This window comes from Melanerpes formicivorus, unplaced genomic scaffold, assembly GCF_026170545.1.
Source record: "Melanerpes formicivorus ecotype bairdi unplaced genomic scaffold, bMelFor1.0.p_v2 SCAF_130, whole genome shotgun sequence".
Lineage (NCBI taxonomy): Eukaryota > Metazoa > Chordata > Aves > Piciformes > Picidae > Melanerpes > Melanerpes formicivorus.
This window is the reverse complement of record NW_027142482.1, coordinates 423,991-567,218: the sequence shown is the minus strand read 5'-3', so window position 1 is coordinate 567,218 and position 143,228 is coordinate 423,991. Positions and strand designations below refer to the sequence as shown.

At 49.6% G+C, this 143,228-nt stretch overlaps 2 protein-coding genes across 3 annotated transcripts; one reads left to right on the top strand and one right to left on the bottom strand.

Annotated features, from left to right (window-relative positions):
- Window positions 1–50,114: 50,114 nt before the first annotated feature.
- LOC137456558 (oocyte zinc finger protein XlCOF6-like) lies at window positions 50,115–98,528 on the bottom strand. Its single transcript, XM_068168056.1, has 2 exons — window positions 98,445–98,528; window positions 50,115–55,544 (listed from the first exon to the last, which is right to left on the bottom strand). Exon 2 carries the CDS (start codon window positions 55,519–55,521, stop codon window positions 54,520–54,522), a length of 1,002 nt encoding a protein of 333 aa, XP_068024157.1. The 5' UTR covers window positions 55,522–55,544; window positions 98,445–98,528; the 3' UTR covers window positions 50,115–54,519.
- Window positions 97,307–127,408, top strand: LOC137456557 (zinc finger protein ZFP2-like). 2 transcript variants are annotated; one of them, XM_068168055.1, is made up of 3 exons: window positions 97,307–97,412; window positions 125,012–125,224; window positions 125,704–127,408. In XM_068168055.1, the coding sequence occupies exon 3, from the start codon at window positions 125,705–125,707 to the stop codon at window positions 127,082–127,084; it is 1,380 nt and encodes a 459-aa protein (XP_068024156.1). In that variant the 5' UTR covers window positions 97,307–97,412; window positions 125,012–125,224; window position 125,704; the 3' UTR covers window positions 127,085–127,408. The 2 variants fall into 2 exon arrangements, with proteins under 2 accessions (XP_068024156.1, XP_068024155.1); XM_068168054.1 differs by having other exon boundaries at window positions 97,308–97,412; window positions 125,682–127,408.
- The last annotated feature ends 15,820 nt before the right edge of the window (window positions 127,409–143,228 follow it).

Below are 143,228 nucleotides of genomic sequence, written 5' to 3'. Positions count from 1 at the left end.
AAGGACCACAAGGATCATTTAGTTCCAACCACTGCCATGGGCAGGGACACCTCACACTGGATCAGGCAGGCTAGAGCCTCGTCCAGCCTGGGCTTAAACACCTCCAGGCATGGGGCCTCGGCCACCTCCTTGGACAACCCATTCCAGGGCTTTACCACTTTCACGGTGAAGAATTTCTTCTTCACATCCAGCCTGAATCTTCCCATCCCCAGCCTTGTTCCATTCTCCCTAGTCCTGTGTGACCGTTTGAGGCTGTCCCCTTAAGAAAGGGAATATGGTGGACGGAAGTTGGTAAACGGAAGCAATAATCTAAACTAATTTCATTGGAAGAGTGGGAGGAAGCACCTTCTGAACTGGGAGTGAACTGGGAGTGAACTGGGAGTGAACTGGGTACTCTGGTACTTCTATCTTCAGTCTTGCTTCTGCCTCTCCACGGTGCAGCAGCTCTCTGTCTGTGCTGGGCTTTCTGCCAAGGCTTCGGCCTTGAAGCCGATAAGATACCAGGCCTGTATTAACTCCCTTCCAATTAACACGAACTGCTTCTAACATTTTTTTTTCCTCTCTTTTCTTTCTCTTTCTATCCCATTCTGGGGAAAGGGGGGGAGAGAGGGGAGAGCGGAGGTGGGGAACACCCTCTGCCGAGGGGGGTTACTCTCATTTCTGTGTTACTCCGTTGTATATCTTTGTATATATTGTAAATATTGTAAATTTGTAAATATTCCCCTGCATACCCTACATTGCTTTGTAAATATAGCTCCACTGCTTTGCTAATTCAGCTTGTGAGGTTTTTTTTCCTTTCCCTTCAAGTTTTTTTTCCTTTACCTTACAAGGGGGAAGGGAGGAGGCTTCTTGGCCTTACCCTCCCAACCTACCACAGTCCTGTCATTTCCTGACATGCTAGGATGTCCCTCCACAGCATTCCTGTAGTCTCTCTTCAGATACTGGATGGCCACCATCAGGTCACCTCGAGCCTTCTTTTCTGCTAACTGCAATCGTATCAGTAAACGACAGCAGAAGAATCAAGACCACGAGGACACAGCATTTCCCATGCAGTTGAACATCGATCACAATAACTGCTATGATCATCTGGGATCAAACAGCATCATTCAGAAGAATGTACCACAGCATCATGTGAATTAGGACTGAATATTGTGGTTGCTTGATAATTTTGTATTCTCTCTTGTTAACTAAGTGTGCCTCTGAATGTAGACATCCTAGAGGATACAGTTTCATCTTTACATTTTGCGTAGTAGAGATTATTAAACAAACAAACAAAACAAAACAAAAAAAAAAAAAGGGGGGGGGAAGAGAGAATACCCCATAACAAATATTAGCTCATGGCAACCCTAGAAATGCTGTAACCCTAGAGACATCAACCCTAGAAAGTGTTGTAACCCTAGAAACATCAACTTTACAATGTGCTGTAACCCTCTCACCACAAGACAGCACGAACACGGCACAACTGTCATGAAAATGACAATCAGCAAACCTGCTTAGCACTGCCAACGACAGTCACGATAAACCAAGATGTCAACAGAAAGCATCTGACTTATAACTGAGTGTCATGACTGCTTAACTGTTATGTGAACATTAAGAGATCAGAATCACTAGGATGAGCAAAAACACATTATTCTGTGTAATTTTATATTGGGCAAAGCAATGAAGCTCTTTCTGCTCTTGCTGTTTGCCTGCAAGTTTTCTGTCTGTGAAGCTAGAGCCTGGCCAGATCTACCTTTACAGATTAAAGAAATCTTGCTACCATTAAACAATTCATGATTTTTGACCATCCTAGAGAAAATAAAGATGCAACATAATCCTAAAGCAGATTGTAAAAGACAGTGCTAAGGATTGCATTTGTGCCTCGATCTCTGTGTGCAATGCGTTCCGGCATAATCAAGTCTTCTCTGTCAATAAGAGGAGTGAAATGTAAAGATCGGAACTGTTAAGATCTAAGTTCTTCTTTACAATGTTTGTTATCTCTGACCATGTACTATGCCAGCTCTGTAGAGCATTGTAACTAGTTCAACTTAATCTTTGTGCCTTGTATGGGTTACATCAGTCTGTTAGATATGCTGCACTACAGAACTCTTGCTTTTGCTACACAGCTTAGCTTTACCTTGCTTGCTTCTGCCTCTACTCAGCCCTGGTGAGACCCCACCTGGAGTACTGTGTCCAGTTCTGGAGCCCCTATTACAAGAGGGATGTGGAGGTGCTGGAGCGTGTCCAGAGAAGGGCCACGAGGATGATCAGAGGGCTGGAGCACCTCTCCTATGAGGACAGACTGAGGGAGTTGGGGCTGTACAGTCTGCAGAAGAGAAGGCTCCGAGGAGACCTAATTGTCGCCTTCCAGTATCTGAAGGGGGCCTACAGGAAGGCTGGGGAAGGACTTCTCAGGATATCAGGTAGTGATAGGACTAGGGGGAATGGAATGAAGCTGGAGGTGGGGAGATTCAGGCTAGATGTGAGGAGGAGGTTCTTCACCATGAGAGTGGTGAAACCCTGGAATGGGTTGTCCAGGGAGGTGGTCGAGGCCCCGTCCCTGGGGGTGTTTAAGAGCAGGCTGGATGAGGCTCTGTCCAGCCTGATCTAGTGTGGGGTGTCCCTGCCCATGGCAGGGGGGTTGGAACTAGATGATCCTTGTGGTCCCTTCCAACCCTGAATGAAACTATGAAACTATGAAACTAAGTGTCTGTGTTTGCAGTAGCATCTTGTATGGGATGAGAAGAACTCCCATGACCAGATTGCTCACAAAAACAAAAAGGGGGATTTGTGGCAATGCCAGTGACGAGCAATGTGAGCAATCTGGCAGTGCAGACCTAGAGCCTGACATGGTGGTAGGCCATGCTCAGCATAAATGCAGAGCAAGGTAGCAGTGGAGCAAGACAGTGCTCTGCCTGCAGCATGTAACTAAAACAAGACACTGGTAGCTATAAACATGGCTATAAACATGTCCTGTTGCCCCAGTTATCTTGGGGCAACAGGACATGCACCTGCATCAACAACCTCGTTATGTCATTAGTAGTTGGACCAATAATCTGTAATAGTGCAATGTGTGGTCACTCAGAGGGAACCAATGGAGCTATGCCAACAGGGCACTCCGAGTTTATATAAGTCGTAGCAGTTGCCTTGCTACGCACTTCTGCCTTTCCTGTCTCCTGTTTCTTCTACACTTTACAGTGCTATACTTGCACTACAGGCCTGCTCCATAGGCCTGCACTACAGGCCTGCACCATCAGCCTGCAACACAGGAACAATAAAGGAACAATACTCGATCATATTGGTCAGCCATATTGATTCCAATCTCCGTCGCCGACACCTACCATTGGAAAAGCTTCACACACTCCAAGAACTAGTCACAGAGCAACAGGGGAAAGGGCATATTGTACCCTCCATAAGTCCATGGAACTCTCCTATTTTGGTCATCAAAAACCAAACAGGCAAGTGGCGCTTACTCTGTGATCTCAGAAAGATTAATGACGTTATGGAAGATATGGGGAGCCTTCAACCAGGGCTACCTTCACCCACAATGATACCACAATATTGGCATTTAACTGTTACTGACTGTCGTAGTTTGGCTGGGTGTCCTCTGCTACAGGGGTATTTCCTGTGTCCAGAAGTCCAGCCCAGTGGGTGGACACAGGAAGTTAGGTTATTTCCTACCATGATCCCTTGCACCACTATAAGTCTCACGGCAGGGGTCTGGCACTTCCTCTTTCCTTCCTCTCCGCCACCTGGTAACCGGGGGAGAGATCTCCTGGCCATGGGCCTGGCTAGGCCCAAGGCCACAGGGGGATGGGCAGTCTCAGATCTGGCCAGCTGAGACTAGCCTAGCAGTGGGGGGGGGGAAGGAGGAGCCCTGGGGGTTTTCGGGTGTACCCTCAGGTGGGGATGGGATCTCTCTGAGTCTGTTTTGGGGTTCTTCTTCTTGTCATTATGTTTCTAGTTCTCTGCATACACTCACTGTTCTATTTAAACTTTCCATCACTTTTGCAATCTGTTTGTCTGAGTCGTCATTTCTGCGGGTGGTGGGGAGGGGGTCTGCCCCAACCCATTACACTGACCTAAAAGATTGCTTCTTTAGCATTCCTTTACATCCAAATGATGCTCCTAAATTTTCTTTTTCCGTTCCAGACATCAACATGCAACAACCTTTGCAGAGATATCATTGAGTTGTGCTCCTGCAGGGAATGAAAAATAGCCCTACAATCTGTCAGTGGTCTCAGTTCTGTTTCAGAGGCATTTCCTGATGTTCTGATATATCATTACATGGATGACATCCTAGTGGCAGCACAAAGCCCCGAGCTCATGGAGAAAGCCGTAGCCCTTGCTGTAGCCACTGTGACTCAAGTGGGTTTTTGTATAGCACCTAAAAACATTCAGAATGTACCAGCTTGGAAATGTTTAGAGTGGAGAATTCAGACCCAAACAATTGTTCCACAGCCTTTACAAATCAATGCACATGTGTAAACACTTCATGATGTTCAAAAATTGCTGGGAACCATAAATTGGGTTAGTCCTCTTTGGGGAATTTCCAACGCAGATTTAAGTCCTTTGTTAAGTCCTCCTAAAGGTTGATACTAATCTCTGTTCTCCTCGAGTTTTGAATTCTGAAGCACTTCCAACTTTGCAGAATGTGACCATGGCTATTGCTTCGAGTCAGGCTCGTCAATGCGCAGCTGAACTACCTTTTTTCTTAATGCTGTTGAGTCCTGCTCGACAGCCACATGCCTTGATTTGTCAGTGGGACACAGATAAAACAGACCCATTGCTTTTAATTGAGTGGGTTTTTCTTCCTAACCAGCCTGTTAAGACAATTTCTGTACAGCATGAAATGTTTGCCTTTTTAATCATTAAGGCCAGACAGAGACTATTAACTTTAGCAGGGAGAGATTTTGACTGTATCTATGTTCCTGTTAAAGAGATTTACTTGCAGTGGCTTTTTCAGAAATTAGATGTTTTTGTTATTGTTGTGGTCTATAAAAGGATAAATTAATGATAAATAAATGGGGTGATTAATTAATAAAAAAATAATAATGTTATTAATAATTTTAAAAAAAAGTCCCGCAAAAAAAAAAATTAATCAAAACCTATTTACAGATGCGAGGGGTTGGGTCATGGAACAGATACCTCACCAGCAAGAACAAGTAACAATTTAGACAATGTGTACAAGAATCCAGAAACAACAAAGAGCACTTTAAACTATAAAGAAAAACAACCTCTGCAATGAAGCGGGCGATTGCCCACAACGGGGTGGGGGAACTCTAGAATTCCCTAAGGCAACAGACCTTCAATAGATGCTTATAAAAATCAGATATTGTAATTACTCACTGATCCTGATACCTCGTGGCACACGTTAAGATCTAGACAAACCAAAATGGCCCCAACCACATGGAAGCTGTAGGAGCACCATTTCACTTTCTGTTGGTGTCTGCAGCTTATTACTGAGGCAGGATTTGTTCCCAAAGGATTTGTAGCTGAAAGCTTTGTAGAGAGAAGGTTTCTCGGCTGTAATCCTTTTGTAGCAGCGCTCACTCCTTTCTCCAGTCAAATGAAACTGTCCTGGGGACTCAGCTCCTGTGGGGTTTCGCCTCTCAGCCCGGCAAGATGCGTGTCTCTCCTCTGGGCTTTACAATGCTGAAAATAGCGAGGGGTCCTTGTTGTCTTGTCTGGGTAAACTGAAACACAGTTCAGCTTCCAAGCGAAGCTCATGGTTCCTTCCAGAGTGTGGACAATTGCAAGACAAGGCTCTGGCTCTTTGGGCTGATACTTATAGATTTCCCGAGGCAATAATGGCCAGCAGCAACACAGACCTAGGGATAAAACCCTGGTATTGCAACCTATAGAAAGCCTTCTTTCCAAACATGGCCAAAAGCGCGCCCACCTGGCTCATTCTGGCTTTGAGACATGTCCAAGCAAGCCTAAAGAACCAGATCTACTAACTTCTTCCTCATTGTCTGATTCAGAGTAATTTTGAGGCTTTTTTGTCCATCCAGGACAGTTATGTCTTTAGCAGCCTATGCAGGTCGACTCTCTATGCACCCGCCTTCACATAAATTGTTTCATCTTGACTTCTCTTTATCCCCTCTGCCTTGCATGAGTGATCATCCACTGTCTGCCCCCACTGTTTTCACAGATGGATCAGGGAAGACTCACAAGTCTGTCATTGTTTGGTGGAACAATCAATCCTTAACATGGGAGTCAGGTATTGCTACAGTTCCTGGTTCACCTCAGATAGTAGCATTGGCTGCAGTAGTGCGAGTGTTTCAGAAATGGTCAGAGCCATTTAATCTTGTCACAGACTCTGCTTATGTAGCAAGCATTGTCCAACAAGCTGAAGCAATGAAGGAAGTGAATAATTCTCAGCTGTTTAACTGGCTACAGAAGCTGGTCTTTTTCCTAGATTCAAGGAAACGCCCTTATTTTGTAATGCAAGTCAGATCTCTCAGTTCTTTACCAGGATTTATTGCAGAAGGAAATCGTAAGGCAGATTTTACCGCAGAATCACAGAATCACCAAGGCAGGAAGAGACCTCAAAGATCATCAAGTCCAACCTGTTACCACAGACCTCATGACTAAACCATGAGAGACCAACGCCCTCCTGGCTACAAGCACCCTTCAGGTAGTTGTAGACAGCAATAAGGTCTCCCCTGAGCCTCCTCTTCTCCAAGCCAAACAATCCCAGGTCCATCAGCCTCTCCTTGTAGCGCTTGTGCTCGAGGCCACTCCCCAACCTCATTACACTTCTCTGGACACCTTCAAGTCTCTCAATGTCCTTCTTAAATTGAGGTGCCCAGAACTGGACACAGGACTCAAGGTTTGGCCTAAGCAGTGCAGAGTACAGGGGCACAATGACTTCCCTGCTCCTGCTGGCCACACTATTCTTGATGCAGGCCAGGTTGCCATTAGCCTTCTTGGCCACCTGGGCACACTGCTGGCTCATGTTTAGGTGGCTATCAATCAGCACCCCCAGGTCCTCTCTGTTTGGCAGCTCTCCAGTCACTCTGACCCCAGCTTGTAGCTCTGCATGGGGTTGTTGTGGCCAAAGTGCAGCCCCTGGCACTTGGATTTGTTGAATGCCATTCTGTTGGACTCTGTCCATCTGTCCAGTCTGTCGAGGTCCCTCTGCAGAGCCCTTCAACCCTCTAACCGATCAGCATCTGCTCCCAATTTGGTGTCATCTGCAAATTTACTGATGACTGACTCAATCCCCTCATCCAGATCATCAGTGAAAATGTTAAAGAGGATGGGGCCTAGCACTTCTCCCTGGGGGCACCACTAGTGACTGGACATTTTCAGTGCAGGTATTGCCAGATCATATCGCACAAGCCAGGCCTAGCCATTCTTTGTTCCACCAGAATGCAGAAGGACTGAAACGGCAGTTTGACCTGTCCTCACAGGAAGCTGCTAACATCATAGCTGTGTGTCCTGACTGTCAGAAACATTCCTTTCCTTCTGTTGCTAGTGGAGTTAACCCAAGAGGATTGCAGAGTTTACAATTGTGACAAACAGATGTTACACACTTTTCTGAATTTGGTAATCACAGTATCACAGTATCACAGTATCGCTTAGGTTGGAAAGGACCTCGAGGATCATCGAGTCCAACCTATCAACACAGACCCCATGACTAGACCATGGCACCAAGTGCCACGTCCAATCTCCCCTTGAACGCCTCCAGGGTCGATGACTCAACCACCTCCCTGGGCAACCCGTTCCAATGCCAAATGACTCGCTCGGTGAAGAACTTCCTCCTCACCTCGAGTCTAAACCTCCCCTGGCGCAGCTTGAGACTGTGTCCCCTTGTTCTGGTGCTGGTTGCCTGGGAGAAGAGGCCAACCCCTTCCTGGCTACAACCACCCTTCAGGTAGTTGTAGAGGGCAATGAGGTCACCCCTGAGCCTCCTCTTCTCCAGGCTAAACAATCCCAGCTCCCTCAGCCTCTCCTCATAGGGCTTGTGTTCAAGGCCTCTCCCCAGCCTTGTTGCCCTTCTCTGGACACCTTCAAGTGTTTCGATGTCCTTCTTAAACTGAGGGGCCCAGAACTGGACACAGTACTCAAGGTGCAGCCTAACCAAAGCAGAGTACAGGGGCACTATGACCTCCCTGCTCCTGCTGGCCACACTATTCCTAATGCAGGCCAGGATGCTATTGGCCCTCCTGGCCACCTGGGCACACTGCTGGCTCATATTCAGGCGGCTGTCGACCAGCACCCCCAGGTCCCTCTCTGTTTGGGAGCTCTCCAGCCACTCCGACCCCAGCCTATAGCTCTGCATGGGATTGCCGTAGCCAAAGTGCAGCACTTGGCACTTGGACTTGTTGAATGCCATCCCATTGGACTCTGCCCATCTATCCAGTCGGTCGAGGTCCCTCTGCAGAGCCTTTCTATCCTCTAACTGACTAACATCTGCCCCTAACTTGGTGTCATCTGCAAACTTGCTGATGACTGACTTGACCCCCTCATCCAGATCATGGATGAAGATGTTGAAGAGGACAGGGCCCAGCACTGATCCCTGGGGACGCCACTGGTGCCTGGCCTCCAGCTGGATGTGGCACCATTCACTACCACTCTCTGGGCCCGGCCCTCCAACCAGCTCCTAACCCAGCACAGAGTGTAATGGTCCAATCCACGGGCTGACAGCTTAGCCAGCAGTTTGCTGTGGGGGACGGTGTCAAATGCCTTGCTGAAGTCCAGGTAGACCACATCCACAGGCCTCCCCACATCCACCAGACGGGTCACCTGATCATAGAAAGAGATCAGGTTGGAGAGGCAGGATCTGCCCTTCCTGAATCCATGTTGGCTGGACCTGAGCCCTTGGCCATCCTTCAGGTGCGCAGTTATTGCTGCCAGGATAATTTGCTCCATCACATTCCCTGGCACTGAGGTCAGGCTGACCGGCCTATAGTTTCCAGGTTCCTCCATCCGACCCTTCTTGTGGATGGGGACCACGTTGGCCAGTTTCCAGTCATCTGGGACCTCACCGGTGAGCCAGGACTGGAGGAAAATGATGGAGAGCGGCCTACCCAGCACATCTGCCAGCTCTCTCAGCACCCTAGGATGGATCCCATCCGGTCCCATGGACTTGTGAGTGTCCAAGTGGCTCAGCAGGTCCTGAATTAATTCCTCATGGATTTCTGGGGCATTACACTGCTCCCCGACCCCATCGCCCAGCTCCGGAGGCCACTCGTCCTGAACTCCTCCTGCCTTGCTGTTAAAAATTGAGGCAAAGAAGGCGTTCAGGACCTCAGCCTTTTCCTTGTCTTCAGTCACCATGTTCCCCTCCAGGTCCAATAGGGAGTGCAGGTTCTTCCTGCCCTTCTTCTTATTGTTAATATATTTATAAAAATGCTTTTTATTATCTTTGACTGTGGTGGCCAGCTTCAGTTCCAGCTGGGCCTTTGCCTCCCTAATTTTATTCCTACATAATCTAACAGCTTCCTTGAACATACCTCGAGAAGCCTTCCCCTCCTTCCAAAGATGATACAGCCTCTTCTTCCCCCTTAAATCCTCCAGGAGCTGCTTGCTCATCCAGGCCGGTCACCTTCCCCGCCAGCTTGCCTTTCGGCACATGGCTTTCAAGAGCTCCTGTTTGAAGTAGGTCCAACCCTCCTGAACCCCTTGGTTCATGAGGGCTGGTACCCAGGGGACTTTGCAGACACGTTTCTTAAATAGGCTGAAGTTCGCCCTTCGGAAGTCCAAGGTGAAGGTTCTGTTGGTGCTCCTCCCTAGCTCCCTGCATATTGAAAACTTCACTATCTCGTGGTCACTGCACCCTAGGCAGCCTCTCACGGTCACGTCTCCCACCAGCCCTTCCCTATTGCAGAACAGCAGGTCACGCAGAGCCTGTCCCCTGGTAGGCTCGCTTAACAGCTGTGTCAGGAAGCAGTCCTCCATTCGCTCCAGGAATCTTCTGGACTGCCTCCTCCCTGCTGAATGAAGTTCCCAGCAGATATCTGGGAGGTTGAAGTCGCCAACAAGGACAAGATCTGATGATCTTGAGATGGCCTCCAGCTGCTTGTAGAATACTTCATCAGCCTCCTCATCCTGGTTGGGTGGTCTGTAACAGATTCCAATCACAATGTCAGACTTGTTAGGCTGTCCTCTGATTTTGACCTACAGGCTCTCAACTACCTCATCTTCCACCTCAAGTTGTGTGGCAGAGAGTGACTCTCTAATATACAGAGCCACCCCTCCTCCTCTTCTCCCTCACCTGTCTCTCCTAAAGAGCCTGTAACCCCCAGTGTAGCACTCCAATCGTGGGTGCTGTCCACCAAGTTTCTGAGATGGTGACTACATCATAGTCGCCCTGATGGATTAGGACCTCCAACTCCTCTTGCTTGTTGCCCAGGCTGCGTGCATTGGTGTACATACATCGCAGCTGGGTTCCTGACTTCTCAACTGACCCTACCTTGTGCCCTACTCTTACCTCTGCAGAGGGACCGATTGCCTCATCCACCCCTTTCAGATGTTCAGTCCTATAGTGATACCTTTTCTGGAGCCTTATATGCTTCTTTCCATACAGGAGAAAAGTCACAAGAAGCTCACAGACATTGTGTATGAGCCTTTGCCACATTAGGTATTCCTGCTCAGATAAAACCAGATAATTGTCCAGCATACATTTCTGCTATGCTTAAATAATTCTTTGACTCTTGGGGAATTATTCATAGGTATTCCTCATTCCCTCACTGGTCAGTCACCTATTGAGCGTTCCCACCAAATGCTGAAGCGCCTTTTATTACAATAGAAAGGGGGAATGGGAAATACAACACCGGAGGAAAGATTGCAGAAAGCTCTGTCTGTATTCAATTTTTTAAACTGCTCCTTGGTAGATAGTAACCCTCTTATCATCAGACATTTTAGCAGTAACGCTTCCTTTGAAACACAAGAAAAAGCACCAGTGCTAATTCGAGACCCTGAAACAGGAAAGATGTTAGGGCCATACCCTTTAGTGACATGGGGCAGAGGATATGCTTGTGTTTCCACAGAAAGAGGCCCTTGGTGGATTCCAGCCAAGAACATTCGACCTTTTCGAGAGCCTTTATCATCTCCAAAGGAAGAAGCTGAAAAGGGGTAATCGATATAGCAAGACAGCTAGCTGCAGATTCCTGATCAATCTTCTGGAAATTTTGAAAATGTTTTTCTGTTTTGTTTGTTTAATGACCTTTGGAGTAGGATTTTTAGAATCCTTCTATTCCCTTCCCTTATCAAAAACTAATGTATGGGTTACACTTGTTAATGTAACTGGACAAGACACCTTGTGCCTGGCTACAGCTTGTTCCAAGAACCCCTTTTTCTACTTGTTTAGTAGGACTGCCTCTGGAGCCCTTGGTCTCAATTTTTCTTTGATGCTCACTGAAACCTTGATAAGATATAGGTACCCGTGTGATGCATTTTCTGTAACCAATCACAAACTGCTTCTTTGTTGTGTTAGCTTTTATAAAGAAAAGATTTTGCATAATAAAGTGGACACCTGGCCTGAATCAGGCTGAGCCCCATCTCTTAATTGCGGCAATGAGACCAAAGAAATGTCCCTCAAAGGGCAGAGCTGCTATGCATGAGGCCATCCAGAGGTGTCAGGAAATGGCAGGGAGAGCTGAGACAGCTCAGGGAAGGGATGGAAATGGCAGGGGGGGAGCTGGGTGGGGAAGCAAGATTGGTGTCAGCAGCCTGAAGGGAAAGAGCTGCAGGCTAGAACAGTATAGGAGAGGCTGCAGTAGGGATGGCTAAACGCTCTGGCAAGGCTGAGAGGCCCAAAAGGACCAAGGCCTTTGTGCCTTTGGCTCTGGCAGTTGCCTCTGCCACTAAGGCCTGTGAGGAAAACCTTTGCTTTGAGGCTTTAAGGTTCTTCTATTCTGAGGGCAGTGGTCAGGGCTTGGCCTTTCTGCTTCATAGACCAAAGGCAAGTTTTTCTTCCCTGTACTTTGCCTTTATCTGTACTTTGCCTTTATCTCCCTGCAATCATGGCCTCTAACAAGCTGCTCTAATGAGTCCCTGGGGAGCCTTGGTCAGTAACAACCCTCAGTGAGGCCAATCAGTGCTTCAAGGTACTTTAGAGTTTTCTTCTGCCTTGGACTTCTTGAGAGTCTTCTTGGCAGTACCTTGGCAGAGTCTCCTGGCAGTGCCTAACGATCATGTAATCAGCCCCAAATACTCCATGGGGCTCATTGTGGTGGTTTAGGCTGGGTGCTGGCCCGGATGCCACTGCACAGACCACACCTGGCAGGTCCCAAAAGGGTCCAGCCCACTGCGTGGTCGCAGCAAACCAGGTATTTCACCCACAATCCTCTGCTCCTCTATAAAACATCCACATGGGGTCCCTACTTCCTCTTTCATCTCCTGCTGCTGCCTAGGTAAAATGGCTGAGCTGCCTCCCTTGGGCCTGCCAAGGCCCAAGGCTGGGTTGGGGGGGAGAAAGAGCCCGGGGTGGGTGGGTGTTGGGTGTACCCACAGGTGGGGATGGGACGTTATTGGGTATGTTCTGGGATCTCTCTCTTTTGTCATGGTGCCTATGGTTCTCTGTAAAACTTTCATTGTTGGGTTTTTTTTGTTTACCCATTTAAACTTTCCACCATTTTTGTAATCCATTTGTCTGAGTCATTATTTTTTCCTGTGGTGGGAGAATTGGCTTCCCAAACCATGACAATCATGGTGTAGCTGGGCAGGAGTTGGTTGCTGTGGTGAACTGCAGATCAAATTGGAAAAGATGGAGAGTTTAAAGTCAGATGTGGGGTGTTGCTGGTTTGGAAGTTGGGGCTCAAGTTTTCTTGTTGGGGCAACTGTGTGAACTCCTGTGGACTGCAGAAGGACACCTGGTGCATGGCTGATGGCATGGAAGACCCTCCTGTTGCTTGGGAACAGCGAGGCGTGGCTCTTTCTGTGACTTTCTGTTCAGGGTAGCTTAAGAATGCTCGGGGTAGCCTAAGAAGGCAAGACCTGCCTTCTCCTCCTTGTTCTCTGTGGAGCAACGAGCAGCAGAGAGCGGAGGAGGGGCAGCGGCAAGCAGAGCAGAGTCAGCCCGCTGCCGCTGCAGGGGACAGCCACCCGTGGCGAGCAGACAAGCGACGGCTTCTGAAACCCGAGGGTAAGCGGGGATTTCAGCTGGAAAGTCGTTCTCAATGGCCCTGAGAACACGCTCATGGCTTTGGCTGAAATAACCATTTGGATGCCCAAAGGGGTTGGAGGTGACTTTGACTCTGCATCGCGGCGACAGAGACGGTGGGGGCTGGGCTGCGTTCAGGCGGTGGTGGTAGCACCACCCGTGCCGTGGGGTTGGGTGTACCCCCAAGTGGGGATGGGATGTTATTGGGTATGTTTTGGGATCTCTCTCTTTCTTCACGGTGCTTGTGGTTCTCTGTAAAACTTTCATTGTTGTTTTTTTTGCTTTGTTTTCCCATTTAAACTTTCCACCATTTTTGCAATCCATTTGTCTGAGTCATTATTTTTGCCCGTGGTGGGAAAATTGGCCTCCCAAACCATGACACTCGTTAAAATACTGCTTAGACACAACTTATCCTCTAATTATTTGTGAGGTTTCTGTAGCTAATTGGAGAGGTTTTTATTGCACAAAGCATCTGATAAAATTCATTTAAAGGCTACATTTCATTACCTTTTAGCAAATCATATTAAAATCTGACAAAGTCATATCATGAGCTGCTTCTGCTGCCATCTGCTCAATACAAGATGAAGGAATTCAGCCAGGAGAAACTGCTTTTCAGTCCCTGGAGTTGGTTTCACCCTTGATTCTTCTTCTGAAGGTCACAAAATGTCGTAGAATTTCCTCCACTGCTCACTGCTCACTCTCACTCCCCATTCCACCCAGCAGAGCCCAGAGCCACAGGTGAGGGACAGGATCTGCCTTGCGAGGGGCTGGGGGGTCAGGGCTTGGCCCTTTGGATCAATGAAACCCCTCCATGTTTACTCAGCAGCAGAGACACCTATAGCTGCTTGTCCTGACCTGTAAGCACTGCCTCAGTTCTCTGCTCTCACCAGAGCCTGGAGATGCTTCAGTGCCTCCAGTGATGCTTCCCTTGCATCCACTGTCTCCTTCTGGTCTAATCAGACCCTGGGGATACTTTCCCAGAATGCTTCACGGGGACCCAATAACAGCAGAAGAAACTTCAGAGTTTTAATCTGACTTTGACTTCTGGAGAGGTTTCAGCAGCTTCTCAGTCTCTGAGTTTCATGGACTTGGCAGCAAAGCCACCAGAGGGCTCCTTTAAAATACCTGGACTGGTCCTGTTGTGCTGAAGAGAGAGAGCTCTGGCCAGGAGCAGCTCCTCTGCACAGCACAGCAGGGCTGAGGGCACTGCCAGAGGATCTCAGGGAGATGTGGAAAGCAGAGAGAGCTTTGAGTTGGCCAGGACTGGGAGGATGCTGAGAGCTCACAGGAGGAGAAGTCACTGCAGTCACTGACACGGTGAGGCTGTGGGTGCAGGGTGGTTCAGGTGCAGTTATGGGAGGCATCTCCTGAAGCTGTCACAGCCACAGCTGATGCTGGCTATGGGGAGAAGCTGTGGGTGGCAGGAGCCACCCCTGGCAGTGCAGAGCAGGGCAGGGTCCTTCTGCTATGGAGAGGCTGCTGTGTGGGTCGGGGCTGCTGACAGCTGCAATTCAGCACCAGGGAACTTCCAAAGGGATGTTTCAGGGACAAGGTCCAATCAAGGTCTTCTCTAAAGAGTTCCTGAGTCTGTGTTTGCAGTTTTTTGTTCTGAGGACAAGGGAAAGTGGAGAGTGAAGGAGAGGTAGCAAAGGACCATTCAAGTTGGAAAAAGTTTCACTGGGTCAGCAAACTGATCCCTGGATGCTTTCAGAAGCAATAAACTCTTTGTCTTCTCCTGCAGAGCAGTTCTGATGTCACTCAGTGCAGCCCCAGCCTGGCTGCTCGAGTTTTGCTGTTTGTGGTGGATTTTTACTTTTGATAATGTTGTCATTACCTTTCTAATTCACTCTCTGCTTTGCTTTTCTGTATGAGGATTTATGTTGGGAGGAGCTGTGTCGGAAAGCATGCACGGACTCCCTTGTTGGTGAAGCAGGAATCCTTTATTGGTACAGAACAAGTAGCTTATATAGAAAAATCGAGCGGAGTAAGCAATTCCCTGACATTCTTGCACCACTGCTGCAAATTGAGTTTTCTCCTTTGATATGCAGCTGTCCATTGTTGTCTTCATCCCTTATCAAGTTGATCTCCAGCATGGAGGCAAGCATCCTTCTGTCTCACACTTCAGGTTGTTTACCATGGTCAGCTCTTCTTTATCATCAAGCTTCCAGTATCAGTGGCCTGTTGTTCTTTCTTGTCCTAAAACCTTCCAGAGATACTTTCTGCTTGCCTACAACTCCCCATTTTTATATTGTTTAAAACAGCAGCCATCACTTGTGTCCTGACCATCCTCATATTCCTAAAAGCTATGATTACAAATACCGTTAACACTACAATTACAATACCAATCAAGACAAGGATTCCACCTATAACCCACACTTGTAGATTCAGACATGAAAACCAATTTTTTTGATTCAACCAGCTCAGATCTTTGTTCAGTCCTTGCCATGTTGAATCAATCTGCTCCTGTTGTATATTTGCTAACTGCAGTTCCAGCTGATGCTTCAATGTTTGGACATTATATTTCAAGGAGCTATTGAAAGCCCCTTGTAAGTGTGATCTTACTGAGTTCCAATCATGCTGAGAGTCATTCCAAGACAAGGATGTTACACACATGTCCTTCTTATGATATTCCCAATCACACTGCAGCATCATATGGGTCTGCAAGGCAGCTTGTTTGAAGGGTTAAATCTTGGAGAGCCGAACTCCAAGCACTGCTGGACTGATAAGAAGGAGACAGTGTTGGCCTTGATTGCTTGTGAACTATGGGAACTCGGTGCAGCAGTGCTGTTGGAGGAGGGCCGATATTTGATTACGTGTGGCTGTTATGACCTGAGAGGGTCAGACTTCAGACATACAGAAGAAGGATGTAACGGAGTCCCTGTTCCTGTTGTAAACGGCTTCTGCGTTGTATTAGTTTTATAAAGAAGAATTCTGCATAATAAAGTAGACACCTGGCCTGCTTCAGGCTGCGTCCCGTCTCTTAATCATGACAAATGGTGACCCCGGATGTGATAGGGGTGATGAAACACTAAGCTGCATCCTGCTGTGTATTCCCTTGGAACTTTGAGCAGCTGAAAAGAAGCAGGAAAAGCCAGCCGGCCAGAGCAATCCCTCCTGCTGGACAAGAGGTGAGCCGTGGGAAACATGGGGAACCAGGAGAGTTCCTCAGAAGATGCTTATGAATTAATGCAAGAACTCCTTAAAAAGCATGACAAGGTTATCTGTGGCCGTGATCTTAAGGAGACGCTGGAGTGGATGCCGGAGAACATCCTGACAGTTACAATATCTAGCATATTTACGAGTGAAATTTGGGATCAAGTGGGGGTGAAGTTATGGGATGCTGCTACCACAGGGAATGTTGAGGCGCAGCGTATGCTCCCATGGTGGCAGACTATATTCGAGATGCTTAAAGCGGAACAGAGTATTGAGGGAGCTCAGACCCCTCCTCCGTTACCCTCTAAGCTGCCACCAAAGCCAAAGATGCAGACTGAGACTTTGGGTACAATCGCAGCAGAATACCCCCCCAAAGACAACCTCCAGGTCCTGTCTATCCTGAACGGGAACCAGACTTTTATCTATGGGATCTTCATGATGTGTGGGCTTCTATTAAGCGCCAAGCTATGCAGGATGGAGACACTGAGGTTGCCGCAAGAATCGTGGCTCCTGTACTGTACACGGGAAGTGGGGGTAACCCTCAATGGGAGGCTTTGTCCTTCCCAGTGATTAAAGAACTCCATCGTACTGCCACTGATCATGGGCTCTTTTCTCCTTATTTCACTAATCTTTTAACATCTATACTTGACAATCACGTAACGATACCATACAACTTAAAATCTCTATCACAACCGTTGCTAAGTCCATCTCAGTATACTTCATGGGAGTTCCAGTGGAGAAAAGGGCTCCAAGCGCTCTTACTTACATATGCAGGACATAACAATCAGGCTTTAGCGGCACTCACGTTGGATCACCTCATGGGCACAGGTCAACACACCAACCCGGCAGCGCAAGCCCGCGACTGCCCGTGGGAAGCCCTGGAAGCATCGTGAGAGGAGGCATGAAAGGCTTTTCTTAAAGTCCCGGACTTCCAAAAGCCACAAAAAGTTTTTACGAATATCATTCAGGAACCATAGGAACCTTATATGCAATTCATAGATAGGCTTAAACTGGCTTTAGAACACTAAATGATAATGGGGAGGCAAGGGAAATATTACTGTTGAAATTAGCTGTGGAAAATGCAAATGCAGATTGTAAGAAGCTGGTAAAATCTTTGCCTAATCGAAACCCCACCTTGCTAGAAATGATTGAGGCATGTAATAAAATAGGTACAATGGAATATAAGTATGAAGCTATGGCTGCAGCTTTTGCTGCTATGAATGGTCCAATGAATACAAGAGTTTGTTATGGCTGTGGGAAACCGGGTCATCTCAGAAAGAATTGTTTGGTAGCTAATAGTGGAGCCAAACTTAAGGCACCCGGGATTTGCCCTAAGTGCCAGAGAAAGCATTATGCTAACCAATGTCAATCTGGAGTATAATTCTCAAGGGCAGCCTGTGCAGGGAAACTGGATGCGGAGTGCGGGACGGCACTGCACTCAGACACAAATCATCCAGCCGTCACCAGCCAGTCAGATGCCAGCAGCATGCGTGTCTCCGACCTCCGTCCATCAACAGCAGGCTGCTTAGGACTGGACCTGGCAACCTCCGACACAGTAACTTTACTTGATACCACGGTACATTTATTGCCAACCAGTGTGTCAGGTCCTCTTCCAGTTAAAACTCAGGCATTAATATTAGGTAGATCATCAACAACGATATCAGGGCTTTTTGTGCTTCCTGGGGTTGCTGATTCTGATAGCACAGATAAAATTCAGATCCTGGCATGGACTCTCTACAACTACCTGAAGGGAGGTTGTAGACAGGCGGATGTTGGTCTCTTCTCCCGGGCACCCAGTACCAGAACAAGAGGACACAGTCTCACGCTGCACCAGGGGAGGTTTAGGTTGGATGTTAGGAAGAAGTTCTATACAGAGAGAGTGATTGCCCATTGGAATGGGATGCCCGGGGTGGTGGTGGAGTCACCATCATTGGAGGTGTTCAGGAGGAGACTTGATGGGGTGGTTGGTGCCATGGGTTAGCTATTTAGGTGGGTTGGATTGGTTGATGGGTTGGATGCGATGATCTTGAAGGTCTCTTCCAACCTGTTGTTGCTGTTATTATTATTATTATTATTATTATTATTATTATTATTATTATTATATCATCAACAACGATATCAGGGCTTTTTGTGCTTTCTGGGGTTGTTGATTCTGACAGCACAGATAAAATTCAGATCCTGGCATGGACTCCGTTTCTTCCCTGCATGGTACCGAAGGGAAGTCATATTGCACAGCTATTATTACTTCCCTCGGGATCGGAACGTCCCCCTGCAAAGGGACCTTTAAGAAACAAAAGAGGATTTGGGTCTACTGGGGATCCACAGATTCTGTGGGTGCAGACTATTTCTCAAAAACGTCCTATCTGTCAATGTGTCCTGATGTATGGTCAGCAGAAAATAGTCCTTAGTGGTATTATTGATACTGGAGCAGACGTCACAGTGATTTCTAAAGCTAAATGGCCCCCCCGCTGGCCTGTAGCTAGTGCATCTCAGGCACTGGCAGGTATAGGGGGAGCTGGAGAAAGTCATCAGAGCCTGAATTTCATTCAGATTCAGGGACCAGAGGGACATATAGCTTCTGTGAAACTTTTGTTTTTACCTGTGCCTATGGGGTCGTGATGTGCTTTCACAATGGGGGGTAACCATGAACACCCATTTTTAGAGGGGGCCATTGCGGTGCGCGACACCCTCCAGTTGACATGGAAAACAAATTCCCCTGTCTGGATGGATCAATGGCCCATACCATTGGAAAAGCTTCACACACTCCAAGAACTAGTCACAGAGCAACTGGGGAAAGGGCATATTGTACCCTCCACGAGTCCATGGAACTCTCCTATTTTGGTCATCAAAAACCAAACAGGCAAGTGGCCTCAGAAAGATTAATGACGTTATGGAAGATATGGGGAGCCTTCAACCAGGGCTACCCTCACCCACAATGATACCACAATATTGGCATTTAACTGTTATTGACCTGAAAGATTGCTTCTTTAGCATTCCTTTACATCCAAATGATGCTCCTAAATTTTCTTTTTCAGTTCCAGACATCAACATGCAACAACTTTTGGGGAGATATCATTGGGTTGTGCTTCCACAGGGAATGAAAAATAGTCCTACAATTTGTCAGTGGTACATAGCAAAAATTCTTAGTCCTGTTTGAGAGGCATTTCCTGATGTTCTAATATATCATTACATGGATGACATTCTAGTGGCATCACAAAACCCTGAGCTCATGGAGAAAGCCATGGCCCTTACTCTATCTACTGTGACTAAAGTGGTTTTTTGTGTAGCCCCTGAGAAAATTCAGAATGTACCACCTTGGAAATATTTAGGGTGGAGAATTCAGACCCAAACAATTGTTCCAAAGTCTTTGCAAATCAATGTACAGGTGAAAACACTTCATGATGTTCCTTCAGCTTTTAAATTGTTTGCTAATTGGGCTTTGTAGTTTTCTTAGAACAATTTTGGATGCTTTTACTGCTTTATTCTTTTTGCTACTTTTACCTTGTTTATTGTAATGCTTATAGAGTTTGATTAATTGATTTATTAAGGGGAATCTTGTTATATAACAGAAGGGGGAAATGAAAGGTTAAATCTTGGAGAGCCAAACTCCAAGCACTGCTGGACTGATAAGAAGGAGACAGTGTTGGCCTTGATGGCTTGTGAACTATGGGAACTCGGTGCAGCAGTGCTGTTGGAGGAGGGCAGATATCTGATTACGTGTGGTTGTTATGACCTGAGAGAGGGTCAGACTTCAGACATACAGAAGACTGATGTAACGGAGTCCCTGTTCCTGTTGTAAACAGCTTCTGCATTGTATTAGTTTTATAAAGAAGAATTCTGCATAATAAAGTAGACACCTGGCCTGTATCAGGCTGCGTCTCTTACTCGTGCCACTTGTTGGTCTTCTAACCAAACAACGCTGGCCTCAAGTACATATAGCCTTGCCATTATTTCCTCATCTATAGCTTCCTGCATCTGCAAATCATTTGTCATATTGGTTAATAAAGTTCTCACTGTGTCCGCAGTTTGTATGCCCTTTGCCAAAGCTGTAACTGAAGCAGCAGCAGATGCTAATATTATCACAGTTGATATAATAGCAAAAATTAACCATCCCACAAATCTTTTTGCCCTTTTTCTAGAATCTTTTAGTCTCTGGTCTAATAGCCTGATAACATGGTCCAATCCACTTTAACTGGAATCCATACCTCTGCCCTTCTTCAGAAAGGAATAATCATGTTCTGCTGATCAATGTCTTTATCAATAATACAAGTTTTAAAAGTATTATTGCTACCACTAAGATGATATATGCTTGATTTGTTATAGATTATACAATCAATACCTATTCCTAATACATATGGGTGGGTTGTACACACAGTAGCAAAGGAACTATGCAGTACACGTTCTACTAAAATGCCTCTATGCCTACGAATTGTTTTAATAGTTCTATTTACAAATGGTAAAGCTAATCTCCACAACTGTTTCTTGATCATACTTCTCATATCATTCCATGAGAATTGCAACACAGGGCCTGAATAGCCCTCGTTGTACCACCCAGTGCTGTCAACCCTATCAGTATAACCCCATGGTCCCCAGTTAATGATTTCTGCCTTTGTATGATTTGGTTTCTGAGGCAGTTTCCCTAAGCATGCATGCCACCTAACCTGAGTGACATCCTCCAGCTGCTTCTTTACTACACAAGGAGGAATTGCTGGTCGTTCTGTTATATCTACAGGTTCTCCAATTACCCCAGGCAAATCAACACCAGTGTAGTTGGTTACTGATTTGTTCACTATAACTGCGACCACATGCTGTTGTGGGCCAAAATACACACAATCCGTATTGTACTGTTTTGGGGTGACACATAATGGCCACATGTCTGCACTAAATGTGACATTTGACATAGTAATGTTTTCCCACACCTGGTGTTCCATGGGTTCTAACCAGTGACCACCTGCCCACTGTGTATCGTAGTTAATTAGTGGTAGTTCTGCATTCCACCATGTTAAGGGGTGAAACATGGGAAGATTTAAAATGTGGGCCCAGTAATTCTCACTTGTACTCTGATTCATCATTACCATCCATAAGAGGTATGTTGCCCACAGCATCCTGTCTGGGACTCATTTTTATGATGGTATGGCTTTATTCGTCGAGCTGGTAGCCAATAAGGACCTATGGAGAGAGAAACACATCCGTGACCTCTCCCCCATGTTAAGAGATGAACAGGCCCTTCCCACTGTTCAGTGTGTATGTCTTTATATAGTACTTGAGGCTTGGGATAATCTTTTAGGGGTAACATCAATCTCTCAAAAGGTGGTGTATTTTTTGAGGAAGAAAGATGTAAAAAATTCAAAACATAAGTGGCTTTTGATAGTTTTTCACGAGGTGTAAGACCTTCTGCGGTTTCAGCTTGTTTCTTTAGCATACGTTTCAAGGTTTGGTGCATGCGTTCACCTATACTTTGACCTGTGGGAGAATGTGGTATGCCTGTGACGTGCTGGAGCACCTCTCCTATGAGGACAGACTGAAGGAGTTGGGGCTGTTCAGTCTGCAGAAGAGAAGGCTCCCAGGTGACCTAATTGTGGCCTTCCAGTATCTGAAGGGGGCCTACAGGAAGGCTGGGGAAGGACTGCTCAGGATCTCAGGTAATGATAGCACTAGGGGGAATGGAATGAAGCTGGAGGTGGGGAGATTCAAGCTAGATGTGAGGAGGAGGTTCCATCACCTCCACATCCCTCTTGTAATAGGGGCTCCAGAACTGGACACAGTACTCCAGGTGGGGTCTCACCAGGGCTGAGTAGAGGGGGAGGATCACCTCCCTCGACCTGCTAGCCACACTTCTCCTGATGCAGCCCAGGATCTGATTGGCTTTGCGGGCTGCAAGTGCACACTGAGAGCTCATGTTGAGCTTTTTGTCCACCAGCGACCCCAAGTCTCTCTCCTCAGGGCTACTTTCCAGCCAGTCACTGCCCAGCCTGTATTTGTGCCTGGGATTGCCTCGACCCAGATGCAGGACCCTGCACTTGCTCTTATTGAACTTCATGAGGTTGGCTTGTGCCCACCTCTCCAGCCTGTCAAGGTCCCTCTGGATGGCCTCCCTTCCCTCCAGCGTGTCTGCTGCACCACACAGCTTGGTGTCATCAGCAAACTTGCTGAGGGTGCACTCAATGCCACTGTCCATGTCCCCCACAAAGATGTTGAATAAGACAGGTCCCAGGACTGATCCCTGAGGGACTCCGCTTGTCACTGGCCTCCACTGGGACATGGAGCCATTGACAGCCACTCTTTGGGTGCGGCCATCAAGCCAGTTCCTTATCCATCTAGTGGTCCACCCATCAAACCCATGTGTCACCAGTTTGGAGACCAGGATGTGGTGTGGGACAGTGTCGAAGGCTTTGCTCAGGTCCAGGTAGACGACATCAGTTGCTCACCCCTCATCTATTAATTTTGTCACCTGCTCATAGAAGGCAACCAGGTTGGTCAAGCAGGATTTGCCCTTGGCAAAGCCATGCTGACTATTCCCAATCACCTCTTCACTATTCTTCTGAGCCAGTAGTGACTCCAGGAGGATCTGCTCCATGATCTTTCCAGGCACAGAGGTGAGACTGACTGGCCTGTAGTTCCCTGGTTCCTCCTTCTTACCCTTTTTGAAGATGGGGGCAATGTTTCCCCTTTTCCAGTCTGTGGGGACATCACCAGATTGCCATGACTTTTGAAATATAATAGAGAGGGGTTCAGCAACCTCCTCTGCCAGTTCTCTCAGTACCCGTGGGTGTATCCCGTTGGGTCCCATGGACTTGAACACTTTCAGGTTCTTCAGGTGATCACGAACCTGATCTGCACTTACAATGGGCAGTTCTTCTTCCCCATCCCTGGCATTGTCTTCCATAACATCAGGAGTGTGGCTAGAGGCCCTTGCAGTGAAGACTGAGGTAAAGAAGTTATTAAGTACCTCAGCCTTTTCCTCATCCCTTGTGACCATGTCACCATTTTCCTTTCTGAGGGGGCCCACACCTTCCCTAGTCTTCTTCTTCCCGTTAATATACCTGTAGAAGTTCTTAGTGTTCCCTTTAATCTCCCTGGCTAGATTCAATTCAAACTCTGCTTTGGCTTTCCTAACCAGGACTCTTGCTGCTCGGGCAGCTTCCTTATATACCCCCTGTTCTACCTGTCCTCTCCACTTCCTGTAGAGTTTCCTTTTAAGTAATAGTGTGTCCAGTAACTCCTTGCTCATCCAGGCAGGCCTCCTAGCATTCTTACCTGCTTTTCTCTTTGTTGGTACACAGAGCTCCTGGACACAGAGGAGGTGGTCCTTGAATACCGACCAGCTGTCCTGGGTCCCTCTTCCCTCCAGGGCTTTGTCCCACGACACTTTGGCTAGCAGATACCTGAAGTGATCAAAATCTGCGCGCCTAAAGTCTAGGGTCGTGAGCTTGGAATACTTCCTCCTGATTGCCCTGAGGATATTAAATTCAACTGCTTCATGGTCACTGCAGCCATGGCCGTCTCTGAGCCTCACATTGCTTACCAGCCCTTCCCTGTTGGTGAGAACAAGGTCCAGCATAGCACCATTTCTTGTTGGTTCCTCTACCATTTGGAGGAGGAAGTTGTCTTTTATGCAGTCCAGGAACATCCTGGATTGCTGGTGCCTTGCTGTGTTGTCCCTCCAGCAGATATCTGGGTGGTTGAAATCACCCATGAGGACCAGGGCTTGTGACCTGGAAGCCGCTTCTATTTGCCTGTGGAGGGCCTCATCTGCTTGGATCTGCTGGTCAGGTAGCCTGTAGGAGACCCCCACAGTAATATCTCCTTCCCCTGTCCTGCCTTTAATTTTAACCCATACACTCTCAACTAATTCATCATCCCTCCCCAGTTGGAGCTCCACTGATTCCAACTGGCTATTGACATAGAGGGCAACACCTCCTCCTCTCCTTCCCTCCCTATCCTTCCTAAAGAGTTTATACCCATCTATCCCTACATTCCAGTCATGGGATTCATCCCACCAAGTTTCAGTAACAGCCACTATGTCGTGGCATCCCAACAGCACAGTGGCCCTTAACTCATCCTGTTTGTTGCCCAAGCTGTGCGCATTCGCATAGAAGCACTTCAGCTGGGCTGGCCCTGTCCTCCTCTTGTGCCAATTCCCCTCGGTTTCCCCTGAATGTCCTGGTGGATCATTCGTGGCTTGCCTCAGGGCAGCAAGTTATGAGCCCTTACCAACTCTCCTTCTCTCTACTGCTGGTGCGCTGCTCCTCTGTTTGTCACCGGCCAGCAGGAGACTATTAACCCCTTCCCCCTTCAAATCTAGTTTAAAGCCCTGTGACCGTTTGAGGATGTCCCCTTAAGAAAGGGAATATTGTAGTCAGATGTTTGTAAACAAAAAGACGGATCTAAACTGATTTCATTGGTAGATTGGGAGGAAGCACCTTCTGAACTGGGAGTGCAGCAGGGTATCCTGGGCATTCCTGCACTTTTCTGGTCAGTCTGTCTTCCCTCCTTCGGTGGCTTTGCAGCTCTCAGCATTCTGGGCTTTCGGCCAAGGCTTGACCTTGAAACTGATAAACTGCAAGGCCTGTATTAACTGCTTTCCAATTAACATATAACTGCTTCTAATTTTTTTCTCTTTTTTCTCTTTCTAACCCTCTCTGGGGAAAAGGGGAGAGAAGGGGGAGCAGAGGTGGGGAACCCCCTCAGCAGAGGGGGGAACTCTCATTTCTGTGCTACTTTATTGTATATTTTTTGTATATATTGTAAATATTGTAAATTTGTATATTCCCCTACATATTCTATATTGCTTTGTAAATATACAGCCCCCACTGCTTTGCTAATTCAGCTGTGAGTTTTTTTTTTCCTTTCACTTATCCGGGGGGAGAAGGCCTTTCCCTTCCAACCCCATGACAAGCCCTATCAATGAGCCCTGCCAATTCCTGCCCCAGGATTCTTATCCCCCTCTGGGACAAGTGTGTCCCATAAGTTGTTTTCAGCTCTGGTGCCTTGAAAACCAATCCACGATTGTGGAACCCAAAGCCTTGTCGATGGCACCAGCCCCTGAGCCATGAATTGATGTGTCGGCCCTTCCTCAGTGTATCCTCATCCATTGCTGACGTTAGAGGGATGGCAGAGAACACGACTTGAGCCCCTGATCCCTTTAGCATTTGCCCTAAGGTTCTGAAGTCTTTTTTAATAGATTGTGAGCCTCTCTTTGTTACATCATCACTACCCACCTGAAAGACCAGAAGCGGGTAGTAGTCTGAAGGACTAACGAGTTTGGGAATTCTATCTACAATGTCTTTTACTTGGGCACCAGGGAAGCAGCTGACCTCTCTATGAAATGTGTCTGCTCTGCATATTGGGCCCTCTGTTCCCCTCAGTAGGGAGTCTCCTATGACGATGACCCTACGAGGTTTCTTTTCTGGGTAAGTTTTGATGGCTGGCCTGAGACAACCTGTCATTCGTGCAGCTTCTGACCTTCTTGAGTCCTCGACCTTCCCAATGACCTGTTCCTCCTGCAGAGCTTCATACCTGTTCTGTAACTGCACTGGAGGCAGCATGCTGCTCACAGTAGCATACTTTCTTTGTTTGCATTTCTTCTGTAGGGCAGAGACCTGTTCCCATTGGCCCTGCTCATGTGGGTTACTACAGGGAGGTTGAGAGTCTTGCTGCTGGGAAGGTATCAAACTCCCTGTTCCACTAAGCGTTACCCCCTGTTCTGGTTTAGAAGAGGTTGCATTATGGGAATCGTCAATTTTCTGTTCGCCATCTCTTCTAGCTCTTAGCCTTTCCACCTCTTCTTTTAGTTTGACCACCATGCTCATCAGATCACTGACCTGCTCACACCTGACACAGGAGCTGCTCCCTCCATCCTCCATATTGAGTGCCAGGCTCCAGCACTCACTGCAGCCACCTACCTGAACATCTGCATGCTTGTGTGTGCTCTCTGTTTGGGTGCCCACTGTCCTTCTGTTAGCCTTAGCTCTAGTAGTAACCATCTTGCAGTAACCACCCTCTCCACCCATGTTTTTTTGTTTTGTTTTGTTTTCTTTTCTTTTCTTTTGTGGTTGGGTGTTTTTTTTTTTTTCCCTGTCAGTAAGAAGGCAAGCTGTGCTCCTCAAGCTGCCTCGTCTCTCTTCAGCCACGCGCTGGGTTCTGTTTGGTTTGCATGCGGTCTCCGCAGCAACCCCTCCCCCAGCTACGTCACTGCCCTCAGGCACGTAGGGAACCTGAGCCCCCTACCCATCCTCCTCTCTTCGGGAAGTCCCGAGCCACCAGCCCCTTTCCACCTGAAAAGCAAGGGAAGCAAACCAAAAGCAAAACTCCCAGAGCTGCACTCCTCAAGCTGCCTCCTTTCTCTTCAGCCACGCGCTGGGTTCTGTTTGGTTTGCACGCAGTCTCTGCGGCAACCCCTCCCCCAGCTACATCACTGTTCTCAGGCACGTAGGCAATCTGAGGCCCCTGCCCCTCCTCCTCTCTTCGGGAAGTCCCGAGCCACCAGCCCCTTACCGCCTGAAAAGCAGGGGAAGCAAAGCCAAAAGCCAAACTCCCAGAGCTGCGCTCCTCAAGCTGCCTCCTTTCTCTTCAGCCACGCGCTGGGTTTCTAAGATATACTTCTCTGTGTGTTAACGCTCCTTGTTCCCCCTCCTTTCTGGAGGCGGCAGGGGGGGATCCTGGCAACACTAAGGAGGTCAGGAGGAAGTTTTACACAGAGAGAGTGATTGCCCATTGGAATGGACTGCCTGGGGAGGTGGTGGAGTCGCCATCACTGGAGGTGTTCAGGAGGAGACTTGACAGGGTGCTTGGTTCCATAGATTAGTTGATTAGGTGGTGTTGGGTGATAGGTTGGGCGCGATGATCTTGAAGGTCTCTTCCAACCTGGTCTATTCTATTCTATTCTATTCTATTCTATTCTATTCTATTCTATTCTATTCTATTCTATTCTATTCTAAGTCCAGGTAAACAGCCTACCTGGGTGTGGTCTCACCCCTGTGGTACACAAGGGGCAGGCTATATGTTTGTTTCCCTGGGTATAGCATATACTTAGGCCGTATTTGGTAGGTGTCAATTCATTGGTTAATCTTTGCGTTAGCAACAGATGCTCATTGGACCAGTATTCACTGGGGCAAATGGTAAATAGGGGTCGTATGGTAAATGAGCTGCCCCACATTCGTGTTGGATCCTGTGTCTATGTGCATGCCAGTGCTGTTGTGATCCACCTTGTCCAGGACTCAAAACAGTGCTCCAAGAGGCCTCGCAGTCCTTTGCTACCGTCACCCAGCTGCGTGCGGTGGCGTGGATAGTACCCTGTGGGATCAACCGCTGTGTGATCCATCGCTGCAGGAGAAAACCTGGTAGCCCATGTGAACCAGCATTGCTGACCTGCCACAGCCCCCCCGAGCGGGGAAACTTTGTATCCTGGGAGAAGCAGCAGCCATGCGGTGCAGCCACACGGTCAGCACCATTTCCTGTCTCCTTATTATGGCACATCCGTGCCACATTCTCTGGACTATAAACATTATTAAGGGAAGACTTCATGAAGTTCTCAGCTTGTGAGTAAGCCAGGCCTTTCTTTATAGAGTTTCAGTTAGGGTAGCATTTAAATTGCTCCAGATGGAGGGTTGCCGGTCACTGACCAACCCCTCCCTGGCTGCTTTCTGAATCAGTTTTGATTCTAAGTTCTGTGAATCATTTGATGTAAGTGCCCATACATAAACATTCTGTAAAGATAGTTCCACTAACCAAATATTGATACCTGTGAAGGGTGACTGCAAATACCCCATTACAGAGTTTGTATATATATGTAAATATACATATATAAATAAACTTAACATATATTTTCAGTTATATATCTGCCACTCAATTCTGAGGGCATATTCACAACATTAATGGCGCAGTGCAAGAGTTATCCGATAAGTGCCTATCTCTACAGAATGGGATACGTGATGAAACGATACGATATACAATGGGCTATAGAAAATCTGACAAATCTGGACCAAATCACTATGAAACTAACTGAATACATCATCAAGCTATGCACTGACCCAACCGCAATAACTGAGGAGATAGTTATTGTGATCGGGGCTTGCATAATGCGAGCACAAGATGAATATTTTTTCTCAAGCTGTGCCAGGGGAGGTTTAGACTCGAGGTGAGGAGGAAGTTCTTCACCGAGCGAGTCATTCGTCATTGGAACGGATTGCCCAGGGAGGTGGTTGAGTCACCATCCCTGGAGGCGTTCAAGAGGAGATTGGATGTGGCACTTGGTGCCATGGTTTAGTCATGGGGTCTGTGTTGATAGGTTGGACTCGATGATCCTCGAGTTCCTTTCCAACCTAAGTTATACTGTGATACTGTGGGACCTCAACCAATAGAGGAAAAGATTAAAAAACTTGAGGAAAAAAATAACTCCCTGGAAAGAGAGTTAGGAAAGTCTGAGGCACAAAATTATAAACTTCATGACTTATTAACATTGCAAATTAAAGAAAGCAATGCTACTATCAAGGTATTAGCGGGATCAGACACAGACTCTGTTTCAAACCTCCCTGGGATCTCCCAGCTGCCTAGCCCCAAGGAGCCCAGCAGCCACGATGTCACGCCTGGAGCCAGATCTCCCATACCGTCCTTTTACGAATTACCCCCACTGCAGTCTCGTGGAAAGGACTTAAAGGTAGAGTATCCCACCTCAGCGCAAGACTTCAGACCCATGGTCTCCTTGGAGCTGCTGAGGCTCCAAACACTGCAAACAGCGAGTCCCAATTCACCCGTTCAGCCCAGCACCTCAGCATCAGTGCGCAAATTAAATCCGCCTGAAAATAGTGCTCCGAAAAGCGAAGCCCGGAAAAAATCCCAGCGATACCAAACGGAGAGAAACCCATCTGACTGGGATGATACGGATTACAGTTCGGAAGATGAACCCATACGGAGCAAAGCCGTGCGTTTATATCCAGTTCTTAAAGAGCAATACACGGACAGCTGCCATGGCCGAGGGACAACAACTACCTTGGTTCACCCAGTACAGTGGAGCAAAGCTTCGGGACCTGCAGGAGACGTTTGCACAAGAACCGGACGAGTCGGTAACAGACTTTTTGTATCGCGTTATGGAATTGGGTGGGGATACAATTATTTTGGACCGTAATGAAGCAAAAGGCTGTTCATGGGGCCATGAAGTATTTTTGGGCATGGGTCCAGAGGGATACCACTCGGTAACTTCCCGTATCGCTCACTGGGCTGGAAGTTTAGATGCTATAGATAGAGACGAACCAACAGAAGTGAGGGTTACAAGTTCGGCCAAACTCACTGCTGCGATTAAAAAGTTGGCATGCGTTCAAGCAATGTACAATCGCAGGACATATTCTTCCCCACTAGATGTCCCAATTAACCCAGTGCAACTCAAAATTCTAATCTGTGGTCTGCCACCGGGTCTTAAAAATATATGTGATGCCAAAAGGAGGAAATTGAACAAGTAGTCGAAAGGAATAATGCCTCTACTAATTCCTGGGAAGAGCACTTAACTTGGGAAGAGCTGCTAATGTCATTATCCCACAAGGGCCGAGACCTGGGCTCCTCTGATCATATGCTCATGGCCAAGACTCCCAACGACAGACACCATATTGGGTTCAAAGGCAACCACGTGGCAACACCATGGGGGAAAAAGCAGGAAGTGCACCACACTAAGGCATCCCCTATTGTGACTTCTGCGAGTTCAATCAGCAGCCCAGAGTCAGATCACAGTCCCTCGGGAAGTCCCAGAGGAAGAAATTCCAACCACCGGAGAGATAAACAGCATACTTCTAATAGATCCTTTTCACCCAGAGAGAAATGGTATCGACTAGCACGGTCTTTGAATGTACCTGAATCCGTGATAGCGCGGTTATCAACAGGACTGTTAAAAGGAGTAGTGCTGAGCTTACAAAATAAATCCAGCAGCTGGAAAGAGGACAACTACCAAAGTGACCACCGCAGCAAGGAGGAGGATGAAGCTGGAAGCAGCAGTCCTAAAACTGTTTCACCCAGCAAGGATGCTAACCCCTTCGTACCTCGCCGCCAGAGCTCAGATAAAAAGCCAAAAAACTAGACACAGCGGTGACTGTTCCAGGCCTCACTCATCGCTTTGTTAATACTTGTCAATGGTCTGAGGATCCAGAGCCTTTCATTTTGATTCCCACTGGACCTACTCGAACTGCTGTAAAATTCCTTATTGACACTGGGGCACAAATCAGTGTTTTGAATGTGCAACAAGCCAAACACTTGAGGATCCTGCCATCCCGGAAAAGGATAAAGATACAGGGTGTTACAGGAATGCCTCATACATGCCATTTAGCCAAAACAAGGTTGTGGCTTCCTGGCGACAAGCGGAGTACCCTGGTAGAAGTTGCCTTGAGTCCATGCCCAGAGAACATCCTTGGATTTGATGTTTTAGCTGGCAAATGGTGGCATCTCCCTAACAGTAGCCTATGGTGCTTTGGCTCCTATGGAGTAGGAGTAAAAGGGACCAAAACCGCTCGGGTAGGCACTCTCCAAATTGCTCCACCCTTACCCAAATCGAGTATCACATGTGTTGCACAATATTCCCTACCAGCAGCAGCCAGACAAGGCATCACTGAGGTGATTGCAGACCTGGAAAAGAGACAAATCATTACCAGGACACACTCACCCTATAACTCACCAGTGTGGCCAGTGCGTAAACCTGATGGACGATGGAGACTCACCATTGACTACAGGAGGCTCAACAGCAACACACTCCCTCTCACAGCTGCAGTCCCAAGCCTGACATCCATCATGACAGCAATCCAAGCTGCGTCACATACTTGGATGGCTTCACTGGACATTAAGGACATGTACTTTATGATCCCTCTACGTGAGGAGGACAAACCACAGTTCGTTTTCACATTGCAAGGTTCCCAATTCACCTTCAATCATCTTCCCCAGGGACACAAGCACTCAGGAACCATTGCACACAATTCCCTAGCAGCACTGTTAGACACTATTGAAGTCCCAAAAGAAATGTCTACCAGTACAGAGATGACATCTTTGTCAGGGGAAATGACAAAGGTAAGGTGGGTTCAGTAGCTGCAGCGATCTGTGACCTTTTAACCAAAAATGGATTACAAGTTCCACAAACCAAATGTCAAGGCCCGAGCCAAGAAATTAAATGTCTTGGATCCTGGTAGGTAGCAGGAGCAATATCAGCACCAGAGGATGCTCTTGAGGCTATTGAAAAGGGACAACTTCCCATTAACAAAAGGGAGCTTCAGCGGCTCTTGGGTACCTTGCGTTACTGGAGAAAACATATTCCAGGTTTCTCAGTAATTGCTCGTCCCCTCTATGACTTGCTTAAAAAGAACAGAGTTTTGAAGGATGAATTAAAGGCTTACCAGAAATTGGGCCCTTTGCACCCACATGACCCCTTAAGGGCAGAATGGGACTTTTCTGAACATGCTTCCTACTGTGGGATTTTTCAGAGGGGACCCAAAGGCCCGAACAGAGCCCTGTTATTCTCTTCAACAGCATTCAAAGATGCTGAAAGGAGATACTCTGAATGGGAGAAGGGACTCCTGTCTCTGACCCGAGCTGTCAAAGAGGCAGAGAAGCTGTGCACTACGCAGGATATTGTAGTGCAAGGTCCATTCTCTCTACTCAAAGCAATCCTCAATGGAACCTCTCCACCAGAGGGAATTGCTCAGAAGGCTACTGTGAGAAAATGGTATGCCTATCTGGAAGGGATGGCTCAGCTTATGCCTCTAAGAGAAGGACTCACAAAGGTATCCAAATTGCAGCAGCCCATCAACCCACATACTGTTTCACTATGCCAGCCCTACAAGCCGTCTCCTATTCAGGTAGCACCTGAATTGACTGCCGATGCCAATACTGAGGGAGTGTGGTTCACAGATGCATCTGCCCAAAGGGTAGGATCACAGTGGCATTACAAGGCCACAGCGCTGGAGATCGGCACAGACAGGACTGTCATTGAAGAGGGCGAAGGCAGTGCCCAAGTGGGAGAACTGCGTGCCCTTATGCTAGCTGTGGAAAATGGTGCAGAGACCATATACACCAATTCATATGCTACTTTCAAAGGTGCCACAGAATGGATTTGCCAGTGGGAAGCAAATCAGTGGATAGTTAGCAACGCCCCAGTTTGGAGGGCACCTGACTGGCAAAGACTACTAGAGATAAGTCGAGCCAGGACTATCAAAGTAGGATGGGAAAAGGGACACTCCAGCAAGCAAACTCCTGCTGCTACTTGGAATCAACAAGTAGATCACTTTAGCAAAAATCAGTGTAGTTGATCGTGAGGGAAAGGAGTGGGAGCGACTGGCTGAGTGGCTACATATTAAAAGAGGTCACTCAGGTAAGTCAGACCTTTACTATGAATGCAGATCCAGAGGGCGGTCAGTTTCTCTGACCACATGCAAAACCTGCCCTCAGTGCCAGGTCAGATTAAAAGCTAACCATCCCAGTCTGGCTCCGGCCCAGCATATTAAGAAAGACAAAGTGCTATGGAGCACATGGCAAATTGATTATGGTGGTCCCCTCCAACCCTCACATGGGAAAAAATACATACTGGTAGGGGTAGAAGTGGTTTCAGGCTTAGTCGTGGACACTGCCACTAGCACTGCTTCAAGAGCTCAAACCATTGAAACTCTAAAAGATTGGTTCAGCATTCTGCCTATGCCAGAACATATTCAGAGTGATAATGGTTCACATTTCACCTCAGCCTCAGTGCAAGACTGGGCACGAGGGGAAAGAGTCAAATGGATGTTTCATACTCCATATTATCCCCAGGCAAATGGCACAGTGGAAAGGGCAAATTACCTCATTAAGAAGCATGCAAATGTTTCAAGGAGTAATTGGGACAAACGCCTGCCTTCTGCAGTTTTCATTGTAAACAATCGATGGGGGAATTATGGCAGCCCCAAAGTCAAGGCATTCTGCCCTGCTGACCCAGTTAGGGATATCAGCCACATGCCAGGGGAGGCAAAGGATGAACACCCACATTCAGTAACACAGATGCAGGTGGGCAAACCAGTGTTAGTGAAACTGCCTTCTATTGGGATTGTACCCATGATGCTGGCTAAGCCCAGGGGTCTATACGCTTGGGAAGCTACTAACATCAATGGGAAAACTCATCGGATAAGTGCTCGGTGGGTCATTCCAAATTACTAACTGTCAAGCCCGGCTTTAAACACTGTGGCCAGTTTTGTTTCCCCACAGAGGGACAACGGTTCCCGTGGACAGACTATCCTGGAAATGAAGACCCGTCTCGGGAATAACAGGGGTCCACCACCAGTCAGGGGGTGGAGACTAGAAAACACTAAGGTCACTGATACTGACCTTAGAATTAATGAGTTCTATCCTGTGTCATAGTATGCTTTATTTAGAGTACAGTTGTTCAGTTCCGAGATATGTGTATATATATATATATATATATGTGTGATGTGCTTGTGATGTTTATATATAATGTTTAATTCATCTTTGGTAGAGTTTAAATTATACAACAACATTTGCCCACATATACTTGCCCATAAGCAGGGGGTGGAATGTAGTGAATGATGCTTATGGTCAGGATTGTGCCCCAAACATTTCTAGGATATACTTCTCTGTGTGTTAACCCTCCTTTGTTCCCCCTCCTTTCTGGAGGCAGCATGGGGGGATCCTGGCACCACTAAGTCCAGGTAAACAGCCTACCTGGGTGTGGTCTCACCCCTGTGGTACACAAGGGGCAGGCTATATGTTTGTTTCCCTGGGTATAGCATATACTTAGGCTGTATTTGGTAGGTGTCAGTTCATTGGTTAATCTTTGCGTTAGCAACAGATGTTCATTGGACCAGTATTCACCGGGGCAAATGGTAAATAGGGGTCGTATGGTAAATGAGCCCCCCCACATTCAGAACAAGGGGACACAGTCTCAAGCTGTGCCAGGGGAGGTTTAGACTCGAGGTGAGGAGGAAGTTCTTCACCGAGCGAATCATTCGTCATTGGAATGGGTTGCCCAGGGAGGTGGTTGAGTCATTGTCCCTGGAGGCATTCAAGAGGAGATTGGATGTGGCACTTGGTGCCATGGTCTAGTCATGGGGTCTGTGTTGATAGGTTGGACTCAATGATCCTCGAGGTCCTTTCCAACCTAAGTTATACTGTGATACTGTGATTCGTGTTGGATCCTGTGTCTATGTGCATGCCAGTGCTGTTGTGATCCACCTTGTCCAGGACTCAAAACAGTGCTCCAAGAGGCCTCGCAGTCCTTTGCCACCGTCACCCAGCTGCATGCGGTGGTGTGGATAGTACCCTCTGGGATCAACCGCTGCGTGATCCATCACTGCAGGAGAAAACCTGGTAGCCCGTGTGAACCAGCGTTGCTGACCTGCCACAGCCCTCCCGAGCGGGGAACCTTTGTATCGTGGGAGAAGCAGTAGCCACACAGTGCAGCCGCGTGGTCGGCGCCATTTCCTGTCTCCTTATTATGGCACATCCGTGCCACTTTCTCTGGACTATAAACATTATTAAGGGAAGACTTCATGAAGTTCTCAGCTTGTGAGTAAGCCAGGCCTTTATAGAGTTTCAGTTAGGGTAGCGTTTAAATTGCTCCGGGTGGAGGGTTGTTGGTCACTGACCAACCCCTCCCTGGCTGCTTTCTGAATCAGTTTTGATTCTAAGTTCTGTGAATAAGTGCCCATACATAAACATTCTGTAAAGACAGTTCCACTAACTGAATATTGATACCTGTGAAGGGTGACTGTAAATACACCGTTACAGAGTTTGTATATATATATATGTGTGTGTATATATATATATATATATAAAAATAAACTTAACATATATTTTCAGTTATATATCTGCCACTCATTTCTGAGGGCATATTCACAACAATCACAAAATATTTCTCAGTCCTTGCGTTACATAACTGTGCTAATTCCACAAAAACGTTGAACCATTCCTTGTTATTCAGTCTTTTTATAAATGCAAATTCTAACCGTAACAACACCCCATAAACATATTTGGAATCTGCAACAACATTCAGCGGTTCCTTGGCAAATAGCTTAAACACCTTAAACGCAGCCCGTAGCTCTGCAATCTGAGCCGAGACCTCCTGATGAGTGATGTGATGTTCCAATTCCTGTTTGGTATTGTCAAACCAAACTACCATAGCTTTGTGTGAAGACGGTGAGCCATCTAAAAAGACAGTTCATGCTCCTGCCAACGGTTCATTAGCAACGATAGGTGTGGCAGTTAAGGGGATATGGGAAAGAGTTTGGAGCACTTTATGACTGGGAAAGTCAAAGGCAATAGTGCCGATAAAATCTGCCAAGGCAATTTGCAGTGCCATAGAATTAGCTGAAGCATAAGAAAAATCCTGTTTGTTTAATGCGATGTGTAAGACATCAACATCCTTTGCAAAAATAGAGATGCTGCAAGTAGGTACTTTCTGAATAACATTCACAATCATTTCAAACTTTGTCCAAATAGATTTAGATGGTTAGTGAGATAAAACCTGCCACTCCAGGAGGTACAAGTTTTTACCATCCCATTGACTGACAATCCCAAAAGGCTGGTTAACTAGAACTGATAACAAAGCCTCTTAATGGCAACTGTGGCTGACGGCAGCTAGCAAAACCTGATTGTATTTTTCCAATTATACCCTTCAGAGATTGTAAGGCATTCGGTGTCAGCTCTTGTGGGGAGGCTAAGTCAGTGTCTCCCCGTAACAGCTGAAACAGAGGATCCAGTTCTGAGGTAGTAATGCCCAGCATGGGCCTGACCCAATTCATAGTGCCCAACAATTTCTGTAAGTCATTTAAGGTGCACACTGAATTCAAAAGTTCAGTTTTTGGTGGCATTACTTTAGACTCTGTTAATTTCCATCCCAAATATTTCCAAGGTGGTTCACATTGAACTTTCTCAGGGGCCACCTGCAACCCATAGTGTTCTAAGTTTGACAGCAATACAGGTAAAACTGTTGACAATCGATTCTCCTGTTCTGCAGCAATGAGAATATCATCCATATAATGAAATATTAAAACATCCTGAAAAGCATTTCTCACAGGTTTCAATGCTGACCCCACAACAAATTGACAAATAGTTGGACTGTTTTTCATCCCTTGTGGCAAGACAACCCATTCATATCTTTCCATGGGACCCTGAAGAGTGGGAACTGGAAAGGCAAAGTGTTTACAATCATCTGGATGGAGATAAAAAGTAAAAAAGCAGTCTTTTAAGTCTATTACATAGCATGGCCAATGATGTGGAATTGCCACAGGATTAGGTACCCCTGGCTGTAATGTTTGCTTGTTTGAGCCTCTCACCTGTTAAGGGCCATTGATCAACCCAGACAGGCTGTGATGTTAGCCATGTCAATTTAAGGCGAGGCTGATTCTTTTCAATGGCCTGTATCAGAAATTTGTCGACAGTGTGAGGCCCCATTGTTTACTCATTAGCGTGATCAGTGCTAGCCATAGTATGCACCACATTATTAAAATGTCTGGTGAAAAATCATCCCCAGATTTTTGTGCTTCTGAGAGGGTCTCTCCAACCCTGTTTCACTCTTTTGATTCATATGTTCCTGATTCAGGATACCAGGGGCAGTTGCGATTTATCCACAGCAAAAGAAGGGTAAGTTTTTGAGAGCTCAGTCTGTACCCTTGCTCTTTGGTAATTCGCATAAGCACATCATGGTGCAATTGCTGTGATCTTGTGGCTCCCTGGCCCATATTCTTCCCCGGATGCAGTCCCCGTACCTGACCTGCAAATGTAGGGGATGAACACGCCATTTGCTCACTTCTCCCGTTTGGCTTACTGGGGGTGCAATCCAAGGGTGAGTCTGGAGAAAGACTTCACTGAAATCCCGATATGGGCACCATCTTTTTGGAAAGCATGCACGGACTCCCTTGTTGGTGAAGCAGGAATCCTTTATTGGTACAGAACAAGCAGCTTATATAGGAAAACTCGAGCAGGGTAAGCACTTCCCTGACATTCTTGCACCACTGCTGCAAATTGAGTTTTCTCCTTTGATATGCAGCTGTCCATTGTTATCTTCATCCCATATCAGGTTGATCTTCTCCAGCATGGAGGCAAGCATCCTTCTGTCTCGCACTTCAGGTTGTTTACCAAGGTCAGCTCTTCTTTATCATCAAGCCATCCTTCCAGTATCAGTGGCCTGTTGTTCTTTCTTGTCCTAAAACCTTCCATAGGTACTTTCTGCTTTCCTATATTCTCCCTGTCTATCCTTGTTCTTACCCTTGTGAACCCTTCCTGTTATTGTGATATATTGTTTAAAGGAAATTTTTACCTCTCTACTTCCAAACCAACTCCAAATTATTTCTTGGTAGATTTACCTCCTCTTTTTTTTTTTTTCCTTATCCCCCTTTCTTTACTTTTTTTTTAGAGGAGAGGAAGGGGGAAGCAGGGGAGGGATTCTCAGCCTTGCCTTCATCTGAGCTGTTAAATCCCAGATAAGGGTCAAACCACCACAATATCTTGGCACCAAACGTGGGGCTTGGATATTAATATTCTATATGGAAAGTAATACTTTGTGCCAGGGCCTTTTAAGTCCAAGCAGGAACAGGAAGGACATGACACCAATATGATGCATAAATCGTTCAACTTTATTAACTATTAGCTCTACTTTTATAATGCATACTCGCACTGTTCTGCAATATGATCAGCTGTTCTGCATCCTCACAAATTGTCCACGTGCCCTTTTGATCAGTCTGGTGGGTTGTTGACATTTGCACAGATTGGATCACAATCCCAGATTTACCTCCCCTGTTGTGTTACAATGTCTCCTTATTGCTAACTTTCCCAATGGTTATTGTATCAGGACAGCAGTTCATGTTCTTTTATAAGGCTATCATAATGCACACCCTGAACAAAGCTATCATAGAGCACATGCTAAATTAGCTGCTTGTGTCATTCTAAGTGAGTTGCTTACGCTAATGCTTCAAGACATCTCCCCCCAAACATCTCCCCTCTTTTTCTTAAACAAATCATCAATAGAAGGCTCAAGCATGTTTTGTATGCATCTTTCAATACAAGGCAACAGCAAAAGCAACAGTAACACGCATCTGACTAACATCAGCATAGGTCGAATCCAGCTGATAAGCCAAGACCTAACACCCCATGACTGTAACCAGCTTCAAAAGGGATTATCATTCTTTTGAATATGTTTCATGGGTCTTGTCCTGAGAGTTGAATACGCTGCCTGGCTTTGCATGCAACCTGAGCAAACAGCTCAATTTGAGTGCTCACTGTTTTCTTTGGGTGAAATGGTAAAAATACCCATTCCAGAAAATGCAAGGGTTGTGGCCAGTGTTCATTCCATTGTGCTATGAGAGCTGGAGGATGACCTTGGGAGATAAGCACATAAATGCTGACAGGTGCTGCTTCTGCTACCCGATGGGCTTGTTCCCATGGCAATGATGAGCACCACTGGCTTCAGTGCAAGTTGTGCTTTTGCAGTCCTTTAGAATAAACCTTTATTAGAATAAACCAAACCAGGTTGGAAGAGACCTTCAAGATCATCGTGTCCAACCCATCAACCAATCCAACCCACCCAAACAGCTAACCCATGGCACCAAGCACCCCGTCAAGTCTCCTTCTGAACACCTTCAATGACGGCGACTCCACCACCTCCCCGGGCAACCCATTCCATAGCGCAATCACTCTTTCTGTATAGAACTTCTTCCTAACATCCAACCTGAACCTCCCCTGGCGCAGCTTGAGACTGTGTCCTCTTGTTCTGGTACTGACTGCCTGGGAGAAGAGACCATCATCAGCCTGTCTACAACCTCCCTTTAGGTAGTTGTAGAGAGCAATAAGGTCACCCCTAAGTCTCCTCTTCTCCAGGCTAAGCAGCCCCAGCTCCCTCAGCCTCTCCTCATAGGGCTTGTGTTCCAAACCCCTCACCAACTTTGTTGCTCTTCTCTGGACTCGTTCCAGCAAGTCAACATCCTTCCTAAACTGAGGGGCCCAGAACTGGACACAGTACTCGAGGTGTGGCCTAACCAGTGCAGTGTACAGGGGCAGAATGACCTCCCTGCTCCTGCTGGCCACACTGTTCTTGATGCAGGCCAGGATGCCATTGGCCCTCTTGGCTGCCTGGGCACACTGCAGGCTCATGTTAAGCCTACCATCAACCAGCACCCCCAGATCCCTCTCTGCCTGGCTGCTCTCTAGCCACTCTGACCCCAGCCTGTAGCACTGCCTGGGGTTGTTGTGGCCAATGTGCAGAACCCGGCATTTGGATGTGTTAAATCTCATGCCGTTGGACTCTGCCCATCTGTCCAGCCTGTCCAGGTCTCTCTGCAGAGCCTCTCTACCCTCCAGCAGATCAACTCTTGCCCCCAGCTTGGTGTCGTCAGCAAATTTACTGATGATGGACTCAATGCCCTCATCCAGATCATCAATAAAGATGTTAAAGAGCACAGGGCCCAGCACTGATCCTTGGGGCACACCACTAGTGACTGGTTGCCAGCTGGATGTGGCACCATTCACCACCACTCTCTGGGCTCGGCCCTCCAGCCAGTTCCTAACCCATCACAGTGTGCTCCCGTCCAAGCCATGGGCTGACAGCTTGGCCAGCAGTTTGCTATGGGGGACGGTGTCAAAGGCCTTGCTGAGGTCCAGGTAGACTACATCAACAGGCCTCCCCACATCCACCAGGCGGGTCACCTGATCATAGAAGGAGATCAGGTTGGTCAGGCAGGACCTGCCCTTCCTAAATCCATGCTGGCTGGGCCTGATCCCTTGGCCATCCTGTAAGTGTTGTGTTATTGAACTCAGGATGACCTGTTCCATGATCTTGCCTGGCACTGAGGTCAGGCTGACAGGCCTGTAATTCCCTGGCTCATCCAACCGGCCCTTCTTATGGATGGGCACCACGTTGGCCAGCTTCCAGTCCTCTGGGACCTCGCCAGTGAGCCAGGACTGCTGGAAAATTATGGAGAGTGGCTTGGCCAGCTCATCTGCCAGCTCTCTCAGCACCCTAGGATGAATCCCATCTGGTCCCATGGACTTGTGGGGATCCAAGCTGCTAAGGAGAGTTCCAACTACCGCCTCATGGAACATAGGGAAACTGTGCAGCTCCCTGGCTCCTTCTGCTAGCTCTGCAGACCAGCTGTCAGGAAGACGTTCTGCCCTTCTAGTAAAAATTGAGGCAAAGAAGGTGTTAAGTATCTCTGCCTTTTCCTTATCCTTGGTTACAATGTTCCCCTCCATATCCACCAAGGAGTGGAGGTTTTCCTTCCCCTTCCTCTTACTATTAATGTATTTATAGAAGGACTTTTTGTTGTCCTTCACAGTAGAGGCCAGTTTAAGTTCCAAGTGTGCTTTTGCCTCCCTAATTCTCTTCCTACAAGACCTAGCAACATCCTTAAACATTCTGTGGGTTGCCTCCCCTCGCTTCCAAAGGTGATACACCCTCTTTTTTTCCCTCAGTTCCATTAAAAGTTCATGAACCATCCAGGCTGGCCGTCTGCCCCGGCGGCTCATCTTCTGGCACATTGGCACAGCCTGTCCCTGAGCCTTCAACAATTCTTCATTGAAGTAGGTCCAGCTCTCCTGGACCCCTTTGTTTTTAAGGACTTTATCCCAAGGAACCCTCTGAATTAGTTCCTTGAGTAACCCAAAGTCTGCCCTCCGGAAGTCCAGAGTGGAGGTCTTCTTGCCGCCCCTCTTGGCTTGACCAAAAACCGAGAATTCAATTATCTCGTGGTCACTGGACCCCAAACACCCTCCAACCACCACATCACCCACCAGTCCTTCCCTGTTGGTGAAGAGGAGGTCAAGCATAGCCTTGCCCCTGGTAGGCTCTCGCAGCACCTGGGATAAGAAGCTGTCCTCCATGCATTCTAAAAACCTTCTAGACTGTCTCCTCTCTGCCGTGTTGAGTTCCCAGCAGATGTCAGGCAGGTTGAAGTCACCCACGAGAACAAGGTCCGGAGATCTTGAGACAGCCCTAAGCTGCCTATAGAATGCTTCGTCAACATCTTCCTCCTGGTTGGGTGGTCTATAACAGACTCCAACCAGGGTGTCTGCCCTGCTGGTCTTCCCTCTAATTCTTATCCACAAGCATTCAACCCGATCATCCCTAGCCTCCATCTCAATGGCATCTAGTGCCTTCCTGATGTAAAGGGCCACCCCTCCACCCCTTCTTCCTCGCCTGTCTCTCCTGAAGAGCTTGTAACCGTCAATTGCAGCGCTCCAGTCGTGTGAGTTGTCCCACCACGTCTCTGTGATGGCAACTATATCATAATTTTCCTGCTGCATCAAGGCTTCCAGCTCCTCCTGTTTGTTACCCATGCTTCGTGCATTAGTGTACATGCACTTCAGCTGGGCTGCTGGTTTCACCTCCAACTCTAGCTTGTCGCCCCCAGACTCTTGTCTGAGAGGACTCTCTTCAGCCCCTTCCCCCTTCGAAACTAGTTTAAAGCCCTGTCTATGAGACCTGCCAATTCCCTACCCAGGATTTTTTTATCTTTGGGGGACAGTCCGTTCTCATATACAGTGATCTTTCCCCTTCTCTGGGACAGATGTACTCTATCTGTTGCCAGCTGGCCTGGTGCAGTAGAAAGTTTCCCAATATCAAAAAACCCAAAATTCTTTTGACTGCACCAGCCTCTAAGCCACTTGTTAACTATAGCTGCTGACCTGTTCCTTACTGTATTCCCTCCTGCGGTTAAAGGTATTGATGAAAAAATTATTTGTGCCCCTGACCCCTCAACCAGGTCTCCCAGGGCCCTGAAGTCATCTTTGATAGCCCTGGGAGTTCTGGTTGCAACATCATCATTCCCTAACTGCATAACTAGTAAGGGGTAGTAGTCAGAGGGCTGTACCAGTTTAGGCAGCCTACTGGTAACATCATTAACTTGGGCTCCTGGCAGACAACAGAGTTCCCTATGAGATGGGTCAGGCCGACATATAGGGCCCTCCATTCCCCTCAGAAGGGAATCACCAATAACAACTACCCTCCTCTTTTTATTGAGGGAACAGGTCCTGATGCCAGCAGAAGACTGTTTGACCTTAGGCTGCTTTGCCTTAGGCTGTTTAATCTTAGGCTGCTTAGCTTTAGGGAGAACCCCAGATGGTGTGTCCTCCGGCATCAGGACCACCTCACCCTCAATTTCCAGTGCTCCATATCTGTTTTCTAAGAGCAGCGGGGAAGGTGAGGGGAGGCAAGGAGGTTTAACTTTGCGTCTTTTGAGAGTAACCTGCGTCCATTCACCTCTGCTTTTTGAATAACCAGCCTCTGCTGGGGGAGCCTGCAGAGCCTGCTTACTCCCATTCAACTCTTTCCTCTTCTGATTCTGATTCACCTCTTTCCTCCTTTGGTCCATCTCCTTCCTCCTCTGGTCCATCTCCTTCCTCCTCTGGTTCATCTCTTTCCTCCTCTGGTTCATCTCTTTCCTACATTTCCTTACATTTCTAAGGCTAGCAAACTTATCCCTCAGTCTGGCCACCATATTAAGTCAAGCATCAAGGAGATAAAAGGTCAGGGTCTCCCTTCAGTAAGTCAAATAAGGGAGCTAGCAGGGTCGTGCTAAGACCCAGCAAGGGTCTTACCCAGTTTATGGCTCCCAGTAATTTCTGCAAATCATTAAGTGTGGTCACAGATGGCTGAATTTGTATAATTTGTGGCTGAATTGTTTATCTAAGATTTTTAGTCCCAAATATTTCCACAGTGCTTGGTGCTGCACCTTCTCTGGGGCTATTTCTAACCCATATTTCCTCAATGCGTCTGTCACATCAGGCACAACTGCACTCTGCATGTCCCCTGTCTGTGTAGCAATTAGCATATCATCCATGTGTCGGTAGCACTACATGGTGTGATATTGTGTTCTGACGTGATAGTGCCTGTGCCACATACCATTGACAAATTGTGGGGCTGTTTTTCATGCCTTGAGGCAACACAGTCCACTGATACCTCTGACTGGGTTTGCTATTATTAGTCACAGGGACTGTGAAGGCAAATTTTGGAGAGTCATCAAGATTCAGTGGGATGGTAAAGAAACAATCCTTCAAACCAATAACACAGATATTCCATTTGTCAGGGATCATTGCTGGTGAGGGCACGCCAGGCTGTAAAGTAAATATTTTACAGTACATTATTTACTTGTCTCAAGTCCTGAAGCAGCCTCCACTTCCCTGATTTTTTTCTTAATTACAAGACCAGGGTATTCCACGGGCTCTGAGATGCTTCTAAGTGGCCTTGTTACAGCAGTGCCTTTACAAAGGTCTTGACACCTCTGAGTTTTTCGTTGGGTAGGGGCCACTGACTCACCCACACAGGGGTCAATGTTAGCCACTGTAATGGGACAGTAGGCCTACATGTGCCCTCAATCACAGTGGCCCCTACTAAAAATCTTGGGCATTGCTAGTCATATTCACCCCCTACATACTTAAGACATCTCGGCCCCATGGATTCAAAGGCACTGCAGCTATATGAGGATGAACAGCAGCCACTTGCCCCTCAGGGCTGACTACCTGGAGAGGGAGCACACTTTCTTGACTGGTTGTTGTGCCACCAACTCCTGCCACAGCAGCTGCTGTGGACATCATCAGCCAGGAGGAAGGCCAATGCCTGGAGGATATGATTGTGACATGCACACCTGTATCAATCATCCCCTTAACCGTCACCTCTTTAGGCTGTTCACTCTCTGCTCTGAGGATACACGTCATCATTGGCTGAGCAGTGGAAAGCCTGTGCCCAAAAGCCTTCAGGCTTCCCTGTGGAACTGAAACCTCACGTTCCCCTTTCCTGGGCTTCAGCTGCTAGGACCTGTGTGGTAAAAGGCACTAACTGTGTGATTCGAATCCCTGCAGGGATAGTTACTGGAGGGGATGGCATCCATGCCATGGCAGAGATTTGTCCTTGGCAATCAGAATCTATTGCCCCTGGGAGCACAAAAAGTCCTTGTAAGGTAGTGCTAGATCTTCCTAACAGTAAGGCACTTAGCCCATGTCCCACAGGTCCATGCACCTTTAAGAACCTTTTCATGTATTACGGTGAGTGAAATGTGTGTGGTGACATCCACTTCGGTGCTGCTGCTGGTTCTCGCTCGCAAGTGACCCCATAGGCCTGAAAGGTGCCGTGGAGAGACACTTGTGTCTGTGTGCACGCTCCCATGGCCCTCTGCTTCCTGTTTCCCAAATTATTTCTCAGGGGAGGAAGTTGTCCTGGGTTATTAAACCCAAAGCAGCCATGTTTAGAGAGGTTTCATTCTTACCATATCATGCACAGGGACCAGAGAGGAACAGGTTCCCATACCCATTATTGCCATTACCTTTTTGTGGACAAGTTTTCTTCTAATGTGCCACAGCTGCCCACATCTGAAACAAGTTTTTCATGCATGAAGAGCAGCAGCAAATGTTTTCACCAAAGCTTCCAGCTGACAAGCAGTGGTGGTGTAGGAGAAGGGTTGTTTTCAGATAGCTTTGGGACAGCTTTGGTTTGTCTTGAGTGTGGCAATACCAGCGACGAGCAGTGTGAGCAATTTGGCAGTGCAGGCCTAGAGCCTGACATGATGGTAGGCCATGCTCAGCACAAGTGCAGAGCCAGCTAGCAGTGTATCAAAACAGTGCTGTGCCTGCAGCATGTAACTAAAACAGGACACTGGTAGCTATAAACATAGAAAGTTATCTTGGAACAACAGGACATGCACCTGCATCAACAAACCTCGTGTGTCATTAGTAGTTGGACCAATAATCTACAATAGTGCAATGTGTGGTCACTCATAGGAAACCAATGAAACTATGCCAACGACGCTTTCTGAGTTTATATAAGTTGTAGAAGTTGTAGAAGTTACTTGTAGAAGTCTTGATATGCACTTCTACCTTTCCTTTCCCTTCTTCTTCTTTGCTTTACTTTACTTTACCGTGTGCAAACCAAACAGAACCCAGCACGTGGCTGAAGAGAGACGAGGCAGCTTGAGGAGCGCAGCTCTGGGAGTTTGGCTTTTGGCTTTGCTTCCCTTGCTTTTCAGGCGGTAAGGGGCTGGTGGCTCGGGACTTCCCGAAGAGAGGAGGAGGGGCAGGGGGCTCGGATTGCCAGAGGGCAGTGACATAGCAGGGGGAGGGGTTGCTGCGGAGACCGCATGCAAACCAAACAGAACCCAGCGCGTGGCTGAAGAGAGAGGAGGCAGCTTGAGGAGCGCAGCTCAGCCTTCTTACTGACAGGGGAAAAAAAAAACAAAAAAAAAAAAAAAAAAAAAAAAAAACCAAAAAAACCCACCAAAAACAAACAAAAAAACACCATGGGAGGAGAGGGTGGTTACTGCAAGATGGTCACTACTAGAGCAAAGGCTAACAGAAGGACAGTGGGCACCCAAACAGAGAGCACACACAAGCATGCAGATGTTCAGGTAGGTGGCTGCAGTGAGTGCTGGAGCCTGGCACTCAATATGGAGGATGGAGGGAGCAGCTCCTGTGTCAGGTGTGAGCAGGTCAGTGATCTGATGAGCATGGTGGTCAAACTAAAAGAAGAGGTGGAAAGGCTAAGAGCTAGAAGAGATGGCGAACAGAAAATTGACGATTCCCATAATGTAATCTCTTCTAAACCAGAACAGGGGGTAACGCTTAGTGGAACAGGGAGTTTGATACCTTCCCAGCAGCAAGACTCTCAACCTCCCTGTAGTAACCCACATGAGCAGGGCCAGTGGGAACAGGTCTCTGCCTGACGGAAGAAATGCAAAGAAGAAAGTATGCTACTGTGAGCAGCATGCTGCCTCCAGTGCAGTTACAGAACAGGTATGAGGCTCTGCAGGAGGAACAGGTCATTGGGAAGGTCAAGGACTCAAGAAGGTCAGAAGCTGCACCAATGACAGGTTGTCTCAGGCCAGCCATCAAAACTTACCCAGAAAAGAAACCTCGTAGGGTCATCGTCATAGGAGACTCCCTACTGAGGGGAACAGAGAGCCCAATATGCAGAGCAGACACATTTCATAGAGAGGTCAGCTGCTTCCCTGGTGCCCAAGTAAAAGACATTGTAGATAGAATTCCCAAACTTGTGAGTCCTTCAGACTACTACCCACTGCTGGTCTTTCAGGTGGGTAGTGACGATGTAACAACGAGAGGCTCACAATCTATTAAAAAAGACTTCAGAACCTTAGGGCAAATGCTAAAGGGATCAGGGGCTCAAGTCGTGTTCTCTGCCATCCCTCTAACATCAGCAATGGATGAGGATACACTGAGGAAGGACCAACACATCAATTCATGGCTCAGGGGCTGGTGCCATCGACAGGGCTTTGGGTTCCACAATCATGGATTGGTTTTCAAGGCACCTGAGCTGAAAACAACATATGGGACACACTTGTCCCAGAGGGGGACAAGAATCCTGGGGCAGGAATTGGCAAGGCTCATTGATAGGGCTTTAAACTAGATTTGAAGGGGGAAGGGGTTAATAGTCTCCTGCTGGCCGGTGACAAACAGAGGGGCAGCTCACCAGCAGTAGAGAGAAGGAGAGTTGGTAAGGGCTCTTAACTTGCTGCCCTGAGGCAAGCCATGAATGATCCACAAGGACATTCTGTGGAAACCAAGGGGAATAGGCACAAGAGGACAGGGCCAGCCCAGCTGAAGTGCTTCTATGCGAATGCGCACAGCTTGGGCAACAAACAGGATGAGTTAAGGGCCACTGTGCTGTTGGGATGCCACGACATAGTGGCTGTTACTGAAACTTGGTGGGATGAATCCCATGACTGGAATGTAGGGATAGATGGGTATAAACTCTTTAGGAAGGATAGGGAGGGAAGGAGAGGAGGAGGTGTTGCCCTCCATGTCAATAGCCAGTTGGAATCAGTGGAGCTCCAACTGGGGAGGGATGATGAATTAGTTGAGAGTGTATGGGTTAAAATTAAAGGCAGGACAGGGGAAGGAGATATTACTGTGGGGGTCTCCTACAGGCCACCTGACCAGCAGATCCAAGCAGATGAGGCCCTCCACAGGCAAATAGAAGCAGCTTCCAGGTCACAAGCCCTGGTCCTCATGGGTGATTTCAACCACCCAGACATCTGCTGGAGGGACAACACAGCAAGGCACCAGCAATCCAGGATCTTCCTGGACTGCATAGAAGACAACTTCCTCCTCCAAATGGTAGAGGAACCAACAAGAAATGGTGCTATGCTGGATCTTGTTCTCACCAACAGGGAAGGGCTGGTAAGCAATGTGAGGCTCAGAGACGGCCTTGGCTGCAGTGACCATGAAGCAGTTGAATTTAATATCCTCAGGGCAATCAGGAGGAAGTATTCCAAGCTCACGACCCTAGACTTTAGGCGTGCAGATTTTGATCGCTTCAGGTATCTGCTAGCCAAAGTGTCGTGGGACAAAGCCCTGGAGGGAAGAGGGACCCAGGACAGCTGGTCAGTATTCAAGGACCACCTCCTCTGTGTCCAGGAGCTCTGTATACCAACAAAGAGAAAAGCAGGTAAGAATGCTAGGAGGCCTGCCTGGATGAGCAAGGAGTTACTGGACACACTATTACTTAAAAGGAAACTCTACAGGAAGTGGAGAGAAGGACAGGTAGAACAGGGGGTATATAAGGAAGCTGCCCGAGCAGCAAGAGTCCTGGTTAGGAAAGCCAAAGCAGAGTTTGAATTGAATCTAGCCAGGGAGATTAAAGGGAACACTAAGAACTTCTACAGGTATATGAATGGGAAGAAGACGACTAGGGAAGGTATGGGCCCCCTCAGAAAGGAAAATGGTGACATGGTCACAAGGGATGAGGAAAAGGCTGAGGTACTTAATAACTTCTTTACCTCAGTCTTCACTGCAAGGGCCTCTAGCCACACTCCTGATGTTATGGAAGACAATGCCAGGGATGGGGAGGAAGAACTGCCCATTGTAAGTGCAGATCAGGTTCGTGATCACCTGAAGAACCTGAAAGTGTTCAAGTCCATGGGACCCAACGGGATACACCCACGGGTACTGAGAGAACTGGCAGATGAAGTTGCTAAACCCCTCTCTATTATATTTCAAAAGTCATGGCAATCTGGTGATGTCCCCACAGACTGGAAAAGGGGAAACATTGCCCCCATCTTCAAAAAGGGTAAGAAGGAGGAACCAGGGAACTACAGGCCAGTCAGTCTCACCTCTGTGCCTGGAAAGATCATGGAGCAGATCCTCCTGGAGTCACTACTGGCTCAGAAGAATAGTGAAGAGGTGATTGGGAATAGTCAGCATGGCTTTGCCAAGGGCAAATCCTGCCTGACCAACCTGGTTGCCTTCTATGAGCAGGTGACAAAATTAATAGATGAGGGGTGAGCAACTGATGTCGTCTACCTGGACCTGAGCAAAGCCTTCGACACTGTCCCGCACCACATCCTGGTCTCCAAACTGGTGACACATGGGTTTGATGGGTGGACCACTAGATGGATAAGGAACTGGCTTGATGGCCGCACCCAAAGAGTGGCTGTCAATGGCTCCATGTCCCAGTGGAGGCCAGTGACAAGCGGAGTCCCTCAGGGATCAGTCCTGGGACCTGTCTTGTTCAACATCTTTGTGGGTGACATGGACAGTGGCATTGAGTGCACCCTTCAGCAAGCTTGCTGATGACACCAAGCTGTGTGGTGCAGCAGACACGCTGGAGGGAAGGGAGGCCATCCAGAGGGACCTTGACAGGCTGGAGAGGTGGGCACAAGCCAACCTCATGAAGTTCAATAAGAGCAAGTGTAGGGTCCTGCATCTGGGTCGAGGCAATCCCAGGCACAAATACAGGCTGGGCAGTGACTGGCTGGAAAGTAACCCCGAGGAGAGAGACTAGGGGGTGCTTGTGGACAAAAAGCTCAACATGAGCTCTCAATGTGCACTTGTAGCTCGCAAAGCCAATCAGATCCTGGGCTGCATCAGGAGAAGTGTGGCTAGCAGGTCGAGGGAGGTGATCCTCCCCCTCTACTCAGCCCTGGTGAGACCCCACCTGGAGTACTGTGTCCAGTTCTGGAGCCCCTATTACAAGAGGGATGTGGAGGTGCTGGGGCGTGTCCAGAGAAGGGCCACAAGGATGATCAGAGGGCTGGAGCACCTCTCCTATGAGGACAGACTGAAGGAGTTGGGGCTGTTCAGTCTGCAGAAGAGAAGGCTCTGAGGTGACCTCATTGTGGCCTTCCAGTATCTGAAGGGGGCTCCAGGAGGGCTGTGGAAGGACTTCTCAGCATCTCAGGTAGTGATAGGACTAGGGGGAACGGAATGGAGCTGGAGGTGGGGAGATTCATGCTAGATGTGAGGAGGAGGTTCTTCACCATGAGAGTGGTGAAACCCTGGAATGGGTTGTCCAGGGAGGTGGTCGAGGCCCCGTCCCTGGGGGTGTTTAAGCCCAGGCTGGATGAGGCTCTGGCCAGGCTGATCTAGTGTGGGGTGTCCCTGCCCATGGCAGGGGGGTTGGAACTAGATGATCTTTGTGGTCCCTTCCAACCCTGAATGATACTATGATACTATGATACTGTGCTATACTCGCACTATACTGGAACAATAAAGGAACAATACTCGATCATATTGGTCAGCTCTATTGACTCCAATCTCCATCCCATTACTTGAGTCAAGGGATGTACACCTTATCAGGAACTGAAAAGAGAGACCAGGCAGGATTGGGCTGGATATGTTCAGAAGCTTGTTTGTTTAACCTATTGTATGCTTTGCTTAAGCGCATGGCAGTAGAAATGTAACCAATCGCAGTGTGACAACACTGCATTACAAACATAAGTCAACTGTGTAATGTAATAAAAGTCTTCACCTGGAAATATCTTGGGTTGGGTTTGGGTATGAATGTCAAAATATAGGCAAGAATGAGTGCTTATAAATCTTTAGTGATTGTGTTATGTTCCCTAATGAATAAGCACAATACTGTGTCAGTGCTACTGGGTGTGATGAAGAGGTCATTACATTTATTAATATGAAATATGAATTATGAAAATATTAATTTTATTAATTATAAAATTATTAATAATCAATGAATCACTAAGTCATATACATGTTCTAGTGCGCTTTCATGAAATGCATTCCATAAATGGCTTAGTGTTATGATTAGAGCTTAACTGAACTATCTACAGACTATGTCTATATTTATATAACGAGGGGTGCAGTTCTGCTGCTTGGCCACTAGATGGTGACTCAGTGGGACACGGGTGGCTTCTGGCTATATACAGCAATAGTATAATCTTTCTATGCATCAGCGATTACTCTGCTAGACCCAGATACTTTGAACTGAGTGCTAGTGGATGGAAAGCACGTGGGATATACTCTGTAGCTGTTGTTTGTAGCAAGGTGGAGGTCCAGCAGATTACTGTCACTGGACTGGTTCCTAGTCGAGTTGGACAGCAGTGCTGGGTTACTGTCTCCTCTTTCCGCAGCAGTGGAGAGGGAATAATGGAACCTGGGCTTAGCGCGGAAGCAGGTTCTCTTCAGGACTCAATCGATTCCCTCTAGACAACAGGGATCGGTCCTGGTCAGGGTCAGCCCATGGGGTCGGCCCTCGGAATCAGCTCGCACGACAAGGCGAAGCGACGGTTGCTGGTAGGCAGGCTCGGATGTCGGACAACGACAGCAGCCAAAGCTATGGGGTCGGCCCAGCTACGGCGATTCTCGGGGCTGATGTAAACAGCCTCAGGGAGAGAATGTGGCTGCGTTAAGCAGTGAATTCTCATTTACTGAGCTTAAAGGAACAGCGGGATGCTTGGAGTGGTCCCGGGTTTGGTGCAGTATAGGCACAAACAGTGATTTGGTCTTCCCTGAGGTTTACAGGGCTCAGAGCGGCACACATGGCGGCTCCTCTCCCACTATAGCGGGGCTAGGCATATGGGGATTCAGTCTCGATCAAGTCCTTTCTCCCCGGCAACTGGGCAGATCTTACCCTCAGGGGTTGGTCCAGTCCTCCGGTGGCAGGTGGGCTCTTCTGGTCGGTACGACTGGCTGTGACGATGCTGGGCTTCTCGGGCTCAGTGAAGGTCCTCCCTCTGGAGATGATTCTCACGATTGCTTTTCACAATGCAGTGGCTTTCAGTATGCGTGCATGTATGACAGAAGCTAACAACAATTAAGCTCAATGGCAGAGGCTATGGCTCAAAAGTTGTTCTCTCGAGCAAGTACAGAGACAAAATGAAAGAGGGGGCAACTTGTTTACCAAGTGGAGGGATACTTATATATTCCTCAAGGCTGGGTTTGACCAATTGGCACTCTCATAAACAACTGGCTTCAGCCTATAGAAAGCATGAAGCTAGAATTATGCCATACTTGGTATTTGCATGAGCACTGCATGCACTGGGTGTGTGCTGGCCTGTCTAATGCCTTGGCTTTTGTCTTCCTCCTGAAGGAGGGGGAACTTGTCCACATGCTGGGACAAGATTCAGTATCTGGGTATAATGTGCTTTCACCACACTGGGTGAAGGTCAAAATGGATTATAGCACAAAAGACATTTTCATTTTAGGTTATAAAAAACCAGAAAAGGGGCAGTTCAGGTATTATGTCACAAGAAAGAAAAGTTAAAGCATGTGATGTTCTCAAATTTTCATTTTATATGTAGTTTTTATTGTGGTTTAATAAAATTTATTGAGGATATAAAAATGTTGGAGGCTTTACTTGGGAGAAATTTGAAAGAAAAGGACAAAAAACCCAGGAGCAGGAACAATAGGACTCAATACCTTTCCTTAGCAAAACAGAGCATCAAGAGATCAGTGCAGTAGGAAGAGTGAAAATGGCTTATTGTGTTATGTTTAATTTTACACTGGGCAGAACTATGAATATTCAGGATGTCATCTCCAACCCAGCGAAGAGGCCTTTTCACTCTTGCTGTCTGCCCACAGGTATTTTCCTTATCTGTGGAGATAGAGCCTGGCCAGCCCTACCCTCATGGGTCAAAGGAGGATCCTGCTGACACTAAACACTTCTATGATTTTTTGACCGTCTTAGAAAAAGGCAAAGGTGTGACATTCGTGCCCTTAAAGCAGATTGCAAGGGACAATGTTGAAGATTGGGTTTGCGTGTTTGTAGGTCCTTGTATGTTAATCCCTGTGCACAATGTGTTCAGGGTAGAACTGGTATGGTTAATCTTCTTTATTAATAAGAAAAGGGAAATGTAAGAATTGAAACTGGTAAAATCTAGGTTCTCCTTCAAGACATCAGGCGGGAAACAAAGAAATGTGGTGCTTGTAAGTTCAAAACAGTGGGATGAAACCTCTCTGTCTGAAAGAGGCAAGTGGACTGTTTGGGTCTTGACCTTGTCAGGTAAGTGGAAAGGAATGCATGCTTGTTATTTCAATGTAGCTGCAAGGCTTGTTCTCTTTACCCATATATTATGTCAGTTGTGCTAGAATGAGCTAATTGGTGCAGCTCTGGGCTTTGTGTCATTTATGTGTTACGTCAGTCTGTCACACACGCTACTTTATAGAGTAGGGCTGTTGTAGATTTCTTGTTACTTGTCCATAGTTGTGAAGACTTTGATGGGATGTGTTGTTACCAGGGCGGATACAACCTATTATCAAAATTGGATTGTTGATTTCATTGATTGCTTTTGCTATATAGTCAACTTTACCTTGCTTGCATTTATGTATGCAAAGAACGTGAGAAAGGACAACCAACAGCACGGTTTCATTAGCAAAAGGAAAGGGGAGATGTAGGAGAAGGGTTGTTTTCAGATAGCTATGGGACAGCTATGTTTTGTCTTGAGTCCAGGGATGTACACCTTATCAGGAACTGAAAAGATAGACCAGGCAGGATTGGGTTGGATAAGTTCAGAAGCTTGTTTGCTAGCATTAACTTATTGTATGCTTTGCTTAAGCGCATGGCAGTAGAAATATAACCAGAGTGTGGCAACAGTGCATTAGAAGAATCTGTAAGTTAACTGTAACACAAGAAACATCTTTGCTGGGCTTCACAATAAAGGTCTTCACTTGGAAATATCTTGACTGGGAAGCCGTGCTTGTGGTGACCCTGTGCCACCACAAACTGACCCTGTGTGTTACTACACCAAGGGGCTTTCCACTGCCCCAGCAGTGGCTTTGCTGTTTACTGTGGACCCTGTGCTTCCAACAGGAATTCTACTGCCCCACCCGTGCCCTTCAGTCATTCTAGGGAGTGTGAGGTAGGAGACTCAAACCTTAAATGTGTTCTATCTCAACCTTCTGTCATGGCAGAGAAGGTTCCTTTAAGGATCCTCCAAATAAAACTGAGATGGAACCAAGGAGCTGTTGTCAAACACACTTTAATTGTATCTTTGCTTCCGAGTGCCAAGGGGAAAGTGAGAAGTACAGGAAAAGAGGAGAAGCAGGGAATTCTAAAGCAGGGAATTCTAAAGCAAGGAATTCATGGCATCAGTAGAATCCAGCCCTGTGTACAAACTAACGCATGCTCCAATCATTGGTGCCAGCATGTCTGGCTCATGCAGGATCTTGTTCTTGGCTCACACAGGAAAACAACTTTGCAGCTTGGAGTTGGTCAGCAGACAATCAGAGACTCTACATAAGGCCCAGCAGCTGCCCTTGTTTGCAGAACAGCAACTGCAGGATAGGAAAGGAGGAGAAGCAGGGAATTCTAAAGCAAGAGATCAGCACCACCTGGCATCCAGCACTGGCTCACCAGCCTGAAAGGCTTCCTGCAGTGGGGGAGCTCCACACACCCAAGTTGCTCTCACAGTTTGAGAGTTTCCCAGTCCACCTGCAGTGACAGTGGGTAGAAAGCCTGAGGGAAGCCCCAGGTCAGCAAGAATGCATCAGGAACACTGCTGAGCTGAGAAGGCTTTTGGAAGCCCCAGGCCTGCTGGAAAGCAGCAGAGTCCCTAAGTGGAAATCTGACAGAAGCTTTCCAAGGGCTTCCAAAGACCTCCCTGAGATCCCTCTACACCCTCCAATGATTCTGAAAATCAATCCTAGAACTCTCCAAGTCCCTCAAAGCACCTAACATCCCTGGACACAACGAAAAAAAACAGTCTGAGATGTCCCTGAGAAAACTCCCAGCAAGATATTCTCAAGACTCATCTGAGAACCTACCTCCCTGAACTGGGCACACAGCTTCAGCCCCATTCCTAGGGAACAAATGCCCGCAACATTAGGGCATCGTGGGCAGGGATGTCACAAATTGGGGAGGCACCAGAGAAACCCTGAAAAAGCTCAGCCCAGCTCCAATGGCAGCTCCAGCTGTGCTGAATCAGCACTGTAGTTGTTCTCACCAGCACTAATTGGTGTTCAGAAGGGCAGGAGGTGTTTGTCCCTGATGGAGGCCCCAGCCTCTGACAAATGCAGAGAAAAAAGAGGTGATTTTGGTGTTGAAAAAGGCCTCTCAGGTGGATCACGATTATCCTAACAGATTCTGGGTGAATCTACTTATGCTTGCGGTCCAGTGAGGCGTGGTCACTGGTGCGAGTGCATCGGTGTTTGTTGAGGTTTCCCTTCTGGGTGAAGCTCTTGCCGCAGGCAGCACAGGTGAAAGGTTTCTCACCAGTGTGCACACGACGGTGCTGGGTGAGATAGGAGCTGCAGGTGAAACTCTTGCCACAGTCAGCGCAGCTAAAGGTCTTCTCTCCGCCGTGCATAAGACTGTGCCTGGTGAGGTTGGAAATCCGGTTGAAGCTCTTGCCGCAGTCGGCACAGCTGTACGGTTTGTCCCCGCTGTGGGTAAGTTGGTGCCGCATGGCTGCGGTGGTCGTGGTAAAGCTCTTGCCGCACTCAGCACAGGGGAACAGCTTCTCTCCAGTGTGGATGCGGCGGTGGATGGTGAGATTGATCCTGGTTTTGAAGCACTTGCCGCAGTCCCTGCAGGTGAAGGACTTCTCAGTGCTGTGCACACTGCGGTGCTGAGCAAGAGCAGAGCTGTGAGTGAAACTCTTACCACAGTCAGCACACCTGTATGACCTCTCCCTCTTGTGGCTGCGCCGGTGCCGGTTGAGGGTGGAGTTCCTGCTGAAGCTCTCACCACACTCACTACAAATGAAAGGCCTCTCTCCAGTGTGGGTGAGGCGGTGCCGCATGAGCTCAGAGTTCCATCTGAATCTCTTTCCACAGTCACCACAGATGAAGGGCCGGGTGCCAGGGTGGGGGCAGTGGTGCTTCACCAGCTCTGAGCCAGGTGGGAAGCTCTGCCCATACTCGGGGCACTGATTCAGCCAAATTGCTGGCACTGAGGGACCTGCTCTGCCTTCATCCTTGTCCTCATCCTGGTCACCTTCATCCTCCTCCTCATACTCATCTTTCTCATAGTCATCATTCTTCTCTATCCTGTCCTCCTCTTCCTCTCCCTTGGTGCTGAACTTGGGCTCCTCCAACTTGATTTCTGGGTGGTGCTTCTCCTCCCAGCTCTTGTCTGGTTCCTTCTGTGAAGCCATACTGTGGCAGGAAGGGGTCACAGCTGTGCAACAGGGGAGATAGAAGCACATGAGCCCAGGACCTAAAACCCTCAGATCCTGTCTGGGTCATGACAGACGCTTGACTCCCAGCACCTCCCAACACCCAGCTGCAGGTATCACAGTATCACAGTATCACTTAGGTTGGAAAGGACCTCGAGGATCATCGAGTCCAACCTGACACCACAGACCCCATGACTAGACCATGGCACCAAGTGCCACGTCCAATCTCCCCTTGAACGCCTCCAGGGTCGATGACTCAACCACCTCCCTGGGCAACCCATTCCAATGCCGAATGACTCGCTCGGTGAAGAACTTCCTCCTCACCTCGAGTCTGAACCTCCCCTGGCGCAGCTTGAGACTGTGTCCCCTTGTTCTGGTGCTGGTTGCCTGGGAGAAGAGGCCAACTCCCTCCTGGCTACAACCACACTTCAGGTAGTTGTAGAGGGCAATAAGGTCACCCCTGAGCCTCCTCTTCTCCAGGCTAAATAATCCCAGCTCCCTCAGCCTCTCCTCATAGGGCTTGTGTTCAAGGCCTCTCACCAGCCTTGTTGCCCTTCTCTGGACACGCTCAAGTGTCTCAATGTCCTTCTTAAACTGAGGAGCCCAGAACTGGACACAGTACTCAAGGTGCGGCCTAACCAGAGCAGAGTACAGGGGCACTATGACCTCCCTGCTCCTGCTGGCCACACTATTCCTAATGCAGGCCAGAATGCTATTGGCCCTCCTGGCCACCTGAGCACACTGCTGGCTCATATTCAGGTGGCTGTCGATCAGCACACCCAGGTCCCTCTCTGTCTGGGAGCTCTCCAGCCACTCCGACCCCAGCCTATAGCTCTGCATGGGATTGCTGTAGCCAAAGTGCAGCACTCGGCACTTGGACTTGTTGAATGCCATCCCATTGGACTCTGCCCATCTTTCCAGTCGGTCGAGGTCCCTCTGCAGAGCCTTTCTACCCTCTAATTGACTAACATCTGCCCCTAACTTTGTGTCATCTGCAAACTTGCTGATGACTGACTCTACCCCTTCATCCAGATCATCAACGAATATGTTGAAGAGGACAGGGCCCAGCACTGATCCCTGGGGGACACCACTGGTGACTGGCCTCCAGCTGGATGCGGCACCGTTCACGACCACTCTCTGGGCCCGGCCCTCCAGCCAGTTCCTAACCCAGCACAGAGTGTAGTGGTCCAAGCCACGGGCTGACAGCTTAGTCAGCAGTTTGCTGTGGGGGACGGTGTCAAAGGCCTTGCTGAAGTCTAGGTAGACCACATCCACAGGCCTCCCCACATCCACCAGGCGGGTCACCTGATCATAGAAAGAGATCAGGTTGGAGAGGCAGGACCTGCCCTTCCTGAATCCATGTTGGCTGGACCTGAGCCCTTGGCCATCCTTCAGGTGCGCAGTTATTGCTGCCAGGATAATCTGCTCCATCACTTTCCCTGGCACTGAGGTCAGGCTGCCAGGCCTGGAGTTTCCAGGTTCCTCCATCCGACCCTTCTTGTGGATGGGGACCACGTTGGCCAGTTTCCAGTCATCTGGGACCTCACCAGTGAGCCAGGACTGGAGGAAAATGATGGAGAGCGGCCTAGCTAGCACATCCGCCAGCTCTCTCAGCACCCTAGGATGGATCCCATCTGGTCCCATGGACTTGTGGATATCCAAGTGGCTCAGCAGGTCCCGAACTAACTCCTCATGGATTTCCAGGGTATTACTCTGCTCCCCGACCCCAACGCCCAGCTCCGGAGACCACTCGTCCTGAACTCCTGCCTTGCTGTTAAAAATTGAGGCAAAGAAGGTGTTCAGGACCTCAGCTTTATCCTCATCCTCAGTAACTGTGTTCCCCTCCAGGTCCACTAGGGAGTTCAGGTTCTTCCTGCCCTTCTTCTTATTGTTAATATATTTATAAAAATGCTTTTTATTATCTTTGACTGAGGTGGCCAGCTTCAGTTCCAGCTGGGCCTTAGCCTCCCTAATTTTATTCCTACATAATCTAACAGCTTCCTTGAACATACCTCGAGAAGCCTTCCCCTCCTTCCAAAGGTGATACAGCCTCCTCTTCCCCCTTAAATCCTCCAGGAGCTGCTTGCTCATCCAGGCCGGTCGCCTTCCCCGCCGGCTTGCCTTCCGGCACATGGGAACCGCCAATTCCTGTGCCTTCAAGAGCTCCTGTTTGAAGTAGGTCCAACCCTCCTGAACCCCTTGGTTCATGAGGGCTGGTACCCAGGGGACTTTGCAGACAAGTTTTTTAAATAGGCTGAAGTTCGCCCTTCGGAAGTCCAAGGTGGAGGTTCTGTTGGTGCTCCTCCCAATCTCCCTGCATATTGAAAACTTCACTATCTCGTGGTCACCTCGTGGTAAGAATGCAGAGGGGACCTCAAACCTTCAGTTTTTGCCACAGTGTGGGCTCAGACCTCTAATACCTGTGCTGAGACCCCAGGTTCCTGTGATCAGTGCCCTGAGGTTCCCTGGGGCTTACAAGTGGTATTCTCCCACTCTCAAGCCTGGCAGCATTGGCAGGGTGGTTCCTGGCCCAGGCCCTGTCCCTTGATCTCTTCTAGCTCAATGAAGGCAGCACCACTGTCCAAAGAAGACTGAACCACCTCTAACCCTCTCCCACCACCCTCCGTATCCCAACCCCAAACATCACCTCCTGCCACACAACTGACCCCCACCAGCCTGGGGAGCTCCCAGATTCACACCACAGCTGATGTCCCTCAGAGCCCCTGGAGTGGTGAAATGTAGTGGACAGGAGAAGCTGGAGGAGGTTGAGAGGTGCCCTGGGGCTGGGATTCTGTTGTTGCCCCACTCTGGGTTCTTCACCTCCTAGGCTGCTCCAAGGGGAATATCTGCAAACTCTGATCTTCCCTAGCACACAGGGGCAGGGCTGATGCAGAAAGAGGGACACAACACCTGACAGCGAGAAGCAAAGGGCTTAGAGGAGAGCACTGACCTGCAAGGGATGGCTCAGCATGGCCCAGGACCAGGCAGCACAGCTCAGCCTGGCTGGGGGCAGCTCCCAAGCTCAGCAGCACAGGCACAGCACACAGCCAGGGCTGCTCAAGATGGGAGGCCTCAACAAGTGCAGACTCAGCTCCTTGCCCAGCACACAGCCACCAGCACACAGGTGCAGGGCAACAACACAACACAGCTGACTCCACATAGCCTCTCCCAGGCCTTGCCTGCAGCTTCCTCCCACTGTCTGCCCAGGGCTTTGCTGCCTGCAACTGCATTTGCCAGCAGATCTTGCTCTGGCCCCACCTCTCCTCCCTGGGTCTGCTCCCACCACACCCATTCTGTGATCAGCTCTGCCCTGCACACACCTCTCTGCTGGCCACTCCCCAAGAGAAGATCACACCAGGCCTCAGGACACACACAAAGGGAGGTTCATGCTCTCTGGAGATGCAGCAAAGGGGGAAGGGACTTGAGCAGCTTCTTGCTAAACCTCTTCAGCCCTCACTGGGATGCTGCAGGAGTCTCTGGCTCCTGCCCAAACCTGACCCCTCCAGCACCTTTCACACATCTGCAGCCCAAAGAGACTCAGTGGAAAGAGTTTGGCTTCCTTCTCTTCCTGACCATTTCTCTCAGCTTTCTTTTTGCAGTTCTCCTGGAACTGCCACTCCACATCCCCAAGAGAAAATGAGGTTTGACGGGATGGTACAGTGCCCATGGGCAGAATAGAATAAACCAGGTTGGAAGAGACCTTCAAGATCATCAGGTCCAACCTATCATCCAACACCACCTAATCAACTAAATGATGCAACCAAGCACCCTATGAAGTCTCCTCCAAAATATCTTGTCTTACATGTCTTTAATTCAGAATAAACCAAACCAGGTTGGAAGAGACCTTCAAGATCATCGTGTCCAACCCATCAACCAATCCAACCCACCTAAACAACTAACCCATGGCACCAAGCCTATCAAGTCTCCTCCTGAACACCTCCAAAGATGGTAACTCCACCACCTCCCCAAGCTGCACATTCCAATGGGCAATCACTCTTTCTGTATACAACTTCTTCCTAACATCCAACCTAAACCTCCCTGGTGCAGCCTGAGACTGTGTCCTCTTGTTCTGGTACTGACTGCCTGGGAGAAGAGACCATCATCCGCCTGTCTGCAACCTCCCTTCAGGTAGTTGTAGAGAGCAATAAGGTCACCCCTGCATCTCCTCTTCTCCAGGCTAAGCAATTCCAGCTCCCTCAGTCTTTCCTGAGAGGGCTTGTGTTCCAAACTCCTCACCAGCCTCCAGCCTTGTTGCCCTTCTCTGGACTCGTTCCAGCAAGTCAACCTCCTTCCTAAACTGAGGGGCCCAGAACTGGACACAGTACTCCAGGTGTGGCCTAACCAGTGCAGTATACAGGGGCAGAATGACCTCCCTGCTCCTGCTGGACACACTGTTCCTGATGCAGGCCAGGATGCCATTGGCCCTCATGGCTGCCTGGGCACACTGCAGGCTCATGTTCAGCCTACCATCAACCAGTACCCCCAGGTCCCTCTCTACCTGGCTTCTCTCCAGCCACTCTAACCCCAGCCTGTAGCTCTGCATGGGGTTGTTGTGGCCAACGTGCAGAACCCGGCACTTGGATGTGTTAAATCTCATGCCGATGGACTTTGTCCATCTGTCCAGCCTGCCAAGGTCCCTCTGCAGAGCCTTTCTACCCTCCAGCAGATCAACTCTTGCCCCCAGCTTGGTGTCATCCGCGAATTTACTGATGATCAACTCAATGCCCTCATCCAGATCATCAATAAAGATATTAAAGAGCACAGGGCCCAGCACTGATCCTAGGGGCACACCACTAGTGCCTGGCTGCCAGCTGGATGTGGCACCATTCACCACCACTCTCTGGGCTCAGCCTCCAGCCAGTTCCTAACCCAGTGCAATGTGCTCCCGTCCAAGCCATGGGCTGACAGCTTGGCCAGGAGTTTGCTATGGGGGACGGTGTCAAAGGCCTTGCTGAGGTCCAGGTAGACTACATCCACAGGCCTCCCCACGACCACCATGCAGTCACCTGACCATAGAAGGAGATCAGGTTGGTCAGGCAGGACCTGCCCTTCCTAAATCCATGCTGACTGGGCCTGATCCCTTGGCCATCCTCTAAGTGCTGTGTTAATGCACTCAGGATGACCTGTTCCATGATCTTGCCTGGCACTGAGGTCAGGCTGACAGGCCTATAATTCCCTGGCTCATCCAACCGGCCCTTCTTGTGGATGGGCACAACGTTGGCCAGCTTCCAGTCCTCTGGGACCTCTCCAGTGAGCCAGGACTGCTGGAAAATGATGGAGAGTGGCTTGGCCAGGTCATCTGCTAGCTGTCTCAGCACTCTAGGATGGATCCCATCTGGTCCCATGGACTTGTGGGGATCCAAACAGCTGAGGAGAGTTCCAAGCATCTCCTCATGGAACATAGGGAAACTGTGCAGCTCCCTGGCTCCTTCTGCCAGCTCTGCAGGCCAGCTGTCTGGAAGACATTCTGTCCTGCTAGTAAAAATTGAGGCAAAGAAGGTGTTAAGTACCTCTGCCTTTTCCTCATCCTTTGATACAACATTTGCCTCCATGTCCACCAAGGAGTGGAGGTTGTCCTTGCCCTTCCTCTTGCTATTAATGTATTTATAGAAGGACTTTTTGTTGACCTTCACAGTAGAGGCCAATTTAAGCTCCAAGTGTGCTTTTGCCTCCCTAATTTTCTTCCTACATGATTTGGCAACATCCTTAAACATTCCATGGGTTGCCTCACCTTTCTTCCAAAGATGATACACCCTCTTTTTTAACCTTAGTTCTATTAAAAGTTCATTAACCATCCAGGCTGTCTGCCCCAATGGCTCATCTTCCAGCACATTGGCACAGCCTGTTCCTGCACCTTCAACAATTCTTCCTTGAAGCAGGTCCAGCTCTCCTGGACCCCTTTATTATTAAGGGCTTTATCCCAAGGAACCCTCTGAATTCGTTCCTTGAGTAACCTGAAGTCTGCCCTCCGGAAGTCCAGAGTGGAGGTCTTCTTGCTACCCCTCTTAGCTTGACCAAATACCGAAAATTCAATTATCTCGTGGTCACTGGACCTCAAACACCCTCCAACCACCACATCACCCACCAGCCCTTCCCTGCTGGTGAAGAGGAGGTCAAGCATAGCCTTGCCCCTGGTAGGCTCTCGCAGCACCTGGGATAAGAAGCTGTCCTCCATGCATTCTAAGAACCTCCTAGACTGTCTCCTCTCTGCTGTGTTGAGATCCCAGCAGATGTCAGGCAGGTTGAAGTTGCCCATGAGAAAAAGATCCGGAGATCTTGAGACAGCCTTAAGCTGCCTATAGAATGCTTCATCAACATCTTCCTCCTGGTTGGGTGGTCTATAACAGGCTCCAACCAGGATGTCTGCCCTGCCGGTCTTCCTTCTAATTCTTACCCACAGGCACTCAACCCGATCGTCCCTAATCTCCATCTCAATGGCATCTAGTGCCTCCCTGATGTACAGGGCCACCCCTCCACCCCTTCTTCCTTGCCTGTCTCTCCTGAAGAGCCTGTAGCCGTCAATTGCAGCACTCCAGTCATGTGAGTCGTCTCACCACGTCTCTGTGATGGCAACTACATCATAACTTTCCTGCTGCAACAAGGCTTCCAGCTCCTCTTTTTTGTTACCCATGCTTCATGCATTAGTGTACATGCACTTCAGCTGGGCTGCTGGTTTCACCTCTGACTCTAGCTTATCACACCCAGACTCTTGCCTGATGGGACTAGTTTCAGCCCCTTCCCCCTTCGAAACTGTCGATGAGACCTGCCAATTCCCTTCCCAGGATCTTTTTACCTTTGAGGGACAGGCCGTTCTCATATACTGTGACCTTTCCCCTTCTCTGGGACAGATGTACTCCATCTGTTGCCAGCTGGCCTGGTGCAGTAGAAAGTTTCCCAAGATCAAAAAACCCTAAATTCTTTTGACTGCACCAGCCTCTAAGCCACTTGTTAACTATAGCTGCTGACGTGTTTCTTATGGTATTCCCTCCTGCAGTTAAGGGTATTGATGAAAAAGTTATTTGTGCCCCTGACCCCTCAACCAGGTCTCCCAGGGCCCTGAAGTAATTTTTGATAGCCCTGGGAGTTCTGGTTGCAACATCATCATTCCCTAACTGCATAACTAGTAAAGGGTAGTAGTCAGAGGGCTGCACCAGGCTAGGCAGCCTACTGGTAACATCATTAACTTGGGCTCCTGGCAAACAGAGTTCCCTATGAGATGAGTCAGGCTGACATATAGGGCCCTCCGTTCCCCTCAGAACGGAATCACCAATAACAATTGCCCTCCTCTTTTTTTTGAGGGAACAGGTCCTAATGCCAGGGGAAGGCTGTTTAACCTTAGGCTGCTTTGCCTTAGGCTGTTTAACCTCAGGGAGAACCCCAGATGGTGTGTCCTCTGGCATCAGGATCACCTCACCCTTGATCTCCAGTGCCCCATATCTGTTTTCCAAGAGCAGCGGGGAAGGTGAGGGGAGGCAAGGAGGTTTTAGTTTCTGTCTTTTGAGAGGAACCTGTGTCCATTCCCCTCTGCTTTTTGAATAACCAGCCTCTGCTGGGGGAGCCTGCAGAGCCTGCTTACTCTGATTCAACTCTTTCCTCCTCTGGTTCATCTCTTTCCTCCTTTAGTCCATCTCCTTCCTCCTCTGGTTCATCTCTTTCCTCCTTTAGTCCCTCTCCTTCGTCCTCTGGTTCATCTCTTTCCTACATTCCCTTACATTTCTAAGGCTAGCAACCTCATCCTTCAGTCTGGCCACCAGATTAAGCAGATAGTCAATCTGCTCACACCTTATACAAGAGTTGCCCCCACAACCCTGCTTCTCAAGAGCCAGGCTCCAGCATTCTCTACAGCCAGACATGTGGACAGCTACTTGCTTGTGTTCTACCTCAGTCTGGGTTGACACTGATTTTTTTAGGGAGATTTTGCTGTGAGTTACAACCATGGCTGTCCCTGACCACAGCACCTACTGCCAATTAAAAAAAACCCAAAAAACACCAAAGGGCGGCGCGTGAGAGTACAAGAGAATACGGGAGAGCTGCCTGACGAAGAGAGCCCCCCGAGCCGCAGCTGTCCCTTTTAAATTCAGCTGCTCCCGCCGCTGGGATCACGAGTCTGACCACCTGAAAGGATGGCTGCTCCTGCCTCGTGGCAAATCTCCGCAGTGGCTGCGATACCCACAGCCCGAAAAGGAGAGCAGCGGCTGGTCCCCGGTGGCTGCTGGTCTTGGTGCTGTTCTGAGAGGCTGCCCGACGAACATCTCCAATGATGGTGACTCCACCACCTCCCCGAGCTGCACATTCCAATGGCCAAACACTCTATGAAGAATTTCTTCCTAATATCCAGTCTAAACCTTCCCTGGCACAGCTTGAGACTGTGTCCTCTTGTTCTAGTACTGGCTGCCTGGGAGAAGAGACCAACCCCCACCTGGCTACAACCTCCCTTCAGGTAGTTGTAGAGAGCAATAAGGTCACCCCTGCATCTCTTCTTCTCCAGGCTAAGCAATTCCAGCTCCCTCAGTCTTTCCTCAGAGGGCTTGTGTTCCAAACTCCTCACCAGCCTTGTTGCCCTTCTCTGGACTCGTTCCAGCAAGTCAACATTCTTCCTAAACTGAGGGGCCCAGAACTGGACACAGTACTTGAGGTGCGGCCTAACCAGTGCAGTGTACAGGGGCAGAATGACCTCCCTGCTCCTGCTGGCCACACTGTTCCTGATACAGGCCAGGATGCCATTGGCCCTCTTGGCTGCCTGGGCACACTGCAGGCTCATGTTCAGCCTACCATCAACCAGTACCCCCAGGTCCCTCTCTACCTGGCTTCTCTCCAGCCACTCTGACCCCAGCCTGTAGCTCTGCATGGGATTGTTGTGGCCAATGTGCAGAACCCGGCACTTGGATGTGTTAAATCTCATACCGATGGACTCTGCCCATCTGTCCAGCCTGCCAAGGTCCCTCTGCTGAGCCTCTCTACCCTCCAGCAGATCAAATCTTGCCCCCAGCTTGGTGTCATCCGCAAATTTACTGATGATCAACTCAATGCCCTCATCCAGATCATCAATAAAGATGTTAAGGAGCACAGGGCCCAGCACTGATCCTAGGGGCACACCACTAGTGCCTGGCTGCCAGCTGGATGTGGCACCATTCACCACCACTCTCTTGGCTCAGCCTTCAGCCAGTTCCTAACCCAACGCAGTGTGCTCCCGTCCAAGCCATGGGCTGACAGCTTGGCCAGCAGTTTGCTGTGGGAGACGGTGTCAAAGGACTTGCTGAAGACCAGGTAGAGTACATCCACAGCCTGCCCCACATCAAGCTGACACATGGGGAGGTACAGCACAATTCACTCCTTTCAGCTCCTCAAATGCTGCCAGATTCTGCCATTTCCTGCACACACATTTGCCACCTGGGCCCTGGATCCTCTCCCCTCTTTGGGGAGACAAGGCCTAATTCCTGCCTGACCACTCCCAGGCCCTTCCCTTATTCCCAGCCCATCCATATCCCTGCTACCTTGGCTGTCCCATGGCCCTGGGTCCCCCACCTCCACTGCCACTGCAGATGGAAGGATGGAGTGGGAAAGGCTGTGGCTGAGAAGAACCTAAGAAACTGGGCTGGAACCAGTAGCACAAGAATGGAAGGCGCCTGAGACTAAAGGCTGGGATCAGCTGGAAGGATGAAAGAACAGCACCAAGCCAAGAGGGGGTTACAGATGAGGGCTGGGGAGGGACCCTGCAGCCACCTCATGCAGCAACTGACAAGAGGAAGGGGGACAGAGAGGGAGTCAGACCTCAGTTGAGTCCTGCCATGGGGTATGGCTGGGCTGTGTGGCTAGGAGCCCTGAGTGCCTGCTTGGGCTGTGCTAGATGTCAGGATGAGGCAGGGAACTGCCCTGAGCCAGGCAGGGTTGGGGGCTTTGAGCTTCTGGGGTCAGCTGCTGCCAGCACCATTGTAGGCAGGAGCCAGGCAGAGCCACACAGCTGCTGGACTAAGCCCTCCCACCCCCTGCAGCCTTCACCCTCTATCTCTCCATCCATTGCTCCATCTCCACTCACTTCCTGCCCTCTGAGAGTCCCTAGAGCCCCACCAAGGCCCCAGAGCTGAGCTAGAGCCCCAGCATGGCCCAACAGCAGCCCCTGGATGAGAGCCCAGAAGAGAATACCCTGGAGAAGAAGTTGGAGGAACTAAAGTGCAGCTTTGAAGGAAAGGAAGCTGAGGAGGAGCTTGAGGTCAAGAATGAGGAAGAGGATGATGAGAAGCACAAGGTGAGGACAGGAAGGAGGAGAATGAGTCTGCAGTGCCTCTCTCTGTGCCACCTGGGCAGCCCAAGCAGTACCTGGGTGCAGGCAGCTTCCCACCCAGCTCAATGCCACTGCAGCACCAGGGCCCCCACCCTGGCACCTGACCTTTCCTCTTCAAAACCCTTCCAAAAGCCTTCACAAGATTCATCCAAATCCTTTCCCAACTTGCCACAAAATCTTAAGGCTTCATTCAAATCTATGCACAGCTCTGAACAACTCATTCTGAAGGCACTGCAGGAAGTTTTGAGGCTTACTTCTGTGTTCAAGATGCTTCCAAGAGGCTTCAAAACTTCACAAGTGCCCAAAAAATCATCCCCAGAACAGCTAAAGGCCCAGAGAAAAGTCTTTCCAAACCTCCTAAGAGTTCCCTAAACCATCAAAGGATTCATTCAAATCTCTTTTTTCCAGCACGCTGCAGAGATTTCAGTGAGGTTTGGGATTCTCCAAACTCTTCAACCAGGCCTGAAAAATCCTCAAGCTCTCTTTCAAAAGCAAAAACTCTTCCACAGTTATGAAAATCTTTTTGAAACCTCTGAAATCCTCATTCAGGTCTCTTTAAATCTCTTAGCAGCTAATTTTGAAGAGCTGGGAGCACTGGCAGCCATACTGGGAGGGAACTGGGAGCACTGGGGGTATTGGGGTCAAACTGGGAGCAAACTTGGAGCAATGGGAGCCATACTGTGAGCACTGGGAGGGAACTGGGAGTATTGGGGGCCAATCTGAAAGCATTGGGAGCCACACTGGGAGCCCTGCAATCTCTCCCAACCCCCCCAATTCAATCCAAACCTCTCCAGCAGTCATTCAAATCTCTTCCCAACTCCTCCTGCAGAGATCTCAATGAGCACTGAGGCCTCTGAGAGTTCAGCTCCCTTCAGAAATGCTGCCCAAGGCTCACAACCACCTGAAAAATCATCAAAATCTCTTCCCAAACTGCTCAAAGCTCTGCAGAAGTCAGCAAAATCTGCTCTGCAGAAGTCAGCAAAATCTCTTCACAACTCTTCAGAGCTCTGCAGAAGTTACCAAACTCTCTCTAGAGCTCTGAAAACTAACTGGGGAGAGATTTCCATCAATTCCTGAGCTGCTTTCAGCCTTCAGCACCCTTGGCAAAGGCTGAAACAGGCTACAAGCTGCATTAGAAATCATCAACATCTCTCTGAACTTCTTAAAGGCATCAAAAATAATCATTAAAATCTGTTCCAACCTCCCAGAAGTTCCTAACAGCACCCAAAGCCTTTGAAATCTCACTGCTAAAATCCTTGGGAAGGTTTGAAGGTTTTGTGTTCTCAAAACTCTTCAAAGCTGCTTAAAAATCATCCAAACATCTTCAGAACTCCTCCAAAACATCTTCAGAAGTCACCAAATCCCTTCAGAGCTGCCCACAAACTCAACTGAGGTGCACAGAGCCCTGGGGCTGAGTGGGGATTCTGGGGCTAGGATCAGAACCCCCTGGGGCTGAGACCAGGAACCCCTCTGGGGCTGGGGGTTTTGCCCTGGGCTGGGGGTTGAGGAGGGGTCTGAGAGGCTGTCTGTGGGCTTGGGAGGCCAGGAGGATTCCTGGGGTTGGGGCAGGGTTTGTGGGGTTGGGGGTCAGTGGGTCTGGAGGAAGCTCTGGGAGCTCAGGGGGAGCCCCTGAGGCTTGGCTTGGGAGCTGCTGGGGTTATCTGTGGAGTACAGCAGCACTCTGTAAGGTTATGGGATAGGGGCTGGGCAGTTATGGAGAAGCTGTAGGTTTCTGGGGAGGTTTGTGGGGTTGGAGGTGGTCTGTGGGGTTGGGGAGGGGCAATCTGTGGGGTTCTGATGGGGGCTTTGGGGTTGGAACCCTGAGGGCTAAGGGTTGCAATCAGGATCCTTTGAGGCTCATGGGGTGAAACCTGTGGCTGGGATTGGAATCCACTGAGGCTGTGTGAGGGTCTGGGGGGCTCAAGTGTTTGGGGGTCTGATGGGGCCGGTTAACCCTGGCACACTGGGTAGGGCAGAAGCCACCTGGGCACCACAGGCCCTGACGTGTCCCCAGCTGTGCCCCCACCCAACAGCAGCTGCAGCAGGGGCTGGGGGGGGATCCTCCCCCTCCAGCCAGGACAACAAAAGGCTCAAGCCTAAGGGGGAAAAGCTGAAGCAGAAGCTGGCAGCCAGCAAACACAGTCTGGGAGGGCTGAGAGAGGTCTTCTGGCAGGGGCTGTGGTTTTGGGGTGATTCTGACACCACTTTAACCTCTCTGCCCAACTCTGCAGGAGGCCCAGCACCAGGGGCAGGCACTGTGGTACCAGCCCAAGGGCTGAGGCAGGAGCACCCTTGGCTGCTGGCCCAACACAGCCAGCTGCAGGCACTGGCACTCTGGGGGGTGCTAATGGGTACTGAGTCTCCCCACAGAAGGCCCAAAAGGTACAGCAGCAAATAACCTACTTGGGATACCAGCTGACTGTGGGACAGTGAGTATTGGGCCCTGAAAGAAAGGAGGCCATATGCTCCATCCCACTTCCAAGCACAGTAAAAGAAATCTGAACATTCCTGGGAACGACAGGGTGGTGCCAGTTGTGGATTCACGATCATGGTCTCTTTGTTAAACCTCGCCATGAATTATTGAAAGAGACTCGTAAGGACTTGCAAGGGAGCAGAGAAGCCGAACAAGCTTTGCATACCTTAAAGAAGGAATTGCTGAGGGCACCAGCACTAGGCCTACCTGATGTCACTAAACCTTTTCTATTATACTCCCATGAAAGTCAAGGGAAAGCACTCAGGGTCCTAGCACAAAGCTTAGGACCCTACTGAAGAGCTGTAGCACACCTCTCTGAACAACAGGATGAGGGAAGCAAGGGATGGCCATGAAGCCTGAGGGCTGTGGCTGCAGTTGCAATTCACAATGGGACAGAAGATCACAGTCCCAGCATCACACATTGTCTCTGCTGTTCTAGAAGCCAAGGCGGGGGGACACTGGTTGTCCCCACACGGATTCCTCCAATCCCAAGCCATCATAGTGGAACAGGAGGATGTGGAAATCACAGTCACTAATGTTATCAATCCAGCCTCTTTCCTCCAGGGAGAAGAAGGAGAGCCACTTATCCATGACTGTTTGGAAACAATTAAGGACACTTACTGCAGCAGACCTGACCTGGGACTGTAGGGATGGGCTCCTTGGTGTTATATTAAGGCTGTGTCCCAGAGTGCAAGGCCTGGGTGTTCCTGACATACTCAGCAAGAAACCACTACATAGAACCTTGAAAACATCTGAACATGTCTCTGTGGAGTCAGTCAGGAGCCTTGTGAAGTGTCTGTTGGAGGTCAGGATGAAGGCAAGCAGCCAAGTGAGTCACCAGCTCAGAGACCATCGGTGAGCCTCACACGTGGGCACCTCTGTCAGAGAAGAGAAAGCCAGGATGGTTTGAGGAACACCTCAGAGTCCTGAGGTGACTCAGTAGCCTACAAACACGATGTGGGGAAGGGGATGTCTCCCCAGGTGACCACCGTGGGCCTCGCAGGGGCGCAGCACTGCTTTGCTGACGCAGCACAAGGGAAGCAAGCCTGAGCTCCACTATATTGTGCACCCTTGTGGGCATGGGGCAGGCAGGAGGAATTGCTGTGTTCTCAGCCCCTGCTTTGTAAAGCTGCCAGGTAACCAACCACAGGAAACGCCCCAGGGTGTGCTGGCTTTGTTTAGAAACAACTGAGGCCACTCACTGCAACAGACCTGACGTGAAGAAGGACCCCCTGGAAATGGCAGAACTGGTACACCATGGAAGCAGCTTTGTGATCCAGGGAGAAGGACAGGCTGGGTGTGCTGTAACTACAGGAGAGAAGGTGATCGAGGCAGGAGCCCTACCAAGGAACACCTCCACCCAAAAGGCAGAAACCAGAGCTCTTAAGCAGAGCCCCTGAGCTTTCCCAAGGGAAATGTGCAAACATATGGACTGACTCCAAGTATGCCTTTGGAGTGGTACATGCCCAGGGAACCATCTGGGAAGAACCAGGACTGTTGTCAACTCAAGGAACAGGTATTATGTGGCAATGCCAGCCACGAGCAGTGTGAGCAATCTGGCAGTGTAGGCCTAGAGCCTGACATGATGGTAGGCCATGCTCAGTAGAAGTGCAGAGCCAGCTAGCAGTGGAGCAAAACAGTGCTGTGCCTGCAGCATGTAACTAAAACAAGACACTGGTAGCTATAAACACAGAAAGTTATCTTGGGACAACAAGACATGCACCTGCATCAACAAACCTTGTGTGTCATTAGTAGTTGGACCAATAATCTGTAATAGTGCAATGTGTGGTCACTCATAGGGAACCAATGAAGCCATGCCAACGAGGCTCTCCAAGTTTATATAAGTTGTAGAAGTTCCCTTGCTACGCACTTCTGCCTTTCCTTTCCCTTCTTCTTCTTTGCTTTATTTTACTGAGCTATACTCACACCATAGGCCTGCACCAATACTGGAACAATAAAGGAACAATACTCGAATCATATTGGTCAGCTGTATTGACTCCAACCTCCCTCCCGTTACCTGCACCCGAATACACATGAAGTTGGGATCCTCGGACTATGATGCTGCTCGACTCAGCATAAGATGTACGTTCCAAGCAATACAGAAAGCCAGTTGAACCAGCACTGCCCCGGTGCTGACTAAATAAGCAGTATGCACTCAGAAAAGGAAGTGAATCTCACCAGGATCCGGTGAGCGGCCAGAGGAGGGGCAAGGAGAAGCACTCCGCAAAACAGAATAGGCTGTGCTAAACGCCCTCCAAACTACCCTCTCCGTGAGAGGTATTACTGCCGATTCTGAGATTTTACAAGGGCTATTAGCCTGGGCCCGGAATCATGGTTTTATCCCCAGAGCAATCGAAGCTTTCACTTCCAAAGCACAGGACAAAATTGCAGCCCAGCTGTGGGATGAGGTGCTAAATACTTAAAAAGAAGTTTTTCACTATGGCACCATGTGGTGGACTGTCACATACATTGCAATTGATAAAAGCAGAGAAAAAGCCGTAAAAAGGCAGCAAAACCTGTGGCTCGGCATTTTTGATCCCCTTCATCAATATCTTCCTCTGATACTGCCAGCGATGGCTTGGATTTGGAAGACGAGAGGACCAATACTGGGAGGCCGGACAGTGCCAACTCTGCTCTACAACTCCTCTTAGAAAAGATGGAGCGCTTGCAGGCTCGCGATTACAGCATTTTTGCGGCCACACCCCACTTGCAAGCCCTGGCCACCCCAGTGGTAGTTCCCACCACATCCCAGCAGTGCCCATCCCAGCGGCGCCCCCCACCCTGGCAGCACTTCTGGCAATGGTCCCCATGCCGGTGGCCCCAGCGCAGGTTCCCATTCCGGCAATAATCCCCATCCCAGCGGCCGTCCCCTTGGCGGTGCCCCGACAGCCCTGGCTGCAGCTCCCCCAGCAGCACCCCCAACCCAGCAGCAGCCCGCACCAGCAGCCCTTCCCCCCCTAGCGACTTCAGCTGCGCTACACTCCCCCTCGCCTCCTACATTCCAGACATTATCAACAGAGTATAGCACTGCGACGGAGGTTACAACCGAATTGTGAAAGAACGATAGTGTAAAGGATTGGGAAGTGGGAGAATGGGGAATTGATTGGCTGCTGCATCAGTGGAGAGGATTCAACAAAGTCTGCATTTACTGAGTCATCAATTAAGGCAGACCCCACCCACCAATACCAATGGGTAGCCTCAAGGCATGCCAGAATTCCCTGGCTTGGCTTTTGTTCCCATTTAGACAGACTCATTGTGATTTCCTCATCTGTAATTCTATGGATGATATCCTAATTGGAAAAAAAAAAAAAAAAGTTATATCCTGAGACTATCCTCTCTGAGTTTCAACCCATGTCAGCAAGCAGAGGGTTGAAAATAACACCACATCAGACCTTTGCTAGCTCATATCAGCAAATGCAACTTCCTGATAAGGCTTTGCAATTAAGTCAGGTTATAGTGATCAAAGAGTGGTCAAGAATCCAGTACAATAACTCTGATCCTGTGCTCTAGTGACTCACTACTCAGCAGGGTCTAGCAGGGCCACTTGGTTCCTTTGTCAATTCCTTACATACGACATGAATACTAATGCAGATTTGACTCACGATATGCAGGTATAAATGCTGGATATTCTGGAATTTGACAATGCTAATGAAGAAACTAAACAGGTTCTCAGCATTTTATCAACAGGTGCCACTGTCTCATGACAGCAGAACGAATGAAGCACGGACAAACAGCAATGTATCTAGCCACGGCCATAGAAGCAGTCCTGAAACCACCAGTACGACCACTGCACAAGGGAAACAACCTGGGTGGAAAACATCGTGCTTCTGAAAACCTAGGTACCTTAAACCAAATTGCCTGACTGCTGGACAGACTCGAAAGTGCTGTGCTCACTGTCACAGACCTAATCATTTTACTCCAGATTGTCGTAGGCAGGGAAGCTGCTCCTGCAGTGCAAGTTCATCCTCCGCAACCACACCAAACCAGAGTGCTTGGACCACCCCCCAACCCCCTCGCAGCCACCTCTGACAGCACATAGTGGACGTGACAACAGCCGCATATCACTCTTGAGTCCACAGATGTTGTCAAGTCCAATCAGCACAGTCCTCTGGGTCACAGACGCTATGCTCTGTTAATTGGCAGGTCGTCTACCTCTAGGCAGGGCATCCTTACAATTCCTGGTTCAATAGATTCTAATTATGACTGGGCTATGAAAATTGTGTTGCAGTCTGAGGTGGGTGCCCCCCTGCAATGTTTACTTCCTGTGTCCACAAGTCCAGCCCAGAGGGGTGGACACAGGAAATTATGTAGTATTTCCTACCACAATTCTTTGCACCACTATAAGATGCCGGTCAGCCGGTAACTGGGGGAGATGTCTCCTGGCTTTGGGCCTGGCTAGGCCCAAGGCCATGGGGGGATGGGCAGTCTCAGATCTGGCCAGCTGAGACGAGCCTAGCAGTGGGAGGGGGAAGAAGGAGCCCTGGGGGTCTTGGGTGTACACTCAGGTGGGGATGGGATCTCTCTGGGTCTGTTTTGGGATTGTTCTTTGTCACTGTGCTTTTGGCTTTCTGTAAATGTTCACTGCTTTCTATTTAAACTTTCCATCACTTTAGCAATCCTTTTGTCTGAGTGTTTATTGTTGCCAGTGGTGGGGAAGGGGGCTGCCTCAACCCAGCACAATACCATTGCCCCTCCTGTTAGCACTCTTGTTGGGACAGAAATTGCTCAGCTAATACCATTTGAGTCCCGAGTGCCTAAAACTTCTAACAGGATCCGAGGGCAAGAAGGCTCTGGTTCCACCAGCATGCCTAATACCTTATGAGCCCTAGAAATCCAAAAGGGAAAACTGGAACAGACTGTAACTGTCAGACACCCTTGTGGAAAAATTATACAATTTTCAATGATTGTGGATACTGGAGACGATGGCAATTTTTATACCTCATCATAAATGGAATGGTCACTAGCCATTGCCCATGGCAAATGTTGAAGTCATGGGTTTAAAAGGTATCCAAACAACGTGGGTTAGCAAAGAGACAGTGCAATCAGCTTTTAATGATGGCAAATCAATCACTGAAAGACCGTACGTGTTAACCTTTCCAGTTGCTCTGTTGGGCTGAGAGGTATGTTCAAGGTATGTTCAAGGAAGCTGTTAGATTATGTAGGAATAAAATTAGGGAGGCTAAGGCCCAGCTGGAACTGAAGCTGGCCACCTCAGTCAAAAACAATAAAAAGCATTTTTATAAATATATTAACAATAAGAAGAAGGGCAGGAAGAACCTGAACTCCCTAGTGGACCTGGAGGGGAACACAGTTACTGAGGATGAGGATAAAGCTGAGGTCCTGAACACCTTCTTTGCCTCAATGTTTAACAGCAAGGCAGGAGTTCAGGACGAGTGGCCTCCGGAGCTGGGCGTTGGGGTCGGGGAGCAGAGTAATACCCTGGAAATCCATGAGGAGTTAGTTCGGGACCTGCTGAGCCACTTGGATATTCACAAGTCCATGGGACCAGATGGGATCCATCCTAGGGTGCTGAGAGAGCTGGCGGATGTGCTAGCTAGGCCACTCTCCATCATTTTCCTCCAGTCCTGGCTCACAGGTGAGGTCCCAGGTGACTGGAAACTGGCCAACGTGGTCCCCATCCACAAGAAGGGTCGGATGGAGGAACTTGGAAACTACAGGCCGGTCAGCCTGACCTCAGTGCCAGGGAAAGTGATGGAGCAGATTATCCTGGCGGCAATAACTGCGCACCTGAAGGATGGCCAAGGGCTCAGGTCCAGCCAACATGGATTCAGGAAGGGCAGATCCTGCCTCTCCAACCTGATCTCTTTCTATGATCAGGTGACCCGCCTGGTGGATGTGGGGAGGCCTGTGGATGTGGTCTACCTGGACTTCAGCAAGGCCTTTGACACCGTCCCCCACAGCAAACTGCTGACTAAGCTGTCAGCCTGTGGATTGGACCATTACACTCTGTGCTGGGTTAGGAACTGGCTGGAGGGCCGGGCCCAGAGAGTGGTCGTGAACAGTGCCACATCCAGCTGGAGGCCAGTCACCAGTGGTGTCCCCCAGGGATCAGTGCTGGGCCCTGTCCTCTTCAACATATTCGTTGATGATCTGGATGAAGGGGTAGAGTCAGTCATCAGCAAGTTTGCAGATGACACAAAGTTAGGGGCAGATGTTAGTCAGTTAGAGGGTAGAAAGGCTCTGCAGAGGGACCTCGACCGACTGGACAGATGGGCAGAGTCCAATGGGATGGCTTTCAACAAGTCCAAGTGCCGAGTGCTGCACTTTGGCTATGGCAATCCCATGCAGAGCTATAGGCTGGGGTCGGAGTGGCTGGAGAGCTCCCAAACAGAGAGAGACCTGGGTGTGCTGATCGACAGCCACCTGAATATGAGCCAGCAGTGTGCCCAGGTGGCCAGGAGGGCCAATAGCATCCTGGCCTGCATTAGGAATAGTGTGGCCAGCAGGAGCAGGGAGGTCATAGTGCCCCTGTACTCTGCTCTGGTTAGGCCGCACCTTGAGTACTGTGTCCAGTTCTGGGCTCCTCAGTTTAAGAAGGACACTGAAACACTTGAGCGTGTCCAGAGAAGGGCAACAAGGCTGGGGAGAGGCCTTGAACACAAGCCCTATGAGGAGAGGCTGAGGGAGCTGGGATTGTTTAGCCTGGAGAAGAGGAGGCTCAGGGGTGACCTCATTGCCCTCTACAACTACCTGAAAGGTGGTTGTAGCCAGGAGGGGGTTGGCCTCTTCTCCCAGGCAACCAGCACCAGAACAAGGGGACACAGTCTCAAGCTGCACCAGGGGAGGTTCAGACTCGAGGTGAGGAGGAAGTTCTTCACCGAGCGAGTCATTCGGCATTGGAACCGGTTGCCCAGGGAGGTGGTTGAGTCATCGACCCTGGAGGCGTTCAAGGGGAGATTGGACGTGGCACTTGGTGCCATGGTCTAGGCATGGGGTCTGTGTTGATAGGTTGGACTCGATGATCCTCGAGGTCCTTTCCAACCTAAGTGATACTGTGATACTGTGATACTGTGAGATGCCTTAAGTTAGCTAGGAGCAAAACTCGTTTCTGTTCCTTTTCTGTAGCAGCTACTAGTCAGCAACCAACCCTCAAATTAAAATGGAAAACAGATAATCCAGTATGGGTGGAACAGTGGTCGCTCAGGCAAGATAGGCTGCAAGTTGTTAAGACCCTAATACAGAAACAATAGAAACTCGGGCACACCTTGCTAACCACCCTCAACCCACCTCTACCCCCACCCCCAGAAAAGGGCGGATTTTCTGGTACCACACTTGTTGACCAAAGCTCTGTTCTGATTTAAAGCAACAGTGCTAATTTCTTAATTTCTGATTGTAATGTCTTTTAGAGATTTCTTATTTAGAGTTTTGCTAAGTTTTCCTAATAAGCATAATGAATAGTAAGCATTTGGCATTTACAGGTACGTAGTACATAGTAATTGTAGCAAGGTATACCTACTTAGTAATGAGCTCACACTGTAAGATTTCTTTTGGTTCGAAACTTCTTAATTGTGCACCTAGGCATTTCAAAGGAGCTCCATGTAATATAGTTAAGGTTTGTAGTAAATAGGTATTCATTTTAAAAAGTATTCATTAGCTAATGTAATGTCTTTATAGTTCCTTCTTAGACTAGAAAAAATACAAATACTACCAAAAAAAAGTAAAAAGGTAACAAGTACAAAGAAAAAATTTAAACATACAAATATATAACAAAAAGTAAAAAAACTCTAGATACAAAAAACAGAGTACTAAATAACAGAGTAATAATAAGAGCAACAATAAAAACAAAACAATAAAAACAAAATATGACAAACTAAAATATCATAAGGATTAATAACACAAAATAGCTATTAACAAAAAAAATAAGAATTGTTAGCAAAAAAATAAAAATAAGGATTATCAAGATTACTAGATTAAAACAAAAAAAATATAAATAGAAAAAAATCAAGAAAATTAAAATGCAAAATGATAATAAAAAAGAATTAATGGAAAAGAAGGTTAAAAAATAAAGCAAAAATCAAAATTAAAATAGAAATTAGATTAAATAAAATAAACATGCAAATAAAAAGTTAATTCAAATAAAAAATATAAGATCAAAAAATACCATGAAAAAGACAAAAAATTACAAATAAAAACTTGATTAGATGAGAAAAGTAAAATAAAAATTAAAAAATTACAGTAACAAAATAAAAATAAATATTAAAAGCAAATAAATTAAAAAACAAATGTAAGTTAAAAATAATAAAAATTTAAATAACAAAGAAACATTAAAATAAAATATGAAAATAACAAAAATTAATTTGATAACATATATCAAAATTAAACTTACAAAAAAAATTAACAAAAAAAAATAAAAAGTATAAATTAAAAAATAATTTTAAAGTATAGATAAAAATAAAATACAATAAAAAATTATATAAAGACAAAATTAAAATTAAAAAATAGTTAAAAAAATAAACAAAAACAATTGCAAACATGTAAAAACAATGGAAAAAATATTAAAATTAAACTTAGAAAAAAATATAATAAAATCAAAACAAAATTAAACATATTTATTAAAAATAGATTTAAAAATATTTTTAAAATTAAACAAAAAAAATTACAAAGTTAAAAATTGATTACATTCAAAACAAACAAATAATGTGGAATCAGACTCGTATAATGAGTCAGGGTTGGAAGAGACTGCAAGGATCATTTAGTTCCAACCACACTGCCATGGGCAGGACACCTCACACTGGATCAGGGAGGCCTCATCCAGCTTGGTCTCAAATACCTCCAGGCATGGGGCCTCAGCCACCTCCCTGGACAACCCATTCCAGGGCTTCACCACTCTCACAGTGAAGAATTTCTTCCTCACATCCAGCCTGAATCTCCTCAACCCAGCTTTGTTCCATTCTCCCTAGTCCTGTCACTTCCTGACATGCTAGGAAGTCCCTCCCCAGCATTCTTGTAGGCTCTCTTCAGATACTGGATGGCCACAATAAGGTCATGTCAGAGCCTTCTTTTCTGCTAACTGCAATCATTGCAATACACAACGGCAGAAGAATCAAGACCATGAGGACACAGCATTTCCCATGGAGTCAAACATCAATGACATCACAATAACTGCTATGATAATCTGGGATCAAACAGCATCAATCAGAAGAATGTACCACAGCATCATGTGAATTAGGACTGAATATTGTGGTTGTTTGATAACTTTGTCTTCTCTCTTGATAACTAAGTGTGCCTCTGAATGTAGACATCCTAGGGGATAAAGTTTCATCTTTACATTTTGCTTAGTAGAGATTATTAACAGAAAAAAAAAAGGGGGGGGGGGGGGGAAGAGAGAATACCCCACAGCAAAAAAAGTCTTTTAATGGTACCAACAAGAGATAATTAGCTTATGGCAACCCTAGAAACATCAACTTTGCAAAGTGCTGTAACCCTCTCACCACAAGACACACGAACACGGCACAACTGTCATGAAAATGACAATCAGCAAACCTGCCTAGCACTGACCTCAACGACTGTCACGATAATCCAAGATGTCAACAGAAAGCATCTAACTTATAACTGAGTGTCATGATTGCTTAACTGTTGTGTGAACATTAAGAGATCAGCATTACTAGGATGAGCAAAAACACATTATTCTGTGTAATTTTATACTGGGCAAAGCAATGAAGCTCTTTTGCTCTTGCTGCTTGCCTGCAAGTTTTCTGTCTGTGAAGCTAGAGCCTGGCCAGATCTACCTTTACAGACTAAAGAAATCTTGCTACCATTAAACAATTCATGATTTTTGACCATCCTAGAGGAAATAAAGATCCAACATAACCCTAAAGCAGATTGTAAAAGACAGTGCTAAGGATTGTATTTGTGCCCCAGTCTCTGTGTGCAATGCGTTCAGGCATAATCAAGTCTTTATCAATAAGAGGAGTGAAATGTAAAGATCAGAACTATTAAGATCTAAGTTTTTCTTTACAATGTCTGTTATCTCTGACTATGTATTATGCCAGCACTGTTAGAGCATTATAACTAATTCAATTTACGCTTTGTGCCTTGTATGGGTTACATCAGTCTGTTAGACATGCTGTGCTACAGAACTCGTGCTTTTGCTATACAGCTTAGCTTTACCTTGCTTGCTTCTGTGTTTGCAGTAGCATCTTGTATGGGATGAGAAGAACTCCCATGACCAGATTGCTCACAAAAACAAAAAGGGGGATTTGTGGCAATGCCAGCGACGAGCAGTGTGAGCAATCTGGCAGTGTAGGCCTAGAGCCTGACATGGTGGTAGAAGTGCAGAGCCAGCTAGCAGTGGAGCAAAACAGTGCTGTGCCTGCAGCATGTAACTAAAACAAGACACTGGTAGCTATAAAAATGGACAGTTATCTTGGGACAACAGGACATGCACCTCCATCAACAACCTCGTTGTGTCATTAGTAGTTGGACCAATAATCTGTAATAGTGCAATGTGTGGTCACCCATAGGGAACCAATGGAGCCATGACAACAAGGCACTCCGAGGTTATATAAATTGTAGAAGTTCCCTTGATACGCACTTCTGCCTTTCCTTTCCCTTCTTCTTCTTTGCTTTACTGTGCTATACTCGCACTACAGGCCTGCACCATAGGCCTGCACCACTGGCCTGCAACACTGGAACAATAAAGGAACAATACTCAATCATATTGGTCAGCTGTATTGACTCCAATCTCCATCCCGTTAGTATTAAACATTGGGAAGGGATACCGAGGTTGCTGGCAGCAGTGCAAAAGCCAAGCAAGTCAGCCACAATGCACTGCAAAGCACACCAGGAGGGGAACACCAGTCAAGAAAGAGGAAATGGACTGGCAGACAAACAGCTCAAAGGGTGGCTAGGGAGGGGAGGAAGGTGGCAGAGTTTGTTTGGATCCCAGATGGTAAACTGTCAGTTGAGCAGCAGAAATGAATCAAAGACTTCTTAGGGACTAGAGTAGGAAAGGATTGGGCCAGGACACCTGATGGGAAGTTAATCACACCTACTAACCTCCTCTGGGCATTTGTTCAGGTACAACAGGCAAAGACTCATTGGAAAATTGGTTCAGGAGTGTCTAGCATGAGAATTCTGGGCTCCTCAGTTTAGGAAAGATGTTGATTGCTCAAACGAGTCCAGAGAAGGGCAACAAAGTTGGTGAGGGGTTTGGAGCACAGCCCTATGAGGAGAGGCTGAGGGAGTTGGGGTTGCTTAGCCTGGAGAGGAGGAGACTCAGGGGTGACCTTATTGCTCTCTACAACTACCTGAAAGTAGCCATTTTGGTTCAGTAGCTGATCGGGACCGCTCGTTTGGAACCGCTCCACTTGAGCTGTGAGTTTCTCGGGGTTTTTTTACCTTCCTTTCGGGGTTTCGCGGGTTGGGAGGACTCCTGGTAGGGGGAGGAGCCAGCATGATCGTGCTCACACGAGCCTGCATGGGTACGGGAGCCTGACGTCAGCCGCGACACTTTTAAATCCCGGCCAGGCTGTGCGCGCGGCGCCATTGTGGTTCAGTACCTGCCTAGCGGCTGGTTGACAAAAAAAAACCAAAAAAAAAACAACAAAAAAACCAAACACAAAAACCAAACCTCAAACGTTGCACCATGGTCGTCACTCGGACGAAGAGTAAAAAAGCAGCATCTGCCCAGACAGAGCTGTTTTACCAACATGCTGGGGTCCAGGCTGCCAGCTGCAGAGAGTGCTTCAGCCTGGCACTTGGAATAGAGGGGGTGGGAGAGGACACCTGTGTCCGGTGTGGGCAGGTGAATTTTCTCCTCAGCCTGGTGGCAGAGCTGAAGGAGGAGGTAGCTAGGCTAAGGACAATAAGGGAAAGTGAAAGGGAGTTAGATTTGTGGGAGAAGGCTCTGCAGATCTCCCCTGCTGAGGGAAGGGTCCCTGGAAGCGGAGAGGGATGGATACAGGTCCCTGCCAGGGGTGGCAGGAGAAATCCACCCCGACCCTCTCCTCCTCCTCCGCTGCCCTTGCATAGTAAGTATGAGGCAATGCAGGCTGAGGGCAGTAAGCATGAGAGGGCTGAGGCTGAGGAGAAGCCATCCAGAGGGGAGCCTAAGCCCAAGCGGTCCCCACCAGCTATAACGACCAGCTCCACAAAGAAAAGGAGAAGGGTTATAGTTGTTGGGGACTCTCTCCTGGGGGGTACTGAGGGACCCATATGTTGTCCCAACCCATCCCACAGGGAGGTCTGCTCCCTACCCGGGGCACGGGTTAGGGACATTGCAAAGAGACTCCCTAAATTAATCCAGCCCACTGACTATTACCCTCTGCTGGTGATACAGGCTGGGAGCGATGAGATTGACAGGAAGGGCACCAGGGCGATTAAGGAGGAGTTCAGGGCCCTTGGACAATTGATTGATGGGGCACGAGCTCAAGTGGTGTTCTGCTCCGTTCCCTCAGTGACAGGGGTGTACACCGAGAGGAATGGGAGAACCCACACCATCAACAATTGGCTCAGGGGATGGTGCCAGAGGCAGAACTTTGGGTTCTAGGACCATGGGACAACTTTCACTGCACCTGACGTGCTGGGTCCTGATGCGGTGCATCTATCTAGAAGGGGTAAGAGAGTCCTGGCACTGGAGTTGGCAGGGCTCATTAGGAGGGCTTTAAACTAGGTCTGAAGGGGGTGGGTGAGGCAATTGGTCCCACTGCAGGGGAAAGAGTAGGGCACAAGGTAGGGTCAGTTGAGAAGTCAGGAACCCAGCTGCGATGCATGTACACCAATGCACGCAGCCTGGGTAACAAGCAAGTCGCCACTTCAGAAACTTGGTGGGACAACACGCACGATTGGAGTGCTACAATGGGGGGTTACAGGCCCTTTAGGAGGGACAAGCGAGGGAGAAGAGGAGGAGGGGTGGCTCTGTATATTAGGGACTCACTCTCTGCCACACAACTTGAGGTGGAAGATGAGGGAGTTGAGAGCCTGTGGGTTAAAATCAGAGGACAACCCAACAAATCTGACATCCTGATTGGAAACTGTTACAGACCACCCAACCAGGATGAGGAGGCTGATGAAGTGTTCTACAAGCAGCTGGAGGCCGTCTCAAGATCATCAGATCTTGTCCTTGTTGGTGACTTCAACCTCCCAGATATCTGCTGGGAACTTCATTCAGCAGGGAGGAGGCAGTCCAGAAGATTCCTGGAGCGAATGGAGGACTGCTTCCTGACACACCTGTTAAGCGAGCCTACCAGGGGACAGGCTCTGCTTGACCTGCTGTTCTGCAATAGGGAAGGGCTGGTGGGAGACGTGATCGTGGGAGGCTGCCTAGGGTGCAGTGACCACGAGATAGTGAAGTTTTCAATATGCAGGGAGCTAGGGAGGAGCACCAACAGAACCTTCACCTTGGACTTCCAAAGGGCGAACTTCAGCCTATTTAAGAAACTTATCTGCAAAGTCCCCTGGGTACCAGCCCTCATGAACCAAGGGGTTCAGGAAGGTTGGACCTACTTCAAACAGGAGCTCTTGAAGGCACAGGAACTGGCGGTTCCCATGTGCCAAAAGGCGAGCCGGCGGGGAAGGCGACCGGCCTGGATGAGCAAGCAGCTCCTGGAGGATTTAAGGAGGAAGAAAAGGCTGCATCACCTTTGGAAGGAGGGGAAGGCTTCTCGAGGTATGTTCAAGGAAGCTGTTAAGATTATGTAGGAATAAAATTAGGAAGGCTAAGGCCCAGCTGGAACTGAAGCTGAACAGCTCTGTCAAAGGTAATAAAAAGCATTTTTATAAATATATTAACAACAAGAAGAAGGGCAGGAAGGACCTGCACTCCCTGTTGGACCTGGAGGGGAACATGGTGACTGAAGACAAGGAAAAGGTTGAGGTCCTGAACACCTTCTTTGCCTCAATTTTTAACAGCAAGGCAGGAGTTCAGGAGGAGTGGCCTCTGGAGCTGGGCGATGGGGTCGGGGAGCAGTGTAATGCCCCAGAAATCCATGAGGAATTAATTCAGGACCTGCTGAGCCACTAGGACACTCACAAGTCCATGGGACCGGATGGGATCCATCCTAGGGTGCTGAGAGAGCTGGCAGATGTGCTGGCTAGGCCGCTCTCCATCATTTTCCTCCAGTCCTGGCTCACTGGTGAGGTCCCAGATGACTGAAACTGGCCAACGTGGTCCCCATCCACAAGAAGGGTCGGATGGAGGAACCTGGAAACTCCAGGCCTGGCAGCCTGACCTCAGTGCCAGGGAAAGTGATGGAGCAGATTATCCTGGCGGCAATAACTGCGTACCTGAAGGATGGCAAAGGGCTCAGGTCCAGCCAGCATGGATTTAGGAGGGGCAGGTCCTGCCTCTCCAACCTGATCTCCTTCTATGATCAGGTGACCCATCTGGTGGATGTGGGGAGGCCTGTGGATGTGGTCTACCTGGACTTCAGCAAGGCCTCTGACACCATCCCCCACAGCAAACTGCTGGCTAAGCTGTCAGCCCGTGGATTGGACCATTACACTCTGTGCTGGGTTAGGAATTGGCTGGAGGGCCGGGCCCAGAGAGTGGTCGTGAACGGTGCCACATCCAGCTGGTGGCCAGTCACCAGTGGTGTCCCCCAGGGAACAGTGCTGGGCCCTGTCCTCTTCAACATCTTCATCCATGATCTGGTTGAGGGGGTCGAGTCATTCATCAGCAAGTTTGCAGATGACACAAAGTTAGGGGCAGATGTTAGTCAGTTAGAGGATAGAAAGGCTCTGCAGAGGGACCTTGACTGACTGGACAGATGGGCAGAGTCCAATGGGATGGCATTCAACAAGTCCCAGTGCCGAGTGCTGCACTTTGGCTACGGCAATCCCATGCAGAGCTACAGGCTGGGGTCGGAGCGGCTGAGAGCTGCCAAACAGAGAGGGACCTGGGGGTGCTGGTCGACAGCCACCTGAATATGAGCCAGCAGTGTGCCCAGGTGGCTAAGAGGGTCAATGGCATCCTGGCCTGCATTAGGAATAGTGTGGCCAGCAGGAGCAGGGAGGTCATAGTGCCCCTGTACTCTGCTCTTGTTAGGCCGCACCTTGAGTACTGTGTCCAGTCCTGGGCCCCTCAGTTTAAGAAGGACATCAAAACACTTGAACATGTCCAGACAAGGGAAACAAGGCTGGTGAGAGGCCTTGAACACAAGCCCTATGAGGAGAGGCTGAGGGAGCTGGGATTGTTTAGCCTGGAGAAGAGGAGACTCAGGGGTGACCTCATTGCCCTCTACAACTACCTGAAAGGTGGTTGTAGCCAGGAAGGGGTTGGCCTCTTCTCCCAGGCAACCAGCACCAGAACAAGGGGACACAGTCTCAAGCTGCACCAGGGGAGGTTTAGACTCGAGGTGAGGAGGAAATTCTTCACCGAGCGAGTCATTAATCATTGGAACGGGTTGCCCAGGGAGGTGGTTGAGTCATCGTCCCTGGAGGCGTTCAAGAGGAGATTGGACGTGGCACTTGGTGCCATGGTCTAGTCATGGGGTCTGTGTTGATAGGTTGGACTCGATGATCCTCGAGGTCCTTTCCAACCTAAGTTATACTGTGATACTGTGAAAGGAGGTTGTAGACAGGCAGATGATGGTCTCTTCTCCCAGGCAACCAGTACCAAAACAAGAGGACACAATCTCACGCTGCACCAGGGGAGGTTTAGGCTGGATGTTAGGAAGAAGTTCTACACAGAGAGAGAGATTGCCCATTGAAATGGGCTGTCCGGGGAGGTGGTGGAGTCACCACCATTGGAGGTGTTCAGGAGACTTGATGGGGTGCTTGGTGCCATGGGTTAGTTGTTTAGGTGGGTCGGATTGTTTGATGGGTTGGACATGATGATCTTGAAAGTCTATTCCAACCTGGTTTATTCTATGTAATTATCCACCCCAGGAGAGCAGGTAAGCAGCAGTGTGAGGTGTGTCTGAAAGCTACCTCCAGGGTAAGGAGAGGACTTAGGCTGGCACAGATTAGCAAATGAAATGATCCAGGACAACAACGGCAAATGGATGTCACCGAGCTCCCAAGAAAGGGGGATGCAGGTACCTGCTGGGGCTCACTGACACCTCCTCTGGCTGGCCAAAAGCATTTCCCTGTGGCACAAACAAAGCTTCAGAGGTTACTAAAACAGTGTTACAAGGACCAATACCTCGCTCTAGGACACCTGCGGATGTTTCCTAAGACACAGGACCTCATTTTGAGGCCAAGGTGGTACAGCAAGTAAGTAAAATCTTAGAGATCGATTGGTAGCACTGCAATTGCTTTGCTCATTTGCAGCCATCATTTCCTTCCCTTCCCATCTCATTGCACGGCAAACAGCAGCAATGCAATCGCTTTGTCTTCTTCTGAAGCTTCTCTGAGGAAGCTCCAGGACTTCTCACCACCAAAACCATCAAGAACAGGCTGCCCCCAGTCCAATCCAAACCTTTCAGTCCAATTGCTGAGAGAGCTGGCAGATGTGCTGGCTAGGCCACTCTCCATCATTTTCCTCCAGTCCTGGCTCACAGGTGAGGTCCCAGATGACTGGAAACTGGCCAATGTGGTCCCCATCCACAAGAAGGGTCGGATGGAGGAACCTGGAAACTATAGGCCAGTCAGCCTGACCTCAGTGCCAGGGAAAGTGATGGAGCAGATTATCCTGGCGGCAATAACTGTGCACCTGAAGGATGGCAAAGGGCTCAGGTCCAGCCAGCATGGATTTAGGAGGGGCAGGTCCTGCCTCTCCAACCTGATCTCCTTCTATGGTCAGATGACCCGTCTGGTGGATGTGGGGAGGCCTGTGGATGTGGTCTACCTGGACTTCAGCAAGGCATTTCAAACCATCCCCCACAGCAAACTGCTGGCTAAGCTGTCAGCCCATGGATTGGACCATTACACTATGTGTTAGGTTAGGAACTGGCTGGAGAGCCAGGCCCAGAGAGTGGTGGTGAACGGTGCCACATCCAGCTGGCGGCCAATCACCAGTGGTGTCCCCCAGGGATCAGTGCTGGGCCCTGTCCTCTTCAACATCTTCATCCATGATCTGGATAAGGGGATCAAGTCAGTCATCAGCAAGTTTGCAGATGACACAAAGTTAGGGGCAGATGTTAGTCAGTTAGAGGGTAGAAAGGCTCTGCAGAGGGACCTCGACCGACTGGACAGATGGGCAGAGTCCAATGGGATGGCATTCAACAAGTCCCAGTGCCGAGTGCTGCACTTTGGCTACAGCAATCCCATGCAGAGCTACAGGCTGGGGTCGGAGTGGCTGGAGAGCTGCCAAACAGAGAGGGACCTGGGGGTGCTGATTGACAGCCACCTGAATATGAGCCAGCAGTGTGCCCAGGTGGCCAGGAGGGCCAATGGCATCCAGGCCTGCATTAGGAATAGTGTGGCCAGCAGGAGCAGGGAGGTCATAGTGCCCCTGTACTCTGCTCTGGTTAGGCCGCACCTTGAGTACTGTGTCCAGTTCTGGGCCCCTCAGTTTAAGAAGGACATTGAAACACTTGAACGTGTCCAGAGAAGGGCAACAAGGCTGGTGAGAGGCCTTGAACACAAGCCCTATGAGGAGAGGCTGAGGGAGCTGGGATTGTTTAGCCTGGAGAAGAGGAGACTCAGGGGTGACCTGATTGCCCTCTACAACTACCTGAAATGTGGTTGTAGCCAGGAAGGGGTTGGCCTCTTCTCCCAGGCAACCAGCACCAGAACAAGGGGACACAGTCTCAAGCTGCACCAGGGGAGGTTTAGACTCGAGGTGAGGAGGAAATTCTTCACTGAGCGAGTCATTCCTCATTGGAACGGGTTGCCCAGGGAGGTGGTTGAGTCATCGACCCTGGAGGCGTTCAAGAGGAGATTGGACATGGCACTTGGTGCCATGGTCTAGTCATGGGGTCTGTGTTGATAGGTTGGACTCGATGATCCTCGAGGTCCTTTCCAACCTAAAGTGATACTGTGATACTGTGCAATTCAATGCAGTTCCTCAGCCACAAGCAGATACTCAACATCTCAGCCTCGTTTGGTTGCCTGCCAGCAAGCATTTCCCCAGAGGCAGAGCAGCTGAAGCAGAGTAGTCTGCTTCTGACCATGCTTCCTGCCAGCACAGCTGACAAAAGCTCTGAACAGCTCCCAGCCTGCAGCCACAGAGCAAAAGCTCCTCCTGCCCTGAGCCTTTCTGTGTTTAAGAGGTCTCCAGACTCAAAGTTGTTCTGCAACCCCCCAGGGAAGATTTGTGCCTCAAGAGATTGCAGAGCACAGAGGCCTTGGAAGCCACCACCCCCAGCACAGCCAAACCGACCCACAGCTGACACCAGCCCCAGGCACTCCTAAGCTCAGGCTCAGCACAGCACCCACACCTGACACCCCCACGGCACCCAGCACACAGCCTGCCCACAGCTCCCCCCCGCGCCTGGCCCTCAGCCCAGCCGCTGCCCTTCAGCACAGCAGCTGCCCGGCAGCTGCCAGCACAAAGCCCCCAAACCCCCAGGGCTCCCCCACACACCCCCACAGCAGCCTCTGCTGCAGGCCACACCCCACGCTCACCACCACCTCTCCTGCACACAGCAGCCCCCACAGCGCCGCTGCCAGCTCAGCTCTGCTGCCAGCCCAGCCCCCAGTACAGGGACACAGGGACACAGGGCCAGGGCCAGCCCCTGCAGCCCACCAATGGCTGCGCCTGCAACACAGCAGCAGCCAAAGGGGGCCTGCAGCTGCCCCGAGCAGGGGGAGGCAGCAGCACAAGGGACCCCCAAACACACCCACCCCGACCCCACCCCACCCCAACCCCACACACCACACCCACCCACCCCCAACACCTCTGCCCTACCCCCCACACACCCAGAGACACACCCCCCCACCTCCCCACACCACCCCCAACACCACACACCCCCACAGCTCCCCACACACTGCCCACAGACACACACAGCTCCCCACAACCGCAGCCCCCCTCGCAGCACCCCACCACTCCCCACTCCAAGCCTCCCCACCCCGACCCACACCACAGCCACACACAGCCTCCCCCAGCACCACCAGCTCCCAACACACAAACCCTACAAACCCTGCGCACTCCGCTGCGCCCCGACCACCCTCCCGCACCCCACAGCCCCCAACACCTCCCCCCAAAACCCCGCACACCCCCTCCCCAACTCCTCCACACAACCCTCACTCCGTGACCGATCGCACACCCCCCCTCACCAGCCCCTCCAAAGCCCCACACATTCCCTCACCCCACCTTCAGCCCGCACAAAGCCCACGCACAGCACCAGGCCGACCAAGAGCTCAGCGCGCACCAAGCTGCCGACCGCCGGTCCCGGCCGGCTCCTGCCGAGCACAGAGCGCTGCGAGGGAGCCCACACAGCCCCACGGGCTCCCTCCCAACCCCTCAGATACTCCTCTCGCCGCGAAGCCCCCAGGGAACCTCACAGACGCCCCCAGAACTCCACAGCCCCCACGAACCACCCCCCGCAGCCCCACAGACACCATCCCCACACCTCACGGATCCCTTCTCAATCCCAGCTCCAGAACAAAGCCCTCAGCCCCAGGGTATCCCAGTGCCAACCCCAGGAGCCGCTCCACCAAGCCCCAAAGGATCCCCACCCCAGCATCCCCCACTCTGTCCCGCGGGTGCCCACACCTACCCCACAGCCGAGACGAAAGGGGCGCAGAGCAAGAAGAAGGAGAAAGAGCTCAGAAGAGAGGCGACTGCCGCCCCGTGCAGCCTTCTGGCAGCCTGGGCGAGCAGAGAGTGATGCAATGGAGGCCGCGAAACGGCCACGTTTCAGCCGAGCGGAGGCGGGGTCTCGGTCGGGAGAGGAAGTCCCGCCCACGCCAAGGCAGCCGCAGCCAATGAGAGGCGCCGGGAGCGCGGCAGCTCCTGCCCCTGGCCGCTGCCGAGGCACAGCGAGGAGCTTCCACTGCCAGCCGCGTCCGCCATTGTTGCTGCCCCGTGGGGAGCGGCAGCGGAGCTGGGGCCGCAAAGAATGTCCCGCCCACGGCCGGGCAGCCACAGCCAATCAAAGCCGCCGGTATACCCCAGCCACGCCTGCAAGGCACAACAGGGAACCGCCCCTGCCGGCCGCGGGCACCACCGTCGCGACAGAGCTGCGGGGTCGTGAGGGGCCTGGGAGCGCTGGGAGCAGCGGAGCGGAGCCGGGCAGGCTCTCGGCGGCCCCGGGGCATGGCAGAGCCGAGGGCCTTCGGCTGCTGGGCCCCACGGCTGCCCCGGGGCACGCTGGAAGTTGCGGCCCGTGCTCCGCGCGGGGCATGCCGGGAGGGGCAGCTCTCAGTCATCCAGGCTGAGCTGCGCCGCGGCGGGGCTGGGGCACAGCAGCTCCTGAGCAGCTCTGACCCAGCAGCTGCGCAGAGCTCTGAGGAGGTTTGGGTGAGCTCGGAAAGGTTTTTGCAGAGGTTTCCAGGAGCTCTGGAGAGCTTTTGAGGATTTTTTTGTTGAGGATTCTCTGCAGGGTTGAGAACGCAAAACCTCCTTCCAGCCTCTCCCAAACTCTTGCAAAGAGATTTAGATGCCTCCCGAGGCAGCTTGGGGCAGTTCCAGGGGATTTGAACGGCAGTGGGAGAGTTCTTATGTCGCCTCCCAGAGTTTCAAGCAGGTGCTGAGGACTTTTCCGGCAGTTTTCAGCCTTTTGAAACATTTCTGAAGGATGTTGGACACTGCAAGAAGCCAGAGCCTAGCTGAGACCTCTGCAGAATCAGTTTGCAGGAGCTTGGCAGAGATGGGGATAAGGTTTTTGAATTGGTTTGGATTAGTTTGGGCACTTTTAATCATTTCCAGAAGCTCTTTGGATTATTTCTAGCCCCTTTTCATACTTCTTGAAGCTATTTTCCTTATTTTGGGCTGCTTTTAATGTTTTTGGGGGAGATTTTGTTTAGCCTCTGGCATTTTGAATGAGTTTTTTAGTCTCCTTTTTCATGATTACTGAAGACATTTTGATCATTTTCAGACACTTTTTTTTTTTTGAGATATTTTGATCACTTTTAGGTGTTTTTAATTATTTTTCAGGAATTTTTATTATTCCCAGGCCCTTTCAATGATTTTTGAAATCTCTTTATTGGCTCCAGGCCCTTTTAATGATTTTTGAAGATATTTTGATTATTTTTGGTTGGTTTTAATGTTTTCTGAAAAGATTTTGGTTCTTTTGAGGCCCTTTGAATGATTTTCAGAGAGATTTGGATTATTTTTAAGCCATTTGTTACGAAGCATTTTGAGGGCCAAAAAACTCCTTAAAATCTTCAAGTCTTCAAACAGAGATTTTAAAGCATCTTTAGGGAGGTTTAGGAGGTTCTAATATTTTGGAAAATGTTAAAATTTTCTGAAACTGCTGAAACAGGAATCCAGAGGCATAAAATATCCAGAGGCACCAAACTCTCAGCTCCCTTGAACTGTAGCTATAGAATTTGGTTTTTTGACATGTGAACCACCAGGACTGTGGAACCTGCTTATTTGCCTCACATTCTGTGATTCTCTCTAATTTCCTCTTGATTCACTCTGATTTTTCTGATTTAAAGGCTAGACATACATGAAACATTCAGCTCTCTCATCAGGGTCATTTGCAGGATTAAATGCAGAAAGTTGGAGCATTATAAAAGTGTAATTCTATTTCAAGATGGGAAGCAGTAGTCTGAAGATGAGTAAGTCACTTGTCCATGGAACAGGGAATTCAGAGACAACAAAAAAAAAACAACTGGGGACACTATTACTTAAAAGGAAACTCTACAGGAAGTGGAGAGAAGGACAGGTAAAACAGGGGGAATATAAGGAAGCTGCCAGAGCAGCAAGAGTCCTGGTTAGGAAAGCCAAAGCAGAGTTTGAATTGAATCTAGCCAGGGAGATTAAAGGGAACACTAAGAACTTCTACAGGTATATGAATGGGAAGAAGAAGACTAGGGAAGATGTGGGCCCCCTCAGAAAGGAAAATGGTGACATGGTCACATGTGATGAGGAAAAGGCTGAGGTACTTAATAACTTCTTTACCTCAGTCTTCACTGCAAGGGCCTCTAGCCACACTCCTGATGTTATGGAAGTCAAAGCCAGGGACGGGGAGGAAGAACTGCCCATTGTAAGTGAAGATCAGGTTCATGATCATCTGAAGAACCTGAAAGTGTTCAAGTCCATGGGACCCGACGGGATACACCCACGGGTACTGAGAGAACTGGCAGATGAGGTTGCTAAACCCCTCTCTATTATATTTCAAAAGTCATGGCAATCTGGTGAAGTCCCCACAGACTGGAAAAGGGGAAAGATTGCCCCCATCTTCAAAAAGGGTAAGAAGGAGGAACCAGGGAACTCCAGACCAGCCAGTCTCACCTCTGTGCCTGGAAAGATCATGGAGCAGATCCTGGAGTCACTACTCGCTCAAAAGAATAGTGAAGAGGTGATTGGAAACAGCATGGCATTGCCAAGGGCAAATCCTGCCTGACCAACCTGGTGGCCTTCTATGAGCAGCAAGTTTGCTGATGACACCAAGCTGTGTGGTGCAGCAGACACGCTGGAGGGAAGGGAGGCCATCCAGAGGGACCTTGACAGGCTGGAGAGGTGGGCACAAGCCAACCTCATGAAGTTCAATAAGAGCAAGTGCAGGGTCCTGCATCTGGGTCGAGGCAATCCCAGGCACAAATACAGGCTGGGCAGTGACTGGCTGGAAAGTAGCCCTGAGGAGAGAGACTTGGGGGTGCTGGTGGACAAAAAGCTCAACATGAGCTCTCAGTGTGCACTTGCAGCCCGCAAAGCCAATCAGATCCTGGGCTGCATCAGGAGAAGTGTGGCTAGCAGGTCGAGGGAAGTGTTCCTCCCCCTCTACTCAGCCCTGGTGAGACCCCACCTGGAGTACTGTGTCCCGTTCTGGAGCCCCTATTACAAGAGGGATGTGGAGGTGCTGGAGCGTGTCCAGAGAAGGGCCACAAGGATGATCAGAGGGCTGGAGCACCTCTCCTATGAGGACAGACTGAAGGAGTTGGGGCTGTTCAGTCTGCAGAAGAGAAGGCTCTGAGGTGACCTCATTGTGGCCTTCCAGTATCTGAAGGGGGCCTACAGGAAGGCTGGGGAAGGACTTCTCAGGATCTCAGGTAGTGATAGGACTAGGGGGAATGGAATGAAGCTGGAGGTGGGGAGATTCAGGCTAGATGTGAGGAGGAGGTTCTTCACCATGAGAGTGGTGAAACCCTGGAATGGGTTGTCCAGGGAGGTGGTCGAGGCCCCGTCCCTGGGGGTGTTTAAGAGCAGGCTGGATGAGGCTCTGTCCAGCCTGATCTAGTGTGGGGTGTCCCTGCCCATGGCAGGGGGGTTGGAACTAGATGATCCTTGTGGTCCCTTCCAACCCTGAATGAAACTATGAAACTATGAAAGAACACAGATCAGAGAAGTGGTTTAATGCTCATCACACAATCAGAGGCACTTGAGCAAAGTTGTTAATATCTCTTATTTGTGATGACATTCAAAGCTAGCTAAGAGCAGCCTGCCTGCAGCTGCTTCTTCCGTGTGTAGCACAGAAACAAATGCAATGTGACCCAACAGCAATAAGACGACTGAAATAAAAATTACTGGGGCCAAGTTCTAGAGCAGGGGACTTACATACATATACAGGTACAAGGTTCTAGAGCAAGGGACACGTACAAACACACAGGAGCAGGTTCTAGAGGAGGGGATGTGCACAAGCACACAGGGACCAGGTTCTACAGGAGGGTTTCCAGACCCAGTTAGTGTCAGATCTTTCAGCTGCACAACTCTCCTGACACCCACTCACGGCTCCCAGATCTTCCTGACAATAGCCCTTTCCTTTCTCATAAAGCTATTTCTGCCTCCTGCCTCCAAGCTACTTCCTACTGTCCTTCAAACCACTCTAAGCCCTGTAGCCTCATCACTCAGGAGTCACAAACACCACTTTGCTCTACACCAGACACCTATCACTTAGCCTTGACATTCAATCCCTCTGCAATTCAGTACTTTCAAGCCTCTCCTTTCAGTCCTGATTTGAACATTTGTTCAGTGTCTGTTGTCACATTTCCTCCCTGCCTATACCTGCATCCTCTGGCTTTCCCCACAAAGGAAAGCAGAATTTGCACCTCCTGCTAAAGCTTTTCACAAAACCGGACTCCTGTCACATAGATCAGAACTCTGCCTTGGCAAGCAGGGAAGAAATTCACATTGAAAGGAAAATTCAAGCCATGGTAAGTTCTAGGTGGTAGAGTTTTGAATTCTTTGTGTATACCTTTTCCAAACTGACAATGGTTGCCCTAAGCTGAACTGAAGTTCTAAAAGCTACAGGACAGACAGTGCTGCTCCTATTGCAGTGGAGGACATTGCCCTTGAAACATTGCCAGACACTAAGACAGCTCCTATCAAAGACACCTTGGTGGTCACAGTCAAAGCTGTGGCATAATGAAGCCATTCAGAAGTGACCTGATGGTGGCACAGGTAGGTTATGAAGCAAAGCAGCTAAGACCTCTGCTCTCTTGGACCACTTTTAGCAGCAGAATTAAGGGAGAGATGTTTGAATTCAAACTCAGAATCACACAGAAGATCCTTTCTGGCTGCAAACAGACCAGTGGCACTTTCCAGGGAAGAGTCAACTTCTTGGGGGACAAGTTCCTGTTAGGTTTGTGCTCAAGTCTCTGTAATGTGGACAGAAGGAGAATGGGGTGATGGCACACACGTTAGGTAATTTAGGTCACCCTCATGCAGCTGCTGGGGATACCCAATCAGTAAAACAGGACAGTCCAAAATGGTTTACAGACCAAAACAAAGAGCTAAGTGTGGTGGTTTGGCTCTGGCCTGGAGGCCAGATACCCACCGAGCCGCTCTATCACTCCCCCTCTTAAGTGAACAGGGGAAGAAGGGAAAGAAAATGTAACAGAAGCCAGGAATAAGATAGGAGCAATTTAATCACACTAATAAGCAAACAGCAATAGACCACACGGAAGCAAAAAGCAGAGAGAGAGAGAGATGTTAGTCTCTACTGCCCATCAGCAGGACAGTGGTCAGTCTCGGGCAGCTGGGCTCTCTAAGCTTGGTGGTTCCTTGGGAGGATAAACGCCATAGATGAATCCCCCCACTTCCTTCTTTCACTTCTCTTTCATACCTGAGCTGAAGTCATATGGTATATAATACCTCTTTGGCCAGTCTGAGGCAGCCGACTCAGCTGTGTCCCCTCCCAAGATCTTGCCCACCCCTCAATGTACTCTTGGGGCAGGGAAATGTTGAAAGGACACAGCCTGGATACTGGATTCAGCCGTAGCCAAAACACTGCTGTGTTATCAACTACTGCTGCAAAAAAACCACAGCACTAGAAAGATGCTGTGAGGAGAATTAACGCCAGCTCAGTTCAACCCAATACTGAGAGAGAATGCTGGAATGATAAAAAGCAGCTTTAGAGAAGGAGAACACAGGACAGGGAGCAAATCTTACCTACTCAAGAGGTGGAGCTGGATGGAGAGACAAACCTTAGCTGCTGGCTCCCAAAAGCTACAAAAGGCACATTTGATGCTGACAATAGATAGCAGCATAAGAAGTTGGGGCAGACCCGACAGCTGGTGCTCCACAGCCATGAGAATGTAACTGAAATCCTTTTTAATTTCAAACAACATCACCTCCCTGGCACCCAACCTAAGTGCTATGGATCACTGCTGTCAGGAGTGAAGGAACAGAAGCAAGCTTGCCCAGACCTGAGTTGTTGTTTAAATCAGGTTCATGAACCAATGGCTGGAGTTACTGATTAGCAGGGACTGAGATACTGAAACAGAGGAGCAGTGGAAAACCAAATTCCCACAAACACAACGTGAGCTACATGGCCTGCAGCAGGAAGAGTGTGGCCAGCAGGAGCAGGGAGGTCATTTTGCCCCTGTACTCAGCACTGGTTAGGCCACACCTTGAGTCCTGTGTCCAGTCCTGGGACCCTCAATTTAAGGAGGACATTGAGACACTTGAATGTGTACAGAGAAGGGCAACAAGGCTGGGAACAGGTCTGGAGCACAGCCCTGTGAGGAGAGGCTGAGGGAACTGGGGTTGCTTAGCCTGGAGAAGAGGAGGCTCAGGGGAGACCTCATTGCTGTCTACAGCCACCTGAAGGGAGGTTGCAGACAGGTGGGGGTTGGTCTGCTTCTCCCAGGCAAGCAGCACCAAAACAAGAGGACACAGTCTCAAGCTGTGCCAGGGGAGGTTTAGGCTCAAGGTGGGGAGAAAGTTCTTCCCAGAAAGAGATTGGGAATTGGGATGTGCTGCACAAGAGGTGGTGGAGTCACCGTCCCTGGAGGTATCAGAGCATCACAGCATACATACATAGAATACATAGAATAAACCAGGTTGGAAGAGACCTTCAAGATCATCATGTCCAACCCATCAGCCAATCCAACACCACCTAATCAACTAACCCATGGCACCAACCAACCCATCAAGTCTCCTCCTGAACACCTCCAATGATGGTGACTCAACCACCTCCCCGGGCAGCCCATTCCAATGGGCAATCACTCTCTCTGAATAGAACTTCTTCCTAACCTCCAGCCTAAACCTCCCCTGGCGCAGCCTGAGACTGTGTCCTCATGTACTGGCACTGGCTGCCTGGGAGAAGAGACCAACCTCTGCCTGTCTACAACATCCCTTCAGGTAGTTGTAAAGAGCAATAAGGTCACCCCTGAGTCTTCTCCTCTCCAGGCTAAGCAACCCCAGCTCCCTCAGCCTCTCCTCATAGGGCTGTGCTCCAAACTCCTCACCAACTTTGTTGCCCTTCCCTGGACACGCTCCAGCAAGTCAACATCCTTCCTAAACTGAGGGGCCCAGAACTGGACACAGTACTCAAGGTGTGGCCTAACCAATGCAGAGTACAGGGGCACAATGACCTCCCTGCTCCTGCTGGCCACACTGTTCCTGATACAGGCCAGGATGCCATTGGTTCTCCTGGCTGCCTGGGCACACTGCAGGCTCATGTTCAGCCTACCATCAACCAGTAGCTCTGTAGCTCTGCATGGGGTTGTTGTGGCCAATGTGCAGAACCCGGCACTTGGATGTGTTAAATCTCCTGCCCTTGGCCTCTGCCCATCTGTCCAGCCTGTCAAGGTCCCTCTGCAGAGCCTCTCTACCCTCCAGCAGATAAACTCCTGCTCCCAGCTTGGTGTCGTCAGCGAATTTACTGATGATCAACTCAATGCCATCATCCAGATCATCAATAAAGATGTTAAAGAGCACAGGACCCAGCACTGATCCCTGGGACACACCACTGGTGCCTGGACGCCAGATAGATGTGGCACCATTCACCACCACTCTCTGGGCTCGGCCATCCAGCCAGTTCCTAACCCATCGCAGTGTGCTCCCGTCCAAGCCATGGGCTGACAGCTTGGCCAGGAGTTTGCTATGGGAGACAGTGTCAAAGGCCTTGCTGAAGTCCAGGTAGACTACATCCACAGGCCTCCCCACGTCCACCATGCAGTCACCTGACCATAGAAGGAGATCAGGTTTGTCAGGCAGGACCTGCCCTTCCTAAATCCATGCTGACTGGGCCTGATCCCTTGGCCATCCTCTAAGTGCTGTGTGATTGCACTCAGGGTGACCTGTTCCATAATCTTGCCTGGCACTGAGGTCAGGCTGACAGGCCTATAATTCCCTGGCTCATCCAACCGGCCCTTCTTGTGGATGGGCACTACTTTGGCCAGCTTCCAGTCCTCTGGGACCTCTCCAGTGAGCCAGGACTGCTGAAAAATGATGGAGAGTGGCTTGGCCAGCTCCAATGCCAGCTCTCTCAGCACCCTAGGATGGATCCCATCTGGTCCCATGGACTTGTGGGGATCCAAACAGCTGAGGAGAGTTCCAACTACCTGCTCACTGAACATAGGGAAACTGTGCAGCTCCCTGGCTCCTTCTGCCAGCTCTGCAGGCCAGCTGTCTGGAAGACATTCTGTCCTGCTAGTAAAAATTGAGGCAAAGAAGGTGTTAAGTACCTCTGCCTTTTCCTCATCCTTTGTTACAATGTTCCCCTCCATGTCCACCAAGGAGTGGAGGTTGTCCTTGCCCTTCCTCTTGCTATTAATGTATTTATAGAAGGACTTTTTGTTGACCTTCACAGCAGAGGCCAGTCTAAGCTCCAAGTGTGCTTTTGCCTCCCTAATTTTCTTCCTACATGATCTAGCAACATCCTTAGACATTCCATGGGTTGCCTCACCTTTCTCCCAAAGATGATACACCCTCTTTTTTTCCCTTAGTTCTATTAAAAGTTCATTAACCATCCAGGCTGGCCATCTGCCCCAGCGGCTCATCTTCCAGCACATTGGCACAGCCTGTTCCTGCACCTTCAACAGTTCTTCCTTGAAGCAGGTCCAGCTCTCCTGGACCCCTTTATTATTAAGGGCTTTATCCCAAGGAACCCTCTGAATTAGTTCTTTGAGTAACCTGAAGTCTGCCCTCCGGAAGTCCAGAGTGGAGGTCTTCTTGCTACCCCTCTTAGCTTGACCAAATACCGAAAATTCAATTATCTCATGGTCACTGGCCCCTAAACACCCTCTGACCACCACATCACCCACCAGCCCTTCCCTGTTGGTGAAGAGAAGGTCAAGCATAGCCTTACCCCTGGTAGGCTCACACAGCACTTGGGATAAGAAGCTGTCCTCCATGCATCCCCCTGCAAAAAGGGATTGGATGCAGCACTTGGAGCCATGGTTTAGATAGTCATGAGGTGATAGGTTGGACTTGATGATCTCTAAGGTCTTTTCCAACCTTACTTATTTTATGATTCCAAAATCCAGCACACAGACACAGAGTTTTTAGCTTGAAACCAAATTTGATACAGGAACAAAAATCCTTTGGCACAGGTAATAAGAACTAACAGCCCCAAGGGAAAGGGAATAAGTGGAGAAGGGAAGTCAATATTGTGGCAAGAGGCCAGCTCCACCAAGACATCAAAATTATCTTGGAGACAATGATTGTTAGGCACCAACAGACTCAACCAGCACTGGTAACAAGCCTATCTCCGGGGGCACTGCAAATGGAGCTAGGAAACAGCTCTGCAGAGGTGGGGTCACAGCAATTTCTAGATCAAGACCCTGAACAAAAGTCACAGGAAATGACGTTGCTGCTGGTGCAAAACAACCAACAACCCAACCCGGACACCTCATCCTCTGACGCATCAGAACAGAAACCAGAGACTCATTTTGGATGCGAGATGCTGGCGGGCGAGCGGCAGCTGCCGGCTGGTGAGTTGCGGCTGGGCGGGAGGGGCTGCGGGGGCCGGGGAGGACCGGGGGCGGCGGCTATGGCTCAGGGACTATTTGTGTATCTGCCCCACACAAGCGCTCTGGGGTCCTCCAAACCACTTCTCAAACTTCTTCCTGCGGCCCCAAGTCCACTCTCTCCAGCCTGCAGTCAGAACTTTCTTTATGACCTGTGCTCAGCTCACAGACTAAGGGAAAAAGCTCAAAAGCAACTTGAGACCAAAGCAATCTGATTGCAACCCGAGAGAGGCTGCTGCGAGGTCTAGAGGCAAACCCAGGACGTTCCACAACAGGTAGTGGGAACCTGGGGACTCAAACAGAAAGGAAGGAAAACCTCAAGGCTGAGCTCCGCACGCCCCGCGCAGCGCCGGCGCCCAGCAGCTCAACGCTCCGCGGCTCTCAGCATGCCCCGGGGCCCGCCCAGACCCTTCCCCGCTCCGCTGCCGCCGCCCGCAGCGCTCCGGCACCGCTGCCGCTCCCTTAGGTCTGTGGGGGAGTTGTACAGCTTAGAGAGATGTGAGGCTCACCCATAACCATCAATATCCCCACGGATCTCCTTGCATTTCGCGAACACACTCCCACCCCTACCCCCGTCCCAGCCCCGCCTGGTGCTGAGTGCGGGCAGCAGGGCTGGGATGAGAGTTGCACTCTGGACCCCGTCTCTCCCGGCCGCTCTCCGACACTTCACCGCCCCCCCCCCCCCCCCCATTGCTGTCCCAATGCACATCCTGCACGGCACAGACTGCAAACAGCCAAGAGCTTCATGACCGAACCCCGCGGCCCCCAGCACCGCCGGCACCCCCCTGCCCCTGGCGAAAAGCAAACAGAACAATTCCTCACACTCCCCAACCCTGCCCCAGCCCCACGGAGCCCCCTGCCCCCCACGCCCCTCCCGACCCCCAACTCCACACCCCCCCCCAGCAACCCCACGCAGCCAGACCCTTCCCCGCTCCGCTGCCGCAGCCCTCAGCGCTCCCCGGCTCCCTCAGCCCCTCCCGCCCCGCCGCAGCTCACCAGCCGGCAGCTGCCGCTCGCCCGCCAGCACCGCCGGCACTTCTCCCGCGCTCCGGTACCACTGCCGCTCCCCACGGGGCAGCAACAATGGCGGCCGCGGCCGGCAGTGGCAGCTCCTCGCTGTGCCTCGGCAGCGCCCAGGGGGAGGAGCTGCCGCGCTCCAGGCGCCTCTCTGATTGGCTGCGGCTGGGCGGGTGTGGGCGGGACTTCCTCTGCGGCCCCAAGCCCTGCTGGCGCTGCCAGTGCCACGTGAGCGCCTGAGGCGGAGCGGCCGGGCCGGGATCTGCCTCGCAGCGCTCTGTGCTCGGCAGGAGCCGGCCGGGGCCGGCAGCTTGGTGCGCGCTGAGCTCTTGGTCGGCCTGGTGCTGTGCGTGGGCTTTGTGCGGGCTGAAGGTGGGGTGAGGGAATGTGTGGGGCTTTGGAGGGGCTGGTGAGGGGGGGTGTGCGATCGGTCACGGAGTGAGGGTTGTGTGGAGGAGTTGGGGAGGGGTGTGCGGGGTTTTGGGGGGAGGTGTTGGGGGCTGTGGGGTGCGGGAGGGTGGTCGGGGCGCAGCGGAGTGCGCAGGGTTTGTAGGGTTTGTGTGTTGGGAGCTGGTGGTGCTGGGGGAGGCTGTGTGTGGCTGTGGTGTGGGTCGGGGTGGGGAGGCTTGGAGTGGGGAGTGGTGGGGTGCTGCGAGGGGGGCTGCGGTTGTGGGGAGCTGTGTGTGTCTGTGGGCAGTGTGTGGGGAGCTGTGGGGGTGTGTGGTGTTGGGGGTGGTGTGGGGAGGTGGGGGGGTGTGTCTCTGGGTGTGTGGGGGGTAGGGCAGAGGTGTTGGGGGTGGGTAGGAGGGGTGTGTGGGGTTGTGGGAGGGGTGTGTGGGGTTGTGGGTGGGGTGGGGTCGGGGTGGGTGTGTTTGGGGGTTCCTTGTGCTGCTGCCTCCCCCTGCTCGGGGCAGCTGCAGGCCCCCTTTGGCTGCTGCTGTGTTGCAGGCGCAGCCATTGGTGGGCTGCAGGGGCTGGCCCTGGCCCTGTGTCCCTGTGTCCCTGTGCTGGGGGCTGGGCTGGCAGCAGAGCTGAGGTGGCAGCGGCGCTGTGGGGGCTGCTGTGTGCAGGAGAGGTGGTGGTGAGCGTGGGGTGTGGCCTGCAGCAGAGGCTGCTGTGGGGGGGTGTGGGGGAGCCCTGGGGGTTTGGGGGCTTTGTGCTGGCAGGTGCCGGGCGGCTGCTGTGCTGAAGGGCAGCGGCTGGGCTGAGGGCCAGGCGCGGGGGGGAGCTGTGGGCAGGCTGTGTGCTGGGTGCCGTGGGGGTGTCAGGCGTGGGTGCTGTGCTGAGCCTGAGCTTAGGAGTGCCTGGGGCTGGTGTCAGCTGTGGGTCGGTTTGGCTGTGCTGGGGGTGGTGGCTTCCAAGGCCTCTGTGCTCTGCAATCTCTTGAGGCACAAATCTTCCCTGGGGGGTTGCAGAGCAACTTTGAGTCTGGAGACCTCTTAAACACAGAAAGGCTCAGGGCAGGAGGAGCTTTTGCTCTGTGGCTGCAGGCTGAGAGCTGTGCAGAGCTTTTGTCAGGAAGCATGGTCAGAAGCAGACTACTCTGCTTCAGCTGCTCTGCCTCTGGGGAAATGCTTGCTGGCAGGCAACCAAACGAGGCTGAGATGTTGAGTATCTGCTTGTGGCTGAGGAACTGCACTGAATTGGACTGAAAGGTTTGGATTGGACTGGGGGCAGCCTGTTCTTGATGATTTTGGTGGTGAGAAGTCCTGGAGCTTCCTTGGAGGAGCTTCAGAAGAAGACAAAGCAATTCCCTTGCTGCTCTTTGCTGTGCAATGAGATGGGAAGGGAATTAAATGATGGCTGTTATAGATGACTGCTGGTAAAAGTTTTTGCTAACAGTTTTATTGGCACTGAATATCTTAAAAAGGTAATAAAATGCAATAAAAGCAAGCAAAGCAACCGGTTGGGCATGTGAGGGTACAAAACTTCACCCCACAGCAGCTTTACAATAGCTTTCTTCATCTTCTATAGTTACATCCTCTACATAAACAAGATTATGCTAAATAGAAGGCAGGCATATGATAATGAGTCTTAGAATAGGTGATCAAATCCCTTCTCCCTGCATTCTGTGTGGTAAGGGTCAAAGCATCCGCTTTCACGCATGCTCAATTGTCCAGGCTTCTTATATAAAGAAAACAAATTCTCAGTTCTTCTCCTCAGCCTTGGTGTCTCCAATTAGCCAAACACACTGTCGCTGTTTAAGTCTGTAATATATGCAGCTCCCCCTTTGTCCTCAAAACAGGCTCCTGCAAGCTCCTGATCCCCAGTCCCAGTGCACTCTGAGTTCTCTACCTTTAACACAAATCACAGATCAACAGTATATTTATAACCATCCCCCATTTTCTTTTTGTCACCATTGATTTGTGTTAAAATTTCCAGATATTTCAGAACCTTCTTAATTGGATCATAATTATGTTCATCTGTTCTGATCACCTTCAGATCATAGCCATCTACTTGTAACTTATTGGCATAAACAATTTTACCTAAAGGTCTTATCATTTTAAAACAACAATTACAATGAATTGCACAGATCAGTATTACCATTATTCCAACAGGTATTACAAACAAATGTTTAAACCAACTTATATTTGATAACCACGAAGTTAACTTATCCCATATTTCTTTAAATCCACAAGAAGTGTTATCCAAAGAAATCGGATGTAATATTAGATTGTGATCTACAATCACTTAACATAACTACAGATCAACATAACTACAACAGCTTACATTTATGACTACACATACAACATGTAAGAAATCCAAAGCTAACCAGTTTTGAAAGACTATTGACTTCAAGCTATTGAGCTTTTATTGCATCTATGCTTGCATTCATAATTTCAGCTGTAGCAGAAAAATTTACCATCGCTTTTTCAAGTTTAGTAACCCCAAGCCAAGGTAGAAACCTCCTAGCAAAACTATGAAACTTGCTATGCCTGGTTGGTAGTGGATTTGCTCCCCTCTTGGTTCTTCTTGCAAAGCTCCTGAGTAATTCCTATGGCTGATTTACTATAAAGATATGAGGATAGGCCAGTCCTATAGCACATCTTCCTTACCATCCTAAGGGTATCCCTTATAAGCATTTTTACCACATATCCAATACCATCCTGACCCAATAGGTATCAGCCATCCTTTAAGTATGTGTCCTTCCTTTCTGGTCTGATCAAGGCGCCCCATATTCATTCAACAAGTCCAAGTGCCGAGTGCTGCACTTTGGCTAGGGCAATCCCATGCAGAGCTACAGGCTGGGGTCGGAGCGGCTGAGAGCTGCCAAACAGAGAGGGACCTGGGAGTGCTGATCGACAGCCACCTGAATATGAGCCAACAGCGTGCCCAGGTGGCCAGGAGGGCCAATAGCATTCTGGCCTGCATTAGGAATAGTGTGGCCAGCAGGAGCAGGGAGGTCATAGTGCCCCTGTACTCTGCTTTGGTTAGGCCGCACCTTGAGTACTGTGTCCAGTTCTGGGCCCCACAGTTTAAGAAGGACATCGAAACACTTGAACGTGTCCGGACAAGGGAAACAAGGCTGGTGAGAGGCCTTGAACACAAGCCCTATGAGGAGAGGCTGAGGGAGCTGGGATTGTTTAGCCTGGAGAAGAGGAGGCTCAGGGGTGACCTGATTGCCCTCTACAACTACCTGAAATGTGGTTGTAGCCAGGAAGGGGTTGGCCTCTTCTCCCAGGCAACCAGCACCAGAACAAGGGGACAGAGTGTCAAGCTGCGCCAGGGGAGGTTTAGACTCGAGGTGAGGAGGAAATTCTTCACCGAGCGCATCATTCGTCATTGGAACGGGTTGCCCAGGGAGGTGGTTGAGTCATTGACCCTGGAGGCGTTCAAGGGGAGATTGGACATGGCACTTGGTGCCATGGTTTAGTCATGGGGTCTGTGTTGATAGGTTGGACTCGATGATCCTCGAGGTCCTTTCCAACCTAAGCGATACTGTGATACTGTGATTTGCTTCTTCCTAAATAATAAATTGTGAACACTTTGAATACTGCCCTATAAAAATTACAGTCCTACATCCAGGGTCAGTCCTATGTCCCCCTTTATTCCTGCCTATAGTTGTCTCCTGACGTTGCTGGATGCAAGGTACAGGCATATTTACATCCAAGGGTTCTTCAATTGTAATCTCCCCCTTAACTGAGATTGTGGAATCTCGGTACAATCCTCAAGCTGATGGGCTTTTGGAATGCTTTTCGTATTTCTGTTACATCAGGAAAGATTGTCCATATCAAAGGAAACCTGTGTGCTGAATTCTTAGGTAGCTGGGAATGTATCCAACAGTAAAAGGACACTGCTGCCTGTCCACTGCAGGCTTGAACACACGACCCTGAGATTAAGAGTCTCATGCTCCACTGACTGAGCTGACTGTGCTCCCTTTCAACAATTGTTCTGTTCTCATGCCTTTACTTCAGATGGCGTTATAATCTTCGCTCCATAATGGCCTTTCAGCCTACCTGTCATTACTAATATTGGAAGATAATTTATCCACACATGGGAACATGGTCTTTGATTTTGATTGGACTCCTTATAAAAAAATAGGGTTAGGATCAAGATTAGGCTCCAGCAGTATATGTTAACTCTGCCTCCTTAGCCTACTGGGTGCAACCAGCAGCCAGGTGTCATGTCTTCTTGGCAGCAGTTACATTCTTCAGGAGCGCTGCAGATTCCATAGCCCACTTTAAGATTTCATTCGGAGTCTCTTCTCTCCTTCCACGTTTAGCTTGTTTACCATTTCCCATTGTGCTTTTGTTATTTCAATTCCTCTTCCCTCCAAATCCTCTACAATAATTTTTCTTATGTCTCCCTTACTTTTTCCTTCTACTAACCCTTTCAATTGTTCTTGGTATCCTTAATTAAAAATTTCTCTAGCCTTTACCTCCCACTTATGCCATTCCCTTTCAAGAATCTTCCAGGGAGATTTAAATCCTTGTTCCTCACCACAAAATAGGGTCTCTATATTTACCAATCCAAACTGCCTGTTTTCACGCCTAGTTTTACAGTTACAGCATTCAGGACAAAATACTCCTCAATTATAAGAGCTACAAGACCATTTCTTACAACATTTAAAATATTTACAAGTTACCCATCCCCCATGAGTTCTAGGATGCTTTATACACTGAATGAAATGGGGATATTCCTCAATGTTCTCTTGCAATGTATTTCAGGAGGTGGGTCTGTCTTGTAAGTTCCAGAGCTTTCAGACTGAGATGTTACAGTGTTACATCGAGTACTTATCTGTGAGCACTAACTGCAGTCTTGGAGATGCTTCCAGTCATCTGTATAAGTGGCATGGAATTCATGCTGATGTCAGTTTTGCTTTCTCTGTAGAGTCACTCTAATCTCTCCAGGCTCAGAGGTTACTGTCCTTTCACTCGTGACACATGCGTCCACCCTTTTTCTGCAGTCCGGACAGCTGTAATCTGTTGTTGATAAAACAATAAAAGATCTCTCCCAAGAGAGTGTATTCAGTCTCTGAAACAACTAACAAATCATTTAAACAAATCCTTTTTCAGATTCTATTTCTATATTTTCAAGCAGGGGCACCTTAAAAGGTGCCCCTTTAGCTTCAATTACTGTTACTGGGGTTTTTCCTTCTCAACCCTCTTAGGAGTCTTTTGCATAATCGATTTTTCTGCTCCCATATCTACAAAAAAAAAATTACCTCGTCCTTCTGGGGACTCATTTGATATTCTTGTCCCCAAAATATACAGCCCCTGACACCTCTATCCATGATCGATTGTACCCCAAAGGTCCGAGTAGGTGCCTGATATCTGACTTTCCCTTACAGCAGTTACAGTTTAGCCTCTGCTTTCTGTTCCTCTTCATCCCTCCTTACATATACTTTCGGAGCTTCCCATAGTAAGTCCTCTAATCCCCTGTCTTGCCAATCCTCGATCTTTTCCAGTTTCTTTCTAATATCTCCCCATGATTTTGCCACAAACTGTGTCCTGAGAAGTATCACTCCAACTGCAGCATTGGGATCTATTCCAGAATACATCTGCAAATCTTTCTTATCTTTCTTTAATCTTCCCATCCACTCCGTGGGAGATTCATCCTTCCTCTGTTGCTCTCTAAAAGCTTTATAAAAATTCTGGCCCTTCAGTACAGGTTCTTTGATTCCTTCTATTATTATAGTCCTCAGGTCTCCCATATTCTGTCTCCCTTGAAGCTGCTGCTGATCCTACCCAGGATCTTGGATTAGGCCACTTCTGATCTCCTGGTGGCCCCCCCTGATTCTGCCTCTCCCATATTCGCATACCAGTCTGTCTAATCATGTTTCTTTCCTCTGCAGTGAATAGAATACTCAAAATAGACTGCATCTCTTTCCAAGTATATGTATTGGGACCCAAAAATTGGTCCAGTCTCTCACCTACACCTAAGGGATCATCCAGCAAGGTACCCATCTCTTTCTTAAAACTGCGGACATCTGATGTACTGAGAGGTACAGTCACAAACCCTATTCCTCCTTGCTACCCCCCCATAAGCACTTCCCTGAGTGGATGTAATCCTACACTGTCTCCCTCTTCTTCATTCCTGTCATTCCTCACTCTGCTTCTTGTTTGGGTGGGTGAAGGAGAAGTTGGTTCTGGGGCTGTTGGATTTAGGGGACCTTGACCCCTGTTCTGGTGAAAAGGTGGTGGTAGGTCATCCAGGGGTTCCCATTTCTCCTTCTCCTTGCCTTTGTCCTTATCCTCAGTTTTTAACAGGAACAGGAGAGGGACATGAGACCCTAATCCAAATAGCAACATATTCAGCTTCTTCCTTACTAAAACACTTTTTAGAATTCACATGATGGTTCAAAGCTTGGCAAATCCAATCCTCAAAAGATCCAAAAATAGGCCAAAACACATGTGGTCTTAATGATTCTTTTGGCTATACCTCCATACAGTAGTGAATCATTCTTTCTTTTGATTTCCCTTTTCTCTGTCCATCATCCTCCCAGTATTGACTGAGCATTCCTAACGGACTCTCTGGAGGAATAGAAGGTAAAGCCTTCTTTCCATCCTGCCTTGATGACTTACTCTTCTTTTGTCCCATTTTCTCCTGACTACCACAAATATTACAAATAATAAACAAATAAAATAAAACTAAAATAAAATAAAACTAAAATAAAAAACTAAAAAAAATCCAAATAATTCCTGCTCAGGAATACCATTCCTGGCTACCACAACCCTAACGGACTCTCTGGAGGAATAGAAAGTAAAGCCTTCTCTCCGTCTTGCTTTGATGACTTACTCTTCTTTTGTCCCTGTCGCAGGTTGAGGGGAAGGCCTGGCCTTCTCCCCCCCACAAAATAAAGGGAAAAAAAATTGACCACAGCTAACCACAGCCGGATGAGCAAAAAGGGATGCTGTAGTTACCAGCAGTATTAAGAAGTGCAGGGTATATATACACAATTTACAGTATTTACAACATACACACAGAAATATATAGCAAAGTAATACAGGAACGAAATTCCCCTTCCCCCTACTGGAGGAGGGTTCCCCTCCTGTACTCCCTTCTCTCCCCTTTTTCTCCAGAGAGGGTTAGAAAGAGAGGAAAGGAGCAGTTGTTAATTAAAAGCAGTTATAATTAGAGCAAAATGTTAGTGGGTTTTGCAGGCCTCACGCTTATCAGTCCAAGGTCGGTCTGGCAGAGAGCCTAGAAGCCACAAGCTGCAAAAAGGGTGGAGGGAAAAGTGAAAACTGAGAAAAGTCTCTGCTGGACTGAAAGCTTAAAGCTGTACTCTACCAATCCACCAATGAAATTAGTTTAGGCCTGTCCTTTGTTTATAAAACATTCAACCACAGTGTCCCTTTCTTAAAGGCACAGCTTCAAACGGTCACAGTCCCATTTTCTCCTGGCTACCACAAATATTTATGCAAGTGGAATAATCCAAGTAGTTCCTACTCAGGAATACTAACCCTGGCTACCACAAATACTTATGCAAGTGGAACAGTACCACAAATAGTCATGCAAGTGGAATAATCCAAATAATTCTAACTTGTGAATACCCCTCTTCTTTACCAGCCAGATCCACCGCACCAGATCCACCACACCTCCCCCTTGCGGAACCTGAAGCAGTGGAACTCAAACACTCAAACTAAAATAGCCGAATCCTGATATAGCCGAATCCTCCCCCCCAAGCAGTGTTCTCACCACCGTGGTCATCGTCGCTTGGATCTCGTATACAAAGTTTTATGGGGTGCACGTACTCCAATTGGACAACAAACAACAAAACAACAACAAAAAAAGGAAAAGGAAGAAAAATTCTTTGCTTGCCTTTATTGAGTTCTGATGGTGCTGACCTTTCTGTCTTCTGACTACAATGAAGCCACCGCAAATGCCATGGGGCGCCTCTTCATTTGGAGTTCAAAAGACGTGAAGGTTCAGGCGATTTCCAGCCAACGCACCATCTGTTATAGATGACTGCTGGTAAAAGTTTTTGGTAACAGTTTTATTGGCACTAAAAGATCTTAAAAAGGTAATAAAAGGCAATAAAAGCAAGCAAAGCAACCGGTTGGGCATGCGAGGGTACAAAAGTTTGCCCCACAGCAGCTTTACAATAGCTTTCTTCATCTCATATAGTTATATCCTCTACATAAACAAGCTTATGCTAAATAGAAGGCCGGCATATGATAATGAGTCTTAGAATAGGTGATCAAATCCCTTCTCCCTACATTCTGTGTGGTAAGGGTCAAAGCATCCGCTTTCACGCATGCTCAATTGTCCAGGCTTCTTATCTAAAGAAAACAAATTCTTAGTTCTTCTTCTCAGCCTTGGTGTCTCCAATTAGCCAAACATACTGTCTCTGTTTAAGTCTGTAATACATGCAGCTCCCCCTTTGTCCTCAAAACAGGCTCCTGCAAGCTCCTGACCCCCAGTCCCAGTGCACTCTGAGTTCTCTACCTTTAACACAAATCACAGAATCACCAGTATATTCATAACATGGCTCCAATTGAGCAAAGCAATTGCAGTGCTCTGCAAGTCTCAGCAATACTGTGGGCAGCAGGGCCAGGGTAGGGATTGTCCTCCTGTCCTGGGCCCTGGGGAGGCCACACCTAGAATGCTGGGGTCAGTTTTGGGCCCCTCCATCCAAGAAGAACTTTGAGGGTCTGGAGCACGTGCATAGAAGAGCAAGAAAGGTGGAGAAGGGTCTGGAGAGCAGGGCTGCTGAGGAGCAGGTGTGGGAGCTGTGGGTGTTTAGTGTGGAGAAGAGGAGGCTGAGGGGAGAGCTCCTTGCTCTCTAGAGCTCCCTGAGAGGAGGCTGCAGTGAGGTGGGGATTGGGCTCTTGTTCCTAGACTCATGTGCTAGCAGGAGAGGAAGTGGCCTGAAATTGTGCCAGGGGAGGCTTAGATTGGAGAGGAGGAGGAATGAGTTTGGTGACAGAGTAGTCAGGGCCTGGCAGAGGCTGCCCATGGGGCCGTGGTTTGGTGGCCCTGGTGGTGTTGGGGCTGCCAGTTGGCCTCACTGCTCAAAGAGGTCTTTTCCAGGCAGCCAATTGTGTGGCTGTGTGAAGAAGCTGCCCCACAGCAAATGCATCTTAGGTGCTGTAGGTGCTGGCAAGAATGGGAAATGGGAGAGAGTCCTGTGGAGAGTCCCTCTGGTCTCATAGTCTGCCCTTGGAACTGCCTGGGATTCTTGCAAGCAGTGCTGTCAGCTGGAGCCTTTTGGGGTTAGTTTGTGGTGTCCTGAGAGGGCCAAAGGGAGGTGTGACCGTTTGAGGCTGTGCCCTTAAGAAAAGGAATATGGTGGATGGAAGTTGGTAAACGGAAAGAATAATCTAAACTATTTCATTGGTGAAGTGGGAGGAAGCACCTTCTGAACTGGGAGTGAACTGGGCATTTCCAGCACTTCTCTGTCAGTCTTGCTTCCGCCTCTTCTTCGTGCTGCAGCTCTCTGTGCTGGGCTTTCTGCCAAGGCCTCGGCCTTGAAGACCAGATACAGGCCGGTGTTAACTCCCTTCCAATTAACACGAACTGCTTCTAACATTTTTTTTTCCTCTCTTTTCCCTCTCTTTCTATCCCACTCTGGGGAAAGGGGGAGAGAGAGGGGAGAGCGGAGGTGGGGAACCCCCTCTGCTGAGGGGGGTTACTCTCATTTCTGTGTTACTCTGTTGTATATCTTTGTATATATTGTAAATATTGTAAATTTGTAAATATTCCCCTGCAGGAGGTGAAGCTTGGAAAGAAGTGGTGAGAAGGAAGCTTCTTGGCTTGTGGGTGGCAAAGGTGTGTGGGTGTGGCTGAGAGCTGTGGAGTGCAGGAGAGCCTTCAAGGCCTTGTGTTGCTGGAGCTGTGGGCTGAGGGAGTGCTGCTGCCGGCAAAGGGCTTGAAGGAGGTTCAAAGTCAAGTGGTGTGCATGGATTGGTGTGGGGAAGTGTTTGGCTTCTTGTGGCCAAGTCAACCTTTGCTTCTGCAGGAGGAGAGTGACAGCCTGGGCTTTTCAATCTCTGGGGCCCTGGAGCCCTTCTGGAGTGGTTTTCTTCTTGCAGCCCAGCTCCAGGTCTGCTGTTGCTTGGAGCTCTTGCTGGTTGTTTTGTGCAGCCTTGGGTGTTGGATCAGTCTCTTGGCTCAGTTTGGTCTTTCTCTTGTGGCCAAGTTCAGCTCCCTTTGGTTTTGGCAGCTGAGCACAGCTTGAGGCTTTAGCTGCAATGTTTTTTCTGCTGCCAGCATTCTGTGTTGCCAGCTGGAGTGCTGTGTGCAGCTCTGGTGCCCCCAAGAGGGGCAGGAGGTTGAGCTGTTGGAGGGCGTCTGTAGGAGGCCATGGGGGTGGTGGGAGGGCTGTGGCAGCTCCCCTGTGGGGGTGGGCTGTAAGAGTTGTGTCTGTTGAGGCTGGAGAAGAGAAGGCTGTGGGGAGAGGTTGGATCAGCCTTGTGGTAGCTGCTGGGGGCTGCAGGAGAGCTGGGGAGGGACTTCTGTGAGGGGCTGGGAGTGATGGTATGAGTGGGACTGGATTGAAGGTTGAGGAGGGCAGATTTGGAGTGGAGTGGAAATTGTTTGGAGTGGGGGTGGTGAGAGCCTGGAGCAGGTTGCCCAGGGAGGTGCTGGCTGCCCCCTCCCTGGAGGTGCTGAGGGGCAGGTTGGATGAGGGCTTCATCAGCCTGGTGTGGTGGAAGGTGTCTGTGGCAATGGCAGGGGGTTGGAGCTGTCTGATCTTTGGGGTCCCTTCCAGTTCAAATACTCTCTGAATGCTTGAATTTGGACACTTAGCAGAATTGAAATGAAGGAAACTTGAAATAAAGTTGTGAAGCTGGCTCTGAGCTTGTGAGCTGGGTGTGAGCTTATTTGCTGGGTCTTAGCTTGGTAGCTGCATCTGAGCTTGGGATCTGGGTCTGCACTTTTGATCTGGGCCTGAGCTTGAGGGCCTGGTCTGAGCTTTGGAGCTGCTTTCTAACATGGGAACTGGTTCTACATTTTTGATCTCGGTCTGAGCTTGGGAGCTGGTTCTAGAGCTTGGGGGCTGGGTCTGAGCTTAGAATCTGGTTCTGCCTTTTGATCTGCGTCTGAGCCTGGGAGCCGTGTCTGAGCTTAGTGGCTGATTCTTGAGCTTGGTAGCTGCATCTGAGCTTTGTATCTGATTCTGCCCTTTTGATCTCACAGTGAGCTTGAGATGTTGGTCTGAGCCTGGGGCATGCATCTAAGCTTGTGAGCTGCTTCTGAACATGGGAGCTGGGTCTGAGCTTGGGAAATGGTTCTGAGCTTATTTGCTGGTTCTTGAGCATGGGAGCTGGTTCTGAGCTTGGGAAGTGGTTCTGAGCTTATTTGCTGACTCTGACCTTGGGAGCTGCTTCTGAGTTTGGGAAGTGGTTCTGAGTTTATATGCTGATTCTTGAGCATGGTAGCTGCATCTGAGCTTGGGATGTGCTTCTGCACTTTAAATCTGGGTCTGAGCTTGGGAGTTGGTTCTGCATTTTTGATCTGGGTCTTAGTTTTGGAGCTGTTTCTGCAGTTCCGAGCTGGCTCTAAGCTTGGAGGCTGCTTCTGAGCTTATAGGCTGCTTCTTGAACATGGTAGATGCGTCTGAGCTTTGGAGCTGGTTCTGCACTTTTGATCTGGGTCTGAGCTTGGGGCTGGCTCTAAGCTTGGGAAGTGGTTCTGAGCTGGTTCTTGAGCTTGGGAGCTGCATTTGAGTTTGGGATCTGGTTCTGCACTTTTGATCTGGGTCTGAACTTGTGATGTTCTCAACTTAGATGCTGGCTGTGAGCTTGGGAAGCTGTTCTAAGCGTGGGAGCCGTGAGTGAGCTTCTGAGCTGGGTGTGAGCCTGGCCCCTGCCTTGAATTTAAAATGGGAGAGTTCAGCCAGTTGGAAGGTGAAGCTGAGCTGCTTTTCACGGCAGTGATTCAGAGTTTGTGATGCTCAAAAGGCAGATCTCAAAGAGCTGCTGCAAGAGTTGAGCTGAAGTGGAACAGTTCCCTGCAGAGGAAAAAGCTTTTCCCTCCCAGTCAGCCATTGGAATCATCTCCCCAGGGCAGTGGTGGATTCCTCTGCAGTGCAGAGTTGGAAGGCTCAGCTTGGCAGGGGGCTGGGCCAGCTCCTTTCAAGTCCAGTGTCACCTGGCAAGGTTGGGGCAGCTGAGCCTTGGGGTCCCTTGCAGCCTGGCATTCTGTGCTAGCAGAGCTGTGCTGATGGGTTTGAGGGCACTTGGAAAGCTTCTGGAGCATTTGTGAAGAGTGTGCAACACATCCCTGAGCCTAGAAACTCCCTCAGCTCTCTTCAGAATGAACTCTGCTGAGCTTGAAGAGCTTTCAAGGAATTTGGCAGAGGTTTGGAGGAGTTTGGAAGGGATTTTGGTTCTCCACATTCTTGTCCTCTTCATTGTCTTCCTCTGTCTCATCTTCTTCCTCCTCCTCCTGGAGGCTGCACTTAGAATTCTAGAATCCTGGAGTGGTTTGGGTTGGAAGGGACCTGCAAAGGTGATGCAGTCCAAGCCCCTCTGCAGTCAGCAGGGACATCCTCCACTAGATCAGGTTGTCCAGAGCCCTATCCTCAAGCCCCTCACCGGGCAACCTCTTGTAGTGTTCCAGCAGCCTCCTGGTGCAGAATTTGTTCCTCATATCCAATCTCAATCTTCTCTGCTCTAGTTTGAAGCCATTGCCTCTGGTGCTGTCCCTGCAGGCTTTGCAAACAGTCCCTCTGCAGCCTTCTTGTAGTCCCCTTCAGGTACCAGAAGGTCACTCTCCAGGCTGAACACCCCCAGCTCCCTCAGGCTGTCCTTGTAGCAGAGCTGCTCCAAGCCCCTGGTCATTTTTGTGTCCCTCCTCTGGACCCTCTCCATCAGGTCCATGTCCTTCCTGTGTTGAGGGCCTCAGAGCTGGCTGCAGTGCTTCAGGTGAAGTCTCAGCAGAATAGAGCCAAATGCCAGGATGCCCTCTGTCCATCTCTGGCCATGCTGCTTTTGGTGCAGCCCAGGCTGCCCTTGGCCTTCTGAGCTGCAAGCTCCCACTGTCTGTTCCTGGCCAGCTTCTTGTTCACTAGCACCACCCGGTCCTTTTCTGCAGGGCTGCTTCCTATCCCCTCCTCCCCCAGCCTGTACTGATTGTGAGGATTGTCCCAGGCCAGGGGCAGGACCCTGCCCTTGCTCTTGTTGAACCTGTTCAGGAGGTTGCCCTGGGCCACCTCTGCAGCTTGTCTTCTTGAGCTCCTCCAACTTGTTCTGCAGGGTATTGTCTTAGGTTTCAGGAGCCAGAGAGGCTCTCTCTGTGCCTTGTCAAAGGAGTTGATGCAAAGCTCTGCCCAGAGGGTTGGATAGAATTGGGCAGTTTCCATGGCTGTGTTGTTCAGAGCTGCATCCTACAGTGCAAAGCATCAAATCCACAACAATCCATAGTGCACCTCAGCCATGGGACCCAAGCAACCTCCCTCGGCCAAAGCTTCCTCCAAGCTCCACCAAACCAGACCAGAACCCCAGGCCCCAAATGCCTTTCCCCTCCCCCATGCCTCTCTGCCCCTCCTCCCTCATACCCAAGAGATGAAGTTATACATTCTGGTAGGCAGCTCCCAGGTGAGCCAGGCCGCTCCAGGCCGCAGTTGGCAGCATTGCCAAGGCCTCAAAGCTCCTCTGTAGAGAGAGATCACAGAAGATGTTCCTGGGAGCAGAGAGGAAGGGAAAAGGAGGTTGGAGAGCCTGTGCTGTTCCTTTGTAAAGAGTGGGTTCAGGCCTTGTGGGAATGAACTAAGATAGATGACACTTTCTGGTGGGCCTCTGGACTCTGCTGTCCCTTCTGGAGGTCTCTACTTTCTGCTGTAAGACATCCCAGTGCCTTCTGCCCACCACAGGGATTCTCCTCCATGCTCTCATCCAGGGGCTTCTGTTGGGCCATGCTGGCTGTGTAGAACAGCCCTGGGGACTTGGAGGAGCCCTGGGGACTCTGAGAGGTCAGGAAGTGAGTGGAGATGGAGCAATGGATGGAGAGATGGAAGGTGAAGGCTGCAGGGGGTGGGAGAGCTTAGTCCAGCAGCTGTGTGGCTCTGCCTGGCTCCTGCCTCCAATGGTGCTGGCAGCAGCTGACCCCAGAAGCTCAAAGTCCCCAACCCTCCCTGGCTCGGGACAGTCCTCCTCCACCTCCTAACATCCAGCACAGCCCAAACAGGCACTCAGGTCTTCTAGCCACACAGCCCAGCCATACCCCATGGCAGGACTCAACTGAGGTCTGACTCCCTCTCTGTCCCCCTTCCTCTTGTCAGTTGCTGCATGAGGTGGCTGCAGGGTCCCTCCCCAGCCCTCATCTGTAACCCCCTCTTGGCTTGGTGCTATTCTTTCATCCTTCCAGCTGATCCCAGCCTTTAGTCTCAGGCGCCTTTCATTCTTGTGCTCCTGTTTCCAGCCCAGTTCCTTAGATGCTTCCTCAGCCACAGTATTTCCCACTCCACCCTTCCATCTGCAGTGGCAGTGGAGGTGGGGGACCCAGGGCCATGGGACAGCCAAGGCAGCATGGATATGGATGGACTGGAAATGACGGAAGGGCCTGGGAATGGTGAGGCAGGAAATTAGAATAGAATGGAGTAGAATGGAGTAGAATAGAATAGAACCGAACCGAACCAGGTTGGAAGAGACCTTCAAGATCATTGCATCCAACCTATCATCCAACACCACCCAACCAACTAAACCATGCTACCAAGCACCCCATCAAGTCTCCTCCTGAACACTTCCAGTGATGGCGACTCCACCACCTCCCCGGGCAGCCCATTCCAATGGGCAATCACTCTCTCTGTGTAAAACTTCCTCCTGACCTCCAGCCTGAACCTCCCCTGGCGCAGCCTGAGAATGTGTCCTCTTGTTCTGGTGCTGACTGCCTGGGAAAAGAGACCAACCTCTGCCTGTCTACAACCCCCCTTCAGGTAGTTGTAGACAGCAATAAGATCACCCCTGAATCTCCTCCTCTCCAGGCTAAGCAGCCCCAGTTCCCTCAGTCTCTCCTCATAGGGCTTGTGTTCCAAGCCCCTCACCAACATTGTTGCCCTTCTCTGGACTCGTTCCAGCAAGTCAACATCCTTCCTAAACTGAGGGGCCCAGAACTGGACACAGTACTCCAGGTGTGGCCTAACCAGTGCAGTGTACAGGGGCAGAATGACCTCCCTGCTCCTGATGCAGGCCAGGATGTCATTGGCCCTCCTGGCTGCCTGGGCACACTGCAGGCTCATGTTCAGCCTACCATCAACCAGCACCCCCAGGTCCCTCTCTGCCTGGCCGCCCTCCAGCCACTCTGACCTTAGTCTATAGCTCTGCATGGGGTTATTGTGGCCAGTGTGCAGAACCCGGCACTTGGATGTGTTAAATATCATGCCGTTGGACTCTGCCCATCTGTCCAGCCTGTCGAGGTCTCTCTGCAGAGCCTCTCAACCCTCCAGCAGATCAACTCCTGTCCCCAGCTTGGTGTCATCTACAAATTTACTGATGATCAACTCAATGCCCTCATCCAGATCATCAGTAAAGATGTTAAAGAGCACAGGACCCAGCACTGATCCTTGGGGCACACCACTAGTGACTGGCCCCCAGCTGGATGTGGCACCATTCACCACCACTCTCTGGGCTTGGCCCTCCAGCCAGTTCCTAACCCATCGCAGTGTGCTCCCGTCCAAGCCACGGGCTGACAGCTTGGCCAGGAGTTTGCTATGGGAGACAGTGTCAAAGGCCTTGCTGAGGTCCAGGTAGAGTACATCCACAGGCCTCCCCACATCCACCATGCAGTCACCAGACCATAGAAGGAGATCAGGTTGGTCAGGCAGGACCTGCCCTTCCTAAATCGATGCTGGCTGGGCCTGATCCCTTGGCCATCCTCTAAGTGCTGTGTGATTGCACTCAGGATGACCTGTTCCATGATCTTGCCTGGCACTGAGGTCAGGCTGACAGGCCTATAATTCCCTGGCTCATCCAACCGGCCCTTCTTGTGGATGGGCACTACTTTGGCCAGCTTCCAGTCCTCTGGGACCTCTCCAGTGAGCCAGGACTGCTGAAAAATGATGGAGAGTGGCTTGGCCAGTTCCTCTGCCAGCTCTCTCAGCACCCTAGGATGGATCCCATCTGGTCCCATGGACTTGTGGGGATCCAAGCGGCTGAGCAGATCACCAACTCCCCCATTTTGGAACAGTGGAAAACTATGCTGCTCCCTGGGTCCTTCTGCCAGCTCAGGAGGCCAGCTGTCTGGAAGACAATCTGTCCTCCTAGTAAAAATTGAGGCAAAGAAGGTGTTAAGTATCTCTGCCTTTTCCTCATGCTTTGTTACAACGTTCCCCTCAGTGTATACCAAGGAGTGGAGGTTGTCCTTGCCCTTCCTCGTGCTGTTAATGTATTTATAGAAGGACTTTTTGTTGTCCTTCACAGCAGAGGCCAGTCTAAGCTCCAAATGTGCTTTTGCCACCCTAATTTTCTTCCTACAAGACCTAGCAACATCCTTAAATATTTCATGGGTTAGAATAGAATAGAATAGAATAGAATAGAATAGAATAGAATAGAATAGAATAGAATAGAATAGAATAGAATAGAATAGAATAGAATAGAATAGACCAGGTTGGAAGAGACCTTCAAGATCATCGCGTCCAACCTATCACCCAACACCACCCAATCAACTAACCCATGTAACCAAGCACCCCATCAAGTCTCCTCCTGAACACCTCCAGTGACGGCGACTCCACCACCTCCCCGGGCAGCCCATTCCAATGGGCAATCACTCTGTGTAAAACTTCCTCCTGACCTCCAGCCTGAACTTCCCCTGGTGCAGCCTGAGACTGTGTCCTCTTGTTCTGGTGCTGGCTGCCTGGGAGAAGAGACCAACCTCTGCCTGTTTACAACCCCCCTTCAGGTAGTTGTAGACAGCAATAAGGTCACCCCTGAGTCTCCTCCTCTCCAGGCTAAGCAGCCCCAGCTCCTTCAGTCTCTCCTCATAGGGCTTGTGTTCCAAGCCCCTCACCATCATTTTTGCCCTTCTCTGGACTCGTTCCAGCAAGTCAACATCCTTCCTAAACTGAGGGGCCCAGAACTGGACACAGTACTCCAGGTGTGGCCTAACCAGTGCAGTGTACAGGGGCAGAATGACCTCCCTGCTCCTGCTGGCCACACTGTTCTTAATGCAGGCCAGGATGCCATTGGCCCTCTTGGCTGCCTGGGCACACTGCAGTCTCATGTTCATCCTACCATCAACCAGCACCCCCAGGTCCCTCTCTGCCTGGCTGCTCTCCAGCCACTCTGACCCCAGCCTGTAGCACTGCATGGGGTTGTTGTGGCCAATGTGCAGAACCCGGCACTTGGATGTGTTAAATCTCATGCCGTTGGACTCTGCCCATCTGTCCAGCCTGTCGAGGTCTCTCTGCAAAGCCTCTCTACCCTCCAGCAGATCAACTCCTGTCCCCAGCTTGGTGTCATCAGCAAATTTACTGATGATAGACTCAGTGCCCTCATCCAGATCATCAGTAAAGATGTTAAAGAGGATGGGGCCCAGCACTGATCCCTGGGGGACTCCACTAGTGACTGGCCCCCAGCTGGATGTGGCACCATTCACCACCACTCTCTGGGTTCGGCCATCCACCCAGTTCCTAACCCAGCTCAGAGTGCTGCTGTCCAAGCCATGGGCTGACAGCTTGGCCAGGAGTTTGCTGTGGGCGACGGTGTCAAAGGCCTTGCTGAGGTCCAGGTAGAGTACATCCCCAGGCCTCCCCACATCCACCATGCAGTCACCAGACCATAGAAGGAGATCAGGTTGGTCAGGCAGGACCTGCCCTTCCTAAATCCATGTTGGCTGAGCCTGATCCCTTGTCCATCCTCTAAGTGCTGTGTTAATGCACTCAGGATGACCTGTTCCATGATCTTGCCTGGCACTGAGGTCAGGCTGACAGGCCTATAATCCCCTGGCTCATCCAACCGGCCCTTCTTGTGGATGGGCACCACGTTGGCCAACTTCCAGTCCTCTGGGACATCTCCAGTGAGCCAGGACTGCTGAAAAATGATGGAGAGCAGCTTGGCCAGCTCCTCTGACAGCTCCCTCAGCACCCTAGGATGGATCCCATCTGGTCCCATGGACTTGTGGGGATCCAAGCGGCTGAGCAGATCACCAACTCCCCCATTTTGGAACAGTGGAAAACTATGCTGCTCCCTGGGTCCTTCTGCCAGCTCTGGAGGCCAGCTGTCTGGAAGACATTCTGTCCTGCTAGTAAAAATTGAGGCAAAGAAGGTGTTAAGTATCTCTGCCTTTTCCTCATCCCTTATCACAACATTCCCCTCCGTGTCCACCAAGGAGTGGAGGTTATCTCTGCCCTTCCTCTTGCTATTAATGCATTTATAGCAGGACTTTTTGTTGTCCTTCACAGCAGAGGCCAGACTAAGCTCCAAATGCGCTTTTACCTCCCTAATTTTCTTCCTGCAAGACCTAGCAACATCCTTAAATTTTTCACAGGTTGCCTCCCCTCTCTTCCAAAGGTGATACACCCTCTTTTTTTCCCTTAGTTCCATTAAAAGTTCTTTAACCATCCAGGCTGGCCCTCTGCCCCGGCAGCTCATCTTCTGGCACATTGGCACAGCCTGTCCCTGAGCCTTCAACAATTCTTCCTTGAAGTAGGACCAGCTCTCCTGGACCCCTTTGTTTTTAAGGGCTTTATCCCAAGGAACCCTCTGAATTAGTTCCTTGAGTAGCCTGAAGTCCGCCCTCCGGAAATCCAGAGTGGAGGTCTTCTTGCTACCCTTCTTAGCTTGACCAAATAATGAAAATTCAATTATCTCGTGGTCACTGGCCCCTAAGCACCCTCCAACCACCACATCACTCACCAACCCTTCCCTATTGGTGAAGAGGAGGTCAAGCATAGCCTTGCCCCTGGTAGGCTCTCGCAGCACCTGGGATAAGAAGCTGTCCTCCATGCTTTCTAAGAACCTCCTAGATTGCCACTTCTCTGCTATGTTAAGATCCCAGCAGATATCAGGCAAGTTGAAGTCATCCATGAGAACAAGGTCAGGCGATCTTGAGACAGCCTTAAGCTGCCTATAGAATGCTTCATCAACATTTTCCTCCTGGTTGGGTGGTCTATAACAGACTCCAACCAGGATGTCAGCCCTGTTGACCTTCCCTCTAATTCTTACCCACAGGCACTCAACCCGATCGTCCCTAATCTCCGTCTCAATGGCATCTAGTACCTCCCTGATGTACAGGGCCACCCCTCCACCCCTTCTTCCTTGCCTGTCTCTCCTGAAGAGCCTGTAGCCATCAATTGCAGCACTCCAGTCATGTGAGTCATCCCACCACGTCTCTGTGATGGCAACTACATCATAACTTTCCTGCTGCAGCAAGGCTTCCAGCTCCTCTTGTTTGTTGCCCATGCTTCGTGCATTAGTGTACATGCACTTCAGCTGGGCTGCTGGTTTCACCTCTGGCTCTGGCTTATCATCCCCAGACTCCAGCCTGGGGGGACTGGTTTCAACCCCTTCCTCCTTCAAAACTAGTTTAAAGCCCTATGTATGAGACCTGCCAATTCCCTCCCCAGAATCTTTTTCCCTTTGAGGGATAGGCCATTCTCGTACACTCTGATCTTACCCCTCCTCTGGGACAGATGTGCTCCATCTGTTGCCAGCTGGCCTGGTGCAGCAGAAAGTTTTTCAAGATCAAAAAACCCAACATTCTTTTGCCTGCACCAGCCTCTAAGCCACTTGTTGACTTCAGCTGCTGACCTGTTCCTTATGGTATTCCCTCCTGCAACTAAGGGTATAGACGAAAAATTTATTTGTGCACCTGATCCCTCAACCAGATCTCCCAGGGCCCTGAAGTCATCTTTGATAGCCCTGGGAGTTCTGGTTGCAACATCATCATTCCCTAACTGCATAACTATCAAGGGATAATAGTCAGAGGGCTGCACCATACCAGGCAGTCTTCTGGTAACATCTCCAACCATGGCTCCTGGAAGGCAACTAACCTCCCTGTGAGTAGGGTCTGGCCGACATATGGGGCCTCTGTTCCCCTCAGGAGGGAATTGCCAATAACAATAACCCTCCTCTTTTTTTTAAGGGAGCTAGTCCTGATGCCGGGGGAAGGCTGTTTAAGCTTAGGCTGTTTCACCTTAGGTCGTTTCACCTTAGGCTGTTTTGCCACAGGGAAAACCCCAGATGGTGTGTCCTCCGATATCAGAATCACCTCACCCTCAACCTCCAATGCCCCGTACTTGTTTTCCAAGGGCAGTGGGGGGGGTAGGGGGGGCAAGAAGGTTTAACCTTGTATCTTTTGATAGGAACCTGCATCCATTCCCCTCTGCTTTTTGGATAACTGGCCTCTGCTGGGGGGGCCTGCAGAGCCTGGTTACTCAGGTTCGTCACCCTTCTGCAATTGCATACATCTCTAAATCTAGCAACCTTGTCCTTCAGTCCGGCCACCAGGCTAAGCAGACAGTCAATCTGCTCACACCTAAAGCAGGAGCCGTCCCCTCTACCCTGCATCTCAAGTGCCAGGCTCCAGCACTGTCTGCAGCTAGATGCCTGGACACCTACCTCTTGCTTATGACACCTACCTATCAGTTTATATTCCCCCTCAGTCTGAGTCGAGACTGACTTTTTAAAGGAGTTATTGCGGCGAGTTACCACCATGGCCAGCCCTGCCCACGGAACCTACTGGAGAAAGTTTGTTTTTTTTTAAAAATTGTGGCGGCGCGCGCATCCGAGTGAGAAGTCGGGCTGAAATGGAAGCTGCCGCGAGCTGCCGCGGGCTTTTAGACTGCCGCGGCACGCAGGGACCCGAACGATCCCGAACACGTGGAGAATCAGTGAGAGCCACAGTATCACACAGTACCACAGTATCACTTAGGTTGGAAAGGACCTCGAGGATCATCGAGTCCAACCTATCAACACAGACCCCATGACTAGACCATGGCACCAAGTGCCACGTCCAATCTCCCCTTGAACGCCTCCAGGGTCGATGACTCAACCATCTCCCTGGGCAACCTGTTCCAATGCCGAATGATGCGCTCGGTGAAGAATTTCCTCCTCACCTCGAGTCTAAACCTCCCCTGGCGCAGCTTGAGACTCTGTCCCCTTGTTCTGGTGCTGGTTGCCTGGGAGAAGAGGCCAACCCCTTCCTGGCTACAACCTCCCTTCAGGTAGTTGTAGAGGGCAATGAGGTCACCCCTGAGCCTCATCTTCTCCAGGTTAAACAATCCCAGCTCCCTCAGCCTCTCCTCATAGGGCTTGTGTTCAAGGCCTCTCCCCAGCCTTGTTGCCCTTCTCTGGACACCTTCAAGTGTTTCGATGTCCTTCTTAAACTGAGGGGCCCAGAACTGGACACAGTACTCAAGGTGCGGCCTAACCAAAGCAGAGTACAGGGGTACTATGACCTCCCTGCTCCTGCTGGCCACACTATTCCTAATGCAGGCCAGGATGCCATTGGCCCTCCTGGCCACCTGGGCACACTGCTGGCTCATATTCAGGTGGCTGTCGATCAGCACCCCCAGGTCCCTCTCTGTTTGGGTGCTCTCCAGCCACTCCGACCCCAGCCTGTAGCTCTGCATGGGATTGCCGTAGCCAAAGTGCAGCACTCGGCACTTGGACTTATTGAAAGCCATCCCATTGGACTCTGCCCATCTGTCCAGTCGGTCGAGGTCCCTCTGCAGAGCCTTTCTATCCTCTAACTGACTAACATCTGCCCCTAACTTGGTGTCATCTGCAAACTTGCTGATGACTGACTCTACCCCTTCATCCAGATCATCGATGAATATGTTGAAGAGGACAGGGCCCAGCACTGATCCCTGGGGGACACCACTGGTGCCTGGCCTCCAGCTGGATGTGGCACCATTCACTACCACTCTCTGGGCCCGGCCCTCCAGCCAGTTCCTAACCCAGCACAGAGTGTAATGGTCCAATCCACGAGCTGACAGCTTAGTCAGCAGTTTGCTGTGGGGGACGGTGTCAAAGGCCTTGCTGACCACATCCACAGGCCTCCCCACATCCACCAGACGGGTCACCTGATCATAGAAAGAGATCAGGTTGGAGAGGCAGGATCTGCCCTTCCTAAATCCATGTTGGCTGGACCTGAGCCCTTGGCCATCCTTCAGGTGTGCAGTTATTGCCGCCAGGATAATCTGCTCCATCACTTTCCCTGGCACTGAGGTCAGGCTGCCTGGCCTGGAGTTTCCAGGTTCCTCCATCCGACCCTTCTTGTGGATGGGGACCACGTTGGCCAGTTTCCAGTCATCTGGGACCTCACCAGTGAGCCAGGACTGAAGGAAAATGATGGAGAGTGGCCTAGCCAGCACATCTGCCAGCTCTCTCAGCACCCTAGGATGGATCCCATCCGGTCCCATGGACTTGTGAGTGTCCAAGTGGCTCAGCAGGTCCCGAACTAATTCCTCATGGATTTCTGGGGCACCACACTGCTCCCCGACCCCATCGCCCAGCTCCGGAGGCCACTCGTCCTGAACTCCTCCTGCCTTGCTGTTAAAAATTGAGGCAAAGAAGGTGTTCGGGACCTCAGCTTTCTCCTTGTCTTCAGTCACCATGTTCCCCTCCAGGTCCAATAGGGAGTGCAGGTTCTTCCTGCCCTTCTTCTTATTGTTAATATATTTATAAAAATGCTTTTTATTATCTTTGACTGAGGTGGCCAGCTTCAGTTCCAGCTGGGCCTTAGCCTCCCTAATTTTATTCCTACATAATCTAACAGCTTCCTTGAACATACCTCGAGAAGCCTTCCCCTCCTTCCAAAGGTGATGCAGCCTCTTCTTCCCCCTTAAATCCTCCAGGAGCTGCTTGCTCATCCAGGCCGGTCGCCTTCCCCGCCGGCTTGCCTTCCGGCACGTGGGAACCGCCAATTCCTGTGCCTTCAAGAGCTCCTGTTTGAAGTAGGTCCAACCCTCCTGAACCCCTTGGTTCATGAGGGCTGGTACCCAGGGGACTTTGCAGACAAATTTCTTAAATAGGCTGAAGTTCGCCCTTCGGAAGTCCAAGGTGAAGGTTCTGTTGGTGCTCCTCCCTAGCTCCCTGCATATTGAAAACTTCACTATCTCGTGGTCACTGCACCCTAGGCAGCCTCCCACGGTCACGTCTCCCACCAGCCCTTCCCTATTGCAGAACAGCAGGTCAAGCAGAGCCTGTCCCCTGGTAGGCTCGCTTAACAGCTGTGTCAGGAAGCAGTCCTCCATTCGCTCCAGGAATCTTCTGGACTGCCTCCTCCCTCCTGAATGAAGTTCCCAGCAGATATCTGGGAGGTTGAAGTCACCAACAAGGACAAGATCTGATGATCTTGAGACAGCCTCCATTTGCTTGTAGAACAACTCATCAGCCTCCTCATCCTGGTTGGGTGGTCTGTAACAGATTCCAATCAGGATGTCAGACTTGTTAGGCTGTCCTCTGATTTTGACCCACAGGCTCTCAACTCCCTCATCTTCCACCTCAAGTTGTGTGGCAGAGATTGACTCTCTAATATACAGAGCCACCCCTCCTCCTCTTCTCCCTCGCCTGTCCCTCCTAAAGAGCCTGTAACCCCTCATTGTAGCACTCCAATCATGGGTGCTGTCCCACCAAGTTTCTGAGATGGCAACTACATCATAGTCGCCCTGATGGATTAGGACCTCCAACTCTTCTTGCTTGTTGCCCAGGCTGTGTGCATTGGTGTACATGCATCGCAGCTGGGTTCCTGACTTCTTAACTGACCCTACCTTGTGCTCTACTCTTACCTCTGCAGAGGGACCGATTGCCTCACCCACCCCCTTCAGACCTAGTTTAAAGCCCTCCTAATGAGCCCTGCCTACTCCAGTGCCAGGACTCTCTTACCCCTTCTAGATAGATGCACCGCATCAGGACCCAGCACGTCAGGTGCAGTGAAAGTTGTCCCATGGTCCTAGAACCCAAAGTTCTGCCTCTGGCACCATCCCCTCAGCCAATTGTTGATGGTGTGGGTTCTCCCATTCCTCTCAGTGTACACCCCTGCCACTGAGGGAACGGGGCAGAACACCACTTGAGCTCCTGCCCCATCAATCAATTGTCCAAGGGCCCTGAACTCCTCCTTAATTGCCTTGGTGCCCTTCCTGTCAATCTCATCACTTCCAGCCTGTATCACCAGCAGAGGGTAATAGTCAGAGGGCTGGATTAATTTAGGGAGTCTCTTTGCAATGTCCCTAACCCCTGTCCCTGGTAGGGAGCAGACCTCCCTGTGGGATGGGTCGGGACGACATATGGGTCCCTCAGTACCCCCCAGGAGAGAGTCCCCAACAACTATAACCCTTCTCCTTTTTTTGTGGAGCTGGTCGTTATAGCTGGTGGGGTCCGCTTGGCCTTAGGCTCCCCTCTGGATGGCTTCTCCTCAGCCTCAGCCCTCTCATGCTTACTGCCCTTAGCCTGCAGGGCCTCATACTTATTATGCAAGGGCAGCGGAGGAGGAGGAGAGGGTCGGGGTGGATTTCTCTTGCCACCCCTGGCAGGGACCTGTATCCATCCCTCTCCACTTCCAGGGACCCTTCCCTCAGCAGGGGAGATCTGCAGAGCCTTCTCCCACAAGTCTAACTCCCTTTCACTTTCCCTTATTGTCCTTAGCCTAGCTACCTCCTCCTTCAGCTCGGCCACTTCATCCTTCAGCTCTGCCACCATGCTGAGGAGAAAATTCACCTGCTCACACCGGACACAGGTGTCCTCTCTCTCCCTCTCTATTTCAAGTGCCAGGCTGAAGCACTCTCTGCAGCTGGCAGCCTGGACTCCAGCATGTTGGTAAAACAGCCCTGTCTGGGCAGATGCTGCTATTTTACTCTTCGTCCCGAGTGATGACCATGATGCAACGTTTAAGGTTTGGTTTTTCTGTTTGGGTGGGTGTGGGTTTTTTTTGGGTTTTTTTTTTTTTTGTCACCCAGCCGTTAGACAGCTACTGAACCAATTCCTGCCGAGCGCAGAGACTCTGTGTGGGTCCTTCAGGTCAAAAACAGCAGCAGTCCGTGCTTTTCCGAGGCTTCTGGTCTCGATGTGTGTTCCCAATGGAACTTACTGCTGAAATGGAAGCTGCCGCGAGCTGCCGCGGGCTTTTAAACTGCCGCGGCACGCAGGGACCCGAACGATCCCGAACACATGGAGAATCGGTGAGAGCCGATTCCTGCCGAGTGCAGAGACTCTGTGCAGGTCCTTCAGGTCAAAAACAGCAGCAGTCCATGCTTTTCCGAGGCTTCTGGTCTCGATGTGTGTTCCCGATGGAGCTTACCGCTGAAATGGAAGGCCTTGACCCCCCAAAAAGGGGACAAGCTACATGTGCCATGTGGCAAATGTGTGTGCAGGAAATGGCAAAATCTGGCAGCATTTCAGGAGCTGAAAGGAGTGAATTGTGCTGCAGCTCTGCATGTGTCAGCTGGGAGATGAGCAGCAGCCCATGGGCACTGTGCCCTCCTATCAAACCTCATTTTCTCTTGGGGATGTGGAGTGGCAGCTCCAGGAGAACTGCAAAAAGAAAGCTGAGAGAAATGGTCAGGGAGAGAAGGAAGCCAAACTCTTTCCACTGAGTCTCTTTGGGCTGCAGGTGTGTGAAAGGTGCTGGGGCGGTCAGGTTTGGGCAGGAGCCAGAGACTCTTGCAGCATCCCAGTGAGGGCTGAAGAGGTTTAGCAAGAAGCTGCTCAAGTCCCTTCCCCCTTTGCTGCATCTCCAGAGAGCATGAACCTCCCTTTGTGTGTGTCCTGAGGCCTGGTGTGATCTTCTCTTGGGGAGTGGCCAGCAGAGAGGTGTGTGCAGTGGAGGTGAGCACAGAATTGGTGTAGTGGGGGCAGACCCAGGGAGGAGAGGTGGGGCCAGAGCAAGATCTGCTGGCAAATGCAGCTGCAGGCAGCAGAGCCCTGGGCAGGCTGTGGGAGGAAGCTGCAGGCAAAGCCTAGGAGAGGCTATGTGGAGTCAGCTGTGTTGTGGTGCTGCCCTACAGCTGTGTGCTGGGGGCTGTGTGCTGAGCAAGGAACTGAGTCTGTACTTGTTGAGGCCTTCCATCTTGAGCAGCCCTGGCTGTGTGCTGTGCCTGTGCTGCTGAGCTTGGGAGCTGCCCCCAGCCAGGCTGAGCTGTGCTGCCTGGTCCTGGGCCATGCTGAGCCATCCCTTGCAGGTCAGTGCTCTCCTCTAAGCCTTTTGCTTCTCTCTGCCAGGGTCTGAGTTCCTCTTTCTGCATCAGCCCTGCCTCTGTGTGCTTGGGAAGAGCAGAGTTTGCAGATCTGCCCCTTGGAGCAGCCTAGGAGGTGAAGAACCCAGACTGGGGCAACAACAGGATCCCCCCCAGGGCTCCTCTGAACCTTCTTCAGCCCCTCCACCCCATCTTGCCCACCACGTTTCACCTCTCCAGAGACTCTGAAGAGCATCAGGTATTGTGGAGTCTGGGGACTCCCCAGGGTTTTTGGGGTCAGTTGTGTGGCAGGAAGGGATATTTGGAATGTGGAGGGTGGTGGGAGAAGATCAAAGGTTATTTGGTGTTTTTTGGTCAGTGCTGCTGCCTCCATTCTGTAAGGCAGGAGAGATCAAAGGACAGGGCCCGGGCCAGGAACCACCCTGCCAATGCTGCGAGGCTCAAGGAGAGTGGGACAAGACCTCTTGTAAGCCGCAGCGTACCTCAGGCCGCTGATCACAGGAACCTGGGGTCTCAGCGCACATATTAGAGGTTTGAGCCCACACTATGGAAGAAACTTAAGGTTTGAGGGCTCCTCTGTATTTCCTCCAGGTGGATGTTGGGAGGTGTTGGGAGTCAGGGACTCTCATGACCCAGACAAGATCTTGGGGTTTGAGCTCCTGGGCTCAGGTAATTCCATCTTCCCTATTGCACAGCTGTCACCCCTTCCTGCCACAGTATGGCCTCACAGAAGGACCCAGGCAAGAGCTGGGAGGAGAAGGAGCCCCCAGAGATCAAGTTGGAGAAGCCCAAGTGGATCCTCAAGGCAGAGGAGGAGGGGAAGGGGCATGAAAAAGATTACAAGATGGGTGATGATGAGGAGGAGGAGAACAATAACTATGAGGAGGATGAGTATGAAGAGGAGGAGAATGATGAGGATGCAGGTGACCAGGATGAGGAGAAAGAATGTATGGAGGAGGATGAAGCCAGAGCAGGTCCCTCTGGTCCACCCAAGCAGCTGAATCAGTGCCCTGAGTGTGGGCAGAGCTTCCCAACTGGCTCAGAACCGATGAAGCACCAGTGCCCCCACCCCGGCATCCAGCCCTTCCTCTGTGGTGACTGTGGCAAGAGGTTCAGACGAAGCTGTGATCTCAGCCAGCACTGCCTCACCCACACCAGTGAGAAGTCCTTTACCTGCAGGGACTGTGGTACGAGCTACAAACGCAAGTCCATGCTCACCACCCACCAGCGCATTCACTCTGGAGAGTTGTTCCCCTGTGCTGAGTGCAGCAGGAGCTTCACCACGAGCACTGCATACATCCAGCACCAATTCGTCCATAGTGGTGACAAACCGTATAGCTGTGCCGACTGCGGGAAGAGCTTCACCCAGAGCTCCAATCTTAGCCGGCACCGTCGTGTGCACACTGGTGAGAAGCCTTTCTTCTGTGCTGACTGCGGCAAGAGATTCACGGCCAAGTATACTCTGAACATGCACCGCAATGTGCACAGCACTGAGAAGTCCTTCACCTGCAGGGACTGCGGAAAGGGCTTCAAAAACAGCTCCACGCTTACCATCCACAGCCGCATCCACTCCAGAGAGAAGCTGTTCCCCTGTGCTGAGTGTGGCAAGAGCTTCACCACGAGCTCTGCATACCTCCAACATCAACTCATCCACAGCGGTGACAAACCGTACAGCTGTGCCGACTGTGGCAAGAGCTTTTCTCAGACCTCCGGGCTCTCCAAGCACCGTCTTGTGCATACTGGTGAGAAGGCTTTCAGCTGTGCTGACTGCAGTAAGAGCTTTAGACGTAGGAGCAGTCTCATTATCCACCTCCGCAGCCACACTGGTGAGAGGCCTTTCACCTGCCCCGACTGTGGCAAGAGTTTTACCCAGAGCTCCAGCCTCACCCAGCATCGTCCTGTGCATACTGGTGAGAAGGCTTTCAGCTGTGCTGACTGTGGAAAGAGTTTCACCCACCGGGGCAGTCTCATTTACCACCGCCGCAGCCATACTGGTGAGAAGCCTTTCACCTGCCCTGACTGCAGCAAGAGCTTCAGTAGCAGCTCTGACCTCACCAGGCATCGCCGCAGCCACACTAGTGACCAGCCCACAGTGTGAGAGAGGCAGAAATTGACCCACCCAGGATCTCTTGGGGTAATCCTAACCTGCCTGAGAGGGCCTATCCAGCAGATTGTACCAAACTATCATCTTTTTTACCTGCATTTCTCAGAGGCTGGGGGCTCCAGCAGGAACAAACACCTCCTGCCCTTTTGAACACCAATTAGTGCTGATGAGAACAATTACAGTGCTGAGTCAGCACAGCCAGAGCTACCATTGGAGCTGGGCAGAGCTTTGCCAGGGTTTGGTTCTTCCCGCTTTCTTTGTGTCTCCTTGGGCTAAAAATATCTGTGCCCATTGCCCAGTTGTGTCAATAAAAATCCCAAACTCACCAAATCCTCTCTGTTTGCTTTTATTGCAGACATTTGTTGCCTAGGAAATGGGGCTGGAGCTGTGTGCCGTGTTCAGGGAGGTCCAAGTGAGGTTCTCAGAAGAATCTTGAGACTGTGTTGCTAGGGATTGTCTCAGGGGTATGTCAGAGAGTTTTTTGAGGTGGGGTGTCAAGGGATGTTAGCTGTTTGAAGGGTGTCCTGAAGGGTCAAACCCGAAAACATGCCCTAGCCCAGACAGTTGTGAACTGTGTGTGTGCCCCTGGCCATGCTTGTCTATGCCCCATCCTACAGGTGCAGTTATCAGGGTTCTGTGTTACGAAAGGGAATTAATTGTCTTGGGACAGTATTTAAACCAGCCAAGAAGTTAGACAACTTGCCTTGTTTTCACCCAGACAGCAACAAGAGCCAAATGCTGCCAGAGTTGCAGCTGAAGAGCCTGCACCAACAGGCAGCAACTGCACCTAGGCCTTGCACCTGGACCAAGGCAGAAAGGGGAAAAGCTCCAAGAGATTTGAATCCCAGAAGAGGCTACAGCCTGGCAACAGAGCAGACAAGAGGGAGACCCCTAGCCCTCTCTGAGCCAAAGGCAATCTCCAGACCATAAACTGGGCACAAGAAGAGAGAGACCCCTAGCCATCTCCTAGCCAAGGACTGCTCAAATTATAGCCACAGCATCTGGGCAGGTACCGGACTGAGAAGCAAGTCATGAGTCCCCGGCTAACCTGCTACAGAATCCCATCTGTGGCAAACCACAGAACCTTCCTTTCCAATTGGAATTGCTGTGTTGGAAGCTCTTAGGTCTGTGCTTAAAGTCACTGAACTGTCTTGAGATGTGGAATGTAATACCCACAACCCAACGCCAGAACCTGTGAATGTACTTTGTAAATCAGTCAGGACAGTGTTTGGAGATACCACTGCCCAAGAGATTCAATAGTAAAGGATATAAAATATTCATTTGATTACAGAGGGGCTGGAGGGTTCCAGGATTGACTTTCAGCATCTATGGAGGGTATAGAGGGGATCTCAGGGAGGTCTTCAGAAGCACTCAGGAAGCTTCTGTCAGCTTCCCACTAAGGAGCTCTGCTTCTTTCCAGCAGGCTTGGGGCTTCCAAAAGCCTTCTCCTTAGCTCAGCAGTGTTCCTGATGGATTCCTGCTGACCTGGATCTTCCCTCAAGCTTTCCACCCACCCAGAAGTGGGAAAAGATTTTTTTTTGAGTGCTGAGGAGTTTTTAGGAGCTTGAAGAGTTGTATTTGGTTTGGCTGAGCTGGAGTTAATTCTCTTCAGAGCATCTTTCTAGTGCTGGGTTTTGCAGTACTGGAGCTGATACCACATCAGTGTTTTGGCTACTACTGAACAAGCCTCCAGGCTCTGCTTTCCCAATATTTCCCTGTCCCAGAAGTACACTGTGGGGTTGTGATGGATTGAGTTGAATCTGCTGCTGTTATTCAGAGCATGCTGCAGTCATGCCAGCTTCAAAAAGTGAAAGTGCTGACTGCAGCAAAGTCTGATGGGGCTTGAAGTTCAGGCTTCCTATTCTGGTTGCTGCTTCTGGGTTCCAGCTTCCTGGGTGTGGGCAGCTCTCTGGAGGCAGCACAACAGGTGGCATTTGCCCAGCTCTTGGTTTGGGTCATCCAATCCCACCCCTCTGCAGTCAGCAGGGACATCCTCCACTAGATCAGGCTGCCCAGAGCCCTGTTGAGTCTCACTTAAAATATCTCCAGGGATGAAGCCTCAGCCACCTCCCTGGCAACCTGTTCCAGTGTTCCACCACCCTCACAGTAAAGAACTTGTTCCTACACATCTGTTATGATTGTGAGGAGGTTATTAATATTCAATAGGTGGAATGATTAATAAAAAATATTAATAACTTTTGAGCATCAGTTCATGTGGCATGATAATTTGCTCTTTGCCTCATTAGAGCCTCAAGAATTAGATATTTCAGGGACTTTACAAGCAGAAAGCTGTATGTACCTGCAGCACAGATCTGGAGCTGATATTGTACTATGATCTTTAATCACACTCCCTTTGCCTTAAAGCCATGCAGACTTAGCCTAACAGCTGAATGAGATGATCATGTAGGTTTGTAGAATAAAGGTGAACACATAGCAGCCAGGATAATCTTGCTTCAAATTGCTACAGCGAAGCACCAGCTCAGCTAAGGGAACTGGCATCTTGGGTTGTAAAACAAGACAATGAAACATCAAAAATGTTGCTTGAATTAGCCACTGATGTGGAGAGTGTCAGCCATGCCAGGCGGCAAAATCGAGCTGCTGTTGGCTCTTTGTTATCAGCTCATGGTCAGGGCTGGACAGAATTTGATGGTCTATGTTCTACACACTGAAGTGTTCATTCTGAACATAGACATAAGAGTATTACAAACTGAGTTGTGAATACTGCTTATTGGATTAATCCTGGTGTTGGCAGTGCCCTGTTCATTCTCATGTCTGCAAAGGGCCCTGCAGAAGATAATGAGCCCTGGGCAAAAAGATAAAGCAGGTGGCTATGGGCAGCTTTAACTTTGAACAAAGCAGAGCTTTGCCCTTGAATCAGGAATGTAAACAACTCCAGGGAAGAAGATCTATGAATAACAAAGGAAGAAACAGAGAGAAGTCCCCAGGCTACCAAAAGGGGGAGAGAGGTGCATGGATACCAAGCCTAAACCAATCACTTAAGTACAAAGGGCACATGGACACAGAAAGGAAAATATGTAAGCCATGATGTATATTAATCAAGTAGCCTCTGCTTCTGGCTGGTGCTTGAGCACATCTTGATGTTATCCTTTTTCTTCACCACCAACACTGCACAGCCTTAGCTGTTGAGTTTTTCCAGTTCTCTGAGTCACTTCTTCCTGTTGTTTGTTTGGAGAACCTTGAGTTTTTCCTTCCATCAACTAGCCAGAAAAAGTGCTCACCTTTCACTACCTGTTTGGGAATCTCTTGGTTTTGTCACAAGATATTGGTTTGGTCACCAGTTGTGTTCAGACTTTTCCCAAACCTTCACAAAGTACAGCTTGGAAGGTTCAGAGTGGAGAGGAGGCCAAAGAAATGTCCCTCAAAGGGCAGAGCTGCTATGCATGAGGCCATCCAGAGGTGTCAGAAAATGGCAGGGAGAGCTGAGATAGCTCAGGGAAGGGATGGAAATGGTAGGGGGGGAGCTGGGTGGGGAAGCAAGATTGGTGTCAGCAGCCTGAAGGGAAAGAGCTGCAGGCATGGGACAATGTAGGAGAGGCTGCAGTAGGGGTGGCCAAGGGCTCTGGGAAGGCTGAGAGGCCCAAAAGGACCAAGGCCTTTGTGCCTTTGGCTCTGGCAGTTGCCTCTGCCACCAAGGCCTGTGAGGAGAAACTTTGCTTTGAGGCTTTGAGGTTCTTCTATTCCGAGGGCAGTGGTCAGGACTTGGCCTTTCTGCTTCATAGACCAAAGGCAAGTTTTTCTTCTCTGTACTTTACCTTTATCTGTACTTTGCCTTTATCTCCCTGCAATCGTGGCCTCTAACAAGTTGCTCTAATGAGTCCCTGGGGAGTCTTTGTCAGTAACAACCCTCAGTGAGGCCAATCAGTGCTTCAAGGTACTTTGGAGTTTTCTTCTGACTTGGACTTTTTGAGAGGCTTCTTGGCAGTACCTTGGCAGAGTCTCCTGGCAGTACCTAAGGATCATGTAATCAGCCCCAGATGGGGCTCATTAAATAGTGCTGAGCCACAACTTATCCTCTAATTATTGCCAAGGTTTCTGCAGCTAATTGGAGAGGTCTTTAATTACACAAAGCATCTGATAAAATTCATTTTAAAGGCTACATTTAATTACCTTTTAGCAAATCATATTAAAATCTGACAAAGTTATATTATGAGCTGCTCCTGCTGCCATCTGTTCAATACAAGATGGAGAAATGCTGCCAGGAAAAACTGCTTTTCAGTCTCTGGAGTTAATTTCATACTTAATTATTTTCTGGAGGCCACAAAATGTCATAGAAGGAAACTCCACTGCTCACTGCTCACCCTCACTCCCCACTGCCCCCAGCAGAGCCCTGAGCCACAGGTGAGGGACAAGATCTGCCTTGCCAGGGGCTGGGGGGTCAGGGCTTGGCTCTTTGGATCAATGAAACTCGTCTACGTTTACTCAGCAGCAGAAACACCTATAACTGCTTGTCCTGACCTGGCAGCACTGCCTCAATTCTCTGCTCTCAGAGTATCACAGTATCACAGTATAACTAAAGTTGGAAGAGACCTCGAGGATCATCGAGTCCAACCTATCAACACAGACCCCATGACTAGACCATGGCACCAAGTGCCACGTCCAATCTCCTCTTGAACGCATCCAGGGACGGTGACTCCACCACCTCCCTGGGCAGCCATTTCCAAAGACAAATGACTCGCTCGGTGAAGAACTTTCTCCTCACCTCAAGTCTAAACCTCCCCTGGTGCAGCTTGAGACTGTGTCCCCTTGTTCTGGTGCTGGTTGCCTGGGAGAAGAGGCCAACCCCTTCCTGGCTATAACCTCCCTTCAGGTAGTTGTAGAGGGCAATCAGGTCACCCCTGAGCCTTCTCTTCTCCAGGCTAAACAATCCCAGCTCCCTCAGTCTCACCTCATAGGGCTTGTGCTCAAGGCCTCTCACCAGCCTTGTTGCCCTTCTCTGGACATGTTCAAGTGTCTCAATGTCCTTCTTAAACTGAGGGGCCCAGAACTGGACACAGTACTCAAGGTGCGGTCTAACCAATGCAGAGCACAGGGGCATAATGAATTCCCTGATCCTGCTGGCCACACTATTCCTAATGCAGGCCAGGATGCCATTGGCCTTCTTGGCAGCCTGGGCACACTGCTGGCTCATGTTTAGGCGGCTGTCAATCAGCACCCCCAGGTCCCTCTCTGTTTGGCAGCTCTCCAGTCACTCTGACCCCAGCCTGTAGCTCTGCATGGGGTTGCCATGGCCAAAAGTGCAGCACCTGGCACTTGGACTTGTTAAATGCCATCCCATTGGACTCCATCCATTTGTCCAGTCTGTCGAGGTCCCTCTGCAGAGCCTTTCTACCCTCTAACTGACTAACATCTGCCCCTAACTTTGTGTCATCTGCAAATTTGCTGATGACTGACTCAATCCCCTCATCCAGATCATCAATGAAGATGTTAAAGAGGACAGGGCCCAGCACTGATCCCTGGGGAACACCACTGGTGACTGGCCGCCAGCTGGATGTGGCACCATTCACCACCACTCTGGGCTTGGCCCACCAGCCAGTTTCTAACCCAGCACAGAGTGCTGATGTCCAAGCCACGAGCTGACAGCTTAGACAGCAGTTTGCTGTGGGGGATGGTGTCAAAGGCCTTGCTGAAGTCTAGGTAGACCACATCCACAGACCTCTCCATGTCCACCAGATGGGTCACCTGATCATAGAAGGGGATCAGGTTGGTCAGGCGGGACCAGCCCCTCCTAAATCCATGTTGGCTGGACCTGAGCCCTTGGCCATCCTTCAGGTGTGCAATTACTGCAGCCAGGATAATCTGCTCCATCACTTTCCCTGGCACTGAGGTCAGGCCGACTGGCCTGGAGTTTCCAGGTTCCTCCATCCGACCCTTCTTGTGGATGGGGACCACATTGGCCAGTTTCCAGTCATCTGGGACCTCACCAGTGAGCCAGGACTGGAGGAAAATGATGGAGAGTGGCTTGGCAGCTCATCTGCCAGCTCTCTCAGCACCCTAGGATGGATCCCATCCTGTCCCATGGACTTGTGAGTGTCCAAGTGGCTCAGCAGGTCCCGAACTAATTCCTCATGGATTACCGTGGCATTACACCGCTCCCTGACCCCGTCACCCAGCTCAGGAGGCTATTCATCCTGAGCTCCTGCCTTGCTTTAAAAATTGAGGCAAAGAAGGTGTTCAGGACCTCAGCCTTTTCCTCATCTTCAGTCACAGTGTTCCCCTCCAGGTCCAATAAGGAGTGCAGGTTCTTCTTGCACTTCTTTTTAGTGTTAATGTATTTGTAACAATGCTTTTTATTATCTTTCACAGAGGTGTTCAGCTTCAGTTCCAGCTGGCCCTTTGCCTCTCTAATTTTTTTCCTACATAATCTAATAGCTTCCTTAAACATACCTCAAGAAGCCTTCTTCTCCTTCCAAAGGTGACACAGCCTCTTTTTTCCCCTTAAATCCTCCAGGAGCTGCTTGCTCATCCAGGCCAGTTGCCTTCCCCGCCGGCTCATCTTTCGGCACATGGGAACTGCCAGTTCCTGTGCCTTTCAAGAGCTCCTGTTTGAAGTAGGTCCAACCCTCCTGGACCCCTCGGTTCATGAGGGCTGCTACCCAGGCAACTTTACAAATAAGTTTCTTAAACAGGCTGAAGTTCGCCCTCCTGCAGTCCAAGGTGAAGGTTTTGTTGGTGCTCCTCCCTCTCTCCCTGCATATTGAAAACTTCACTATCTCATGGTCACTGCAGCCTCCCACGATCACATCTCCCACTAGCCCTTCTCTATTGGAGAACAGCAGGTCAAGCAGAGCCTGACCTCTGGTAGGCTCACTTAACAGCTGCTTCAGGAAGCTGTCCTCCATGTGCTCCAGGAATCTTCTGGACTGCCTCCTCTCTGCTGAATTAAGTTCCCAGCAGATATCTGGCAGGTTGAAGTCACCCACAACAGGGTACTTCCTGTGTCCAAAAGTGTAGCCCAGCGGGTGGACACAGGAACCTAGGTATTTCATCCCATAATTCCCTGTGCCACTATAAAATCCAGCGCAAGGTCTGGCACTTCCCCTTTCTTCCCTCTCTGCAACCCAGTAACTTTGGGGAGATGTCTCCCGGCCTTGGGCCTGGATAAGCCCATGGCTGGGGGGATGGGCAGTCTCAGATCTGGCCAACTGAGAGTAGCCTAGCAGTGGAGTGGGGGGGGGGGAGGGAAGAAGGAGCCCTGGGGGTCTTGGGTGCACCCACAGGTGGAGATGGGAAGTTTCTGGGGCTGCTTTGCGACTTCTTTTGTCACTGTGCTTATATCTCTCTGTAAACATTCAATGCTTTCCATTTAAACTTTCCAACAGTTTTGCAATCCATTTGCCTTAGTCATTATTTCTGCTGTTGGTGGGTAAGGGATCTGCCTCAACCCATTGCATCTCAAGAAATGTTTTTATTAGTTTCAATTAATCTCAGAAATGTGCAGTTTGCAACTGCATATAACAGCATCAGTGGTCCACAGGGGTAGTCCACAATTCAAATGCTCATTTTGATTCTTATCAGAAGGGAGATCAAATGGAAAAAGCAAATTTGTTCTAGGCTTTTCACTATGGGTTGTACCCCAAAAAGGTTTCTATTTGTTTCGATTAATCTCAGAATCAAGCCGTTTGCAACTGCATAGAACAGCATGTATGTCAGCACAGGAAAGAGGTAAGACAGAATAAAAAATGCTCATTTTGAGTCTCTCCAGAAGGGAGATTAACTGGAAAAAGCAATTTGGTGCTAGGCTTTTACCTTTAGCTTTTACCCCAGCTATGTTTTGGTTATGTTCAAATTGTCTCAGAAACGTGCTGTTTGTAACAGCAGAGTACACCATGTATCTCAGCACAGGAAAGAGGTAGGCCAGAATTCAAATGATCATTTTGACTCCCACCAGAAGAGAGATGATTTGGAAAGTGAAATTTGGTTCTAGGCTATTGTAGTTTGAGCGGGGTGACCCCTGCTGTGTTTACTTCCTGTGTCCAGAAGTCCAGCTCAGAGGGGGTGGAGACAGGAAATTAGGTATTTCTTACCATAATTCTTTGCACCAGTATAAGATCCAGTGTGGGGTCTAGCACTTCCTCTTTCTTCCTCCTCCTTCAGCCAGTAAATGGGGGAGATGTCTCCTGGCTTTGGGCCTGGCTAGGCCCAAGGCCACGGGGGGATGGGCAGTCTCAGATCTGGCCAGCTGAAACTAGCCTAGCAGTGGGGGGGAAGAAGGAGCCCTGCAGGTCCTGAGTGTACCCTCAGGTGGGGATGGGATGTTCCTGGGTCTGTTTTGGGATCTTTCTTTGTCGCTGCACTTTTCTAGTTTTCTGTAAACATTCACTGCTTTCTATTTAAACTTTCCATCACTTTTGCAATCCGTTTGTCTGAGTTATTATTTTTTGCCCGTGGTGGGGAGGGGGACTGCCTCAACCCAGCACATTCTTGGTAGCAGAGGACAGTTACGGTGGGGAGGAGGTCTGCCTCCAACCCCTTACATTCTTGGCAGAGCAGCCAGGAGTGGGAGTTTGTTATTGTGCTCACTCTGCAGACCGGATTGCAAATGATAAGAGAGTTTAAATTTAGTTCTGGGCGTCGTTTTGGGTTTTGGAAGCTGGGGCTCAAGTTTTGTTGTTGGGGCAATTTTGTGAGTTCTTGTGGACTGCAGGGGGACACCTAGTGCGTGGCCAGTGGCACGGAGCCCCTCCTGCTGCTTCAAGCAGGGGTGGTTCTCAGCCATGGGAATTGGGGCACCGCTTGAGAATGCAGGATCTGCCCTTCCTCCACCTTTATTCTATGTGGAGCAGCAGATGCAGCAGGGAGTCAAGTGGGGGAGGGGCAGCAGCGAGCAGATCAGAGTCAGGTGTGTTCCTGCTGCAGGATAGGGCCAGCCACGGTGGAGCGGGTGAGCTCGGCTCCCAAGACCCAAGAAGGGCGAATGGGGACTCCAGCTGGGAAGCTGTTCTCAAGGGGCCTGAGGACGAGCTTATGGCTTTCGTTGGCGGAGGCTTTTGAGTGCCCGAGGGGTGGAGGCGATTTTGATTCTGTACCGCGGCGGTAGAAGTGGCCAGAGCCCTGCTGTATACTGAGGCGGTGGCAGCAGCGGGCCCGGCCGTGCACTCAGAGCAGCAACAATGGCCTCCGGCCATCCACTCGGGCTGCGGCGGGGCCAGCCCTAGTCTCTTCCCCAACTTTTTGGACGAGTTCCAAAAATGGCACTGAGCACCTGGCTCCACCTCCCTTCTTTTCAGTAGGTTGTGGTGCAGCCCCTCCCTCTTTCGGGGGAGGGTTGTGTAGTTGGATGCTGTCATGCCTCAGTATGCGAACGCCCAGTGTGGGGGCGGTGTACCTGTGGCATGCGTCTGTAGAGCCTCGGGCCGTGGCTGGAAGCGGTCAGCACTGGGCTTGGGATAGGTCCGTGCAGGGTTGTGAAAGGCTCAGCATGCTGTTTTCCTGGAGGGGTGGAGAAGCAGTTAGAGCCTGATTGTTCTGACTGGCTTGCCCCAGGGGTGGAAATATGCCGCTGAGTAAATAGAGATGGGAATAAAGGTTTGGTTGAGAAGTTGTGAGGTTTTTTCCAGGTGAGCAGGATGTCCAATGAATCCATGAAGAGCTTGCACCACAGAAGAGTGAACTCAGCATCACTGGGAAGTTCCATTAGATGAGAGAAGAAGAACTGGAACGGACTGACACTTGAGCCTGAATGAGAGACTGTTTGGGTGGACGCCCAGATGAAGACATGGACTTCGCCAAACATGTCATTGGAAGATTTCAGATTTAATGATGTGTGTCGTGGGATGGAAGGGGTAAGGCTGAGAAGCCTCCTCCCTTCCCCCTTGTAAAGTAAAGGGAAAAAAAAATTGAAGGGAAAGGAAAAAAAAACTCGCAAGCTGAATTAGCAAAGCAGTGGAGCTATATTTACAAAGCAATGTAGGGTTTGCAGGGAGATATTTACAAATTTACAATATCTACAATATATACAAAGATATACAACAGAGTAACACAGAAATGAGAGTGACCCCCCTCTGGACAGAGGGGGTTCCCCACCTCCGCTCTCCCCTCTCTCCCCCCTTTCCCCAGAGTGGGATAGGAAGAGAGAGAAAGGAGAGGAAAGAAAAAAAAATGTTAGAAGCAGTTTGTGTTAATTGGAAAGGAGTTAATACAGGCCTTATCAGTTTTTTTCTCAAGGCCGGAGCCTTGGCAGAAAGCCCAGCACAGGGACAGAGAGCAGCCGCACCGTAGAAAGGCGGAAGCAAGACTGACTGAGAAGTGCTGGAAATGTCCAGTATAGTCCCAGCTCAGAGGGTGCTTCCTCCCACTCGTCCAATGAAATTAGTTTAGACTATTCCTTCCGTTTACCAACTTCCGTCCACCATATTCCCTTTCTTAAGGGGGCAACGTCAACCGGCCACAGTCCACCCCTTCTAAACAATTTCATTGGCTGTTCATACTGTCCATCCAATCCAAAACGATATTTACAGTTCGTGAGTAAAGTTCATAGTCCATTCCGGCTATGCTCAGATGTAGATGATTCAAAAGTCCAAGAAAATCAGAAAATGAGAAAAATGGAAAACAGTTCATTTCTTCACCGACGAAGCGAAGAAAAGGGAAACAGGGATTCTCAGGGTCTCTTAGTTGACTCAGGGCTCTCAGGGATCTCAGGGTTCGTGCACCGTAGATTCCTCGTTGATTCTTCCTTTGGGCGCGATGTAGCTGTACAACAGTTCGAAATCAACCTCTTTCAGCTAAAGTTAAATTTTTTTGTGGAACACACTGAATTTCACCATTCTCTTGCATTACCCAATAAGTGTGACCCGGACCTTCAGCTGAAACCACCCCTCGGATAGGCTTAGCCTCTCCTGAGGGTGAAAATACCCAAACAGTTTTACCTAACAGATTCTTTTCTCTAACAACAGGAACTCTATCACCTTCTACTTTCCGTAGCAGATCTGAATGTGCAGGTCCAGCTCAATTCACTGAACCTCTACTATTTACCAGCCAGGTTGCTTGTGCTAAATGTTTTTCCCAGTTTTTCAAAGATCCACCTCCCATGGCTTTGAGAGTGGTCTTCAACAAACCGTTGTAGCGTTCAATCTTCCCTGAAGCTGGTGCATAGTAGGGAATGTGGAATATCCACTCAATACCGTGCTCTTTTGCCCAACTCTTTACAAGGTTGTTCTTGAAATGAGTTCCGTTGTCTGACTCAATCCTCTCTGGAGTTCCGTGTCTCCACAGGATCTGTCTCTCCAGACCGAGAATGGTGTTGCGTGCAGTTGCATGTGGAACTGGATAAGTTTCCAACCATCCAGTGTTTGCCTCTACCATAGTAAGCACGTATTGCTTACCAGAACGAGAACGTGGTAGAGTGATGTAGTCAATCTGCCAAGCTTCACCATACTTGTACTTGGACCATCTGTCACCATACCACAAGGGCTTAAGTCGTTTTGCCTGCTTAATAGCAGCACAAATGTCACAGTCATGGATGACTTGTGTGATAGCATCCATGGAAATGTCTATGGATCTGTCACGAGCCCATTGGTATGTTGCATCTCTGCCTTGATGTCCTGACGAATCGTGAGCCCACCGAGCTAAGAATATCTCACCTCGGTGTTTCCAGTCGAGATCAAGATTAGAGTCCATGTCTACTTGAGAAACTCTTGCAGCTAGATCTGCCTGATGGTTGTGTTGCTGTTCCTCAGTAGCTTTGCTCTTAGGAATGTGAGCATCGATGTGTCTCACTTTCACTGGAATTCTCTCGATTCGATCAGCAATGTCCTGCCACAGGTCGGCTGCCCAAATGGGTTTTCCTTTCCTCTGCCAACCACTCTTCTTCCAGTTCTTTAGCCAACCCCATAGAGCATTGGCTACCATCCATGAGTCGGTGTAGAGATAAAGCTTTGGCCATCTCTCACGTTCAGCTACGTCGAGAGCTAGCTGGACAGCTTTTACCTCTGCGAACTGACTGGATTCTCCTTCTCCATCTTTCGCCTCTGCAACTCGGCGTGTTGGACTCCACACTGCAGACTTCCACCTTCGCTTGTTTCCAACAAGACGACAGGAACCGTCTGTGAACAAAGCATATTTCTTTTCATCATCAGAAAGGTCATTGTAAGGAGGAGCTTCCTCAGCACGAGTTACTTTCTCCTCTGGAGGTTTAGCACAGTTGATGCCTTCAGGCCAACTTGAGATCACCTCCACTAGACCAGGTCTTTCAAGATTTCCCATTCGAGCTCTCTGTGTTATCAGAGCCATCCACTTAGACCATGTTGAGTCTGTGGCATGATGTGGTGTGGAACCTTTGCCTTTGAACATCCAATTCAAAACTGGTAATCTGGGAGCTAGAAGAAGTTGTGATTCAGTTCCAATCACTTCAGAAGATGCTTTTACTCCTTCATAGGCAGCTAAAATTTCTTTCTCTGTTGGAGTATAATTAGCCTCTGAGCCTCTGTAACCTCGACTCCAGAAACCAAGAGGTCGTCCACGTGTCTCGCCTGGAGCTTTTTGCCACAAGCACCAAGTTGGACCATTGTCACTTGCAGCCGTGTACAAAATGTTCTTAATGTCTGGACCATCTCGGACAGGTCCCAGACCCATTGCTTGAATTACCTCTTGCTTTATCTGGTCAAAGGCTGCTTGTTGTTCAGGTCCCCAGTGGAAATGGTTTCTCTTTCGAGTCACATCATACAGAGGTTTCACAATCTGACTGTATCCAGGAATGTGCAGTCTCCAAAATCCCACTATCCCCAAGAAACGTAGGGTCTCTTGCTTGTTTGTGGGACTTGCCATGGTAGAGACTCTATTTACCACATCCACTGGAAGTGTCGGCGTCCATCCTGCCACCGCACTCCCAGAAACTGAATCTCTGTGGTAGGTCCTTTCACCTTGTCTCGTTTGATGGCAAAACCTGCATTCAGAAGAATGTCAATGATTTTGTTACCTTTCTTGAAGACTTCCTCAGCAGTTTTACCCCAGACGATGATATCATCGATGAACTGGATGTGTTCTGGAGCACCTCCTTTCTCCAGAGCATCGTGGATCACTGCATGACAGATGCTTGAGCTGTGGATCCAGCCCATTGGCAGCCTGTTGAAAGTGTACTGGATTCCTCTCCAGGTGAAAGCAAACTGAGGCCTGCATTCCTCTGCTATGGGAATAGAGAAAAATGCATTAGCAATGTCTATGGTAGCATACCATTTGGCCTCTTTGGATTCCAGCTCATACTGTAGCTCCATCATGTCTGGCACTGCTGCACTCATAGGTGGTGTCACTTCATTTAGGGCTCGGTAGTCTACCGTCAGACGCCAGTCTCCATTCTGCTTCCGCACAGGCCACACTGGACTGTTGAAAGGTGAATGAGTTTTGCTGACGACCTTCTGACTTTCCAACTGACGAATCAGATTCTGAATGGGCAACAAAGAGTCACGGTTGGTTCTGTATTGTCTGTGATGCACAGTCTGAGAAGCAACCGGCAATTTAATGTCCTGTATCTTATGTTGTCCCACAACTGCAGATTCATCAGAAAGTTCAGGTCTAGCAGACAGCTTCAATTTTTGTCCATCAATTTCTATTGAAGCTACTCCAAAAGCCCATTTGTAACCTCTAGGGTCCTTGAAACGCCCTTCTCTCAAAAAATCAATTCCCAAAATACAAGGTGCATCAGGTCCGGTCACAACTGTATGCTTCCTCCATTGTTTACCAGTTAAACTTATATTAACCTCTACCTTACTTAACTCTTGAGATCCACCAGTGACTCCCAGAATAGTTATAGACTCTGATCCCTGATAATTTGATGGTATTATGGTGCACTGAGCTCCTGTGTCAACCAAGGCCCTGTACTTCCGAAATTGTGAAGTGCCAGGCCACTGGATGTACACATCCCAATAGATTCTATTATCTCTGTTATCCCTCTCCTCCCCCTGGCGGGAGGCAGGGCACCCCTAGTTATGGGGAACATGCGCACATGTGCATTGCACATAGTGTGCAGGGTTATAACTTTGCATGTTATAACTGGAGCCACTGTTGGAGCTACTAGGGTTGTTCTGGGGAACTGTGGAAGTAACAGCTACCCTTCTGGTATTGCTACCTCGGGTTCTGCCACTTTGCAATTCCCTCAGTCTCCTGAAAAGATTAGAAGTTGGTTGGCCATCCCAGCGGTTCATGTTCTCACCAAACTGATCACGCAGAGTTATCCAAATAGTTCTACGTGATTGCCTTGGTGGTCTGTTTTGGAATGACCTGTTTTGGAATGACCTGGTTTGGAATGACCTCCTTGGAGGACGTGTATTCCTCACAGATGAGACTTGTACCCACCTGGAGGAAGAATTGAAATTATCCCTTTGTGCCAATTGGGATATGGAATTTCTAAATTCATCTTTTAACTCTCTCATGCAATTCTCAATTTTTCCAGACAGAGTTTCAATGGCTGAAACCAAAGAACCACGTGTCATGCTATCCTCCAATTGTCTCATTTGATCACTGAATTGGCCAACCGTAGGAGAAGCTCCACCATAACTTCTTGACACAATTCTGCTTGCCAGAATGTTTGCATAATTGGAAGGAGCAAGTTTGATGATCTTTTTAGCGAGACCAATACCCACAGGAATGTCATCAGGATTCAGAGTTTCATGTTCACCATAGAGTAGCTCTCTAACAGCAAATTCTCTCAAGCGCTTAATTCCCTCATCTATGGTAGTCCAGGGTTTAGGATTCCAGGGAAGATCATCTCGGGAAGGGTATCTCAGGGCAACCGCTATTAAAAGGCGTATCCACAGATTAACCTTACCGAGAGCTTCGCCTAGATGTCTATCTATTCCATTGTCCCTTGAGAGAGTTCCTAACTGAGCTGCTGACTTGTCTCCAACCGTTAGAGCTGAAGCACCTGTATCATAACACCTACTAAGCCAAGCTAGAACTGGCTCCTTATCTGCCCTGGTGAAATCTTTACGGACATTTCTCAATTCCTCCCGTGGTGACGAACAGTCTGTAATATCATCTTGATCTTCATCTCCCTGAATTCTTTGCCCGTAAAATCCTGCTGTCATCCTCCTAAGGATCTCTTTAAGCTGAGAACCACCTTTGCCAGCTGCTTTCCTAGCTTCATCTCTATCCTGCTTTGATCTCACTAGGTTAGCTAGATCTTTAAAACAAACCTTCTCTTCCTCCTGAGCAGGATCTTTTAGAGTAGAGGGCCCCTCACCAGGATCAGTCTCCTCCTCTTCTTCTCCATCTTTGCCCTTTCCAGCTCTAGTCTTTAAAGGAGCCACCTTAACTGGAGCTGTGTTTGAATTTACAGCCACCTTAATGGAAGCTGACAGGTCCTGAGATAAATCAGCTGCTGGGGCAGTGACTTCCGGTCCCACTGAGGGAGTGGGTGGAAGTGATGTTGCTCCATTAATGGCCGACGGAGAAGAAGAGGGAGAAGAAGGAGTGGGAGAAGGAGTAGGTGCCATGTTGATACCAGCCGATGCCCTTGGCTGCTTGCCAGAATCAGCAAAGTCATTTAGAGCTGCTTTACCAATTAACTTTTTAGCCTTCTTTTTAACTGACACGGGTTCTGCACAGTCCTCGTCACTAGATGACTCTGGGACTGATCGAGAGCCACGGCGTTTTCTTTTTGATCTAGTTTTAATAACAAAACACGCCCTGGACACCTTTTTCTCCCGACGCCAGGAATACAGAGAATACACATTAGTTATCACCAGCAGCAGAATTATACACATGAAATAAATCACCTTTGGATCCCAGGCATCACCTAAAGTTACTGTCTCCTCAGGCGGAATCTTAAAACTCTTTATCTCAATTGGGAGAGTGGTGGAGGTAACATTCCTGTATCTCACTGGCCATAACAAATTAATACATTTTCCATACCATAATTTAACTCTATACATAACCCACATATAAATTGTCCGCACCAAATATTTACCCAGGTAATCCAAAATCAAACCCAAACAATATCTGTAAACCAGAGCCCCAAAAATTGAAAACCACAAACCACAGTACCTTCATGTTTGCTAATTCAGCTGGAAAACACTAAATCAATCAAATAATAAATTAAACTAATTATCTGCCGCACGTTGGGTACGCCAATAAAAAAAAAAATGTCGTGGGATGGAAGGGGTAAGGCTGAGAAGCCTCCTCCCTT

What these genes read in the sequence shown, in the direction of transcription:
- LOC137456558 (XM_068168056.1), bottom strand. Translation starts at nt 55,521, where the DNA reads ATGGCTTCACAGAAGGAACCAGACAAGAGCTGGGAGGAGAAGCACCAC.
- LOC137456557 (XM_068168055.1), top strand. Translation starts at nt 125,705, where the DNA reads ATGGCCTCACAGAAGGACCCAGGCAAGAGCTGGGAGGAGAAGGAGCCC.